The sequence below is a fragment of the Hyaena hyaena genome, unplaced genomic scaffold (genome assembly GCF_003009895.1).
Source record: "Hyaena hyaena isolate Hyena2069 unplaced genomic scaffold, ASM300989v1 scaffold_200, whole genome shotgun sequence".
Classification (NCBI taxonomy): Eukaryota; Metazoa; Chordata; class Mammalia; order Carnivora; family Hyaenidae; genus Hyaena; species Hyaena hyaena.
Window position 1 is genome coordinate 235,121 of NW_024080834.1, and position 144,179 is coordinate 379,299.

A 144,179-nucleotide genomic window follows, 5' to 3' on the forward strand; every position below is an offset into this window, starting at 1 on the left:
TTCTTTTGTAAGCTAGAATAATCACTCTGAAGCTTTATAATTTGTGTATTTTATAAAAGTGTGCAATGCATACAATGGGCAAAGAGGAACATGTCGCTGCTTTGTTGAGTGCCCTTTGCTGGAAAAGGAAGGCAGATGTCACAGGGCATGGTGAGGGCTCAGTGAGAGGTCCGGCATTTGGCCTACCATGGAAACTGCTGGAATTAGAAACCTGGTAGAAAGCATTCTTTTAACAAAGGGAAAACCTGGGAACTTTCCTAAACATATGACAATTGTGGAAAATGGCATCCATCCAAGCTGGGCTGTGAAGGATCTTCTCGTCCTAGGAGGAATCTCTGAATAACAGAATTGTGACATTTTCTGGGATGTTCATACCATTCCTGGCTATTATCTACCGATCATTACTCTGTGCCAAGCAGTTTACATAAATTAGCTCACATTTCCATAAATATCACCATGTGATGTAAGCAACTTTATCTCCTTTTTACATAAGAACTTAGTTTGAGTCACACAACTAATAAGCAGCAAAATAGGATTTAAATCCAGATCTTCTGGCCTTTCCAGACTGAAACTCAGCCACTACGCCCAACCTGTGCTACAATACTAGCACCTCTCAAGTCAATTGACCCTTGCTTTTAGACAGCCATCAGAGTTCCAAATTTGAAGTCCATCCAACATGGAACTACGGTAACAGACATCTGTCCTTCTTATGACCACACAAGGGCTATCAAGGCCTCTTTTAGATGGACTCTGTGGGCCCTCTGGACCAGAGTCCTCCACATTTAGAGATTTGCCTGCAGTTGGGATCCAAAATACCACTGGCTACAAGCTAATCAAAATAAGGCAAAGGCACTGTCATTTTTTTCCCCTCTCTCTTTTTTGCTATTTCACAGACTCACATAGAAACCAGCTCCTCTACTCTTAGAAGTCATTGCTGATGGGCTAAATAAAGCCTGGTGCTGATTGTAGAGAGCACTGTTCATTAGTGCTATTGAAACGATCTGCAGTCTTTAATTAACTATTCATCAGCAATCTAGACACAGGTCTAGAGTTAAGATTTTTAAAGCTATGGCTGGCTCTAGGAGCACTTGGGCTACTTCATTTTTTTAAAAAAGAAAAACACAACAGGCCTGATTTTCATCATGCACAACCCTTCGAGAGCTCTTCTTGCCTTGATTTCAACTGCCAATCATGGCGATCCCATTCACTCGCTCCAGCCTGATTCATAATTTCATTTTGTGGTTGGACAAAAATATCAGAATTGGACAAAGTTATCTGATTGAAAAATAATATGTTTTCCAAAGATTATGGTGACCTCTCTATTTTGCTAATTTACATATACTTTCAACTCATTTTCCTTCACAGTGGGAATCTCAGAAGCATTTTCCAATAAAGTATATTCAGCAGCCGTTTTAAGGAAATGTTATCAGAATAAATTAAATCTACCAAGGTGTCTGTATATGGTATTGTCTCCTCATGCGTTGACTTCCAGGGCATGACTTCTTTAGCAAGTTATTGAGTAGGCGGCTGATTCTAGGTCTAAAAAACAGTTAAAGCAGGAGGAGGTTTAGAGATAGGCGTGGGGCCTACTCTTATATGATGTGAAACACATTTGTGCTATGTCAGGCTTGTGTTTCCCTAAGTTCTTTTCTTCTTAGCCTAGGAAATCACAATGCAGCTACATAAATAGTCCTCTCTACACAAAATCTAGATTGACATTGCTGCTCACATACTCCAGTTTCATAGCCAACCTGGGAGACCCACATGCCCATTCAGTTAGCTCCAGAAAATCCCAGCAGACCATCTGAAGTTGACAATGCAAGAGGACTGTGTAATACTTGAAGGTGAAAGACAACCTTCGATTCCAGGGTTTGCCTCTGTATGTGGACCCAATGGTATGACGGCTTCCTTTCAAACCTATTCGCTCCTCCTGATCTTTTACTAAGTTTATTTATTTAGTTTGAGAGAGAGAGAGAGAGAATATGTGTGTGTGATTGGGGAGGGGGGCAGAGAGAGAGGGGGAGAGAGAGAATACCAAGCAGGTTCCATGTTGTCAGCACAGAGCCTGACACAGAGGCTTGAATTCACAAACCGTGAGATCATGACTTAAGCCAAAACCGAGAGTCAGAGGCTAAACTGGTGGAGCCACGCAGGCACCTCACTGCTCCTCCTGATTTTAAAAAAGATTGCCCTTTGAGGGCACCTAGACGGCTCAGTTGGTTAAGCCTTCCACTCTTGATCTCGGCTCAGGTCATGATCTCACGGTTCCTGAATTTGAGCCCTGTGCTGGGCTCTCCACTTAGAGCTGAGCCCACTTCAAATCTTCTGTCCCCCTCTCTATCTCTGCCTCTCTTCCTCCCTCTCAAAAATAAATAAACATTTAAAAAAATTTTTTTAAAAGACTGCCCTTTGGATCACTTCAAAAGCGAAGAGTTCACTTGCCCAATTAGTTCTGCTAATTGTATAATTGTACTTGTTATATATTCCGTCTTGCTATGTATGAAGGGAAAAAAATGTCATGAGAATTTCCTCTGAATGAAACAGTAACAAGTGCTTAATCCAGCAAACATAATAATATAAGAAAAATTATAAAGACTAAAAACTGAACCACGAACATTTATGTATTCATTTAAGAAAATACTTACTGAGCAACTCCAATATGCTAGGATTGTTCTAGGAGCTTGGGAAAACTTTGGTGAACAAAACAGACTGATAGCCTTCTCCTGTGGGGATTAGCTTCTATAAGGAAAGACAGGGAATAAATATTAGACATAATAATAATTGGAATATGTTATAATAATAATAAAAAGAATAGTGTGTTAGAAGATACATACTTTGGAAAGATTTTTAAAAGTTCAAGGCATTTTGCAAGTTGTTCATTTTAAGGCAGGACTGACAAGAGTCAGTGAAAAAAATGACATAAAACTTTGTGAAATAGTGAGAGCTAGGTAGATACCTGGGGAAAAGCTTTCCATGAGTCCACAAACCAGAGAAGCTATTACTAATATCTCAGAATACATTTCGCCAAATTGTAAATGCACATACACAGTCACGTATCTACGTATATTACTTATAACTGGAATTATGTTTTACGTAAAATTTATATTTATGAATTTCATAAAAATATTTATGTAATACTGAGACATTTGAAAAAAACATGATACTGATAACTCTATTTAAATTTTCAAAAACTTCTCTGTGGTCAGAATCTTTGAATTGTATTTGCTTGAATGATCTAACTTCACATATAAAGAAAACAATCCTATAACTCTGGAAGCTAGTAGTACCCTTGGTTGATCACTTCAGCTCAAAGAAGCGATTGGTCAGCTTTAATCTTAAAATTCTCTGCAATATGATCTTTCCTCTCCTGCTCAGGCTAGCAAGGGGACAGCTAAGAGCAGAGGCTGAGAAGACAAGGTTAAATAACTTCATTGCCATGTGTCTCAGTTTCCTCACCTGTAAACAGGGGATTAATAAAGCTTACCCATCTCCTGAGGACACTGGTGGATTAACTAATTAATAATCATATGGTGCTGAACAAAGGCTGAGCATTGTTATTAGAGAAGAAAGAAAATTTATCATCAGATTGTACCTTTCTGGCATCTTGTTGCCTTGGTAACCAGATCTGCAGGTGCAACTGCCATTTTTGGCACTGCATTCCAGGGTGTTCTCCTCCACATACTGACATTCTGAAGAGCAGCCAGCTCCATAGACCCCCTTGGGACAGTCTGCAAGCAGATTGAGACAAACCGGTCACCTGAAAACCACGCTTTGTTTCTTTTACATTGTCAGTGTACAGGCATGTAGTTCTGCGGGGCTTGATTATGGGGAAAACAAGGGGATCATCCTGACTGCCAAAAAAAGAAACAGAAAAACAAATGTCTTTCAAATCAGGCAATTCATTTGCTTTTTGGCAACTGGATGTGAACAGTGAAGCCTGAACTACTTAAAAGGCTTTGGCGCTTCTGGGAGAGAAATTGCTTCTCAATGTGCTCTATTGGTGCCTATAGTTAATATTCTCCAAGGACTGTTAAGGTCTGCCAGGCCCTATATTCATCGTGCTGCAGCAAGGAGATGATGGACAAGCACTGATGTAAAGGCTCACCATTGATTCCATTCCCTTTCATTATATAGTAATCGGAAGTAATTTTACATCACGTAGATAACACAAAACTTTCATCATGACAGCAGCATTTTCTTGGCCACATTTTTTGGCAAATGGCGTTTGCCTTTTCTTCATTATTTCCTCCATGCCGTTGAGTGTTAGGGATGGTTAGTCAGCACATGAATTCTAATTTGAAGAAGTCCCACCTTTGCATTTAGGAAAACATACCCTTAGCTCTGTCTTTGAGGAGTTATTTACAGTAATTCAATTCCCTTTCCAAATTCTCTGACATGTTTTTTCCTCCTCCATTACAAATGTCCAAGGGACTAATCAAGATCCTTCAAGTAACCTCCAAGCTCAAGGTAATTGCATTGTATGCCTACAAAGGCTTTGTTGTCAAAAGTTGCTTGGAGAAAACAAAATAAGCCACTTGACTTTCTGTTGGATGGAAATTATTAGCATCTGCTAATGTCTTCTATTATTAGCAGAGGTAATTTAAAGTAGTGGTTACAATGCCATCATGCAGGGTAAATCCTTGTCCTAGTTGCCAGGAACAGAGACCCCTAAAGCAGGACAGATTTATTAACAGAATCCCTTTTCACTGTTAATATTGTCCCATTTGGATGATAAATTACGTGATGTCTCTCCTGTCTGTCCTGTGGCTTAGACCAACTAAGTCACAGGCCTCTTTCTCAGAGCTTTTGTCCTCCTTGATAGGACTCCCCTTGATCATTTCAGAGCACTCACTTCCCTGGATTGGCTTCCATGCCTTACTCTTCCTGGTTCAGCATGTAGACTAGCGGTTCACGGAATGGCTCAGGCATGATGGAATGCTTAAATATGACAACTGGACATATTAAGAAGATGTAACTGTGAATATGTGCTTAGGAAAAAGCGAAAAGTAGAAGAAGTAACACCTTTTGGGAATCCAATTGTCTACTCAGTGTTCGTTATGCATTGAAACGTGTTCTCCAGAACTCATATGTTGAAGTCCTTACACTCAGTACTTCAGAATGTATCCTTACTTGGAAATTATGTTGTTGTCTATGCAATTAGTTAAGATGAGGTCATAATGGAGTGGGATGGGTTTCTAATCTGATATGACTGGTGTCCTTATAGATAGGTGAAATGTGGGCACAGAGACACTCACACAGGGCGAATGAGGACTGGAGTTAAATGGTCACCAGCCAAGAAACTATGGAAAGCCTGGCGAGGTCTGGAACTGATTCTTCCCCAGCACTTTCAAAGAGATCATGGCCTGCCAATGCCTTGATGCCAGACTTCCAGCTCCAGAACTGTGAGGCAATACATTTCTGCTGTTTAGGGCAATTTATCATGATAGATTTAGAAAACTAGTATAGGGTTGCAAATTGAAGCTTCTCTAGGCCAGATAAGTGGCATTAATAAATGAAGCCTTGAATCTAAGCAAGAAGAATCCTGAAGAACTAGAATGTGTATGTTCTTCCTATTCAACATGATAACTACCATCACTACCACCACCATCTGCTCTTTGACTTTTTGACCAGATGAATTACGATTTAAAAGTTTTTGTCTAAACATGTGATATTCCCTTATAAAATATTCAAGTTATTACTAAAAATGGGGTGTGTCTTGTTACGCTCGAGGAACAAAAGTAGAAATGGGGGTATCTTTGTTTATAGATGGGTCTTCTTCTCCTGGCATGTTCTAGGAGGTATGATGTTCTAGAACATACCACCTACATACATTTGCTTTGTTCAAATTTACCCATGCCTTTTCCTCTTCCCTTCTGTTTTGCTTGTCCAAGTCTAACCTTTCCTCATGACCCATGTTCAGTTTTCAACGATGGCTTCTCTGGTTCTCTTATTAGAGTATTCACAATTTACTCTCTGTCTTCAAGGGGCATACCTTTCATAAAGCAGATAAGATCCATGGACATTCAACTAAAAATATAATGTAAGACCTTAAAAGGTCTCTGTTACTAAAGACCAGGTCATGGTATTACTGAGGTCCACTCAGGAAGGATTGCCAGAGAAGGGCCTATGAAATGGGCAGAGGAAGAGGATAGAGATTGCTGTTGGCTCACAAGTGTTCACACACAGTTAGCTTCAAGATGGGGTGGTGGGCATCCAGTGCTGACCCATTGGGAGAAATTCTAAAAGTTATTGATGGGCTGGAGTATTTATTGGTGATTGCGTTTTCTTGCATCTTTTGCAAAATATGATTGATGGTCAAAATGCAAAATGAATAGCCAGTTTTGGAAATTTTATGGAATGATAACCGTTTTGCTTTAGAACACAGAAATAAAAGAAAGTAGCTCTGGGCCTTTGATATTCAACTCCCAGAAAGTGTCAAATGCCCATTTAATTAAAAAAAAAACCTTTTTGTTAATATTTTAGAGAGATAGAGAGAGAGAGAGAGAGAGAGAGAGAGAACATGAGCAGAGGAGAGGCAGAGGGAGAGGAAGACACAGAATCTGAAGCAGGCTCCGGGCTCCAAACTGACAGCACAGAGCCTGATGTGGGGCTTGAACTCACGGACTGTGAGATCATGATCTGAGCTGAAGTCAGACGCTTAACTGACAGAGCCACCCAGATGCCTCTCAAATGTCCATTTATGTGAACTAGTGAAATCCTCTCAGGGTAAACACTAACTAGAAAAAAATGTAACGAACAAAAATATTTTTCTTTCATTCATCAAAATCTAGATTCTATAATGTCAGGAAGCTAAATAAAGACTAGAACATAAACCAGCATTATATGATATGACTATATAAAATGTTATGTTTTTTACTCTCTGCCATTAACATATTTTTGATACTTTTTTGAGCCTCCTTGCTTCATGTAGAGTGCAAATTATTGCCCATGACTTACTCAGACGATGAAACCTCCCACGGGGCCCTGGCTCACACGTAAGGCACCATACACCCTGTGGCAATGGCCACTGATGGCACAGTTACATTTCTTTTTGCAGTTCTTCCCAAAGGATCCTTTTTGGGCATCCTGGAGGGTTGGAAGGACAAACAAAGCAAATGCTCACCCACACGTAAAACTTGCGATGCTGCTGTTATTTGAAACAAGAGGCTTGTAGAAAGGAAGCTGTTTCCACCGTAATTGGACTGAAGCTAAAGAGATTTTCATAAACTCCAGATATGATTCCAAATCCTCTGTCTAAAATTTGGGGCACCTGGGTGGCTCAGTCAGTCAAGCATCTGATTCTTCATTTCAACTAGGTCATGATCTCACAGTTTTGTGAGTTGGAGCCCTGTGTCTGCACTGATGGTGGGGAGCCTGCTTGGAATTTTCTATCTCCCTCTCTCTCTGTCTCGCCTCCATTCACACTGTCTCTGTCTCTCTCAAAATAAATAAGTGAACTTTTAAAAATATTTAGAAATTAAAACAAATAGAATTCTACAGTATTTGCCATTGCTGTCAGATTAAAAACTCCAAACTTAACAAGACCTATGAGTCCAGGCACCAGCTGACCTCCTGTTGCCTTAATGTCTCCCTGGCTATATTTTGCTCCACCAGCTGACCTTTTTTGGGCTCCTCTGGTAAACCTCATTCATTCCCACTTGAGAGTCTGGCCACAGGAGGCCCTGTCAGTGTGGAATGCTCTTCCTTTACTCTTCCCGTCTCATGTCTGCTTGCTTTTCTGCCTTCAGCTTAAGTGCTACGTCTCCACGGCTCACACAGTCTGCAGTGTCCTCCCGGTCTGACCCTCAAGCACACGCTGATATTTAATTTGTAATAGCCACCAACATTTGTAATTCGTGTCTGCTCGGAATGTGACTGTAAGTTCCACATGGAGAGACCAGAGTCCTTTTTAGTTTTTGTACTTTTTTGTTAGCATATCACGATGCCTGGCACACTGCCTTGCTAACGCTTCATGTATATCTTTTGAATAAGTAAGTAAACTTTGCTCAGGGGGGTGCAAATAACTGGGGTGCCAACAGAGGTCTTCCTACACTTCTTAGAGAGGGAGGTAAACTTGGTGTCCGTGTCTCCAGTTCTGTGATCTGTGAGCATCTAATCAACTCCCCAGGATTTCTGGCAGTCCCCAAAGACTTATATCTTCATTGGCTCTCTGCTTTCAGCTCTTGGGCTTGTACATGTAGTTTCTTGTCTTTTATCTGCTTGTGCTGAAGATGTGGCCTCTTCACTGGTTTCCATGTACAATCCACACACACAGCACTCACAGGTATTTTGTGAGTTTTTCATCCATCATTTCTCTTCTTTTTTTCCTCACACCCTCCTTTCCTTTTCTTCTCTGATTTTCATCTCTCTTCCTCCCTGGTTTGCCCAAAGAGCTCCATTTCTTTTTTCTTCTTTTCCTTATGCAGAGCAAATAAATTCCCCCTAGCTGCTGGGTCCAAACCTATACATACAGACTCAACGTTTTGCCCAGGAGAAGAAGAAGGTTTCCTTTGTATCAGGATTTATCCTGCTTAGATATACATGGCATCAGTCAAAGGAACTGTACTCTTGTATATGTAGATACAGCCTTTTTTCTTCTTCAGAAAAGACCACCTTGAAGAATACAGATGTGGGTTTCATTTAGTTTATTTCTGATTAGAAACCTCCAGAACTTAAGAAGTTGTGTCATGTGACCAGCACCAGCCATTCCCACCATTTTCCAAGGTTTTCCCAGGAACTCCTGGGGGGCATTGGCTCCGCCCAGTCAGAGGATCACAAGTGCCTCCATTCTGTCTCCATTCTGACAATCACAGGTGCTGCCACATGCTTTCTCGGGGGTCTCTGGGGAACAAGCCATGAAGACAGTTGGAGAAGGTGAACAAGCACTGTAATATACTCATGATACAGTGGAGAAAAAAGTTTGCCGTTCTATTAGAATGGATACCAGGTAATTAAAAACTCTGGTTTACAGACTCAGAAAGAGTCACTGTCATGCTTCTAGCTTGGACGGCGTAATCATTCCTGGGGGGAATTACTGATGCAGCTAGTTAGAGTGAGGGTCACTGAAAAACTGATAACAAGGTTCACATGCAAACTTTACCTTGTTCCTTCAACTCTAACACTCACGTTTTCACAGCTACCTAGACATCTGTTTGCGTAGCTGTCACCAACCCTAATGAGAAATACAAGGCAACTTCCAGTTTGAAAAGTGGGAAGAAAATGTAGGGGGGGAAATGCCATGTAGTTTTAAGTAGGAATGAATGTGACTAAGACTGTCTTGAAGGTGCCAAGGTATTTTGCATTGTCACAGGCTGATGAAGTCAAGCAAACAACGGTTTTCTTTGGCTTGTTTGTTTTTTGGGAAGTGTTTAGCATTCCATTAAACAATAAATTGGGGAAAATGTGACTATAAGTTTAACTTGAGTAAATACAGCTGTTGAGATGATTTCAGTAACCATTTTAATTGGCATTTTATCATAGCTGGCTAAATATTATAAATTTATATTTATTTCATGTCCTCTATTTGCCGGCCCACACAATTCCAGATGCCAACATGGAAACTTGGCTTCTTATTCATTTTTTTCTTTTCTTTTCAGCTTGAAGATACTATACAAAGGAGAAGGAAAGGAAAGAGAAAAACAAAAGGGATAAGAAATAAAGAAACTGGCAATATTGGTTAAAACCTACATTGTAGTAAGTTTTTTTTTTTTTTTTTTTACTTTTACAGCAACTATAGAGAGATAATTTAAAAAAAATAAACCTGGAAAATGAGGCTAAGGAAGTTTATTTTATTTTATTTTATTATTTTATTTTATTTTATTTTGAGAGAGAGAGAGAGAGAGAGAGGCAGAGAGATAGTAAGCAGGAGAGGGGCAGAGGGAGGGAGGGAGAGAATCTTAAGCAGGCTCTGCTCAGCATGGATCCAGAAGCAGGGCTTGATCCCATGACTCTGGGAACATAACCTGAGCTGAAATGAAGAGTCGGACAGTCAACAGACAGAGTCACCTAGGCGCCCTGAAGCTAACAAAGTTTAAATAGCTTGCATAGTATCTGGATTATAGAAATTCATTAACACTAGCAAACCAACACAATAAACTAACATTCCCCCATGAGGTAGAATATATTACATAGTACAAGGATTTGCTAAATACTTCATAAGCATCAAACAGAGCAATTACCCTGGAAAAGAAAATTTTAAAACAAACATGTCCCACACCATAGCTGGATGATTTGGAAGAAATCTTGAATCCTCTCTTCCATATATAGGCCACTCATTTGTCATATGGAAATCCTCTTACCTTCCCTTTCTAGTGGAGAGAGTCTCACAATAACAAATGAGAGTCAATTTGAAATCTCTTCAAAAGAGGTGGAATTCTAATATGTGCTATTAAAATTAATTGCTGACAATCTTTAAATTGCTTCATTATAATTTCTTGGAGAAATTTCTAAAACCTCAAAGTAAATATTTTCATTATAGACCAATAGATATTGGGCTAGAAAAATCTACTCAGTGTGAAAACGAATCTTACAGATCCCTGCAGAATATTCTATTTTAATTTTTATTGCTGTATTTGAAGAGCTGATAAGTTAAAAATATGTGTAATAAATGCTTAGTCCCTAATTTATTGAGGTTTATCGTGATTTTTAATTTTTTTAATGTTTACTTATTTTTGAAAGAGAAAGAGAGAGACAGGTTATATGTGGGAGAGGGGCAGAGAGAGAGGAGACATAGAATCCAAAGCAGGTTCCAGGCTCTGAGCTGTCAGCACACAGCCCAACACAGGGCTCAAACCCTTGAGCCTTAAGATGGTAACTTGAGCTGAAGTCAGATACTTAACCAACTGAACCACTCAGGCACCCCAAGGCTTCTAGGGAATTTTAGGAAAATGTTCTCACTCTTCTTTTTTGTTAAAGAATGAGTGAATTAGTGGGCACTTTCTTTTTTGAATGTTCTGGGTATTTTTGTAAAAAATAAAAAAAAAAAGAGGAAATGCAAAGATTTTATAAGCTTCTGATTTCAGGAACAGATTCCCCTTTGTAGGACCATGCAAACACTTTAGATATCCTCAGAGTTTTCCAAAGCTAAAGAAGAGATCATCTTCTCTTCATATCATCAATAAGCTCACTTTTAATATTTCTACATTAATTTTGTATCAGAGATGTTTTATTCTGATGTATTTGAGATAGATTTTTAGTTTCATTTCTCATGCTGCCATGTTAGGGATGAAGAGATTGCAAGATGCACATTTACCAATGAAACTTATGTAACGGATGCAGTTACTTCCTAATGGTCATGCAGCATTTATTCCATCCCAATTGTGTACAGTTGAGTCCGTCAAGTTGCAGGTCAATATAGTAGGGTGTCTCAACACCAAGTTGTATTCATTTGTCCATTCAAGTACTGAGTGCCTTTACTTTGGAGAAACATAAATAGAACCTGATTAATGAGCTCTCAGTCTAGTAAGGGAGAGAGAATAGGAGATAGCTACATCTAATTCAGAGAGAGAGAATGGCTTGAACTCCATCAAAGACATAAATAGTTGTGGCTAGACTGGGGCTATCTGATAAAGCTTCACACAATAAGCAGCAAGAGCCAAAGATGGCAGTTCAGCGAAAGGCACAGAGCTGAAAAGTGTAAAGGATTAAGTAGTGAGTGGTTTAGTTTGCTGAAATGACAAGCTGAGCAAAGAGCTGTGATTAGGATAAAAACAGAAAAGGATTTATGAGGGTCTGATTGGAGATGGTTGTCAGTACAAGATTAGAAGTATGTGCTTATGTATCAGGAAATGGGACACTCTTAAACTTTTTTGAGCAGCAGAGAAACATGATCAGAGTCACACTTAAGGAAGATCCTCAACACCCTAACTAGTAATTTTGGGTAAACTACTTCACTATGTTCTGACTCAAGTTGTGCATCTGTCTCAGAAACAATATTTGTCATTTTTCTGCTCATACGCAAGGGGTTCAAAAGAAAATCTACTCATATCATCTTCCAAGCTAATCACAATAACTAAGAAAATCCTTTCATTAAAATTTATAAGGTAAATTTAAAAAGAGAAAGAGGAAACAGTCAATGTATTTTGGTTTTAGTACTGGGCAGTTTTCTCTCCTGCGAGCACACCTCCATTTAAAATGTAAAAGAAAAGATTTGTTAGAGGTAGCGTTTTTCAAATCCTTGATATTTTCACATGAGGGACATAAAAAAAAGTGTTATTGGCTGTATTTACATCTTACGCAAAGGAAAAGAAAAACAAATAAACAAAAAGAAGAAGCCGTAAAGCAGTTCCATTAATTGCACTTTGTAACATGAATTCTTTTTTTCCTTCATTGGGATTAGCTTGCCGGCGCCTAATGATTTATTTAATGGAGGGATTTTTATAGGTCTAGAATATTAGGATCCTTTATTAACTTTTATGTTCTGGGGATAAATAAGAGACAGCACATCAAGTTTCACAGGTAACACAAACTCTCCCCTTCTAATCACATGTTCAGTGCAAACCCTCAGCACTTCTTTATGCACAGCAAATCAATCGGTTTGTCACCATACCAATTGTTTACTTTGTTAAAACATTTTAGGGAGAACTCATCACAGTAATTTACCAGCAGTAAAGGACAACTCATTACCCTTCCACCAGTTCTCCGTGGCATGACTTACTATCATTGCAGAGCACATCTCCCCAGCCAGCTGGGCAAGAGCACTCACTCCTTCCTTCTGGGCACCTGCCTCCCTTCAGACAGTCTTTGCACCTCACAGCGCAATTGTGTTTGAAGGTGTGATCTAGGCTGATGGAACTACGACACCATCTCGGCTGGTCCATACTGTCTACATCACTGAAAATGGAAATAAAACCCTTCATTTCTCAAAAACAAAAAACAAGAAGAAAGAAAGAAAGAAAGAAAGAAAGAAAGAAAGAAAGAAAGAAAGAAAGAGAGAAGAAAAATGAAAAGATTCTTGAGCATATTTCCTAAAGTCTCAGAAAAAGACAATAGCAATAATATCTTTTAAAAGAGAACATCGAATATAGACGCTAAAGATATCGAGAATGTTTAAGAACGCAAAAAAAAGTAAAAAGAAATTACCATTGATTCCTGAACACAAAAATCACTAATTTTCTGGCACTTTGGTTCTACTCCTTCCAGATGTTTTTATACAAAATTGTCCTTTTCTTCTTCAAATAATTTTTTTGAGATTTTTTAAAGTTGAGATTTAATATATATGCAGAGAAGTCCAAAAACTCAAGCGACGCTTCATACTTTTTTCCTCCACAATGTAAACAAATAACCCCTTGTAACTGGCACCCAGTTCAAGATATAGATTATTACCAGTACCACAAAAACTCAAAGCTAATTTGATGATTTCTTAATCATTAGCCTCACAAATTGAGCATTATCCTGATTTCTATCACCACAGATTACTTTTTCTTATTTTTGAGCTTCATATAAATGAACTTTATATAAAGTATGTACTCTTTGAAAACAAGCTTCTTTTGCTCAGTAGAATGTTTATGAAACTCACCCATATTGTGTGTATGCTAGTTTGTTTTTTATATGTTGTTTTTTTTTCAGATATTTTTAAGTTTATTTACTTGTTTCTGAGAAAGACAGAGACAGCATGAGCAGGGGAGGGGCAGAGAGAGAATCCCAAGTAGGCTCTGTGCTGTCAGTACAGAACCCAATCCAATGTGGGACTCAAACTTCAGAAATCATGAGTTCATGACCTGGACCTAAACCAAGAGACAGATGCTTAGCCAAATGAGCCACCCAGGTGTCCTGCTAGTTTATTTCTTTAATGGCTGAGTAGTTATCTATTGTGTAAATGTAACATAAAGTGATTTTCCATTCTCTTCCTCAGGGAAATTGCCTTAATTTGAATAAGAATGGAGAGACTTGATTTCAGTTGTTTTAAGGAATGTTCCATTTCAAGTTTTGCTCCTGTTTCTAGGTGGTGTCTTTCAGACTTTCTAATTGGAAATCTGTCAGGTTTAGCAAGGTCTATATTCTATTTCTCTTCTGACTTTGAGTAGCCAAAGTATCAGGAGTTTATGTAAGAAACATCAAAACATTTCCATTTTTATGCAGACACATTTATTGATATTATTATTATGACTGACCGTGGCATAAAAGTGTCTCTGCCATTTTACCCAACTCTTTCTAAAGCAATCATCAAGCTTTGATAGTATTAAAATACCACGAATAGAATGAGAACAAAAAGAGCAGTTCTGTTTTACAAAGAAAAGAAAAAAAGAGGCAGCAGACTGGATGCAAACTGTTACTCTTGAAAGAGGGTATGCTAATTTATTTTGATCAGAAGTGATTTGATGCTTCAGTTCTGTTGCGTGGATGTGTAAGAGAAACTGCTCGCATTTTTAAAGATATTTTTCTTGGTCCACTTGAGCATAATGAACAATTGTTTCTTGGCATTTTAAAATGTAGAAAGAATCTAGATCTTAAGGCTATTTGAGGTAAATTTCCACTATGTAATAGTGACTTCTAGTGGAGCTGAAATAGTTACAAGGACTAGAAGGTCCCAGTACAACCATTCCCCCCGTTATGCTAATCTAAAGATAGCTTCCAGCTCCATTTCAGTGTCTTGCACTTCAACACACACCCCCCCACTCTTTATTCCCACTCCTAGACACACCTAAATAATAACCTTTATTGTGCAAAAAAGGACAAAAGACATAGATTTGATAGGAAGCAGTGAAGATGTAATTTTGACCCCACTTTTCTTGCGAAGATCATATTAAAAGGCCCAAATATTGATAATGAAATTGCAGATAAGAGAGTTTATGGGAATTACCTAAAAGCAAAGAGGTGAGTATAATTAAGCTCTATCACTCACCCATTTTCATGCAAAGTAGTCAATTCTCCTGGAATATGAGTTTCCTCTCCTCATCTTCATCTGCATAGGCGGGAGGCAGAGCATTAGCAACATCGTGAAGCAGTTGAGGTGGGCTCTTGAATCGAAGGCCTGGAAACCTTAAAGCTTAAAATTCCTCGTCTTCTTCCTCTGGCTTGTCATCATCTAAAGCTAAGGCCACACAGAAAAATGCCTGGATACAACATGCTGGTTCAAAGAAGGAAAAACTGAGCAAGGGTTGATGAGAGAAATGAGAGAGTTTGAACCAGGCAGCCAAGGCAGGGGGTGACTGGAAGGTGCAGCAATTTGAGAAGACCCTTTCAAAAAGTCTTTATAAATGCAGGTGAGAAGCAGCAAGCATGAAGTTGAAACCACAGGGGACTTAAGAAAAGGGAAAGGAAGAGCTCAGTCTGTGAAGAGGGAAAGGGGAGGGCAGGTTGAGTTAAGGGACACGTGATCTCTGTTGCTCTCCAAGAACAAGACGAAGGTAGAAGTGGTTTAGAAGAGAAACAATAAAATTCTTCACAGTGACTTACAGATGCAAATTTTCCCATCACTTCCAGTTCTGGAGCCTTCTACACAGGTAGAGTCATGTTCCCACAGAGTTAATACGCAGAATGTCACAGACTCTACTGACATCCAGACACTCACCACATCCAGGAAAATTTAAACAATGTTTTTAGGTGTTGAGAGAGAAGATAGACATTATGAACTCATGGGCATCACTGTGTTTCCCTTGTCACCTTTATCAGCCAATAACAAGGCTTGGCCAGATAGAAAGCTTAGCCCCCAAACTCTTCCTCAAGTATACCCTGCCAATTATTTTTCTTCCACTCATTTCTGAGCTTACTGTAGTTCATCTACATAGACAAGTTCTTCCTGAAACCTTGATCACAAGATTTAGATGAAGAATATGCAACTTAAAAGTAATTCAGTGGTCTCGGGCTGCGCACCACTCTGCAGAATGTTCATCATTCTTGAATTATTCAGTATCTATGGTGAAGAATTTATTCCATGTGTAATTCTGTACAAGGCTCGTGGACAATTTCAGAGATGGAAGGACCCCAGGCCTTGATCTCATTTGACTTACTAGTGGTATATGTCCACATCCGAGCCCAGACTTTGGTCAAAGTGTTTATGATACTAAAAGTTCATTTATAAAGCTGAGTTTCTAAGTTTTGCTTCAGATTTTGGATACCTTTCCCATTTGGATGTGTGTACCCAAGTATGTACATTCACGCCATACAATCATCTCTTGGCTCACTCTACTTAAAAGCAGATGGTACGTGAAATTCAACTTTTTTTTGGCCTTGTTAATTGGATGGAATGTGGTAATGGTAATATACTCTACCGTGTTTAGAATATATAGATATAGTTTTATATTCTTTGCTGTTATCTATACTGCAAGGCTAAGGAGTTTGGCTACTCATACGAAGAAACATACCTATCATTGTCAAAAGAATGTAGGAAGTTGTTTCTTCAAGCAAAGAAACACTATTCTCTCTAAGGCATTAAAACCTCACATAATTTTACTATTATCGAAATAGTTATCAGTTCTCTAATCTTTGCTTCTATTTAAATACTATGGCTCAAAATAATGGTAATAATGATCATAAGTGAAAAAAGCTTTCACTTTTTTAAGATAAGCTTTAAGAAATAAATTATACCAATGACTTACATGAGCCATTTTTAATAGTATAAAAAGGTGAATTAATCCTCCTCACTAAATTCATACTTTCCTATGATATTTGAACATACATAGATAGATAGATAGATAGATAGATGACATCTAGAAATCATCTGGAAGATAAGTGAACCAGTTTTAACAAATAAATTAGAAGATTATAAAATGACTCATCTGAAAGCTTGCATTAGCTAGATTAATATCAGATATGTAAAAGATTCTGGTACATATCTGAACTGTGGCTCACGAACTGGCAACCCTTTTGCTTTGACTTTCTTAATTAAAATGACTTTCAGTAACCAACTTTAATTCCAGTCAAGCTTGCCATGAGTGATTCTTATGGCTTTGTGCTATGGCCACCCCGAATATCTCACTTGCCTATGTATATTAAATTAGATAAAAAGGATTATGGGCCAATGGATGTTATACTAATAATAGCTACTTTTAGCAGAGTGACTTCATGATGTCAATCACTGTTCTAGGCACTTTACATTTATTACTTTACTTCATTTACCCACTAATCCTGTTACTGTCTTCACTTTACTGATGAGGATCTGAGGCTCAGAGCAGTTAGGGTCGCCCAGGTTCACACAACAGTAAATGACAGAACCACATACAAATCCAAGTCCATTTAGTGTCAAAACCTTCCCTTTCCTCCTCTAACCCTCAAATGTTCATCCCGCACTGATTGCCACATCACATAATGATTTCATGTTCGATCTCAGAATTTACCATCACATCCACAACCATCAGAAGTGATCCAAAAGCCTTCCTGACAACTGCATTCATAGCTTCCTAAATAGTTGATGCAGAGTTGGGCACAGCAGGCTTCTCCACTCTCACATTCATCAAGGTCTGAAGGGGAAAAGGACATTTCTGTTATTTAAGAGACAGGAATTGAACCAACCTATAGTAGTGCCAATAAGCCTCTCTTCCAAGTTACAACTGTTTTACTGATCATTTTCTGTTTCTCAGACTACATAGTACAAACATCAAAGAAACTAACACAAAAAGAATGAGGCCCACATTTGGGTTTGTTTCTTACATGCTTCTCCTCTCCTTGTTACTTATTTTTAAAGCATGTAAATAATCTCCAAATGCATTAATAAGCACAGGAGAAGAGATATCTGCTATTTTCTCACTTTAAACAGCAATGTGACTGAATAAACAGATAAATTCAACAACAACCAACACAACAACAACAACAACAACAACAATATCTTGAGAAGAGCCAAAAAATTCCACTAAGTGAACATTTCATAGCTGCAAAGAGGAGGTAGTCTTAGCCTCCATAATGTATTTGTTCTTCCAGAACTTACGATGAAAGAGCCATCCCAAGCAAAAGGAATTCATGTGACAGGCAAGAGAAGTGGTAACTGCAATTCAGAGAGAGGGCAGAAAATCATTTTAAATATTCATGTTTTAAAGTATAGAATATTTCAGAGAATTTGCTTGAGTTTTTGATGATGCATTGACTGGATGGATGAGTGGGTTCTGGGGGTTTTTATCACCATTGGTAACACCATTACTCTGGCATGTCCTATCAAATAAAGGTTCTTAAATCATGGTCTTTAAGTCTCCTTCAACACTATTATTCTAAAATTTTACCATCTTGAGTGTTGTTTCCTAAGACATAATTGCCCTGAGGAAAAGAAACATGTACCAAAAGATGTCAAATCAAAACATTTCAGCTACAAAATAATCTATTTGGCATGAGTTTTGAGGTGATCATTTCTAACATAATTAGCTGAGTAGTGGTGACAGTCTCTTCACCCACTATTTCCTTAGGCTACACAGTTGGGAATTGTGTGGTCAGGATTTTTGGCTATCTGCCCTTGGTTCAGTTTGACCCCCTCTGTTTGTTGAGCTGTTAAGTTGGGTGGCCTTCAGTGTTGACGTTACTGAATTTCATTGTTCCATAACTCCACAAGCAGTCATAGATATTAAAGGTCAGTGTCTCAATTAACCTTGGAAAGGGTACCAATGTAAGAAACGCAGATAAGAAAAAAGAAAGAAAAAAAATGCAATCAATAGGCCAAGGTGAAGGGTCACCATAAAATATCTAGATGAGGGTCATTTGGACACAAAACATTCTTCCTCTTGCAAAATGTCACAAGCAGTGCTGCTCACAAAGTTCTAGATGATATTTTTGTCTTTTTTATATTAAACCTTCCTTTGCCCTTTAGATTAAAAAAGCATGAATATAGGGGACCAAAACTTTTTTTATTTTCTTAAATGTTTATTTATTTATCTTGAGAGAGAAAGACAGAGGAAGAGAGAGATAAAGAGCATGATTGGGGGCGGATCCCAAGCAGGCTCTGCACTCTCAGCCCAGACCCTGATGTGGCGCTTGATCCCACGAACCGTGAGATCATGACCTGGCCAAAACCACAAGCCAGGTGTTTAAGGGACTGAGCCATGCAAGTGCCCCCCAAAACTTTTTACAAAACTCAGTTTCATTTCATCTAAAACATTATCCTTTAGGTTTTTTTTTTTTTTTTTAATTTTAAGATTTACATCTTCTCAGATACCACCAGAGCCTCTAAACATACAGGTCTCAGGATTCCCTGTTATCAACTAGCACAGAGCACAACTGCATCACATAATTGGAAAATTAGTTCCTCCATCTGACTATCATATTATGATCCATTTCAGATTCTTCTTCAATTATCATTCCTCTGAGACTATCTTTAGTGTGTCTCCTCTGTAATATCCTCAGTCTGAAACTCACCTGAACATCCTTTCTACCTCATAAGCCTTTGTTAAAATGCCCTGTCTCTTCAACTTTTGCATCAGCTATTTCCCAAATTTCTAGATTTTTTTTCTGATTTTATTTGGTCAGATTTTTGCTTGCTTATTTTCCCTTTTTAATTTTCCTCATCTCTATTTTTTCTGACACAAGCCAATATGCCAAATGTTGCAATGTTACAGAGAAATTCACCTGTACATAAAATTGAGCCCTAATTAAAAAAAAAAAAAAAAAAAAAAAAAAAAAAAAAAAAAAAAAAAAANATCCAAAGTAAACCATAAGGGGTGCCTGGGTGGCTCAGCTGATTGAGCATCTGACTCTCAATCTCAATTCAGGTCTTGATATCAAGGTCATGAGTTTGAGCCCCGTATTGGGCTCTGCTCTGGAAATGTAGCTGACTTTAAAAAGTCACAGAAGAGGCGCCTGGGTGGCTTAGTCGGTTAAGCGTCCGACTTTCGCTTAGGTCATGATCTTGCGATTCGTGGGTTCGAGCCCCGCGTCAGGCTCTGTGCTGACTGCCAGCTCAGAGCCTGGAGCCTATTTCAGAGTCTGTGTCTCCCTCTCTCTCTGACACTCCCCTGCTCATGCTGTCTCTCTCTCTATCCCCTAGAAATAAAAAAAAATATTTTTAAAAAATCACAGAAAAAGTAAACCGTAAAAGAACTTGAGCTTCTGTATTTGTTCCCTATATATGACCACTGAATATAGCTTCAAAGGTTAGAAATTAAAAAATATTTTCTAACAATTACCAATTATTAAATTAGTAACTTTACTGCTTGTCAGACACTAATATTTTGGATAGTCACCTTGCAAATTATATTAACACATCTCTAGGTTTTAGTCCTAATAAAATTTGCAGTTAGGTAAGACTGAATGTTTGCAGATTTGATGACTGACTTTCATATTTATTTGTATATTCAAATATATTTTGAAAAGCTAATCTTAAAATAAGCTAAAAAATTATTTAGTTTCCTTTATGCATGAATGTTTTTATAAAGCATCCATGGCTTTAATCTGTTCTCAGGCAAATAAGTAAAGTATGCATACATATACTCCAAACAAATCATTGCCTCTAATCAAGTGAATATTTGGACTTAAGGAATGAGTGTTATTTATTGTTGGAAAATGAAAGAAACTTGAGGCTTAAACAATACAACCTCATGCTGACTGCTGAAATATCATAAATATGTGCTTTTCCACATTTTGACCCTGGCAGATGTTATTTTTTTTCTAGCTGTAAATAAGAGCTTCCCTGAATTGTACTTTTCAAAGAATAAGGAAAGACACCAGATTGTAAGTTGCAGAGGTTTAGCAAAATTCCTTTCTCTTACCCAACAGTCAAAAGAGAAAGACAGTAGAACAAAAGAAAGGGAGGAAAGAAAGAAAAAAGGAAGAGAGGGAAAGAGGGAGGAAAGGAGAGAGCCTTTTATATTTTCCAGAGATAAAAATGTTAGCAAGGTAGGAAAATATAAGTGTATTTTTCATTACATAAAAACTGACAATGGAAGTAATTGGTTTCTTCAAGTTAACCACTGTAGACTGGAAAAAATACAGAAAGCAATGTTGGATCAAGAAATCTGTGTAATGGTGTTGTTTTGGTTAAATAATTTATGAAGCCAGAATACTTCAGAATCCCTTTAAGTTCGTTCTGTCACGTTATATTGTCAAAATAAAAAATCCCAAATACTTTGACCTCTGAAATTCACCTCTTCTTTTATGATACTTCAATTTGTCTCTAACCACACTGAGTAGTATGAAATGGTCAAAGCTTTTTTTCAGATTCATATTATAATTTTTAAGAAAGGTGATATAAAGTATTCCAAAAGAGAACAAGCAAATATGGTATTATAATTCCTGAATAATGGCAAATTGCTTGAGGGACTTAGAGGTTCCTTCAGAACCAAAGCTCATAGTAATATAGTTTGATCTTCACTATTCCTATTTTTAGTAGATATTCCCTTTTCTCAGAAGCTCTGGATTAAACATTTCATATGGAACAAGGTTAGGGTAGAGTTTATTGTTATTTTTCCATATGATAAAAGTTCCAATAATATGTTGGAAAAATTATTCATTAAGAATGGGTTTGAGCTGGGATTTCCAAAGAATATCTTTTAAAGTTTTCTTTTGGAATGTAGCTACTTGCCATATCAAAGTTGAACATGCATCCCAATCATCACCAGGTTGAAAATCAATACACATGGTTTAGTTTCTGTTTGAGGTAAAGTAGGGTGTATTTGTTGTTTGAATCATAAATTACATTAAATGGTTAGCTAGGCCTTGCAGGATTTTCTTGACATAAAACTATTAAGTCAATGTATTTTGTTAAAATGTTTTAAATCTCTTTTAACTTCAAAATGACTACCTAAACATAATGATGTCTTATGCCAAGTAATCTTTCTTTTACATTTATTCAGTAGCCAGAGATACAATTCAATTTACTTCTCCTTGCAGTTTGACAAATGTGGCTCATATTCCAGCCACAAATGTATATTAGAGATGAAAGGGCCAGATGAATCCAGGGCAAATTCTGAAGATGGCATTTACCATACATTACCTATGCATATTTTCTCATCCGAATCAAGCTGGTGTCCATGGTTACAGGAACAATGGGGGGCTCCCCAAGTACATGCTCACAGTGATCAGAACAACCACCATTGTTCTCTTTACAGCTATTGACAATTTCCAATTCAATCCCTTTCCAAAACCAGCAAAAGAGAGTTATTAGCATAACAACAGGAAAACCTGAATATATGTTAATAATGGGTATACTCTCTGTTAGGAGGATGACAAACTTTATTGGAAATTTATCAACACTCTACGCATATAAAACTCTGAGGGCTATTAGGCATTGTAAATGTCTATACCTTCTCAAAATACTAATAAACCTATAAATAGTGTTAAGTTAATGAAGTGATGCAGAAGAGTAATAAGTCCACCAGTGGTTATTAAACACTCTTCTTAAATGACAGTTACCTCTGGGAATTTTCAGTATTTTCAGGATATAAAAAATATGCACATCGAATCAATGATCAGAACCCAAGTAGGTTGTTTGCCAGTTGACACATCTGTTCTCAAGCTAATGGTAGGTTATTATCTGTTCTTTTTTAGAGGCTGTAACTACATGAAAATAATGTTAAAAATAGCCCTAGAACAAAAGTATGAACACAAAACCAATGAATGAGCTGATCATACGTAACTAGTATCACGTTGATGTGCTAATTAGTTTTGATGTATATGAGCACCATTTATTATATAAACATACTATTACTTTGAAAAACAATTTGCTGATCCTGGTACATGCAACTAATTGGAGGCATCTTGGGGGATACTGGCCTCAGCATATGGACACCAACTGTCCTGAGCACCATAGGCATTATAATCAATCATTTTCTAAGTGAGCAATGAGAAATAAAAAATGCTTTGAATCATTGTTAAAAATACAGAACTTGGGTATTCTGCTATTTTCACCATTGGCCACTATTGTTCTTCTGCTGCAGTGCCTGTAAGGTGATAGCACAGTGGCTCCCGGATCCCCAGCCTCAGTCTCCGGTAGGCAGCCACTCTATGTGCTCCCAGAGCACTCAGCACCATCCAGTCATTGCGCCCCTCTGTGCCATCATCATCCTGCATTACCCGGCTCATCGCAGATGTTCAAAAATAAGTTTCAAATGATTGAATAAACAAAAAGATTATGCTAATCAATTTGTTATTGAAAATAAGAACCCCTTTGGGTTTAGAAACAACTACTTTAGCACTGAGGAAACTTTGGAAGCTAGAGGAAAGATCGAAATAATGAAGAGAACTGATATTTTTACAATATGTTAACATATACTCTCTAGGGAGGCATATTTTAAATAATGGCTCCTATTCTTGTTCTTTTCTCTGGACAATGCAGTTCTAAGACTGATGGTGGTAATTTAATTTAAATATAAATTACATTGTTGTAACCTTATTAAAGAATACATGAGACTAAAACAAGTACATATGTAGATCTACTATAACTGCCTGTGAGAAGTAAGCTGAGATTTTGTGTTCTTGATACTGGTGTTAAATAATTCTCCACCATCTTACTAAAAAAAATGTATAGTTCAAAAAAATTTAAAAAATGATCCTTGTAGTTTGTCACAGGTAGCAAATAACCATTATTTACTCAACATATTCAAGGTACACTAAATTGCTTGGTAATCTGGGGGAAGTCTTATTTAACCATGCTGAATCTGGAATTTTCCAACTTATTTACTTACGTTTTTGAAGTAGGCTCCATGCTCAGCATGATGCCCAAAACGGGGCTAGAACTCAGGACCCCAAGATCAAGACCTGAGCTGAGATCAAGAGTTAGACACTGAACTGGCTGAGTCACCTAGGCACCCCAGGAATTTTACAATTTCTAATCATGAATTAGTGATAGTTTATTTATGCCACTCCATAAAGATTTCATGTTTATGCTATACAGTGCTTCAAGAGCCTCTGTGGAGAAATTATAAAAATACAAAATATTGTTTTCCTAGGAAAAAATCTAAAACAATATTTTCCTAAAATATACTTGTTATCTGAAGGACACGTAATTCATCCTTAAGCATTACTATGTTCTGAAAACACTTCTTCCACCTACAGGTTTTGAAAGAACCCAAAACACCAGTTCTCACCAAGAAAGTTTTGTGTGGCAGTTAGTAAATATTGAGGTCTGGTGAGAGCTGCACAAAGAACTTAGCCAAATATTCACATAAGGAAAAAAAATGTAAAAATACACTTCTGCCAAATGTATTCAACTCTAGGGCAAATTGCTTTCCCAAGTAAATTTTTCAGAAAGCTGGTACCTCATAAGTCATTAGCAATAATGGCCCCCTCTTTCATGATAACTAAAAATGTACTAGTCAGACTGCAAGAGATTTTATTTCAGACATTTGTAAAGCATATTTATCTCCTAAACCTCCTAAACCTCTGGCCGCATTAAAAGTCAAAATATTAATAAGAAAGAAAAACTCATCCACATTTCTCTCTGCTTGAAAGGACTCCTCAGGGCACTGAGAGACTCACTTCAGAAGTAGTTGTATCCCAATTAGTAGTTAATTCTCCTCTCCTGTCCTATTAGTTTGCTTTTGAAAAGACAAATGTCACCATAACAAAACTCCTTGTCTTTAAGCAATAGAAATATACCATCAGACCTCAAGGCTACCCTGGTGACCCGAGGATTAAAGAAACAGAATTTGAGCAGTGGAGAAGAATTTTTTTAAATTCTTTAGTGACTCTAAGAATGTCTCTTCGTGAGAGAGCTTAGGGAAGAACACAAATTTGTTTATTCTATTCATCACGATCATTCTTCCTTGACTAAACTGATAAGTAGATATACAATGTATACAAATGCGTAAGAAAGTTGAAAGGAGTCTAAAGACCCTAGTTCAAGTCCCAGTGCTGTCACTTACTAATTTTGTGTCGTTGAGTCCTTGGCCCCAACACTGAATTGATAGTTCCCTAAGGTGTGGAGAACTGGGAAGAGCGTATTTGGAACTGAGACTGGAAATCAGCAGTTCTGTTTTGTAATGCCTGTCAGTCAAGCAAGTGGAGACACTGAGTACATAGTTTGATATATTCATATGCAGTGATAGTGAGAAGAGAAATGAAATGTAAATTGGACATTTAGAGAAGGGAAAGAGATAGAGATGAAAACAAGGAAAATGTGAAAACATGAAAGAAAAGGAAAATGTTTTGAGAAAAGGGTTGGAGGCACTTGGGTGGCTGAGTTGGCTAAGAGTCCAACTAGATTTCAATTTAAAAAATGAGGAAAAATGAGACATAGAAAGGTTTAACTTCTGGTGTCTGGGTGGCTCAGTTGGTTAAACACTCGGCTCTTGATTTTGGCTCTGGTCATGATCTCATTGTTTGTGGGATTGAGCCCCATGTAAGGCTCTGCACTGACAGCATGGAGCCTGTTTGGGATTCTCTCTCTCTGCCCCTCCCCTGCATATGTGTATATTCTCTCTCTCTCTCTCTCTCTCCAAAATAAATGAATAAATAAACATTTTAAAAAAGAACAAGAATGAGGTTAGTCAACTATGTTGAATGCTGCTGAGGGGTCAAGCAGGAAAAAACCAGAGATGCTAACAAGCAGCCTGGCAGCATGGAAGCTATGGGTGACCATGAGTGGGTAGAGATGCAGATCTGATTAGTCTTGGACAATGGGAGAGTGTAAGATGAGGAGAATACACTGGCTAAGTGATAAAAAAATTTTATATGAAGGAGATCAGACTGAAACTACAGTGGGGCATGGGCTCATAGGAGGGTACTTTTTTAAAATATATTTTTAAAAGTGTTTTTTTTAAAATATTTTTATTTATTTCTAGGAGAGAGTGAGAGAGACAGCGTGAGCAGGGGAGGGTCAGAGAGAGGGAGACACAGACTCTGAAACAGGCTCCAGGCTCTGAGCTGGCAGTCAGCACAGAGCCAGACGCGGGGCTCGAACCCACAAACCGCGAGATCATGACCTAAGCGAAAGTCGGACGCGTAGCCGACTAAGCCACCCAGGCGCCCCTTTTTAAAAGTGTTTTCAATGTGTATTATTTTTGAGAGACAGACAGACAGACAGACAGAGACAGAGAGTAAGCTGGGAAAGGGCAGACAGAGGAGGACACAGAATGGAAAGCAGGTTCCAGGTTCTGAGCTGTCAGCACAGAGCCTGATGAAGAACTTGAACTTACAGATGGCAAGATCATGACCTGAGCTGAAGTTGGCCACTTAGCCAACTGAGCCATCCAGGTACCCCTGATAGGAGGGTATTTTAAAGATAGGAGATATTGGGCCATGTTGATAGGCTGATAAGAGTGATCCATTAGATAACTGCAATAGCAAAGATACTGAGATATGAGAAAGAATGGAATCTGAAATATTGTAGGGAAGGTGGTCTTTGATAGTACTAGGACCACAGGGGTGAAGTCTTTTTCATGAGATTTTATGGGGTATTTTGCATCAATTGTTAACTTGACTGGTAGTTTGCATCCTCTTTCTTGATGATATAAGAAACAAGGTAAAGATAAAGGCAAAAACAGAAGTAATATAAAACTTTGAAACAGAATGAGAAGGTGTTAGAATTCTTTTTGATGAGGATGGAAATAGACATATTCTGAGAGCGTATATTGGTCCAGTCACGCTGCATAATCATTTGAGATTTATGGTCTTGAGTTCAAAGTAAAACTAATTAACGTGGTTGTACTCTGAACATGACAAAATTTACCTGCTAAGGTATAGAGATGGTAGAGAAAGAAGGCAAGAAGTTACTGAGAGAAAAGCAGAGTCTAAAGAAGAAAGAAAATGTATTGCTGATATACCGTGATTACATAAGAAGCAGCAGAAGTGAATAAATCAGCCAAAGCAAAAAAAATTGCTGCCATTTGAAAACAGAGGGAAGAAATGGAGGATGAGTGAGTTAGAGAAATACTGAAGTGGAGAACATGGAATTTGAGGGAATCCATATCAGACAATTTTAAGCTTAGTAAAGCAGAAAGTGTATCATTCATCTATAGGTTGAGTAGTGGACCAATGGAGAAGACATGAAAACAAAATAATGGTAATAGCTATTAAGAGCAGTTAATAATTCCACATATTAGCATTTAATATATTCATAATTAGAGCTTAATAAAAACATAAAACAGAGCCTAGGTGAAGAAAGGCTAGATTTAGATGAGAAGGATCATCTTTCTTTTTGAGTAAGAAGAAGAAAAGAGGTAGAGGGATGAACCAGAGAAAGAGAACACAGTCAGAAGAAGCTGCTTCAAGACGCATGATGGAAATGAACAGAAATGGGAAAGGGAGGAGAAGAGCTGACGTGAAAAATACACGTGACAGCATCCAGTATGTCAGGCATGGTACTTCAATCGTGAGCTGCTCCTGTGCTGCTGGGCCCTTCACCACTGCTGGCTCCTTTTCCCGGTGTTTTACATTGGAGTTATTAGTGTTCAATAAACACTGCACAGCAGTGGTGATGAAAGTAGGCAGCCTCCTCACAAAGGAGAGCTGTGGGTCCAGAAGAGCCCCAGACCACAAGCCCTGAGATAATCCTTACTGTCTACACTGTGGTCATTATGCCTACCATTTTCTATTGAATCTGGGCCTCTGTTTCTTCAAATCACAATGAGGGTGTTGGACTTCTAAGATCCCACTCTTACCACACCCCAGTGGAAAACATTTTCAGAAGCTTCTGCTTTGGTAAGTTATTCAGTATGGTTCTTTTGTTTATTACTCTTTTTAATACTTGTAAAATTTGACACATTTCCTGGGTTTCTATTGTCACCACTTACTGTCACACTGTTTTCCATCAGCTCCCAGCTCGAAGCCAGGGTGGCAGGCACAACTGGAAGGTTCCATTGTGTTCACACCGTGATGGTTGAGGTGAGCCGGCCCTTCAGCACACTCATTTATATCTGCAGAAAGAGATACACAGTAGCTATGTCTTCAGAGCTCAAATCAAGATTTATTTGTAAACTATAAACACGAGCTAAAGGATCCCCTTCCTCTCAACCCCAGACATCAAGCATAGCAGTAAAATACCACACAGGCGCCATATTTTCAAATAAACCAACTGCTAATTGTATGAACTCAAATGCTGCTCTAATGCTCTCAAACACGTCTATCAGAGCCTCCAATTGGGAGAATGATAAAAGGAAATAATTAAAAAGTATACTTTATCTGTTCCCTAATAATATAGGGACAAGTCATCAGAATTTGTCTTTGGGAATATATTTCACATTCTTAACCAAAAGTGGTATCTCCCTGATTTAAGGTAGACAGGATATGTGGACAAGGCATATTTGGGGCCTTCATGGATACCAGTCCATGGTCTAAGCTCTACCTGATTGTCACAGGGCAGTGCCATTTAAACAAGGGCGCTTCCTCTTTCCCCTGACACGGAGAGACTGTTCCTTTCAGGGTAACTTCATTCTGCAGTCCAGAGAGTCCCTGTTCTCTCCCTGCAACATTTTTCCAAGTACTACTTACTCTTGGACTGTGCTGCGTGTCATCTGCACTAGGGCATTCATAAGAAATACTTATTCTTCTGAGGCATTTTTAAAACTCTATATAGACAGTAATTTGGAGAATAGACTTTCTGAGAATAATGAATTAGACACTAAAATTTTGAAAGAGATTACATCTAGATACACCTAGATAGCTGTATATGTCTATACATACATGTATTTGTCAACTTTCCACAAATATTTAATAAAGTCCTATTCTGTGCCGGATGCTAAGTGAGGGAAATGCTGTGTAAACAGAAGACCAAAGCAGAAATGTTCTCTGTCAGATAAGCATATTAACACCATCAACAGAAAACTGTATCTTAGTTTTGGCTTAAGGAAGAAAAAATAAATAACTAAGCAGTAATTTTTAGATCTAATTCTTTTTCAGTTTCTCAATGTGTTTATCCATCCCATAAGTCAGGGAATATTTTGGTATTTTCATAATTAATCCAAATAAACTGTTTCTCATTTCATGAAAATGTCATGATAAAAATGAAGGATTCTGTGATTTCTCTGAAGTTATTAAAACAAAGACTGTCCCACAGGAATGATTTCATTTATTAGTTCTGGTTATGGAGTAATTTGTCACTTTCATCCTTGAATTGAAGTATGTCTGTTTTGCTATTTCTAGGAAACAGAAATATGTAACCTTGTATTTATAGTTTCTTTCTTTTTGGATTTAATTATTTCTAAGTTCTGAGAACACTCATTTGCACATACTTGTGTTTCAAAGGTTATCCCCCACCTTCTGTAGCCTATAATAAAAAGCTCCCCGTGTAGTTACAGAAGGTTTTGAATATTAATTCTGGAATTCACTTCATAATGAGAAACAGAAAACAAAAGCATTAATTCTGAAACTACACCAGACCATGTTTTTCATAACTAAAAATTTCAGAGTTTTTATAGTTTCACAAAAATACCTTTCAGAATGATCAAATGAGATTATAAGTGTTCTTTTTAAAGCATAAATGAAAACACCTCTCTCCCAGCTGTTCTGACTATTCAAAACTAAATTACAACAAAATTTCAAACAATTATACAATTAAGCCATCAGCTTCAACCTTCTACCTCCACAGACCTTTGTGTCTTCAGACAGCTGGTACCCTGGGCAGACAGACACACCTGGCCACACCATTCTCACTCTGACAGATGTGGGCACATCCATTCCCACCTTCGCAGGGGGCCATCTCTGGAAGCAATTAAGCAGTGGTAGTTTATAATCCATTAACTTCATAAAGATATACAAGATGGAAGGGTGGAGAAAGGTAAGGAGGGAACTGGGGCCATGGAGTTTTTCATCTAAAGATGGTAAGGACTCTGGAAAGTCTTTTACTACTTTCAGAAGGAACTAATCCCATAAAAAGTTGCCCATGTTGTGATCTGAACTCCAAAATCTAAACAGATTTAAATATGGATTCAACCCAGAGAAGAATTAGCTTAATTTCACTCTTCCCAGAATCTGCCTTCTGCCCTCTGGTACTAAAAGTTCAACAGAGTCAGCATGAACTCTACCATACACTTTTTCATTCTATCCTTCTCTCTCAACCATTTTACTCCATTGGGCATCAGAATCACCCTTGTATCTCTTCGGGGTCACCTTTGCTTTTGGATAAAAAACCATGGTGTGAGAAGAAGGCAGGCTGAAGTGACAGAGGAGGGTCTTAGCCATAGCTGCCATGGAGACAGAATATAGTTCAGATCCCACTGGAATTAAGTCAGGTGGCCTACTTTTCCCCATCACTTGCTCCTGTCTTAATCAGCCTTAGTCAAATTCTCTGGAAGTCCAGAATAATATAAAGTCACAAATCCTATCAAGAGTACCTCGATACAGAGCTTATTTGCTGACTTTGACAAGCTGCTGGGGTAGAACTTCAGAATTTTTGTTCCTTCCCCCCCACATTTTTTCCTTATAATACCCAGAGTATAAAATCAAAACAATATATACAGCCATTCTGTCCCCACATGGGCCTAGTTTTAACCCAACCACTACCACACATAAATGCTTTCAATAGTTTTTTGTGAATAATTTCTGACTTTCTTTTCAAAGAAAATAAAGTATATATACTTTATATATATATACATATATATGCATAGTTAAATACAGCTACCATTCACAGGTACAGTACATAGTATTATGCTGCTTGCTTTTATGATATAGAAAAATTTACTTGAAATTGTAGATTAATTTGGGGGAGTATTGCCATTTCAACAATATTAAAGTATCTGATCCATGAACATGAGATGCCTTTCCATTTAGGTATTTCATTTGTTTCAAAATGTTTTATAGTTTTTAAAATATAAGTTTTGCACTTTTTGTTAAATTTATTCCTATATATTTTATCCTTTTTGATGCTGTTGTAAATAGAATCTTCAAATTTCATTTCCATATTATCCATTGCTCGTATATAGAAAACCAATTGATTTTTATGTGTTCATTTTATATCCTTCAACTTTGCTGAATTTCTTCATTGACTCCAATAGGTTTTGCAAGTGAATTACTTAGGATTTTCTATAGACAAATTGTGTTATCTGCAAATGGAGAGATTCCATTTCCTCCTTTCTAATCTTGATGCTTTTTCTTTTCTTACCTTATTGCTCTGGGTAGAACCTACAGTATAATGTTGAATAGAAGTGGCATAAACAGACATATTTGTCTTATTCCTGATCTTAGGGGGAAAGTTTTAAGTATTCACTATTAAATATAATATTAGCTATGGGTTTTTCATAGGTTCCCTTTCTCAGGTTGAGAAAGTTCTCTTCTATTTCAAGTTTGTTGAATTATAATGAAAAGATGCTGGATTTTGACAAGTGTTTTGTTTTGTTTTTCTTCTTGAATCTATTGAGATGATAATGTGATTTTTGTACTTTATTCTATTTATATGGTATATAGCTTTAATTGATTTTGAGATTATTTTTCTGAGATAAGTCTTACTTGATTATAGTGTATAATCCCTTCTACATGCTGTTGGATTTGGCTTCCTAATATTTTGTTTAGGATTTTTACATCTACACTCATAAATATATTTGTTTGTGGTTTTCTTTCTTGTGATATCCTTGTCTGGTATTCGTATGAGGGTAATTCTGACTTCATGGAGTGAATTGGAAAGTGTTCTCTTCTCTTTAATATTTTTAAATAATTTGTAAAAATGTGTACTGCTCCTTCTCAAATATTTGCTATAATTCACCATTGGAACCATCTGGGCCTGAGCTTTTCTTTTTTGTAAAGTTTCAAAATTACTAATTCTATCTCTTTACTTATATATCTAACTCAGTGTGCCCTGAATTTCACACAAAGTAAAATTTGATGGAATTTGGGTTTTGTTTTCTTTACTGCATCTGTATTTTTGTCACAGGTTAATAGATCTACACAGCTTTATACCAGAAACTTAATTTACTTAATCTATATCCCCTACTACCAATTCTTAAGATAGTGGGATAGGTAACTTCTCTGAACTCTGGAAAGTGAGGGGTCATTTCTGCCAGATGCAAAATTATGAAGTAGATTGCAATTATATTTGTCATGTTCTTCTCATTGACCACTGTCTCTGGGAACATCTTTTCTAGGTTTACTTTAATCATCTATTGCCCTAATGCCTTCTTGATGTCCAGGTCTCAATATAAGGAGTTACCCTCCCAGAAAATGGCTATATATATATTACATATATAATGGTTATATGTAAGCCCTACTACCGTCAGAGGTCCTTTTTGTTTGGGGGACTGATTTTAACTGCAGACTTAACCCATTTGAATTAGACATGAAAGAACTATAAAATAAGACTTCTACAATGCAGCATTTGGCAAAACTTTTATTTTCAGCTGCAGAACATAGAAGGATATTTAAGGTAGCATGTGGGACACGAGTTATATTTTCAGTCAAGTTCTTAATGCTTCTTTTGTATAGAGCTAAAGGGCAGTACTCTTTATATAGTGGCACTTAAATGGGGTCTGTTCAAACTTGGCTTGGATCCTAAAAGGGTAACCACGATTGGGCTTACTTCTATCATAAACAAATAGAAAACCAGAGTAAAATGTATGAAACAACTGTCTGTAGATATTGGACAACAAAGAGCACAGAAGCAGGAATCCTGAGTGAAGAGAAACAAAGAAGCTAAATTACTGCTTTGGTTCTTCTGGAGACCATTTCTGGGTTACAGCACAAGAAAGAGAAACCAAAACAGAGCTCAGTGATCCTGGAAAATTAAAGAGATAAATCAGAGTTTCTGGTTATCAAGGAAACTATCATTTGTGGAATGTTAGAATGGGCAGGGTGAGGTGGGGAAGAGAGTGCTACACAGAGGGGAAAAAAACCTCCAGAAATCTATATACTGATTCTTTTGAATTTTTCACTAAACCTTAATCCATATATACATAGGGTAAATCTCCAGGAGGCCAGGCAAAGAACAAAGAAGAATTAGGGAAGCTGTAAGTCAAACAATTCCCAAAGCACACAGATAGCCAAGTATCAGTTAGTTCTTAGCAGTCAAACTGGGGAAGTATTATTGAACACATGGGGCTTTCAGTAGAGATCCCACAAGGGTGATGATTCAGTACTAGGACTAATCTAACCCCATAGTAAAGTCAATTCTAGATTGACCCTAACAAAACTTGAAAACAGCACTTAACAAGATCAAACTGATCTGCAAATAACCTAACGTGGCACCCAGCAAAAAAGCACAATACTTTTTAAAGGAGAACAAAGCTAGCATTCAACAATGTGAAATAAATAATGTCCAGCATTCCATAAAAGGTTAACAAACATGTGACAGGGTAAGCAAACATGACCCACATCCAGGAGAAAATTCATTTAATAAAAATAGACTTACACATAACAGAAACGATTAAATCAGCAGATAAGTATATTAAAACAGCATTATATGTAAATTTAATATGCCCAATGATTTAAAGAAAAACACATTTAATGAGTAGAAAAAGAGAAGATATAAAAATCTACCAAAGGGAACTTTTAAAGCAGAGGGAGATAAGATCTGAAATAGAAAGTTCACTAAATGGTATTATCAGCACATTACATAATTAGAAAATTATTGAACTAAAAACTTAGCGGTATAAATTATCCAAAATGAATAACACAGAGGACAAAAAAGACTAAGCAATTTAAATACAGAAAGTCTGGTAACTAGGAGAGCAATATTAAGCAGACAATATCAAATTTTAGCAGGATCTTCTCTAGTCAAACTATCAGGAAAGAGACAGTCTAACAGGAAAGAAAACTTTCAGAAAATGGCTGCCATGCTATAGCCAGACACCATAGAAAAAAATGTGACCCAACCCCCCACTTATGACACCAAAGCCTACACTTTCCCCCTCAACAGGATGTAAAGGGTGTTTTCCCCCTCCCCACTGCACTGATGTCAGAGGAGGTTGATCATAGAATCAAGACTTTTACCACCAATCAATGATAATGAGGCCACTTCACCAGGGTGGCCATGAAAGCTATGTGGGGACAGTAAAAAGACACACTTCCTAACAAAGTGGTACCAAAAGAGAGTTAGCATTCCCTTCTTGCACAGAATTAATGAGGCATACACTTATGAGCATTAGAAGCCCAAGTTACCAAGGTGGTAAGCTTGGATTTTTATTCACACTAAGTAGAAAAAAGTGGTACTCTACCCACCCTATTTACCCTTCCAGAGTAGGGTCAATGGAAACCACTTAAAATATAAGGGGTGCATAATATCCAGACTCTAATAACATAATATACAAAATGTCCAGTTTTCAGTAGAAAATTACTCATGCCAAGAACTAGGATGATCTCAAGAAGATTGAAAAAGTGAACCAATAAATGCCATCACCAAGAGTTTAGAGATGTTAATATTATATAATAAAGATATTAAACTAGCCAACATAAAATTGCTTTAATGAACAATTACAAACATGTTTGAAACAAATGAAAATGGAAAATTTCAGAACTGAAGAACACAACAACCAAAAAACTCAATGGATTGGCCAATAAGTAGGATGGAGAGGACAGAGGAAAGAATCAGTGAATTGGAAGACAGAACAATAGAAATTACCCTAATGAACAACAGAGATAAAAACTAGAAACAAAACAAATTGAAAGAAAGAAAGAAAGAAAGAAAGAAAGAAAGAAAGAAAGAAAGAAAAGAAAAGAAAAGAAAAGAAAAGAAAAGAAAAGAAAAGAAAAGAAAAGAAAAGAAAAGAAAAGAAAAGAAAAGAAAAGAAAAGAAAAGAAAAAAAGAATGGAACTTTATTATTACTTAAAATTTTTTTTAACATTTATTCATTTTTGAGAGACAGACAGAGAGTGAGCGGGGGAGGGGTAGACAGAGAGAGACAGAGGAAAACACAGAATCCAAAGCAGTCTCCAGGCTCTGAGCTGCCTGCACAGAGCCCCACATGGGGCTTAAACTCAGACAGTGAGATCATGACCTGATCTGAAGCAGGATGCTTAACCGACTGAGCCACCGAGACAACCCAAGAATGGAACTTTAGAGACCTACAGAAACATAACAAAGATAAAACAGTATATCAACATCAATATCTTAGGAGATAGAAGAAATATGGTGGGGCTGAAAATGTGTTCAAAGAAATAAAGGTGAAAATTCCCCAAATTTGGCAAAAGACATAAACCTATAGATCCAAGAAGGTGAGTAAAAGCCAAGCAAATTAAACCCCAAAAAATCTATAACAAGACACATCATAGTCAAACTTCTGGAAAGTAAAGAAAAAAGAAAAATCTTTAAAGCAATGAGAGAGACACTTCTTCTGAAAAAAGAAAAGTAAAATAATAGACTTTTCATCAGAAATCATGGAGCCTTGGAGGAAGTGACAACATTTTTCAACTAATAAAAGTAAACCAGAATCTTACATGCAGCAAAATTGTTCTTTAGAAATGAAAGGAAAACTGAGACAAACAGAAAAAAAAAAGATAGATAAGCTGTAACATATCAATAATTACGTTAGTATAAATGGCTTACTACACCAATTAAAAGGCTGAGATTTAGGGGGAAAATAGTGGGTGAGAGGGAGAGAGGTAACCATGAAAGACTCTTGAATGCTGAGAACAAACTGAGGACTGATGGGTGTGGGGGAGGGGAGGGAGGAGATGGGCATGGAGGAGGGCACTTGTGGGGATGAGCACTAGGTGTTATATGGAAACCAACTTGACAATAAACTATTTGTAAAAAAAAAATTAAAAAAATAAAATGCAAAAAAAGGCTGAGATTTGAAGAGTGGATTAAAAAATATTCTCCAAGTGTGTACTCTTACATGAAATTCATTTCAAATATAAACATATAGGCAGATCAAAAGTAAAAGAATGGAGAAAATATATGTCATGTAAAAACTGATCACAGGAAAGTGGAGTGGCCATATTAATGTCAGATAAAGTCTACCCCAGTTCAAAGAAAATTTCCAGAAACAGAGAGACATTATGTAATAATAAAAAGAATAATAAAATAGTTAATCCACCAAGAAGACATAATACTATATGTGTATGTACCAAAAAACAGAACTGCAAAATAATGTGAAGCGAAAGCTGATAGAAATGAAGGAGAAATAGACAAATGCACAGTTATAGTTGGAGATGTCATCACTCTTTCACCAATGAATAATAATTAGACAGAAAACTATCAAGACATAGAAGAACTCAACAACACCATCAACCCAGAAGATCTAGTTGACACTTACATAATGCTCCACTCAACAACAGCAGAATACACATTCTCATCAAGTGCTCAAAACACATATGCAAACATAGATTACATCTTGGGCCATAAAATAAACCTCAAGAATTTCAAAGAATTGAAATCATGTTCCCTGATCACAAAGGAATCAACTGAGAAATCAATAACAGAGATTATAGGAAAATCTCCAAACACATGGAAACTAAACAAGACACTTCTATGTAATTTATGGGTCAAAGAGAAAGTACCAAGGAAAAATAAAAAGCATTATACTGAATAAAAATAAAAATTCAACATCAAAAATTTGGGGACACAGCTAAAACAGTGCTCAGAGACAGATTTATAGCATAAAATATACTGGAAAAGATAAAGGATAATCTAAGATCACCTAAAGGATAGTCTAAGCTACTATTCCAAGAATTTAGAATAAGAAGAGCAAAAAAACAAAACAAAACAAAAAAACCCAAAAAACAAAAAACAAAAATCCTAAATTAAGTAGAATGAGGGAAATAAGGATAAGAGCAGAAAACAATGATGTTGAAAACACACAAAAAAATACATTGAACTAAAGAGCTGGCTCTTAGCATAGATCAAAATTGACAATAAAAAACTGACAAAGAAAATAAGAGAAAAGACAAGATTACCAATATCAGAAATGAAACAGGATGTTACTATACATTCTGATGACATCAAAAATATAGTAAGCATCAACTGTAAACAACTCCACATAACATACATTTGGTACCTTAGACAAAATGGGATAATTTCTTTTTTTTAATTTTTAAAAATGTTTATTTATTTATTTTGAGAGAGAGAGAGGAAAGCATGTGTGCATGTGGAGGAGGGGCAGAGAGAAGAGGGAGAGAATCCCAAGCAGGCTCCATGCTGTCAGTGCAGAGCCTCATGCAGGGCTCGAACTCACAAACCACAAGATCATGATCTGAGCAGAAGTCAAGAGTTGGTCACTTAACTGACTGAGTCACTAGGTGCTTCAAATTTCTTTCTCAAAAGAAATACAAACAACCACAAGCCATTCATATGAAATAGAAAATGTGTAAAGCCCTATAATGAAGAAAAACAAATTATAACTTAAAATCTACCCAAAGAGAAATCTCTATGCTCAGATGGTTTCACTGAACAATTCTACCAAATATTTAAGACAGAATTAATACTAATTCTATAATTTCTTCCAGAAAATAGAAAAAAGGATTTCTATTTTATGATGTATTTTATGAAGATGATATTATCCTGATACCAAAGGAAGGTAAAAACAATACAGAAAAAAGAAAGGGAGAAAGAAATGGAGAAAGGGAGGAAGGGAGGAAGGGAAGAAGGAAGGAAGGAAGGAATGAAGGAATAAAGGAAGAGAGAAAGAAAGAAAGAAAGAAAGAAAGAAAGAAAGAAAGAGAATACTATAGATTGAGTTCTGTTTCAGACTCCACACTGACAGCTCAGAACCTGCTTGGGATTCTCTCTCCCTTTGTCTCTGTCCCTCCCCTGCTTGCACTCTCTTTCTATCTCTCAAAATAAATAAGTAAATATTTTTCAAAAAATGTAATTGAGGTTTTTTGGTTCTAGTTGAAAGATACATGTATAAATCAGTGGAAAATAATGAAGAACCCAGAAACAGATCCACACAAACACGCCCACTTGGTTTTTTTTTTAAAAATAATTTAACGTTTATTTATTTTCAAGAGACAGAGACAGAGCATGAATGGGGGAGGGGCAGAGAGAGATGGAGATACAGAAGTCTGAAGCAGACTCCAGGCTCTGAGCTAGCAGCACAGAGCCCTACGCCGGGCTTGAACTCACAAACCGTGAGATCATGACCTGAGCCGAAGTCTGACCCTCAACCCACTGAGCCACCCAGGCGTCCCTTGATTTTTGAGGAAGGCAAAAAAGCAATTCAGTGAACAAGGATAGTCTTTCCACAAATGATAGGCAACCAAATGGATCTTGACGTAAATCTTACACAAAAATTAACTAAAACTGGATCATAGACTTAAATGTAAAACATAAAACTACCTTTAAAACTTTTAGAAAATATCACCTTTATTAATAACCTCTAAAAACTGGAATCAATTCAGATGGAAATGCTTAAACAAACTAGTATATCCATATCATGGAATACTATGAACTATTGTTACATTGCAAGAACTTGGGTGAATCTCCGGAGGACTATGTTGAGTGAAGAAAGCCAATCCATAATAGTATACATACTCTTTGATTTTGTATGTAACATTCTTGAAATGACAAAATGATAGAAATGGAGAACATATTAGTGGTTGCCTGGGGTTAAGGAAGGGGTAGTCTATGCCTACCAAGAAGGAAAGTGTGGTTATTAGTAGGGAACATTAGGGAGCCTTGTGATGAAAATTGTTCTTCATCTTGATTCTATCAATACCAATATTCTGGTTGTGATATTGTACTATAATTTTCCAAGATGTTGTCATTGTGGGAAACTAGGTACAGATACATGAGATCTCTCTATGTTATTTTCAAAATTGCACGTGGATCCAAAATTATCTAAAAAGAAAAAAAGGACCAAAAGGTAAAAAACAAACAACTGCCCCCCAAAAACTACAAAAAATTCCATTAAGTGAATGAGTATGTTGGCTGAACTGTAATCTAAGTAACTTTTTATTAAAAAAAAAAAAAAAGAATACAGAGCTGACTTGACTCATTCAACTCTCATTCAATAAACATTATTTAGGAATAATGTTAGAAAGAGAGACATCTGGGAGCCCTGATTATTGGAGAAACCCTGGACCCAATCAAGCAGCAAGTCTAAATGGGGACTGATAGTCTCCAGTTTAAAGCTGCCACATCAAAATGATTTTTGGATGTGGACTCTCTCTACCCTGGAGGGTATGTAGGTGGTTTTGGAATGGGCTGCACTCCAAAGGCCTAGAGGTCCTAGTTGCCCAAGGGATGGAACAGGGTAATTGTCAGGAAAGACTAGGTCATACACACACAAAAAGAAGTTTAATGAAAGAAGCAAAGCAATATGAAAACAAAGTAAACAATTACAGTAATCAAAAGGAAACTATTGAAAAGAAAATACAATATAACTGGAATCTCAGAAGAATGAATAGAAAAAAGAAAAAAAAAACTTTGAAAAGGAATAGTGACCAAACATTTTCAAAATTTGATGTAAACTGGACCCACATAGTATCCAGAAGTCTTAATGAACCTAGGCAGGACAGACACAAATAAAACTGAACCATAACATATCATGATCAAGGTGATAAAAATCAATGATAAAGAGAAAATTGTAACAGAATCCAAAAGGCAAAGAATATTACATACAGAAGAAAATTTAAAAAAACTGTATATATCTTGTTAAAAACCATGCAAGACAAAAGACAAGGGAACATTTTTAAAATACTGGGGGAAAATAAAAACAAACCAAAAAAAGAATAGAAGTACATACCCAAAATGGATATGACATAAATGGAGAAGACATAAAGACATTTTTAAAAAAGTAAGCTGAAAGTATTCATCACTACAGATCTAACCTATAAGAAATGGTAAGGGAAGTCATTCAGGTATAAGGTAAATGGCAGCGAGTGGAAATGTGAACCTACACAATGGAATAAAGAATGCAAGTCATTCTACATATGCGATAAAAATAAGAGATAGTTTCTGCCATTTAAAAAATATCCAATATATATCTGTATAGGTTAAAACAAACATAATAGAAATGCATTTGGTAATTTTGCATGTGACAGTTGTATGAAGCAATGTAACATAATGAAATGAAAGAACATTGTTGTAAGGTCCTAACATCATACATCAAGTGGTAATAACATCTTGAAGGTAGACTATGATAAAATAATAATAAATATTGTAAATCCTAGAATAAAAATTATTTTTAAGGGAGTATAACTAGCAAAGCAATTTCAGAGACAAAATGAGATAAAAATTCTCAATTAACCAAGGAGAAGTCAGAAAAGAGGAAAAGGGAATAAAGAATAAATGAGACAAACAGAAAACAGATAGCATTCTCATAGGTTAAAGCCCATATGGCAAATTACATTAAATACAAATTCTCTAAATATTCATATTGAAAGATAAGAATTTTCAGACTGGAAAAAAGCAAGACACAACTATGTGCTACCTACATAAACATATTTTAACTATAAAGAACAAATATGTTTTTTAAAAGAATAAATATATATACTATAATAGCACTAACCAAAACCTTTGAATGGCTGTATTAATTTTATGTAAAGTAGATTTCAGACAAAGCAGACTAGTATAATAAGGTGATCAATTACTATAATAAATATAATAATGTGATCATTTTTCAAGAAAACACAAAACCATTTTAACTCTGTATGCACCCAAATAACAAAGCTTCAAAATACATGAAGCATATATTGATACAACTGAAAGGAGAAATAGACACACTCATATATATAATTGGGGATTTCAATACTCCTCTACCAATAATTGATAAGATAGATGACAGAATAGTAATATGACTACAGGTAGGACTTAACAACTATCAAATAATTTAAAATGATATTTCTAATAACTTCAGTCAATAATTGAAGAATATATTTTTTCAAGTAGACAGAGAACATTTAACAAGATAAAATATTCTGAGCTCAAACCAAGTCTTGATAAATGTAAAATGATTGCAGACATACAGAGTATATTCTCTAATCAAAATGGAATTAACTTAGAACACAAAATGACACCTGCAATTTACTCAAGCATTCAGAAGTTTAACAATGCTATTCTATTATCCATTACTCAAGGGAATTAGAAAATATTTTTAAGTGAATGTAAATGTTATCAAATGTGTAAGGGAAAATAAAGAAGGGCTTAGGGAAAAGTATAGCTTTAAGTACTTATATGAGAAAAGAGGTAGGTCTAAAGTTTAATGGAACAAAACAGAGAACCCAGAAATGGACCCACAAATGTATGGGCAGCTAACCTTTGACAAAGCAGGAAAGAATATCCAATGGAAAAAGGACAGTCTCTTCAGCTAATGGCACTGGGAAAATTGGACAGGTGACATGCAGAAGAATGAACCTGGACCACTTTCTTATGACATACACAAAAATAAACTCAAAATGGATGAAAGACCTCAATGTAAGACAGGACACCATCAAAATCCTAGAGGAGAAAACAGGCAACAACCACTTTGACCTCAGCTGCAGCAATTCCTTATGAGACATGTCTCTGGAGGCAAGGGAAACAAAAGCAAACATGAAGTATTGAGACCTCATCAATATCAAAAGCTTCTGCACAGGGAAGGAAACAATCAACAAAACTAAAAGGCAACCAAAGGAGTGGGAGAAAATATTTGCAAATGACATACTAGATAAAGGGTTAGTTTTCAACATCTACAAAGAACTTATCAAACTCAACACTCAAAAAACAAATAATTCAGTGAAGAAATGGGCAAAAGATATGAACAGACATTTTTCCAAAGAAGACATCCAGATGGCTAACAGACACATGAAAAGATGCTCGACATCGCTGATCATCAGGGAAATACAAATCAAAACTGCAATGAGATACCACCCCACACCTGTCAGAATGGCTTATATTAACAATTCAGGAAAAAAACAGATGTTGGTGAGGATGCAGAGAAAGGGGAACCCTTTTGCACTGCTGGGGGGAATGCAAACTGGTGCAGCCACTCTGAAAAACAGTATGAAGGTTCCTACGACCCAGAAATTGCACTACCAGGCATTTACCCAAAAGATACAAAAATGTTGATTTGAAGGGTCACATGCACCCCAATGTTTATAGCAGTGATATCAACAATAGTCAAATTACGGAAAGAGCCCAAATGTCCATCAACTGATGAATAAAGAAAATGTGGTGTACACACACACACACACACACACACACACACACAATGGAATACTACTTGGTAACCAAAAAGAATGAAATCTTGCCACCTGCAACAATGTGGCTGAAGCTAGAATGTATTACTCTAAGTGAAATAAGTCAGTCAGAGAAAGATAAATGTCATATGATTTCAGTCATATGTGGAATTTAAGAAACAAAACAGAAGAACATAATAAGATAAAAACAGAGAAGCAGGTAAACCATTAGATACTCTTAAATACAGAGAACAAACTTAGGGTTGCTGGAGGGAAAGTGGGTGGGGAGAGAGGCTAAATGGGTGATGGGCATGAAGGATGGCACTTGTTACAATAAATACTGGGTGTTATATGTAAGTGAGGAATCACTAAATTCTACTCCTGAAATCATTTTTACACTATATGTTAACTAACTAGGATTTGAATAACATTTAAAAAAAATAACTAAATAAATAAGATACTTAAAAGCAAGTTGACCTGACATAGAGGAAGAAATAATAGAAATCAGTGAAATAAACATAAATAACAAACACAATCAATAAAATGAAAAGTTGGTTTTTTAAAGGTCAATAAAATTTAATCTCTAGATAAACTAAGCAAGAATATAGATATGACATAAATTAATAAGAGGATATTATGTTTCATTTTTTCAAATATATTTGACAGTTTATGAAATAGGGAAACACCTTGAATGGCACAATATATATCAAAACTGACTCAAGAAGTGATGGAAAACTTAAATAGCCTTATATGGACATTAAAAATTATATTAATAAATAAAAAAATTTTCCTCAAAGAAAATTGTAGGCTAAGATGGTTTAACTGGTGAATTACCTTCAACTTTTAAATAATTCTACACAAACTCTTTTTTTATTTATTTAAAAACTTTTTAAAGTTTTATTTATTTTTGAGAGAGACAGACAGAGAGAGAGAGGAAGACAGAATCAAAGCAGGCTCCAGGCTCTGAGCTGTCAGTACAGAGATGACACGGGGCCTGAACTCACAAACCATGAGATCAATGACCTGAATCAAAGTTGTATGCTTAACCAACTGAACCACCCATGCCCCTACACAAACTCTTGAAGAAAGAGACAGGAGGGAATGTTTCTCAACTCACTTTATTAAGCCAAAATTACTCTGCACTAGACAAACACTACAAAAAAATAAAACTATAGAAAAATAACCCTAATTTAAGATAGATTCAGAAATCCCACATAACCCCTTGACTGACAATTCCAAATTTTAACAGGAGGGTAGAACACTTAGAACCCTCATGTGTGGATATATAAAGTTGCATAGCTCTGGAAGACAATTGGTCAATATTTTATAAGGTTAAATATGCACTTACTAATGGCCCGACAATTCTAGTCTTAGGTATTTGCTTTGTAATAAACTATGATTCAGTAATAAAAATGAATGTACTGCTAATATACACAAAGACATAGACGAATTTCAAAATCATTAGGCTGAGCTTTAAAAGAATACAGACATAAATAATCACATACTGAATTATTCATTTTATACAACACTCCAGAGAACACAAATCTAATCTATACTGACAGAAAGTACATCATTGGTTGTTAAGATTAGAGATTTGAGTGATTGTAAGAATAGAGCAATTGGGAAAGGAAATACAGGAATTTTTGAGGAGATAGAAAAGGTCACATCTCTATTGTGGTAGCAGTTACATGGCATCTACATTTAAGTATGTAGTGTTAAAGTTGCTGCATTTCATTGAGAGTAAATTACATTTAAAATGTTGAGTTAAGAAAGATAAATAACAATAACAAAAAAGGAGTAATATTTTTGTTTGGATATAACTTTTGTGTATCATTCTTTGTGTATGTCCCAATGGATTTTTGAGCAGCCCCATTTATAGCAAGAACCAGATCTTATTTATTCATCTATACTAAGCCTTCCAAATATATTTGCTTAGCATTCACTAACATGAATGTTAATGTTTTAGAGAAACATAAGAAAGCAGTGGTTACAACCTCACTTATATCCTGCTCTTCTTGCCCAGATACTTATTGGCATCCTGATTGGCTATGACTTTTTGTTTTTCTAAGACTTAGTCCTAGGTACTGCCTCCTCTATAAAATCTTTCCCAATGATCTCAGTGACCGCTTTCATCATGGAAAGCAGGCAGTGTTTCTCAAATTGGGTTCCTTACTATAGTAGTTTTAGGGGATGATAGTAAATGTTACATGTTAAAAGTTTCCAACATCAAAAATCCTTGCAAATGCTTGCTCAGCAAAGCTGTTTTCCGTTGAATTTCTCATAGCTTTTAATATGCTATAATGGATTATGATCATCCAAAATACAATAGGTTATTCAAATTTGCCATGCTTTTTTGTTGTTCTTTTTTTATTTGACCATGGCATTATTTTTATTGTAAATAAATTCAATAATTTAATGTTTCATAGAACCAATATAGAAAATGATGGATGATGTCATACATTTAGTTCTTATAATATCCTACCTTAAACCTTTAGAGATCAATAACAGGGCACATTTTATTTCTCTGAATAATTTACAACTCCTTGAATGCAGGGACCTGCTTCATATAACTTGATATCACCATCTGTCTATAATCTCCAGAGAAAGTGATTCCTAAACTGTGTTTTGATGGAAAGAGGATATAGCTATTAGAAATTTGGCTTCAAGTACTGGTCTTTTAGTTGCTAGCAAATCAAATGTTACCTTGAATGACAATAGATACATGATGGTAGACATTCCATGCATAACAGTGAATAAGACTGTGTTCACAGAACATTCATTCCAGAAGGTGAGATAGACAGCCTATGGGTAAACCAATTTAAAAAAATCATCACAGACTTTGCTGAGTTCTTTAAAGAAAATAAACAAGATGATGTAAGAAACAATAGCTAAGGAGGAGAGCTGAAAAAGAGAATTTGGAGCAGAGGCCTTGAGACATTGAGATAGAAAAGACATAGTGTATTCAAAGAACAATAGGGAAAGTTCTTTGCCAGCACATGTAAAACACTGTGGTTCATGGTAAGGATTTTGGAATTTAAGTTTAATAGTAAGACACTGAAGATTTTAAGAGGATAAATGGTAGGGTCAAAAGTAAAATCCCCAGGTCTCCTCATTCTTGGTTTAATAATCCTTTCCTCTTTATTAAAGATTATTAAAATATGTGTGTTTTATTAAGAGAATACTTCAGAATGGTAGCCCTAAAGCCATATAGGATAAAATCTTTCACTGACTTTGTAATCTTAAATCCCTTGGTAGCTTGCATGCTTAAACACAGCTAAGGCATTTCAAATTCAAAAGAAATTGCTGTTTCTTTTTCATTTCCTATGTAAGTCGGAGAACATAAATAAGAAGGTAATTTAGATGGATGAGTTGCATGAATTTCTCTAAATACATTAGTTTAGCAGCATTTAAAAAAATATATTGTAATTTATCTGAACTGTTCAAACTCTGTCTGAAAATCATTTTAAGGACTTGATTATTAGTCACAGTTTTGAGAGATGTTTACGTGGAAAAAAATACAACCTAAAAGCTTATTTTAGGTTTTTAACAAATATTAGACAAAAATATAATTTAATAATTCACAACTTGGCTAACTATAATATTTACCTCTAGGGGCGCCTGGGTGGCTCAGTCGGTTGAGTCTGACTTCAGCTCAGGTCATGATCTCACAGTCTGTGGGTTTGAGCTCCTCATCCGGCTCTGTGCTAACAACTAGCTCAGTGCCTGGAGCCTGCTTCAAATTCTGTGTGTCCCTCTCTCTCTCTCTGACTCTCCCCAGCTCAGGCTGACTCTCTCTCTCTCTCTCTCAGAAATAAATAAAACATTAAAAAAATTATAATATTTACCTCTAGTGAGACTTTGTCATATACTTCTATTTTTCAAAAGATGTATTCAATAAATAGCCAGAGATATATTCTTGGTTTATTCATAAAATTAAACTTATAACTACCTTCAGGAGCACCTGGGTGGCTCAGTCGGTTGAGCGTCTGACTTTGGCTCGGGTCATGATCTCTCGGTTGGTGAGTTCGAGCCCCGAGTCGGGCTCTGTGCTGACAACTCAGAGCCCGGAGCCTGTTTCAGATTCTGTGTGTCTCCTCTCTCTGCCCCTCCCCCACTCATGCTTGTTTCTCTCCATCTCAAAAATAATAAACGTTAAAAATTAAAAAAAAAAAAACTTATAACTACCTTCAAACTATATGAGCTAATTTATACCTCTGAATTTGAGAAAAAACTCTTTTCAAATCTGTACAAATATATACAGAGATTGCTGTTATTTTATTATAACCAAAGACACAAATTTCAAGCTTAAGCCCTTAGACATGATATATTACACTTCCTCAAGTTTCCAATGACCAGTCTTTTGATGGTTAAGGACAAATTAAAGAGGCCATGGAAAACATATGGCTAGTTTTATTCTTAGCATGACTATCTCCCAAACAGTCATGTAATACTTTCTCAAAATCATTTTCTCAAAAGAATATATTGGTAACCTCCAAGTACCTCCCCATTGGCTCCAGAGCATTTGCTAAAGGCATTCATTAGTTAGTTCTTTAATTTCACCTCTTCCTAGATTCTAACTTCTTGATTTTGACGATACTTGAAAGCCAGTGATTCTGCTTGGAAGGCTGAAATATCCATGTTTATCAAAGCACCCGTGTGGTTAAACAAGGCACATCTTCATATATGAGGTTACAGTGGCATTTTACCAGGAAACATGTTCTGATCCATGAACTATGTCTCCAATGAAAAACTACTTGCATATATGGCAATAAAAATATCCACTCTAAAATCCCATAGCTTCCTTAATTGTTGATATTTGGAATATAATAGACTAATTGTGCACTCATCCAATAACGTAGAAGATATCTGGGACCTTGGCACTTCCCTTCTCTGGACTTGTTCCTACTCTTCTTTCAAAATTTAACTTATTTATTATCTCCACTTAAAAGTGTTCCCTGAAACTGTTTAGGCTGGCTTATGTGGGGTTATTCGCTGGGGTTCATGTAATATATAATGCTTATTTTTGCCACTGTGCTACTATACCCTTTATTTATGCATTTGTATCTTCCCACTAAACCATGAGCTTGTTGAGGGCAGGGAACTGTTTTAGTATCAAAGAACTTGTAGTTTCTAATTCCAGTGCCTGGCATATAATAGGAACTTACAAACTACCCCTTGCATGATAGAAATGAATGACAAAGCAACATCTGAAAGAAAGATAAGCAGATTTTCCATCTGGTGAAATACCAAACGACTCTCCCAAGCCTGAAAGAAATAAATCCTCAAAGCAAAAATGAGATAAAACAATCGTTTGGTACATGATCTTTAAAAAGAGACAGAAAATCCCCCCAAACCTTTAGATTTTCTTTTCAAGTTTTGCTCATTACTAATATTATTCATTTCATATACTCACTATACTGTTCAAGTCCCTCAGAAAGTCAAGACTTATTTCTAACACAGCATTATGGATCCCTTTCATCTAAGTCCTAAATAAAATTCAAGAAATCTATTTAGTTCATGGAGAGAAGTGCGATGGCTGTTAGAGTTTCTACATACTTAATAAACTGCATGCTCACTTGAAAGGCTAATCCAAACTAACTAGAGTTAGGGTCATTATGAGCCTTGCAAGGGCACTCAGACATGAAATGTTCACTAAGAATCTGACTGAGGTTCATAATTGACAGCAACTCGGTTTATGGGACAGTAAGATTGGATTCATCAAAGTACAATATAAGGCTTTGTATTGGCTGAATGAAGAAACTGGCCATATCCTTCTATGCTGCTTTAGTTTAGTCTGGCTGTCAATTTGGCAGTTCCTGGGTTGTGAATTGTGGACACTATTGCTTAACATTCATGTCTGGTTCACTTCCCAGCAGTGGCAGGTTCACCATCTACAATCATGTTTCCTAACTGCTGTCCAGCCCAGCTGGAGACCCAATTTCCAGCACAATCGCAGCCAGCTCTGACAAGAGGTCTGGTAGTCAAATGCCACATTCTCTGAGGTGCTTGGAGGCTATCTGCTTTGTAAAGTATTAATAGATGCAATGAGAATACTGATGGGATGAGAAACTAAACATTTTTTTAAGTTAAGTATGTTATTAAAAAATTCTGTTCCTCAGAATTGCCATAATAACTATTGTCTACAATATTCATGTTGACATTTAATACATTAAACTTTAAAAATGGCATGAAGTAAAGATCAAAGTGATGTGATTTTGTAACCTGGCACTGCCAAGGTCACTAGCTCTGTGATCTTGGAACAATCACTTGACTTCTAGGAGTCTTAATCCCTTATCTATAAAACAAGCATAGTGACAACTATTTAATGGGATTGTGGCAAATACTAAGTGAAATGGTGTGCATAAAGCAACTAATAGTCTCTGGAATATCATAGGCCCTCAATAAATGTTAGACATTATTAGTAGGACAGTAACAAAAAAGAGACATTGAAATAGTTAAGAGAATAATAAGGTAAACATCAGAAAGACACATTTTAGAATTTAAAATATTTGAAGTAAAACAATGGTGACTGGTATGAAAATCCAGAGTGTATTCTGGCTTGTGTATAGCTGAACCTGACAGGAATTGAGAAAATAAAGAAAATCTTGATGGTAGGGAGTTAAGATAATCAAGACAAATACTAAAGTCAGCAAAGATTTACTAAGTTGGTCCTAAGTGTAGGGTACTAGGACAGAGAGATAAGTAAGGTTTCCCCTCTGTCTTAGGGGCTGCCCAGGGGGCTTACTCCACGTGGGGTGGTTAATAAGTATATACATTGTGGGAAAAGATGTAGAAAGTAAAGAGCATGTGTTGGAAAAAGGACCAGAATCAGGAAAGAATAGAGTCTCAAAATCCAAGGAAGAGATTTTCCAGAAGAAAGCCAAGGGCAAACTGGGTCAGTTTCTGAAGAGTTTGAGAGTCAGCATGAAGGACTAGCTTGTTTTGTTTTGTTTGTTTTGTTTTATTGTTTTGTTTTTGAGTGCTTCCCTTGAGCTAAGCATGGTTTCAGGCACTTCTCAAATGTTTGCTTAATACAGCATTCAAGTAAGATGAGGAGAAGTATGGGATGGCAGCAAGGATCAAGGAAATGAATTGGAAGAGAGAACTCTGAGCTACATTTGCAAATTGTTAACAAATAATAGCAATGATTATAAATATTAAAAAATAATTATTAAAATTACAGATAATATTTACATGGTGCTTAGTATGTTCCTGGCACTGGTGTTAAGTACTTCATGTGCATTCGTGCATTTAATCTTCACAACAACTCAATGACGTAGGTACAATTTAAATACCCATTTTATAGAGGAGAAAACTGAGGCAGAAAATGTATTTAAAGTCCCAAACTTAAAAAATTTGAGAGAACTGGGATTTGTGGAAAAGAGGTTCTGAAACTCAGGAGGCTGGATTCAGAACCTGTTTCTTAGCTCCTACACTATACGGAAGGAGAAGTCTGGTCTTTCTCATGATAGCTATAGAGACGGATACTTACAAAGTTAGGTTACAAAGGATGAGGAGAGCTTCAGAAGATAATGACAAAGAGACATTTGAAGTCAGACAACAATGATGAATAAAAAGGAAAGAAGAGTTAAAGGGAAATGGGACTTTTGTTCCTGGAAGATGGGAGAAATGGCATTGAGCGAAAATTTTAGGGTATATAGGAACTGATTTCTAAAACTCAGTAAGCAAGCACTGAGAGTCAGCAAGGTAAGGTCCAGGAAAGTCGCACTGGATGGAGGATTTGCAGTTTGCACGCAGGATTTGGTGTCATCGATAACTCTGAATTCCAGTCCTGACAATGTCAAGAAATAGCTTTGTGAACCTGCAGCTGAAAATGTATCTGTCTTTGCTTTAGGGATCTAGCAATTTTTTTGTGGGTCAGGCAATTTACTAAGCTCTACATGCATTACTTTTTAAATCTTTATTTACAACCTTATGACATATATGTACAGTTATATATGAACAGTTTAGTAACTGTTCATCATCACAGTAAATGACAAAGCTGGGACTCAACCTAAACCTACCCACCCCCATAGTCCTTTATACTACTGGGTTTTATTGCTTCCATAATAACCTTGCATTACCTATGAGAAGAAATAGGTTTGAGAATTTTGAACTCCGTTCACAATTACAGTGCATAAATATAGGAAGGCAGGAGGTTAAGAACAATGGCAGCAGCAGCAGCTGGTGATCTGTTATTTGAAACTGAGTATGTGCATAGCACCAAAGCCAACAATTCAGTGCAATGCTTGCTGGGGAAAATTCATTCCCAGTGCTGTGAACAACTTTTTAAACAAGGGCACTTGTTGGGTGGTGGAGGTAAGGGAGGAGCAGGAATAATTTGGAGGGACTTCAACAGCATCGGATCATATCAAAAGTAAGAAGAACAATGAAAATGGATCTTCATTGCTAAATGTGGAAATTTTTTCACAAGAGCTTTCCTTTGAATGGTGCAGGAGGAATGTTGGCATACTGGTTTATAACTACGGATACTAAATTTTTCAGGGGAAGTCAAATTTTCAAGTATATATACAGATGCCAGACCTTTTATCCTAATTTTTGGTTTGGAAAAAGTTAAAATACAAGAATCTCAAATTGTTTCCAAACTGCTACTGTAGCTTAATATCTGTCCTCAATAATTTCCATGTATAAAGGCATTTCCAAACATACTGATATTGAAAACAGGCACACTTGGAAATTCTATTAAAACAATGGTAGATATAATTCTTTGATGTATTTGTAAAGGGTAAATAGGTCAACAAAGGCCATTTGACATTAATCTTCCAATATGTCATTTATTCAGATAGCTCCTAATGATCTCTGTAATTATCAAAGACTCAAGCAAACAGTCCCTTAAGTAACATATCCCCAAAATAAGAAAACACAGGACACTTTTCAGCACTTTTAGCCTAAGCAGTCATCAAGGTATTACTGAGTGATCATTACCCACGCAAGGCAACTGCCTCTTAAGATTTTTGTCAAATCCAAATTCATATGAATCATCTTTTAGACTTCTAAAATATTTCATAACATTAGGGTAAGAACAGATTGTTAGGTGTGTTTCCCACAAGATACACAGAGGTGATATGATTTGCTAGAAATCAAGAGGATTTGAATTTAGTGTTCTATTGCTCCCAAGTTTTAGTCTTATGTCTGTTAGGCTGGGCTGCCTTAAGATTTAAGCTCGCATAAAAATTTGATGCCATAAATTGTGCAAGTAACCCTTGGACCTGAACAGTTTTAATCAGCAAAATTTATCTTAAGGAAATTATCATGTATGGGAGCAAAGATTTATCCATAAGAATATTTATTATAATTTTCTTCAAAATAGTTAAAAAATGCAAACCTAAGTATCCAACATCAGTAAATTGGAGTAGTGCAATTATGAAGAAACAATGGTATGCTATACATTTTACAATCAGCTTGAAAAATCTTGGGTTCCAGAGTTCCAGTCCCTGGGTTCAAATCCTGTTTCTGCTACTTACATGCTATGAAATCTTGGACCAATTACCCAACCTGCATGGTACTCCATTTTCTCTTTTGTAAAATAGGGATGGTAACAGTGTCTACTTTATATAGTTGCTGTGAATGTAAATGAGACAATGCACATAATTTACTTTCCAAAAGTAACTAACACAAAGATAATTCTAAATAAATATAAGCTATTATTATAGTGCAGTCATTAAAAATCATATAGTAGAAAATTAGATTACAACATTAAAAATGTTTTAAAATATTTAATTAGGCAAATTGTATAATAGAAGGCATAGCATAATCCTATTTTATGAAAGTGTTATTTATTGAAATAAAACCCTTGAAAAGATTTATACCAATATGTTAACAATTGTTACTTCTCTGTGGCAGTATGGGTGGTTTCTACTGTTTTTCTTCTTTGTTATTTTATTATTCACTTTGTCCAAATTTTCTTCCATGAACATGCACTGCTTTTAGGATAGAAAGTGTAGAGCCATAACAATAAAATAAATTGCATGGCATATATTGATCCACAACAAAGTTAAAAGGACTTCAGTAGAAGTTGCTGCTATCAGTATGTCAATAGTTCTTGAGGCAAGAGATGCTAATGACACCAAAAATACCATAGGGAGAGGAGAAGTGTGGAGGGGGACTCGGTGTATCCAATATAGAGTAATAGAATTTGAGGTTGATGACAAGTGAACCAAAAAGTCAATGTCTGCTGAAAACACAAAAGGCACAATTTCAACATTAAGATCACTACCATTAAGAAGCAGGAAATAATTGTTTCTAATGATCTAGAATAGAGTGATTTTACCTTGAGTTAAATATTTAAGGCCCTGATTAAATCATTAACTTCTCTGTGCTTTCTTTGGAATTATTTTTATTTTTAGCTCAAGTTTAGATGTCATTTCGGGGTCTGGGCAAAACCACTATCGTGGTGAAAAGCAGTGGACACAATTGGATGCCCGAGCTAAGACACGGCCCCTCCAGAATTTGTTGCTTCATAAGCCATCTCTTTTGGCATTTCTATACCAGTTTGTGTGGTGGTTATGATCAATGTCTGTCTCTTCCCCTTGACTTCTTGGTCTTATTCACTGCTGTACTGTCAGTGTCTGTGTCAGTTCCTAGTCCAAAGCAGGCATTGAATGAATGAACAAATAGATGAGTGTAAACGAGTTATTTAGTCTCTGAGACTCAATTTTTTTTTCCATTTATAAATTTAGGATTATTAGTTTCAAATCTCTTAGGGCTACCCTTTTAAATAAAATCTTACTTAAAATCCTTATATATTAAATACTTAAAAATTAGAGTTTCTCTGTAATGGCAGATGAAACTATTGGAACAGCTCCACACCCATATCCTCCTCTTCACACACATATGCACACGTGCGTGTACAACACACACACACACACACACACACACACACACACACACACACTATGGTCCTTGAGTTACCTTCTTCAAACTCTAACTTCTTACATTAAAGTAAGTTCCTGGGAGCATTTAATATGGAAACTACTGAACTAGGCAATCTCTAAGATTCTTTCTATGATTCTAGGCCTCTCGACAAAGGCTGTTCCACTATTCATTTTACTCTCCCATCTCTCAACAAATTAGCACAAACTTACATTACAATTTTTTAGAAAAGTCAGCCCATTAGACGATTATAAACTTTGGATTATAATGACAGAAACGCAAGCACAATATTTTTTGATGATCTCTCAGGCACATCATGGAGATATTCCTGAACTCTCACTCAACTTAATTTGCAGCGGGTCTGCCAAATGGATATTCCCTCCACCTACCCTCCCCCCCGCCTCATCGTCATAAAATCAGCAGTCCAATAGCCTCCTGTCATCATACTATTACTCTCATTTCTGACTGACAAATAGGAAAGCCTGAAATGATCTTCTCTTTTTGTGTAATCTTTCCTCACGTTTTCTAGTTCCTTCCTCAAATCAACTATAATTCCTCCTTCTGCTATTTCATTGCTAAAACTTATTGAATCATACCTGAATTATTACAACATTTCATAATCATTGAAGTGATTTTCCTAAGATATCAACTTCATTGTATCATTTCCAAGCTCACAACAGATATAGACTCCCTTGCTTTTTTTTTTTCCCCTACATCAATTCTAAACTCAAGTTGACTCCTAAGCCTTCCTAAAATTTGGTTCCTACATTCTCTCTTTGAAAACTTTACATTTACAATTACAATTCGATAAAATTATATTTTTCTCATTTTTTAAAAAGTTTATTTAGATGGAGGGAGACAGAATCCCAAGCAGGCTCTGAGCTGTCAGCACAGAGTCCGACACGGCTCCATCTTACCAACCGTGAGATCATGACCTGAGCCAAAATCAAGAGTCAGACACATAACTGACTGACCTACCAACGCACCCCTTGATAAAATTATTTTGTCTATCTACATGCAAAATACACAAGACTGACAATATCCAGTGTTGGTGGATAGGAGAGAACTGGTCCTCTTACATGTTGATGGAAATATAAACTGGTTCCCTTTTCTTCAAGATAGATTCATAAATTCTATCAAAAGCCTAGAGAACTGTACATACTTTACACTCTATTCCACATTTAGAAATGTATCCTAAGGAAATAATATACATGTCTAGAGATTATGTGCCAGGACCTGAATTGGTTTCAATTTATCAGGGACTGGTCAAATAAACTATGGTAATTGTGATATTAACAAGAAATATATATTTGGTCTTCAACCTCTGGCTCCTGGAAAAAGAACTTTTAAAATCCCTATAATTTTCTGAGTGATAGAGATGAGAGACACATCTTTTGTTATTCATAATAATCCCCTTTCAATCATACCTGAGTTTATGTTAATGAGGATAGTATTGGCGGGTCCCTAGATAGCTTCAGGATAGGAGCTGGTTGCCAGAGGAACCAACCATGTGATTAGAGGGTTGGAACTTTTCCTCCCTCAACACCCTCATTCCTGTATTTGAGGGAGGGAAGGAAAGAAGAGGAGCTGAAGACTAAGGTAATCATCAATGACCAAGAATCTAATCAATTATGCTTATATAATAGAACCTTCATAAAATCCCCTAGAATGGTGGGGTCTGGAAAGATTCAGTTGGTGAACACACTTGAGGTGCTGGGAGGATGGCATTCTCATACAGTACCTGAAAACTCTTTGTCCCTTATCCCTAATACTTTGCCCTAAACATCTCTTCCATTTGGCTGTTACAGAGTTGTATCCTCTATAATGAACTGGTAGTAGTAAGTAAAATGTCTTCCTCCATTTAGTAAGCCATTCAAGCAATTACTGAACCTGAGGAGAGGATTATAGGAAATCTCAATTTAGAGCTAGTTGATCAAAAGTATGGGAGGCCTGGGACTTGCAACTGGCATCAGAAGTGGAAGCAGTCTTGTGGGACCCAGTCCTTAAATATGTGGGGTCTGTGCAAATGCCAGATAATGTTACAACTGAATTGACTTGTGGGAAACTCAATTGATCTCTGAAGAGAATTAGAGAATTGCTTGGTGTAGAAAACCCAATCTTTGGTGTCAGAAGTGTTTTGAGTAAAAATAGTTCATAGTAATACAATAAAACACTAGATAGATAGATAAATAGATAGATAGATATAGATAGTTATATAGATATATGTATCTACCTATCTATAGGTAGGTCTATAGATATATATGTCTGTCTATCTATCTATCTATCTATCTATCATCTATCTATCTATCTATCTATCTATCTATCTATCTATAAAATACTAGGAGAAACTTATACTTTTATCTTCCAGAACTAATGGTTTCATATATTTGAAATTTATTATTGAGGTTTTCCATATTTTAAAATTCATATTTTGTTGAATATGAAATATTTCAGAGTAAAATTCTATTTGGGTGCAAACAAAGGAAAGTATATTCCATGAAAGAATATTTCAAAATAGCAAGAACTTCCACAAACTATGTAAAAAATAAAATAATAGAGTGGAAAAGTATTGGAATATATATTAACTTCTAAGGAGTTTATTAATATCTACAATAAATAATAAACTCCTGTATATCAAAACAAAGTACATGTCCATAGAATAATGGCAAAATGGCATAAAGAAGCAATATAATATAAAATGTTTTCAATAGGCCAAAGAATACATAAACAAATTTCAGTGTCATGTATAAGAAGGTAATAGGTAAACAGGACCAATTATTAGATACTGTTGGGCCCACCAAATGGTGAGGTTGAGAATAAATGGTGCTCGGATATTCATAGTAGAATGAAATACAGCTTCATGATTCTAGTTTAGCTATATACCAATGCCTAATAATTGACTGCATAATTACATTTTCAAGAACTGAGCCTAAGAAAATAATTGAAGATGTTTATAAAAACAGAAAAGTGTTCATTGCAGCATCATTTTCAAAAAATAAAAGAGTAAAAATTCTTGTTATTTGATAGTAGGAAAATTAGTAAGGATACTTTGCTATACTAACTGTATGGGATATTATGTAACTATTGGAAATTAGGTAGTAGAATTATCTTAACTGACAGAGAACAAATATGTTCATAACATATTAAGTAATTTAAATGAAGAAAAAATAAATAGGTTACATTAAAAAAACATACAATCAATATGATACCAGATTTGATAAAAGCCAAACAAGCAAAAAAAAAGTACAGATGTTTTCTGGAAGAGCCCATAATATAACATTTTTCTTTTACCGATTGGCATTTTTTTCCTACTGATTGGCATTTTATAATTCATCTTCAGTAAATATTTACCATTTACTTAATAAAGAAAAATGAAAATGCAAAACAATGGTAGGAATGTGAGTTGGAAATAACCTTATCCCAATAATAGTTGAATGAAAGGACGCATGTGTAGAAGTTATTTAGAGTCTCGGTAGGGAGGTTTGTGTGTTTACAAGTTTGTGTCTGGGAAAGAGGAAAGAAGGGCCCTGAAGGATCCTGTGGCTGACATTGGTGGTCACCATCTTTCTTGTTCCTGTGTTCTGGTGGCCTGTGTCAGCCTCAGGGGAAAGTATGCCTGTCATGCCAACCCTGTTCCCTAATCTCTTTCATTGTAGCTCTTCTTATCCATCTCTCTTTCTGCTTGGAGATCTCTGCAGTTTCTCATTTTCAGTTAATGGAAAAACTTTTAGGACAAGTTGATAAGGAGAAACTGAGGCACAAAAAAGGGTGAAGTCAATAATAGATAACACAGAAAACATTTGAGACCTAGGGGAAAGAAGCCTACTTCCTGTTTCCCTTACTATGGTTTATTCTGTCTTCAGTAATGAAGAGATAAAATGGCCAATTCATAAAATGCTGGAATTGTTTTGCTAGTGAAGCAGTCAAGTCTTACACACATCTCTCTAAAGCCAGTGCTTTTGTGTCTAGATTGGTGGCCCAGTTGGTGAGGCCTTTACTCTCAAGTCTTTCACTCCATTAACAGGTGGTGGTTTGAAGCCTTTATAGTTGGTTTCCCTTCTGTATCTTTCACCATGATTTTCTTTTCTGTATACCTTATGTGATGCCAAAGTGTTTGGCAAAAAGCACTTCTGGTCTCTAAAATTTATGATTACTATTATTATTTTATCACATCCTTGTTGCTTTCTCTCTGCTGCTTTGGACAGTGACATACTGTCAGCGAAATCACAGCCCTGTATCTGTGAGCACTGCAAATGCCTTTCTGACTGACACATGATGTTTTGAGGGTGGTTCCAGATAAAAATGCAGGTAAACCAACAAATCATCCCATAGGGTTTAACATTAAAGTCAACTCCTTTACATTTGCACAATTGCATGATTTTGGACTCCCATTATACATAGGATAAATCAATGTGATTAAATCAATGACACCTTAACCATCTGACTTCATAATTGGAAACAGAAGTGAATATGATCTAAATAATTCCAATAGCTTTTGGTAGAAAAAATATATGTGGCAGCAAACTCCCAAATACTAGCTTTAAATAAAATAATTAAACAGAGCTGAGATAGTCTAAGTCAGATGCTGGAAAAAGTCCCCACTTCCCTGCCCTGTCTTATTCAGCATTCCATGATCTACTTCTAGGAAGAGAGGTGCTGCTATCAAACTTCATTTTACAGGTGAACTAGTCTTTCAACTACATTTATAATGAATACCTTCCAGGGGCAGAAAAATCACTCTCATGCACAGTGCCAAACAAAAAGGAGATGATCCATAAATGTTTGTTGAACAAATGAAGAAAAGTCTTCCCATCTTTTGTTGGATTAGGATTAGATGGCTGTACACAGAGAGTCTGCTTATGTCAATACAGAATTTAGTTAAGCAGAGTAATTGCTAATGTCAATAGTTGTGGGTAGGCAGCTTTTCTTTGGGACAGTTGGAATTTTTTTACTAAATGTACCATGATACCAGAAGAAAACAACTCTGTCCCTCATTTCATCCCAAGTGCAGCAAAATCACAGTTTGGGGAAATCTGTCTACACTATATAATACAACATCTTAGTTCATCCACATAATTCTAAAGGCAAGAAACCTTAATATGTTAATAATTTGCTTCCTCTTACTTGTATCCAAAATTCCAGTTGTTACTAATTCGTTGCTGGCAAACTGTAGACCTTAAAGGTGATGGACATTAACTACACAAGACTGTGAACTTGCACCTGTAAATTCAGACCCACCTTCACCGGTGCCCAGCAAAATGGCATCTGCTGTTCTCCACTGATTATGCTGAATGACTTTCACAGAAGAACCCACAATTCAAAGTGTGTATAGTTGCTCAGAGAAAATGTGCACAATTTCAGTTGCAAAGGACACTGTTCTTAGCCAATTGTGTTAAAACAGCTAAGCTATTTTTCTCTTTTGGTACATAACAAGGTCTCTGCCTTACCCTACTACCTTGCAGTGTTAAATTTAACCCCAATTGCCCACTAGTCTTTTGCTCAAGAAAGTAAATTCTAGAGTGCATGAAATGTTGTCATTCTTTTGCATAACTTCAAGTAGCCTAAGAAATATCCCTAATCCATGAACCCCTAGAATATGAAGGGGGTTCATATCTTTGACAGAGATGGCTTGGGGATGGATGTAAGAGCTGTGATACAGTACTAAAATCCCAAGGGAGGTTCAATAAAGAGAGCTTTGTTGCCAGGTTGGAGATACAGTGAGGAGGAAGCTAGAAAGAAAAACAAAAAAAACAAAACAAAAACCAAAAAACATTGGGAAGTTAGAAAAAAAAATTGAAAGAGTTAACTTGGGAAAAAGAGCTATAACCATCTAGGGAATAAGCAGTCATGGTCACAGAATTTCTATACAAAAGACTCTGGGGAAAAAAAGCCCTCTATTTGGAAAAGTATGCGGTCTTTTCTCTGAAGCAAGCACTGTTTATATTTATATTGTGTGCTAGAGGTTAATAAGAATATCAAATTTTAAAGAGATAGTTTTATTTACATTTCACTGAGCCCCTAGAAAAATGTGTTGTGTGCATTAAAGAGGATACTAGTCTTTTGGGGAGTATAATTAGGGTATAGGTGAAAATTATGGGAATCTCCCCTTGATGCCTCTGCTGAATGAGTTGAGGTTAGCACGCCAAGTCTTTTCAGAGAATTTTAATTAATTAAATAAACATAAGTGAGAGAAGACATGCTATTTATTTTTTAAAAAGAAAACACTATATGGATATACATAGTTTTTTTTTTTTTTTTTCTATTGAGTCTGCAGACTGTTTCTTGCTGAAGCACAGTAACAAAGTACACAGGGAGAATCACAGTCTTCACCCCTCTTGCTTTGTTTGTGCATTTAAGCATTTTCCAGAAATCTTTGTTTGGAATTTCTTATAAACTCAATGGGACACTTAACATCACTTTCAATGCTTGAATTCTGTCACAGTTCATCCCCATGAATCATATTGCTGTAGCTGGCTGTCCTCTCTTAAAAGAGAGTGAATAGGAACCTAGAGCCTCAAATGGCTCCTGAGACAAAAAAAGGCAAGAGCTGTTTATGGAAAAGAACATGTGAAGTAGATTATAGGGATAAAAAAAATGATTGTTTCAAACACACAATCTTGCAAAATGGTATCTAGTGCTGGAAAAAGTTTTATTGCTTTCCACATGTTGTTCCTTTGCAGCAGGTAATATGTGCTCACCGTGACTTCCTCTCACAGTGTTTGCTGTCTCATTTCAGCTGGTGGTGTGGAAGGCACCAGGGCTTATAATGTTCATCAGTGATCTGAACACACTCCAGCTCATAGCCCCCATTGTTAACAGAGCAAGAGCTGACAGCTTGATTGCTGGAAGAGGCAAGAAACAAAATAAAACAGATGTCAAAAAATCCAGTGCTGGTTTCAACATAACTAGCATGCTGAGGAATCAACTGCTAAAGGAAATCTATTTCTGCCTATTTCGTACCTACCCCTGCGGCTCTTTGGCTAATATATTTTGATATTATCCCCTTCTCCCAAAGAAAATGAGCACATATGTATTAGTCCCCAAACCGAGACAAACCATGCAGTCATTATCTAGAAAAGTCTTATTCTAATAAGATACATTTCCTTCTTCATGACAGTGCTTCTTGCATTTGGAGGACAATATCCTTTCGGGGAGTCAGATTAATGAGAAGAAAATTTCCAGCTGCTGTTACAAATCAGAGTACATACATGCTCACCATAGACATGAAAATACCCTCTGCAAAGGACCTTTTTACTGCTTTATTGGGAATGATTTTTTAATGATAAAAATAAGCCACTAATTTTATCTTTACCCAGCTGATAGTCGGGTGTCCTGCACACAGTAGTCATTTAACAAATTCTGCTAAATGATTATCCGAGGATGTAGTAGCTGAACAAGTATGTTGAGAATTGGGGATAAGTGTAAAGCTGTCAAATTTCTACAACCAATTCTAAATTGAGAAGCTAATAGAGCACTATTCAAGGAAATGAATTGGCACTTTTCGGCTCTCATCTACACTGACCCTGTGAGCTTTGCCAGGGAAGTAACCTTGGCTGCCAGTCTCCTCACTGCTGTCACACTGCTGCCCTGCACAGTGTGGGGTGGCTTCTGGCACGAGCCAGCTTTGTGGAAATTAAATCCACGCAGTTGCAAAATGGCTCCACACTTGGTTGAATGCTTTGGTATCACCATCTTGAAATTCTTAATTCTTTCTGAACCGCAGACCCTATCTTTTCATTTTTTGTACTCATTCCTGCAAATTACAGAGCCAGTCCTTCACTTAGTTATATGTGTAGGATGTATAGGAACAAATAAAAGCAATGAGTAGCTTTTTCATTCTATGGGTTCCAAAATTTTCCACCAGGTTCAGAGGTCTTCCAATTTATAACTTCCCTGAAAGTAAATCTAGCCTAAATATTCAAAGCCTTATCAATGACATCACTTTAGAAAAAATTTTTAAGAGGAAAGAAAAGTGAATATCTATAGGTCATTTCAGTGTATTTTAATCTACATTTTTTCATGTTTTCCTACCCAATTGTGAGATATTCTAGACATAGTTTGTGATGTAGAGAAATCAAGAGCCAAGGAACTGACACAGAAAGGAAGTGATGATCTTATTCTTTCAAACCTCAATAAATATTTATTTATATTGTTTCATGTGCTGAAGCCTGAAATAGAAAATATAAGGAATTAAAAAAAAAACATGTAGCTCAGTGGTTGTTTTCAAAAATTGCCTGTAACAAAAAGAAGAGGAAAAAAAGACAAGAGTGTAACACTTTCAAACTGTATTTAAACATATGTCAAGTGGCAAAATGCACAGACTGATGATCTGAAGTAAAGAAATACAGATATGTTCATATAAGAAAAAGAGGCATAGGGACACCTGTGTGGCTCAGTGAGTTATGTGTCTGACATCAGCTCAGGTCATGATCACATAGTTCATGAGTTTGAGCCCCACATCAAGCTCTGTGTTGATAGTGCAGACACTGCTTGGGAGTCTCTCTCTCTTCTCTCTCTACCCCTTGCCCACTAGCACTTTTTCTCTCTCTCAAAAATAAATAAACTTGAAAAACATAAAATAAAATAAGGATATATAAAAATTCAGGTATCTCAGATAACCTTGATTACCTACTCTTGTATCAATAATCTGTTCATTCTGGTGAGTAAGCTCAACTGAGTAGTAAGCCATACTATAAAACTGTAATAGTTTAGGCAATTTTTTGATGTAAGTATAAGTAGGTTAACTGATGAAGAGAATATCATATAGAAAAAACCTGGTATATAAAATAACTTAACATAGTTAATGTATAACATAGAAATCTTCAATGAAGATGAGAAGTATCACTCAAAAATGGTGCTGGGTTAATGGTTGAATTATCTGGAAAACATACATAATTTAAGTGTATACCATACACCAAAATAAACTCCAAGTAAATTAAATATTTAAACTTAACAAAATAAAGCTACTAGATCTAATTATCTGTATTTTTCTATAAGCTGGATAGTAGACTCTTAAAACTCATCTGGAGGAAAGAAATGCAAAAGAAAAAGATAAATACATTGTGTTACATATGATTTAAATCTGGATATACTGAAAAGCAAATATTGAAAAACTGGAAGTATTTGCAACATATGTGACAGAAAAACCGAATCAGTGAAACATTATCTACATAGAAAAATAGGAGAAAAAGGGGCATTTCTTCAGGGTGGCTCAGTCGGTTAAGGTTCTGACTTCAGCTCAGGTCATGATCTTGCAATCCATGAGTACAAGCCCCATGTCAGGCTCTGTGCTGACAGCTCAGAGCCTGAAGCCTGCTTTAGATTCTGTGTCTCCCTCTCTCTCTGCCCCTCCACTGCTATGTTCTCTCTCTCTCTCAAATAAACATTATTTTTTAACAGAAGAAATTAATATACAATTCCAAAAGAAAGAATGCATGTGGTTAACAGACATATCAAATAATACAAATTATAGTAATCATGAAATGCCATTTAAACTGTTGTAATGAGTACCATTGCACGGTGCCCAGAATCCATTTAGGGACTGAAATACTCATTCATTCAGCGAATGAGTTAGCAACTGGAAGATTTCAGCTGAGTCTCTCTCTAGAAGCATCATTAACTGAAGAGATCCACTTTGTCCAAGTCCACATCCCCTACTCCAGAGGAGACTGCATCGTAGATTGGTCTGGTGTAAGAATAAAGTCCTGCTGAGTTGTGCAAAGACAGGGCCAATCTGAAAAGCTATTCCAGCTTTGATGTTCCCACAGAATTGACTGAGGCAACAGTATCTCAGTTCAGCTGCATTTCAATTCAACTCATCCATCCGCCCAAATTTCTTCTCTCACCTCTCACCTGTGTTGTTCCTGAAAGCATTCTTCAAGAAATGTCCTCTATGCACATCCCAGAGAGTCCTACCTATGACAGTTGGTAATGGAATCAGACTAAAAGAAATCTAGAGCTGTAATGAGAAGAAAGACGCTGAGTCTCAGTTTCAGCCTCAAGAGTAGCTGCAGTGACAAGGGTTCATTTCATTGGCCTTACCCTAGCAAATTCCCTGGGAACAAAATAATGAGAACCCTGGAGGAGATCTCCTTCTAACTCTTACACAGAGCAAGGAGATCTAAGTGTTACAAGACATGGACTATAGTAGCAGCTTTAGTAGCACTGCCCAATTTTCCCCTTCAGAACCACACTAACACCTCAACTGCCGCCCATGTTGACTGTACACTGTTTATGGCCAACTTGTTCTCCAGAACAGCTGCCCTCAGCTGAAGAGAACCTCCTCATCCAAGGTCATGCCCCATCCAGGGCAGTCTGCCAACTGTTTTAAGGGTATCAAGTCCCAGACCACTTGCTTTAAGGCTGGACAATTTTGAAAGAACATCCCAGCTCTCAAGTCCTCCGTAAAGACTGGCAAACCCTTACTGAAATTGCATTGCACATCGATTTCCTATTCTGTCTTTACCTGCTTCCCTAACCCCTCACTTGAGTTATTCTTGAACAAACCCCTAAAATGTGTGTTTTTGGGGAACCCAACCTGTGACACCCATCGTACTGGGAAGAATGATAAAATAAAAGAGAATGTATACATCTTACTTGGGCATATATACATTTTACTTGGGCATATATACATTTTACTTGGGCATAAAGAAAGAGGACAGGTTTTTCTAAAATATGGGTGACAGAAATTTAAATTGGTACTTTCTGGAGGATAGGTTGACAATAAACATAATTTTGGATGTAGTTATTCTATGCATGTTAATTTATTCGAAGGAAATAATTCTGAAGATATGCATAGATTTGACTATAAATGTGCTCATCAGTGACTGTGTTCAGTATAGCAAAAGACAAAAATGGCCACTAGCAGGTAAATCACTAAAGAAATTATTTATCATAAAGCTAAATATCAGTCATTAAAATGGTTTTGTTAAATATATAATGGCATGCAAAATGATATATATTAAGATTTAAAAAGAGCTCTAAAAATCATATAACTTTGATTTTATTTTTCATAAAACAGCCAAGCCTCTTTGATTTCATCCTTTTTCCTCCCTGTGGGAAAAAGATGGGATGAGCAGACAGAGAACACTGTCTCCTCCAGACTTGTGTTCTTCCCTTAAGCAATTATTTTCTTGTCTATAGTAAAGGTAGGGAATTCTGCATCATCTTACTGGTCCTTTTAGGCGGTTGAAAATCATGCTTTCCTAATCATTCTCTTCAGAATGTTCTCTTTAATATCAGTACTTTAAGGGACTTCTAAAAATCTATACAGCCTACATTATACCTTGGAAAGAATTATCCACTGCTGTCCTGAAGTTTAAAAATACATTTAAATTTTTTTAAAAAAAAATATTTATTCTTTAGAGAGAGACAGAGATAGAACAAAGATCGGGAGGAGCAGAGACAGAGGGAGACAAAGAATCTGAAGCAGGCTCCGGCTCTCAGCTGTCTGGACAGAGCCCAACACAGGACTCAAACTCATGAACTGCAAAACCATGATCTGAGTTGAAATTGGACTCCTAACAGACTGAGCCATGAGGTGCCCCAAAATATCACTGAAATACTGAGTTAATATCACAGTAGGCCCTTCATTTGCTGCAGCAAAATATGGTCAGGCATTTTTCTCCATTTGAACAGTTGCTTGGATGTCTGTGCTTAGAAAGTCTCTGTGGTTAATAGCTCATCTGTGAAAAATTTCTTCTACACTGGCTCTGGGGTCCGCAGAAGAATCTCACTGTCAGGTACCAGCTATGGCAGGGCCAGAAAAGTATGGCATTCTTAGGATTAGGAAATACAGAGTTCTGGAACTCTTTGATGAATCTTTTCCTTGGAGTCCCCTGCTGTCCTTTTCATTCAATTCAAAGAACTGAAGTACAGTCTCATTTGCTAAGAAAGGGTGGGCAGTGAGTCCTACTTCCAAAGCTCTTAAATCCATATGGATGATTGATTCATAATGGATAGACAGACGCCAAAGTGCTGGGAGTACAGAGGCTCTCTACTACCTCTGTCTCTGGTTCTGGCCCAAGGATCCAGACAGGCCTCAGCACCCAAATTCCCACGTAGTACAATGAAAATATTAAAACTCACTAACTCGGGGCACCTGGGTGGCTTAGTCGGTTAAGCGTCCGACTTTCGCTTAGGTCATGATCTCGCGGTTCGTGGGTTCGAGCCCCGCGTCGGGCTCTGTGCTGACTGCCAGCTCAGAGCCTGGAGCCTGTTTCAGAGTCTGTCACGCCCTCTCTCTCTGACCCTCCCCTGCTCATGCTGTCTCTCTCTCTCTCTCTCTCCTAGAAATAAATAAAACATTAAAAAAAATTAAAAAAAAATAATAAAACTCACTAACTCTGGGTGGTAATGGTGATGATTTTTTACATTTTTCTTCTTATTTTTTAACATATATATATATATATATTCTAAATTGTGATATATACACTTTTATACTCAAAAAAATCATAACATATTTATAATAAGGATGACAGTTAATCATGCTATGCTTGATTTATAAAATAATATATATTTTTAAAAGATGAAATTCACAATCTATTTTTATTATTACTTGTAAATTCATTTTTAGAGAGAGAGAGAGAGCGAGTGTAAGTGGGGGAGAGGGGCAGAGGGAGAGAGAGAGAATGTCAAGCAGGTCTGACACTCAGTACAGAGCCCTACTTGGGGGGCTCAATCCTACAACTTTAGGATCATGACCTGAGCCCAAATCAAGAGTGAGATGCTCAACCAACTGAGCCACCCAGGTGCCCCTGAAATTCACAACTTAAAAAAGTTAGCAAAATAGCTTAGCAGGAAACTCATAAGAGGAAATACAACTGACACATTCGTTTTTAGAATCTAAACTTAGTGAAAGAAGTAAAACAAAGTACCTGGTTTTACTTATTAAATTGGTAAACCCGGAAAGAGGCAATAAAATTTCATGCTAGAAAGCAGGTTTTATATTGGAGCTGTTAAGTAGTAACAAATTAACAAATGGTCTTCAAATATTGAAAGTATTTTGACAATCGGTATCAAGAATTTTTAAAAATATGCTTTGGTCAAAAATTTTTTACTTTAATCCTCCTGCTTGAATCTCACCTAGAAATCAATATCTAGGTAATATATGCAAACAAATACTAATATTAGCATTATTTAGGAGAGAATAAAGGTCCATGATATATATTTACATACATCAAAAGGTATTTGCCCCAATTTAAGTGCATCTTGTAAATAGTTTTAGATTAATACATGTTGAAATGTAGGGTGTGTATGTGTGATATGTGTGCTGCTATATGAATATATCACAAAAAGCAGCATGGTCTCAGTTCTAAAGAGAAAAAACATGTCAATAAAAGAATGAAATGAAAGAAACCTAAACGTTAGCAGTGGTGGCTTCTGAGTTGTGGGTTTTTGTTGCGTATTCTCTCTTATTATACTTTTTTGTACTTCCACTTTTTTTTAACCCTAAGGATGTAATCCTTAGGAAATCAGGGAGAAAAAAAAAGTATAAGAAAACAGTCAACGATAAAAAAAAAGTCTGAGCTTTCCATGCAACCTTTCATTAAAGTGTGTATTATAAAACTAAGTAAGGTATTATATGGTAATTAGCTCAATAGACTATTATTAAAAATATCTGGATTTTAATCCTTGCTCTGACAATTTCTAGCAGCATGACTTTAGTCTCTCCTATTTACTGATTATTTGATAGTAGGAGATTTATTTAATTCCTCCAAACTTCAGATGTCACATCTCAAAAAAGATTATAATGAATATTTCATACAATTGTTGGAGGGATTAAGCAACTTAAAAAGGGAAAGCACCAAGCGATGTCCCTGGCACCCTCTAGGGGTTCCATTAATGTTTGTTGAAGGTAAAACAGCTGGGTGGTTCCATCATTGAAAATCACATTTTTTTAAAGTGTGGAAACAGCCTTACTTCACAGTTCTGGGTCACAATCTCCTACCCAGACAAAAGAATATCCTAAAAATATCTGAGCCTCTGGAAACTAATCAACTCAACAGAGCCATGGCGGTGGGAATATCAGTCCTGGCTTCGAATCCTTTTTCTCGTTTTATTTTCTCTCATTCTTTATCTTCTTTAAACTTTTGTTGTTGTTGTTTGCTTGATTGATTTGGAGAATTATTCAGCCTGAATTATCTCCCCAGGATTTATCTTATATTTTATGGATTCATTAATGGTGAGCTTTCATTCATTCTGCTTATCAAAAGGTATCGTTCTACGTATTAAATTCATATAAGATTTTTTTTTTCTACAAAAAGGAAGAGCAAGGAAATAAAAAAGGAGGGATATCTGTATTCATTTCTGGACATTTTAGACATGGCAGTTCCAAAGGACTGCGAAGCAGAAATTAATCCCACTGCCTGTGGAGTTCTGAGGACAAGCAGGGCAGCCGCTCTCATTTAGAATCCTCCTTTGCCATCTATTAAGAAGTGAGCATGGTCGAGCTGGCCATGGGGGAGGCTTTTTGATTCTCAATTCCTCTGAACATTGTCAGTGTTTAATCAATAGCTAGTCTGGGCATCATTAAACATGTGCTCTCAGTTCAAGGTCCTCTGATCAGAATGGCTGAGGGAATTGCTCAGTTTTGCTGTAAAGTGCAAAAAAGGGTGCCTACATTCAGGATAGCCTACTTAAAAGAGATACAATTTTAAACCATATTGCATTAAATGAAACCTGTTTTAATGGGTCACATGGACTATTAATTATTCTTGATCTCATAATTTGCGCTTCCAAGGCAGGATATATCCTACTGAATTTGAGACTCGGCACTTATTAATTTATGCTTTCTACAAGGACAAGGGTTAGCAAGTGTGTCAGTCACTGCAATGAAGGAAACCTATTTTTCCGCATCTTAAATTTTGTATTTTGATGATTCCATACAAGTTAAATGACTGTGTAACAAAGCAAGACAGTCTGTTTCAACACTTAGAGTGAGGCTGAAGAGGCCTAATACACAATGTTTTCTTTCTAGTTGTAATCCATTATTCTGATACGTATGGGATATGCACTTAGGGAAACCGTCACTAGTCTGGTGGAAACACAAGAGATGAAATAGTGTAGTTCGTACACCACAGGGTCTCATAAAAGGTATAATGAGAAATAAGGAAGCTTGTGAAATCTTTTTTGTTGTTGTTGTTGAAATAAGGCCAGGTCGAGACTAGACTGTTTTTAAATTTGAAGAATTTAAAACATGTGAGTTGTAGGAATCGGACCACTCTCCCCAGACAAAAGAGGACTAATTAATCGGCTCGATATAAAAACAAATTTGCATTTTTCCCCCGAATCCAAGAGAAATATTGAAATCTTGAACATTTTTTTCCCGACATACAATATAGAAAACGCTGGAGGCAGAAAATCAATCAAACCATTCCATTCCAATTATTAAAATTTTGAGTCATATACTATATCTACTGTGAAAATAATGTGGGCTCTGGGTTGTGGCAGAGCAGAACAGGCAAAGGCACCCTTCATGTCACTGGTTTATACTCTATGAATCTCCTCTGGGAGGGACCGACATGACGAAGGTTTCTAGCAAATATGAAACTATACAATATAAAACCTTAAATCAAATTGTAAACAATGTCAAACAAGAATAATCCTGGAACTCCTTTCTTTTTCCTTTATTACAAGTCATCGGGTTGTTATTAAATAACACAACAAAATGCTAGAATTTGATGCCAACACTCATGCACGTAGAATGTATCTTCAAATGATTATATTGACTTTGACGTAAATAATTTTCAAGTTGTGAAAAATCAAACTGCAAAATTTTATATGTTCTATATGATGTTATTTTTTATAAAATAAAATTCATATGGTTGAATATACATGGGAAAAAGGACTGCAGCTTCCTGGCATTTAGTCTCTGAACCATTATAACCCAGTGACAGGATTGCTCACCAGTCCAGCTTTAAGGCAATAATCTTTTTTTTAAATGTTTATTTCATTTTTGGGGGGCGAGGTGGAGAGGCAAAGAGGCAGACAGCGGGCTCTGTGCTGACAGCAGAGAGCCTGGTGGCTCCAACTCATGAACCCTGAGATCCTGACCTGAGCTGAAATTGTAAGCTTAACCAAGGAGCCACCCAGGTGTCCCAAGGCAATAATCTCTTGATGGGTTCTCTCTGATTCTATGTATGCCTAACCCACTTTCCATGCAACTGTGATGTGAACGCTTTAAATTTTAATTGGTGTCTTTTCCTTCCTTAAAAAGCTTTAACAATAAAATCCGAATGCCTTACTTTTGAAGAGACATGTTTGTTTATTTTAACACAGCTGGATTTAATTGATCAGCTATGTCCAAAGGGCATATCATGGATTTATCCATGCTGTAAGCTGAGTGACCTTCCTCAAGTTGCTTAGACTTTCTATGTTTCATTCCCCACCCCCCATTGCTAAAATAGTCATACTAGCACCCACCTCACAGGATTTTAAGAGGTTTAAATGAAACACTGAATAGAGAGTACTTAACACCATGTCCTGATAGGTAACAAGCACTCCATAAATATGAGCCATTTTTATCATTTAACAACGTGCCCACGTTCACGCTGCTAGTAGGTGCAAAGCTGGGAGTCTAGCTTAGAGATTTTAGGTGCCAAAGCTTATGATCTTCTGCTGTGCACTCTGTATATCAGATATCTTAAGGGAGATTTGGATGAATGTTGGCTCCCAGTCAGTTCACGGTCAGATCCTCCAACACAGGCCTGTAGTGCAGAATTTCTATATTGTCAACTGAAGTGAGAGCCATAAGATTTCGATACCAGACACTGAGGAGGCAAGGTTGACATTCTGTTGTGAAAGCTTAAGAGTCTGACTTGTATTCCTGCCCAGACAGAAGGCCAACCCACTACAGCCCAAACCAACCAGTGTGGGCATCTACAGAATGAGCCAACTTTTCATTTTCTAAGAGAGAATACAGAGAATCTAAGTCCCAAACTTAGGGTGAAAAAAGACTCTAAATTACCATATCATATAGCCTGGAAAAGAGAAGTTTAGCAAAGTTTACCCGGCAGATGTACTCAACTGACTTACTCGTCTCCTTCTTCCCCTTCAAAAGGTATAAAGTAGCTTCAGTTTACTTCCCCATCATGTGTACTGATTTCAGAGAAGAAATCTACAGGGTTATAAACCCATGTCTGCCATTCCAGAGCTGTAATATTAACCCTTGAATCCCAGTTTCTGTATCTTTAAAATGACAATATCAGTATCTCCCTCTTAATGTTGCTGTGAGGATTAGATGCAATGTTATAAAAATCATAGTAACTGTTATTAGTAACGGTGACACTCAAAATTACTCTAAACTACAAATACCTACATTCTAGAATTTGAATCTCCGAATTAATTTTTGTGTCTGAAGACAGAGTACTTAAACTACAGTTGTTTAGCCTCATGACGACACGTCAACACAGAGAACCAAATCCTAAGGGGACCTGGCTTTCTCTGCGAATGCTCCAATCCAGCAGTCTCCATTTTTCCTCCCCTAGGAGCCAAATCCATGCATTTATGTTTAATTCGTCTTATCTATAAAGAGAAGCAGATCAGAAAGAAACAAAATGCTCCTACTTCTAAACAAAGCAAAAATCATTGCAAAGATCTTTATATTTTAAGCACTGAATGTATACATAGAGTCATTTAATAAAGTTAAACACTTTAGTTCAGTCACATGCTAGGTAGAGAATACAAAAGAGACTAAAGCCTAGACGGGGAGGTAGTCAAGAAGAGATAACTTTATAATCCATTATAAGAGGTTCTATGTTGGAGACGTGCCTTTGGCTCTATGTAGTGGTATAATACAAGATTTCACAGTGCTATCTTGACCCAGTTTTTAAGTCGTGGATCAAAAGTCTCAGATCCCCTTCCAAGACACTTTGCTAAGCCCCCACCCCAACTACTTCCTCTCTCAGGCACACACACCCAAATGCTCGGGGTTCTCACATACTTATCACCCAGGATGGTCCCTTCTTCTTTGTGTTTGTGAAATCATTCAAAATGCCCAATCCTGGGAAGACAGTGAGTTTAGCCTAATCCCACTCCAGTTGACATAAATAAGCCACCTCTTATAGTTCCAGCTTGCTATTACCCTATCCTGGGCTGTAACCCATGCAGCCCCGAGAGATATCCTTCTCTCTTTTGGAGCTGTAAGTAACCAGTATTCTTCCTTTCATCTATCTGAGTGCCTTTATGATGCGTCTCATCACTAAAAGAATCTTTACATCTTACCGAACAGGTGACAAATGTGTTATTTAAGTGTGGGAATAGACATGGAAAGTTTTCTCAGAAGGGAATCTTTACAAACTTCATCTTGAAAGAAAAGCAGGGTTAGGTGAAGAGAGGTAGGGAGGGGAGAGGGCTAGGAGTGAAGAAAGTGTGACTGGCAGTCAAATACAGTGACAAAGCACGTGCAGGAGCGGGGAGTGTCTGACAGATGGGACACTAAGAAAAAGGCATAGGGATGTGGAAACTTCTGGTACACTTGAGGAACTGCAAATGTTCACTGTATCTGAGCCTGGAGTATGAAGTATGGAGTAGAAACATGTCAGGTGAGACAGAAGTGACTAAGGTCATGAAGAATCTTTTAAGCCACAGCAAGCATTCTGAATGAGTTCTAAAAGCTACAGAGAGACAATAAAGCTTTTAAAGATGATAATATAATTTTTTAAATTATATTTTAAGAGATAAATTTGGCAATAATTTAGATAATGGATTGGATGGGGCAAGTAAGGAAGATGACACCGTTTAAGAGGCAATTACAATAAACCTTTCTGTAAGAGATTATCAGGACCTGAATGCAAATAGTCATGGTAGAGAGAGCTCTTTGGGGGCAGGGGGATTATAGAGACATTGCCCACAGGTCTTACTGTAGGACGAGGTATGTGGAATTAGAGAGAAGATGAGCCATGAGTAACTCCAGGGTACTAGACTGGCCGGGAGAATGAGTGGCATGAAGGGGAAATATGAGAAAGGAAAGATGAGCAGTCAAGAGCATAAAGGAAGATACATTTAGTTTTAGGTCCACTAAGTTTGAAATGCTGGGGACATCCTTAATGCACATGGTAGCTACATCTATAGGTCAAGAGAACAAAGAAAGTGAACTGAGTAATACTGACTTGGACATCATTCACTTCTAGCTAATTGTAGTATACAAAGCTGTGAAAGTGAAAAAGAACAGAGGAGAAACTAGAGAAAGGGCCAAAATTGGAACTCTGAAGATCATCAGAACTTTCTAAGGTGGGCAGAGGGAAATGATTATACGATAGAGGTTAAGGAATCCTCACAGAGATAGAAAAGAACCAAGAGGAAGTGTGTCCTACAAATCAAGGAGGAGAGAATGACATGAAGGTAAAAAGGATCATTACTATCAAGACATTAAGCAAAGTGACTGGCAAGCACTCCTTGAACCTAAGAGAGGGTAAAATTCATGGATAAGCCTGGCAAACGTTTTAGGGAAACGTTTTATGTTAAGATGGAGAGAAAGAGGTTGATGATAGGAGAGAAAGAAGGATGTAATATTAGGAGCAAAGTTCTAAGGAGAGGGCAAGATGGATTTTGCCAGAATAACAGCAGGGCACTTCTCTGAGTGAAGAACAAAGCAGACACAGCAGAGAGTTAATCCTGAAGTTGCTAGATGGAAGTAAATGTTGGAAGGCCCCTTAGCTGAGAATTTCACTTTTTCCTGCAAGATAAAGGACATATATTCAGTAATAGATTTTGAAATCATTGACTTACAAAAAATGTCTCTCTGATTGTTGTTAGAGAATGCACACTCAGAAACCATGTGGCTCTTTTCTTGTCATTAGCTAGAAAACTATACTGGGATACTAGATTTGGACTTAAGTTTTATGCTCATATCTGGTATTTGCAAACACTTAATCCTTCTGCTTCTTTTAGATGGAAACAGTACTATTTCGTGTAATGTCTCTCTGCACTTTTGTACCCTATAAAAATGCATTAGCTGCCTTGAGGCTTGCTGTCCCCAGTGCTTTTGGAAACAGGAAGATATAAATAGTCAACCCAGTGATAAATGAGAATGGGAAATTTTACCATACAGTGAAAACATAGTTGTGAATATTGCTCTAAAACTCCAAAGGCATTAAAAATTTTAATAAAAAGTAAAATAGATGTTAAAAGAATTACTGAATGTATGTTTACTAAAAACCCAGCAACAAAGATGTTCAGTGGAAGACATCTGATCACCAAAGCAGATTTGTACCAGTAGTGTCTGACCCTCCATGATTCTATGTGGTCCTGTAACAACAGCCCATGACAAGTATGAAACTCATATTAAGCTAATATTTATTGAATGCTTACTGTGGTTTAGGCACCACATTAAAGATTTCACCTATCCTGAATCTTTTCTTCCCTACTGCCTAGATATGGAGAACAGTTATTGAACAGTTAAGTGACTACCTCAAAGTCACAGAGCTTGTATGTGAGATAACTATGTCATAAAACTCATACTGTTACAATGAACAAGGTGTACTGTTTCCAAGATACACTGTTTTCAGATTAGCATTGTCTAGCAATCCTAAATCCCATGCTATACTTTCACAAATGAATAATTTAAAGCTACATTCTTGTACTTGGATTTGTACACGATCCAAAATCTCTCACTCTCAGTGTCTCTGTGCACTGGATGGGTGCTCTGATTGTGAGAGGGCAATGTAAGAGCACACACATAATCATCATAAGTTACTGATTCAAGCCCCCATTTACTATACATCCACTATGTCCCAGGTACTATTTAATCTCTTCATATTTAAAAATGTTCATCTGAAACAGTGGGTATTCTGTAACTCACTACGAAACTACTTAAGAAACACAAGAAGACAAAACTATTTATTATTATTTGATATAATATATATTATAAAATCTTACTTTTAAAGATATTTTATAAATGTAACTAAAAAAAACATCCTAGAGATTATTCTGGAGGAAGACATGTGAAGATACCTTCCACACAGAGAAGAAGAAGGGAAGGAAAGAAAAGGTTTCAGGCAAGTAGAAAGACCATTGTGCTAACAGGTCATTTCCTTGCTCTGTTTTGGTTTAACTTTCAATACAGAAGTTAGAGTTCACCATAGTGCTCAGTTTAAGGAAAATTCTCATTACTCCCTAGCCCTTGTAGGGACCTCCTTGCTAGATGTGTTCACTTTTAGCTCCAGAGTCTATTCTCAGTCTCTCTTGCCCCAACAAGCAGTCATTCCAGTGTGTTAAATGCATTCCTCTTTATAAGGAATGTGTCCTTGTACAATGTATAATATTGATTTTTGTGGACTATTATCCTGGTTCTATCAGGTATAGATACAGATAGAGACAGAGAGAAAAATGATACAGACCCTGAAGATCAGAGAGACTAAGAAACTGGGCCACGATCACACAACTCTTACGTGATGCAGTAGAATATAGACCTCAGTATGCCTCTGTCAAAAATTGTCAGCCTTACCTTCCCAAGTCTTCAGACTGTGAGGAAACTGAAGAAAAAAAGGAAAGTTTCCAAAATGCATTCCTAAAACCCAAGTACTTGGAAAAAGTTTTTGATTTGAGCTAATAATCAATAACATGGATGCGAACTTCTGAAGTTCATGATTTTTGTAAGACTACAGATTGGGGATGAGGAGGGCACAGGGCAAGTGTTCCTTAAATTCAAAGTTGGAAATTAAGTTTATCATCTACCACACAAAAGTGATTAATATTGAGAGGGAAAGGAATCTGATAATGACTGAGAGATGCCACAACCTGACAAACTAAACAAGTTTTTTAACCTGACATATCCCTTTTCAAGACATCAGCTGTCATCTGAAATGAATTCTGTTTCTAATTTGTCTTCATAAATAATGCAACTAATTGAAAGGTAGTTACAATGAAAGTCTTCAACCTCTTTCATCTCCAATTTTAGGGCAATCGCTTTGCATTCCCTGGAAAGAATCTTCTACTCCTTCTATCAAATAAAACTTAGACATCACTGATCAGAACACTGAGATCAAAACAAAAGAATCCATTGTACAAAGACCACCACATCTAATGGTTTTCTTAATCGTTTTTTTCCCCTAAATTTAGCATTAACTTAAAATGTGAAATTCATAAAAATCTGATCAAAGAAAATTTATTCAAGCTCAATGTTTTACTAAGGGCATCTTTATTTAATCGAGATTCTAGGTTGTCCTTCCTTTCTTTCCTTTCCACCCAACTTCTGCTTATTAGGCATTAAAGTATGACCTCCTACTGTACGGTGACACACGGATTCACATGCAAAAATCTTTGGTTTACAGTTTATCCATTATCTTTCTTTTACCTTTTTGTCCCGCTCTCCTTCAGTGAGACTAAAAAGGGGCCATTGAATAAAAACAGATTCTGACCATTCCCAGCAACTGGAAATGAAGAATTCTTGCGTTAAAGACTACAATAATTAAAATGTGTTGATCGGAGGTTTTTCTGTGCAGACATCAGTGATTCCATTTGTTTATTGTGAGTGCAGATGTTAATAAATCTATGTGCTGAAGGCATGAAAGAGATGTAAGAGAAATATGCAAGCATTAAAACTTTCTATCATTTAATTATTTTACCCCTCTGGAAAGGCTGATTTCAACAAATATATCTGGGGAAGGGCATGATTATGAATGCAGATTTGAGCTGAGTGTGTTTCACAAGGTTGCTATTAAAAATGGAAATTCACGAAAGATTTTGTGAGGTCTATCAAACTATAGCTAAAACCTTACAAGTTACTTAAAATGTAAATTATACAGTTAAATACAGAAAATCTGAGTAATATCAATTATTTTGGTACGTAGCCTCTGGCCGTTAAAAAATATCCACTGGCAATATAAGGGGTTTAGTCTACATTATCATTACTACTTATATTTAGTAATATTTACTGAAATCTGCCCCTTAATGAGAAAAATCACTAATTAAAAAAAAATCACTAATTATTGAAGGGTAATATATTTTGTAACGGAGAACAATGGCAAAGGTCAAAAACTAAAAATGTTGCAATGAGTTTGAGTTTTTCCTCAACAAGCAAATCCATCTGGGTAAAGTTTTTGTGTTTTTAAATATTCTGTTGTAGTAACAGCTAACATTTAATAAATACACGCCAGATATTTTACAGGTGCTGATTTATGTCTAAAAGCAGAAGAGCAAAATGGAGATAAAGCAGAGGAGGAGTGGGTAAAGGAGAACCATGAGTATGTTCATCTGCTCAGGAGCCATTACAAATTACCACTCACTGGGTGGCTTCGTCAACAGAAATTTATTTTCTCACAGTTCTAGGGCCTGGAAAGTCTAAGATTGAGGTTTCAGCAGGGTTTGGTGTCTGGTGACAGTTCTCTTCTTGGCTTCAGATGGCCACCTTCTGGCTATATTAATATGGAGGAGAGAGAGGGCAAGCTCTCTCTAAGATAGGAGATGGGGCTAGATTATTCCTCAGATTGTCCCAGATATAATTATAAAAAATAACATTTTCACACAAGCACCAAAGTATATATTTTTTTCTCAATGAAAACATTTGAGTTGCACACTTATTTTAATTAAACTGGATATAAAATGCTCACTCTGACTTTATGCTTGGGCTTTCTAAAGTCTAAGTTCTTTAAACACTTTTTGAATAAAGTTGAGAGCTCCAAAGGGTAATTATTACACATAACTCAATGGAGTTTTAAAGAAATATAGGTTAGCAGATGATTTGTTACAAATTAGTCCTTTTAGAAACTCCATAAAATTACAACGCTTTAGAGATGCAGTAACATTAAGGTCACTTTGTCCCATTTTCACATTTTACACATAAGGAAACCAGGGTGCAGAAAGAGTGCATGATTTACAGAAGGCCACAAGCCAGCTTGAATTTCCACTGTTCCACTGTTCCTAATCCATGGACAAGGGTTAATGGTAGACTGGTAACCACATCGACACATCTATCTGTCTGATGATTTCTACAAAAGATGATTGCTAAAAGTTTCTAATTTTTAAGCTTTTGGCTCCCAAGTGAAGGAAAATGTGAAAGCATATGAATTGCTCGATGATCTCTGCATTAATGGAGACTATGAATAGCAAATCAACTCCAGCAGGAATTTCATTTTTGTCTGCTTTCCCACGCTTTGTCTGCACCCTTCCACCAACCAGGTGTGGCCATCTCACTTAGGATCCTCCTCTCCTGGGGACATCTCCTCAGACCGGCTTTCCTGATGCTGCTGTCTCTCAGGAGAGGTGACAGCAGGCCAGGAAGGGTGCTACTGAAGAACAGGGAGCCGGGCCTGTGTCTTGGAACTCTATCATAAAGCAGGCTGTAGGGAGAAGCGGTCACTGATCAGCATGACAGTATCATGAGACAGTATTCTGACCTAACAGTGTCATGAGATCCTCCCTGGCAGACACCTTTGTAAGAAGTGCCATCGTAAAGACAAAAAGACATGTGGACTATTTTGAGGTGTCACAGATACCTTTAGGAATCTGATGAAAATAAGCCCTTGCCCCCCATCCCTGCAAATGACATGCACTCCAAGAATTTACAGACAAATTCAGAAGCTCAAGCTGAAGTGTGTTGGGGCTAAATTCCCTGGTATTGTCGGGATCATGTTGTATTGGCAGTCCAAGCAACCCTGTATAAGGAACTGTGTGGCCCATACACTCATACTTCTTGCCATAGCAGTCAGCTACTATGGGCCCTTCTCTGACAGCACTTCATGTGACTTTATCATTCTGGCAGAGGCTGACTCGTAAGTGCTGGCCATATACCACCATGAGTGCACAATCGCCAGAGAGGGGACTCTTTTTTTTTTTAAGCAAAATCATCAGAAACTCTGTAAATATTTAGGGGTACAGGGAGATTACTTTACTGTAGCTGTGATTAAGAGAAAGTGCAAGAAACACCAGAGGCTATAATTCAAGAAGCCACGCTAGCCTAGGTTTATGACTGATGGGCAGAATGGGGCAGAGGTAGGAAGACAAGGGAGGGAGGAAGGAAGAAATGGAGGCAATTAATTTCAAGTACTCTGAAGTAGTGGAATCATACAATTCCATAACTCCATCTTCTCTTCCATGACTGTACCATGAGTCACGATGAATTTCTGTCTACTACAATTTTCTTGCAAGCATCAACCACCATTTTCAGTCTTCTGCCAGGTGAAAAATCGCGAAGGGAAAGCACACCAGTTTAATTTTCCTGTTTTTAAAAAAAATATCTGACCCTTCCTACAATATAAATCAAAATAGAAACCAATATGAAATTCAGTTGTCTACAGTAAACCTTGTTTTCAAAACAAATAAGCAAATACTTCTTACCCTCAAGCTTACATTTTTAGTCTTTAAATACAAAGTGTTTAAATTCTTCTTGAGCTCATTTTAACAGGAATGCTGTAATTGTATCTTGCTGTAATTGTATCAACCGAGATTCTGAAGGCCCTTCAGTGTATTATGTGAGAGAGGCATCAGAATTTCTACAAAGGTCAAGTGCTGGGTCTCAGTCCAATACCATCAGTATAGTGACATCTGAGGGGTTAGTGCTTCAAAAAGATTAATCCATATTAATGGATTAATCCATATTTCTCATTAGCTTAATTTGTGTCATATATATTATATACATATGTATAATATATATAATTTGTATACTATGCTGAAATTCTGCATAGATCATCAGCATAAGGAATTTAAAATAAGTTTAATGATAGTGTCCATGTATCTGCACAGTAGGAATTAGCTTTTAAGGAATAGAAATAGAAAAGATAAACCTTAATATCCTTATCCAACTCCACTCTTGACCTGAAGTCATTAGAACAAAATTTAGAAAATTCAAGGGCAGTGGCAATGAGGAATAAGAAGAGTGCTTAATGATTTTACAGAGAAATAGCTATTAACCACCAGAACTTAGGAAATTGTACCTGTGTATATAATTTAGTTGGTTATTAGAGCGTTTATTTGGCTTTATCCAAAAGACCCCATATCGTAGAGTTGGAGAAATCACTACTTGGCAACATATTTTTCTATCAGATATAAAAATTCACCAGCTCAACCTTTACTGATAAATACTCATCTGCATGTATCAATAATCCTGCTCTCCCACATATTTTGCAACTGAGAGAAGTTAGAGTGGCAGTTTAAAGGATGTTCCCTTGAAGACCTTACAGGTTAGAGATGCGGATGGGAAAGAGATTCCTGTTGCTAAAACCAGTAATCTTGCAAAAAGAAGGGGCTATTTGGGTTACATAAATATGCATGGGCTGCTGTCCCACCATTTGTGACTGCTGTAGATAACGATCATTATGCTATTGAGTTCCCTGGTTGCTTGGGTATGACTTCCACTGTATTTTCAGCCAATTTTGGCAAAGTCCTTTTTTTTTTGGCTGGCAGAACCCCATTTTCTCATATCAAAATCAGACCTAGGACTAGGACATCTGTACCTGTTTCCCTTGGCCTTCTCTCATTTCCTCTAAAATATGTTGAGAAACAGAAAAAGGAAGCACATGTAATGAAACTATGAAATTGGCTGAATTCTAGTCCAAGTTTCATAGTTACAGAATACTTATAAAATACTAATAATTTGGGGCGCCTGGGTGGCTTAGTCGGTTAAGCGTCCGACTTTCGCTTAGGTCATGATCTCGCGGTTCGTGGGTTCGAGCCCCGTGTCGGCTCTGTGCTGACTGCCAGCTCAGAGCCTGGAGCCTGTTTCAGTCTGTGACTCCCTCTCTCTCTGACCCTCCCNCTCTCTCTCTCTCCTAAAAAAAAAAAAAAAAAAAAAAATACTAATAATTTTGAGTAAATGGACGAGTGAACAAGCCCTATAGAAGTTAAGCCAGAAATTAAGATGTGCTGAAAAGTTACTACTTTTTCAATATAATAAATACTTTTAAAAGAGACCTGGGGATGGAATTAGAATATGCTTGATTCCATCTGGGAATCATTGTTCCATTAAAAAATAAACATTTTGGGGGCACCTGGGTGGCTCAGTCGATTAAGCTTCAGACTTCAGGTCAGGTCATGATCTTGAAATTCATGAGTTCAAGCCCTGTGTCAGGCTCTGTGCTGACACCTCACTGACTGGAGCCTGCTTCACATTCTGTGTCTCCTTCTCTCTCTGTGCCTGCCTTGCTTTCTCTCTCTCTCTCAAAAATAAATACAAACATTTTTAAAAATTAAAAAAAAAATAAACACTGAAATTACTTTAGTTAAAACAACAACAGAAGAGCATGTATAAATCATACAGGGAGCACAGAATTTTAAAAGTTTACTCTATTTTTTTCTGTGTACATACTTTAAAAAATTTATAAAAGTTAGAAATAATCAAAGAAGATTTAAAATAATTACCCCTGCACCCAAAACAAACATCTGAGAATAATTTGATGTATAATAAATTATAGTAACTTCATATTTCATGTGTGCAGTTTTAACTATTCTTGAGCAACCCTAAGATCCTTGACTTATTATCTGTCATAATTTTTGCTGTTAACAATCACGAGCCCGGTTCTGAGACTGATCTGAAATGAGTGAACATTGTAGCTATTTACTGTAGCAGTTCGGAGCCCTCTCTTCTTTGGGGCCCCGTGCTGTACTTGTGAATAAGCAATAACTAACAAATTTAGACTTCACTGCATGTGGCAGAAATGATATTCTATGGAAATATTCACACATTTGGAGGTTCAAGTTTTACTTATGAATGTTAATTTCTGTATTTCCTTCCCCATCTCTTTTTGTCTTTTAGTCTTTTAGTAGCTATATATATAATTTTAAGAGACAGATTTGTACTTAAAATCCGTCAGCTTCCATAGACATTTTTACAATAGAAAAACCTTTCCGTCCTGCCCCTACATGGGCAGGTCGATTTTCATTGAAAACGGCTTCAAGCTGGTTCTAATATTTACTCACTTATGCAGGTGCGTTCATCAGCATGGAGTCTGTATCCCGTATCACATTCACAGTGGAAGGTGCCCAGAGTGTTAATATAGCGCTGCTGGCAGCCTCCATTCACCACCGCACATTCATCGACATCTAGAGGAGAAAGACAGATGGCCAGGATTACAATGTCATTCCAATGTCAGCTTCGGAGAAGTGGCACAATATTTCTTTGATACACAGTATGTGTTATATTGTACAAAGGCACTGTCTCTGTTGCCACAAATCTTTGCTTGTTTGATTCAGTTTGCTCCACAGTGTAAACAACAAAATGTAGACAGAAACTTTATTGAGCTTTTTAAAGCCCAGCAACGATGAGCATAGGGATTGTCTCACCGTTTTCTATTCTTCACATACTAGTTAATTAGACAGATCCAAGATATAGATATTTCCTTGGGGAAGGAAAACTGGAGGGGAGAATTTCAATGAGCTCCTCTATCTGGAGCAGCACACACTAGTAGATAAACACCTATTATTGGTCTGATGCTGCTGAATAAAGCCAATAATAGAGGTAAGACCTTGAATCTCCTTCTCATATGCTATGGTGGACATCAAGGCAAAGATAGATAAATTCAAGAAAAACCATGGTTTGGAGTTCTTAAAAATGTATCAATACATTTGCTCCACTGACTCAGCATTTTCCCTGTCACTCAGGGTTCCATTTTCTGAAATACTTAACATGTTTATATGAGAGATTAATTTTAGAAAAAAATGAAAAGAGAGCAAGACCCATGGTCATCTATGTCTTATGACCAGTCAAGGTCATGACAAATTAATGTAATATTTACCTTTTTTTAGGAAAGGAAAATAAATACATCTCTCAGTACCTCTACTTTCTTATACCTTAGGTAAATCAGCACCATTGCATCTAAAATCATGAAGAGAAGATATCCACAAATGTAGGGAAAATCTTTGAGGTAATCAGTGGGTAAAGAGCTTCTAAATTTTCTTGACTGGAGAATATTTTTTACTTGAAATCAATGTCTCCTGGCAAGTGTCGAAGTAAAAGTCAGGCAGAGGTAGACATTTAACATGGAAAGCATGTGTACCAGGCAGGAAATGTGTCTGATTTCCCATGTCTTCAATCCCAGATATTCTATCAAAGAATGTTGGGTATGAATATTCGCCACTAAAATATGTTATCACAATAGACAATTAGCTTTACATTGAGTGAGATTAATTCCATTGGGCAAGATCCTTACTTGAGAAGGCATCAACATTGACAAAGAATACTATCCCAGTGCTCTATCATAGGCTTTTCTTCATACTAAAACTGTCTGATTTGTAATAAATGTTTTGTATGTTTACAGAGCTTGACCTGAGGGAAACAAAGGAATTTTCTTTCACTTGGCATTGTTGTGTGTCTGTGTGGGTCTGTGTGTGAAAAAGAAAAAAAAAAAGGAAAAAATGTATGTGAACAATATATTAAGTCACAAAGTCAGTCCCACATTTTAAAATTATTTGTTCACTGCATTATACACATTTTATACAATCTAGTATTTTCCTTCTAAATTTAGATATTCTGGAGTAACTTCTGACATTATTAAAGGAATCTTATTTTAGAGATAAGAACCCCTAACTTCAAAGTATTAAAATTTTTTATTAAATTGTGAGTGTGATAAACAAATTTGTAAGTCTCTTTCATATAAACTAATTTCAATTCAGAATTCTCCATTTGTTATTTGTACTTTATACAGGGCTTTAACATTTATGCTAGCTAAATTTTTCTATCTCTAGCTTTAGGATATTATTCCACAGGTTGAGATATAATTTTGAATCGTATTTCTGTCAGCCCCTGAATTAGATATCCTTCCCAGGTCTTTTACTTTATATGTACAAATAAAACTCTTAATTTCCAAGAATCCTATGTTTTATATGATACAAACATAAAAAATTCTATAAAAAGTATGATAAAAACCACATATACGTATTGAATACATGAAAAAATATCTTAAAGGGTATGCACAAATAAAAATGATTACTTCCGAGGAGGGAAGAGAGGCATCTAGATTGGGTGGAGTGCATGATGTGTGTGTGGGAGTTTGTTGGACAAAGAGATTTTATCCATATCTCCAATGTTCTAATTTTTTCTAAGAAAAAGTTATTTTGGTATTATTGTGTAATAAAATGTAATTTTCTTTTCTCTTCTTTTTAAATTTATTTTTGAGAGAGAGAGAGAGAGAGAGAGAGAGCATGAGCGGGAGAGGGGCAGAGAGAAAGGGAGACACAGAATCTGTAGCAGGTTCCAGGCTCCTAGCTGTCAACAGAGCTCGAACGTGGGGCTTGAACTCACGAACCATGAGATCATGACCTGAGCTGAAGTCAGATGCTTAACAATTGAGTCACGCAGGTGTTCCTCTTTTTTCTTTTCTTTTTTAATGTTTATTTATTTATTTTGAGAGAGAGAGAGAGAGAGAGAATGAGCGCCCACACATACACATAAGCATATGAGTGGGGGAGGAGTAGAGAGACAAAGAGAGATTCCCATGCAGGCTCTGTGCTGTCCACGTAGCCTGTCCAATGCAGGTCTTGATTTCATGAACCATGAGATCATGACATGAGCCGAAATCATGAGTCAGATGATTAGCCAAGTGAGCCAGCCAGGTGCCCCTCTGTTTTTTCTTTTTAATTAAACTCTAGTTGACACATAACATTACACTAGTTTCAGATATACAACATACTGATTAGACAAGTCTGTATGTTGTGCTATCCTCACCACAAGTGTAGCTACTACCATCTGTCACCATACAATCCTGTTAAAATATCATTGACTATATTCCTTATGCTGTACCTCTTATTCCTGGGTCGTCTTCATTCCAGAACTGGAAGTCTGTATCTTCCACTCCCTTCACCTATTTTGTCCATCCTTCCACTCCCCTTTCCACTGGCAACTATCAATTTGGTCTCTGTATTTATGGGTCTGTTTCTGCTTTTGTTTGTTTGCTGATTTGTTTCATTTTTAGATTCCACATATAAATGAAATCAGGGCATGTCTTTGTCTGACTTATTTCACTTAGCATAAAATGCAATACGACCACTTCCCTTTGCCCCTATTCATCAAGCTTCATTAACTTTCTGACAGAAGAAAGCAAATTAATTTAAAAAAGAATAGTTATTGAGTTTATTCCAAAAAGAAGAGTGGCTATCAATTTTGAGAGGGAATCTTCTTTCAGAATGTTTTTTTGTGTATTCATATTCTAAATCTGCCCCAGAACTATAGCTGAAGCACTATAAGATATTATATATACACATATTCACAACAGCAACCAAACTGTCACTGTACTTTGAGTTAAATAATCTTGGGAAAACTATCTTATGTTGAAACTTACTGGCCTTTCACCTTGCTCTCCAAGATTCCATTTGCTCACCTATAAAATGGGATTATAACGACTCTTATATGTATTATGAGATTTCTTTTTCCCTTCCCTATTCATGCATAAGGTTTTGAATTAGATTGCTAATGACTGAGATTATATGCAGAAATTAAACAACAGGAAATTTTATTCCACTAAACAGTGGAGCTAACTGTGTAAGACTATAAAGTGAGACGCATGACAGACACAATAAGTAACATAGGGATTCAGAGGAAACAAACTCAGTTGGTGCTAGAGAGACAAGAGAATATTGGAGGGCAAACATTGAACGTGAGTGCATGGAGAAGAGGGAGGGTAATCCAAAGGTGCAGGGGTTTGCATGTGCACAGGGTCTCTGAAATCCAGCATTTAGATCCATCAGGCTGGAGAGTAAGGTTGACAAAAGGAAGCAAAGTTGAAAAACAAACCTAAAACTCTTTTTAATTAATTTGGCAAAGTGTTCCTATTCTTGATTTACAATACAATACACTTCTAGGCAGGTTGAGACATAATAGGCTGTGTTCACACAGGAGCTAAGCAAACTTATTAACAGGTAAAAAAAAAAAAAAAATCAATCATTTATAGAGTAGTACCAAATACAGAGTAATTGGTTTTACTTCCTTTTTCTTTTATGTCTTTTCAGAATACATTAAATTTACTGATTGTTTGGGTATTGTGTAACTAATAGTTCTCATGCCTTGCAGCATGTTAGAATCACTTGGTGAGCATATAAAAATACTCATGCCCTGGTTCTACCCTTAAAGAGTCTTATTTAATTGGTCTTGGGTAAGGCCTGGGAATAAAACATTTTAAAAGCACCCCAACTGATCCTAATGTGTAGCACCAGTTGAAATCCCCTGATATAGTTAATGCTTTAAGCACCTAGGGGATCTTGTTGAAATGCAGTAGCTGATTCAGTAGAACTAGAGCCAAGAGGTTGAGATTCTGCATTTCTAATGAGGTCCAAGGCAATTCTGATGCTGCTGGCCTGTGGACTGTACGCTCAGAAGCAAGAGTGTAGACAGTCCTCTGTTCAAGTATAAATATCACATGGATCACAAATGTCATGACATGGTTCAAGTTTTCAGTTGTTTGATCAAAGACCAATTTAGTACAAATGGGTAGATCAATACTCTGACCAATATCATACATATTTTTCTATACATATTATGTATACATTATATAATACATATATATGTTTTTATATATACTCTATATTTTAATGATTCATATTTTAATTATCTACCAAAAATCTGAAAATAAACCACCAATATTTCCCACAATATTTGTTTAATAATAGTTAATAATTGTTAAGACTATTTTAGCATCATTTGTAATGAAAAAATTACTTGCTTCTATAAAACACGAAGGACACTTGAGGTCTTTTCTGGTGGAATACCTTTGATATAGGATAAAACTGGGTTAAATGGCCATGATATTAGACACTCATGCTGTAGCTGTCACAAGTGATTTTCTTTTCCATCAAGATTCTGCCCAACAGAGTTAAAAACCAGAAATGTCAATATTACATTAAAATGTTATTATCAAGTATACTTCATGTGAAGAAATGATTTCTCCAAAAATTCTCTGAGCTATATCTTCATGTTAGATGCTGAAAGAAAGCTCTGCCCTTAGAAATGGAGCTCTGGGACACTGCTAGGAATAATGATAAAGTGATTCGAATTTTTTCAGCATTATATCTGTGCTATGGACCAAGGATTTCGTGATTTTTGTACTATAAAAGAATGTCAAAAAGAATCAACTATGTCTGCTATTTTTCCTCTTAATGTCCTTCCTATAAATATTTCTGTTGTATTAATTCCCCAAACTATTTCCCAGATGGTCACAGAATATAATAGCTTAAAAGAATTCACATTATTATCAAATGCATTTTTCACATAAAAGCTCTGTGAGACAACAATGATCCACTTTTGTTTCCAAACAACCAAAATTGTTTCATATTATTTTCTCAGAGTGTACAACTAGAATAAGATAAATTATTCTTTCACTTCCCTTTTAACATATTAGTCTCAGAAACCTGTTGATTGAAATGAGTCCTCTTTATGATGGGGATTATATTGTTGAAGTGTTAGATTTGAAGGAAATATTAAATGGTGGGGTGAAGATGCCACTAGATTTTCCATGTGGTTTTATTTTCACTCTATTCTGTCATAGTATCATATACAATAGTATATCAAAACTTCTAACTATTCCATTGTAATTCTACAGTCCTTAATTGAATAGATCCCTTAAAGATCAAAGACTCTGTTGTACTAAGTTCTTCTGGCATAGAGTAGATATTCCATAAATATTGTATGAAAGAATGAATGAGCGAACGAACAAACGAATATGTGATTTGAGAGTCAGGCACTGCATTCAGTCTTCTTATGCATCCACATTCATCAATGGGATTTCTAAGACTTGGGCTCTGATTGCACTTAATCTCTTTACCCTTGCAGTAGATGCTTGACATTTGTTTTGAGTATTCACAAGTAGCTTTAAAAATCCAGGGCACAAAATTCCTAAATTTGTAAATGAATAAATGTGAATTGTGTCTGTAGTGAATATTTAATGGTTGTCTGTTAGGAGTTTCATCCATTTTTTATTTCTCACTTATGCTAGATAGACCCAGGGATTTGGGATATTTTATCTCTTCCATTTTGGAAAAGCCATATAGTTTATGTGAGATTAATGAACACAACCCCTCTCTCAAATTCAAGGAACACTCTACTTGACCTTATATCACCTCCATTTGCCATAGTGATTGAACACGTTTATTTCTTCATTAGCATAGCTTTCTCAGTAATGAATGAATTTGTTCAGATGTGATCCAATCAGCATGATGCTCAACATGTGGGTTAGGGATCCTGGGGCATGAATGCCTTCTTGCTCTGGAAACTATAATGTGTGGATGTGAGGCATTTTGCTCACATAATGAAGCAACACTAAAGATAAAGTCAACAAGCAACACAGAATTGAAGGACTCACAGAGAACGAGAGTTGAGACCTTGACTGAACTGTGCCTAAAGTCCTCTCAACCTCTAGACTCCTCAGTTAAGTGATCCAATAACACAACACCCTTTTATTGGTTAAGCATTTTGAATTACACAATTCTGTTGCTTATAAACATAATCATTCTTACATATACATGTTTATAAACTGTAAGATGGTGTGCAGGAGGAAGTCACCAAGTGCAGTTTAAATTCAGCATATGCTTATCAAAAAGATTTATTGTTCTCTGATTAGTAAGATGTTTTAATCTATATTTCATCAAGGGTTAGGAAAAGTCATGTAGTTCTTTGTAGCATTTATTAGAATGATTATATTCTATTAAGATTCTAATGAATTCGGGGACTAGCCACAATTTTGGCTTATTATTATTACAAATATTAAAGATTTATCAAACTGCCTGTGTAAAGTCATGGTACATCTGATAGCACGAGAGAGGTTGGAAATGATGCCTTCTTTAATGGTTTCCTCACAATCCCCACCTTGAGTGATCCTTCCCTAGCTTTTCTCCCAACCCCTGGTCTCCACTTTCTCCTTTTGTTCTTTTCTTGATAGCTACCTCTGGTAGTTAGTTGCTCAGTTAGTAGGAAATAAATACATGCCGTTAACTTTGCAGATACTATTGTTTCCCTACATTCTGTCTTTATGTTAAAAAAATGTTACCAGTTTTCTAGCCCATACTTTCAGCCAGTAACAGAGATGGCCTTTCTCAGTAAAAACCATCTAGTTTACAAACAGGCAAACAGATGGTGATGTGTATTTTAATTTATTTTTAATGTTTATTATTTTTGAGAGAGAGAGAGAGACAGAATGTGAGCAGGGGAGGGGCAGAGAGAGAAGGTAACACAGAATCTAAAGCAGGCTCCAAGTTCTTAGCTGTTAACACAGAGCCCAATGACGGGCTCAAACCCACGGACCATGAGATCATGACCTGAGCTGAAGTCAGATACGTAACTGACTGAGCCACCCAGGCATCCCTTAAAGAATTACAGTATTAGGAAGGAACAACAGCTCAAAAGACTTGTTATCTTGTATTGAAGATAAGACAATATATGTTTTTGTAGAAAATGGAAGTTATTTGGTCTTATAAAGTAAGTATTAAAGCCAAGAAGAAAGAAAGAAAGAAAGAAAGAAAGAAAGAAAGAAAGAAAGAAAGAAAGAAAGAAAGAAAGAAAGAAAGGAGGGAAGGAAGGAAGGAAGGAAGGAAGGAAGGAAGAGGTGGTGCTAGAGATGTGGCTGGGAACTGATCATGTAGGATCTTTTCTGCCATACTAAGGAACCATTACTTTATAGACAATGGGCATCAGCAGAGTGAAAAACAGATAAGAGAAGTGGGAGATTGAAGGCAGAGAAACCAAGGAATAACTATCACCAAAATCTAGATGAAAGATGATGAGGGCTTGATCTAAGATAGTAGCAGTGGAAATAGAGAGATGTGGGCAGATATAAGAGATGTTAAGGATAAGAAAAATCAATATGAGTTGGTTATTAACTGGATGTGATGGAGAAGAAAGAGTCAAGGTCAATTGCTTTGAGCAATTGGATTGATGCTTGTGGAATTCACTGAAATAGCACAGGAGGAAGAACATTTGATAAAATAGTTCAGTTTTGAACATAAATGATTTGATGGGCAAGTGAGATGGGAAGTTGGGAATATCTAGCAGGCAATTGAGTGTGTGGACTAAAATCAGGAAAGAAATATGGGATGATTTTTCAGCTACCATCTATCTACCTGTGTGAGTCTAAAAATTAGGAGTCATCCTTGATACTCTCCTCCCCTTCACCCATATCTGATCTAGTAACTATATTATACTGTATCAAACTTATCTCCAAAGATATCTCACATCTGTCCACTTCTCATCTCTACTAACATTGCTCTAATAGAAACTACATAGATGGTTATAATACTCCACATCCACACTGGGCCCTCAAATATCTTCATGCTGCACTACAATGAAGTTTAAAAAAAAAAAAAAAAGAAAAATCAAGTCACTTACTCCCTCACTCATGTCATAGTTGTTCTTAGACTGAACAGCAACGTGGTCTGCTGGTCCCTGCATCACAATCTCTGGTCTTTGTCTCCTTCTCTAATTCTATCTTGCTATTCTTTCCCCCTTACTGTGTTTTAACAACTCTGGTCTTCTTTAAGTTCCTTGATAACTCTGTACTCCTTTTGATTTCCTTCTCCCTTCCTTTACTTAATATATGTACATCCTGTAGATGTCTACCCAAGCACCAAGCACCACTACCTTACGAAAGCCTGTATGTCTCCTTCAATCTAGCTCATATTTATGTATATTATGCTTTCTTAGGACTATCTTCCTTTCCTTTGGAGCCATTTATGCATCTATAATTGTATATTTGTATGTGTGATTATTTGGTATCTCTGTTACTCATTAATGACTAAGTCCATGAGAGCAGGAACACTGTCCAGTTTTGCTCACAGTAGTAATCCCGGTGTTTGACACATAGAATATGCTCTACAAATATCTGTTAAATACATAAATGAATGAGGTATCAAGATAGTAATTCAAGGTACAAGAGTAGATGAGAGCACTAAGAAAAATCATGTAGATGAAAAAAGAGAAAGGAGTCTAATAGAGGACCCTGAAGAATATCAACATTTAAGGCAGGCTGCTATAAGACACACATAGTTGACCAAGAAGGTCACACAGAGAAGTAGGAGGAAAACTGAGAGAGTCTTGCATCATGGAAACTAAAGAAGTAGAGTTTTTAAAAAGGGAATGTGGTCAACACGCAGATGTCAAGTAGGAACTGCCAGTTCCCATTGGATTTAGCAAGAATTTCACTGATGACATTGAGGAAGAGGATGCTAATAATAAACAACCTAACAATTATTGTACACTTATTATTTGCCATGCACTGTTCTAAACTCTTTACATATATTACGTATATTTAATAATCAAATAATAGTCCTGTGAAGTAGAGAGTATTATTACCCCTACCTACAGGGGAGGAAATTGAGACACAGAAAACTGCTTCAATGGAGTAGCTAATACCGATCCCAGATTGCAGTGGGTTGGGTTGAAGAAAAAGTGGAAGGCAAAGAAAGGGAGAATATGAGTTAAAAATGTATCAGAATAGATTTAACTATTAAGGAGAGGGGCTTATAGTTGGACAGGAGAGTGTGGTAGAAGCAGAGGGTGTTAATGTGGATGAGAATTGCAGTAGCTAAATACTAATGGGAAGATGCCATTAGAGAGAACCGTGTTAAAGACGTAAGAGAGAAAGAGAGAGGAAATTCTCAAATTATTGAGACTCTCAAATCACATTAGTGCATTCAAAGAGAAGGTATATGCTGGAAGAAACAATCCACCATGGCCCCTGAGTATCCCTATACATTCTATGCTTGACCATTCTCTTTACCCAAAACATTTTTTAGGTTGTCCTTACAGAGAGAGATGAGTTAACCTATCTCATGAGAAAATGAGCTGGCTTATTTCCACTAACTATAAAAATGGTGGACATCCCCAAGCTCAGTGTTTCCTTTGTATAATGCAATCAATTATATGTACAGGCATCCATTATAAGCCCTTGTGTCACCAATGTGGGATATGGCGGAACAGAAGTTGACACAAACAAATGAAGCTTTGGCTATTACTTTTGCCAGAAGTAATAAAGACTTTTGTTTCTGACCCAGAAGTCTCATGTCTTCTTGTCAGCATCAAGTAATAGGCTAACTTGTTAGTGTAAAAAGTGGAGTAAAATCCCAGATCCTACACAGTTATTGATAATATATGGAATAAAAATCACACACACAATCATTTGTTATTCTGGGTTAGAGAAAGCATGTCTGTTGCAAAGCGGAAGGACCCAAGAAGCCACAGAAGATGTTCCGGTCTTCTTCCTCTTTCCCTTATGCCTGTTGATTGCTTGTAGCCTTGAAACTATTACTAAAGCATAATGCTGGATGGATTTCTGGGTAGATCTCTCGAGTAGATCTCTGGTGGATCTCTGTGCCTGAACCTGATTTGGCAATCTGATCTTTTGCTTCAGCTCAGAAGGGATAAAGGAAAAGGTGTCATGTTAGTGTGCTTTTACATGATTTTAAAGAACACTGATGAGGGGCATCTGGGTGGCTCAGTCAGTTAAGTGTCTGACTTTGGCTCAGGTCATGATCTCACGGTTTGTGGGTTCGAGCCCGACGTCAGGCTCTGTGCTGACAGCTAGCTCAGAGCCTGGAGCCTGCTTCTAATTCTGTGTCTCCCTCTCTCTCTGATGCTCCCCTGCTCACACTGTCTCTATCTCTTTCAAAAATAAATAAAAAAACATTTTAAATTTTTTAAAAAAAAATTAAAAAAGAAGAACACCGATGATATAAAAACCTAATCCAGGGAACAAACAATTTTACTATATTGTTAGCTCCTTGAGGACAAAAAAGATATGTGTTTTGCTTATCACTGTGCTTCCAATACTGTGTCAGTGCCTGGCCCATAGCATATGCACAATAAATATGTGTTAAAAATAAATAATAAAGACATAAATATTTGTTGATAAAATGGAAAACAGGGCATAAGTGAGTTGTGGATAGCTAAATTTGCAGAGGAAGAGGGCTTAGCAAAAGGGACTGAGACTGGGGACAGAGAAAATGGAAAGGAGCAGGACACTGCAGAATGCTAAGTAGCAGGACAGTGCCCCTAAGGAGGAGTCTTTTTAAAAGGGAATGAACAACAATACTAATGTTGCTGAAAATCAAATAAAACGGGAACTGAAACTAGTCTTGTAGATTTGAAAATTATAAGGTCTTTCTGTTATAGTGCAGAATGTGGATAGCAAGTTAGCCTTCTGGGGATGTCTATTTCTTTAAAATTTTTTCCAAGCCCCAAAATAACCTATTCTTTGTTATTGAAACAGGGCAGCCAAGGTCATGCTTTCATGGATCTATTACATTGCTGCATCATCTATAACATGACCTAATATCATCCCTGAGGACCACAGTGTGACAAGGCTCTAGTATATTGTAATACTATATTGTCCTCATAGTCACTCTGTGTGAGGGAGCAGCAAGCAATGACAATAAAGCATGTACATGGAGTTTACTACAAACATCAACTTGACATATACTTAATGAGATGCAAAATTGTTTTTGTACTTCATAGGATTAGTATCAATGGAAAGAAAGTAAAACTGAGCCTCAGTTAAAACTCATGTGGTTGGCTCTGCTTAAACAACTTTCTCTATATCCAGTTCAATTCACAGTCCAAATGCATTGATTCTTTTTCAGTTTTTAAGGAATAACCAAATTTTTAGTGGCTTGAGACCTAACAATGTTATTTCCAGGGGTGGATGAGGCTTCACCCTGAGCATTAGTTTAGAAAAACAGATACCTTGAATCCTTAAAAGAATGAATGGCATGGTCTCCAGGGATTGCAATCTTCCTGACAATGACTGGAGGCACTTCTTTTTTCTCTAGGTCTAACATAGCTCTAGTATGTAGATGGTGCTTAGTTTTTCCTAAGCAAATGGTGAATAAAGACATCTAGAGAGGCAGAAAAGAGGCCATAGGAGATGGGAGGACCAACATAGGGTTTGGAAATCAGAGGCAGGTTATGAATAATAGTTGGCTAGATGCCTGCTTGATTGAGATAACTGGGTTGATATAGAAATTATTCAAAGACCTTTTTTTTTAATTTTTAAAATGTTTTATTTATTTCTAGGAGAGAGAGAGAGAGAGAGAGAGAGCGTGAGCAGGGGAGGGTCAGAGAGAAAGGGAGTCACAGACTAAAACAGGCTCCAGGCTCTGAGCTGGCAGTCAGCACAGAGCCCGACGTGGGGCCCGAACCCACGAACTGCGAGATCATGACCTAAGCAAAAGTCGGACGCTTAACCGACTAAGCCACCCAGGTGCCCCTCAAAGACCTTTTTGAAGACCCTTGAATACCCAACTCTAGTCTCAAATGGGAGATGAGCACTTAGAGCTTGTATACTCTGCAGGGTCAATGTTTGAAAGATGCATCTTTTCCCAGCTGTTGAGATGCAGGATGGAATACACAGTGGGGTTTTGTTTGGAGAGAGAGAAAGAGAGAGATTGAGAGAGCGAAGCAAGTAAGTAAGACAGTGTCTCCCTCAGGACCAAATCTTCTCTTCCCCAGCGACTATATGTGTCAAGAAAACTCTCCTGGGAAAGTGAATGTGAGGCTAGAATTCTCATCTCAGGATAGCTTTTGAATAGATATGCCTACTTAACCAGATTCAAGGAAAGAACAAGAACTGTTACGGAAGAGAGGGAGGTCACATTCGGAAACCCTACAATCTATACCATGCATGGGACTTTAATAGAACCCATAATAATGAAGTGATGTTATGACTTTGGAGAGCTCTAGGTACGATTTTATCAGCACAAACAATTTTTCTCCTCTCTTTTTTCCAGATTTTAGAGCTCCTCTTTTGTGAGCCGGGAAGGAGTGAGGGCTGCTACCACCCATCTGTCCCATGATCACCACCGAACTATTGGGAGGGTGTAGGGCCTTGGCTGAGACAACCTGAGAACTCCATCTCCCTAGCCACAGTGATTAGATCAAGGAAGGTGACCCAAGCCAGATAAAATAACATCTTACCAAGGACTTTTGCTCAAGCTACCAGGAAAGTGACACGGCTTTTTCTGTACAGTACTTGAAGTTTGCACTGTATTTATGTTATAAAGATCATTTACTTTATATTTTTGTGCATATGTTAAATTGTGTGTCACTTCTAATGTCACCTCTATTTCTTTTCTGGTAAAAATTGTTATTAAAATGTTAAAAATAACTGATTTATCCAATTCTAGAATTTAAAAGTACCTCCTAAGATAAACTAGTCCAAACTCCTACTTACTGTAGGAGTCCCCTCTTTAACATTTTTAACAAATGGCATTCAGACTCTAATTAAATATGTCTATCTATAGAGAGCTCACTGTATTATTCTTTTCATGTCTTTCTCTTCCTCCTCCTACTTCTCTCCCTTGTCCTTCTGTATTTAGGTGACTTTACCACATTATAAATGTTTGGAAGAGAAGAAAATAGTTATATATTTTTCCCACCAGAGAAAGTAATTTTAAAACATAAAAAAATATTATAAACAAAATAGTACAAATAAAACAATGCAACATTTGCTACTTTATGTTTTAGTAAAATTGGTAACTTTAATTTTTACTTTATTACTTTTCAGAATAAATATTTTAGGGGCGCCTGGGTGGCTCAGTCAGTTGAGCATCTGACTTGGGCTCAGGTCATGATTTCATGGTTTGTGGGTTCAAGCCCTGTATCAGGTTCTGTGCTGCCAGCTCAGAGCCTGGTGCCTGCTTCAGATACTGTGTCTCCCTCTCCCTCTGTGCCAACCCTGCTCGTGCTGTCTATCTTTCTCTCTCCCAAATATAAACATTAAAAAATAATTTTAAAAAAGAATAAACATTTTATGTTTGTTTATAAGTTATACCCTTTTTTGGGCAAACTATTAGCTTATATATTTGTTGGCCATTATTACATTACATTCTTCTGTTTTTTCTCCACACCGTTCCTTGTCTGGTGTTTATCAAAACAGGTGCTATTTATCATAAAGTATCACACTTAAAATAGAATCTTTTCTTTTAGATTTTTTTTCCTCTTTGTGAACAGTTTCAACTAAACTTCTACGAAATATCAGTTTAATTTAAAGTGCACCTCTAAACTATCCATGATTTAAGCATTTAATTAGAAATCCATTAAAATAATTTTATTCCTTTTTACTGTAGTCACTTAACCTGTAGTTAAGTGTGACTTCTATTATTATAAAATAGCTCATATATAATCTGATAAGATATTGTTTAAAATTATCTCAGAAACATTAGCACTTGTAGATTAAGTACAAATGTCTTGAAATCAAGCCTTGAAGTTACTGTTCACAAAAACTGGTGCACTGATTATATTTAAAAGCCCAACTGAAGTAAAATAATATTACCTTTTTCATTTCTTTTGTTAACTACATCCAAATAAATGAGAACTGGGCGAATATAATTTAGGAATCTTCTTAACATTAAGTATAATCTGAAAAACCCTTTTCTCCCAGCATTTATTTCTTAGAGAATTACCTGGTAGTGACTTTATATATGTATGGCAAAGCAAATGAATAAAATTCAACATAAAAAGAAACATTTATGTGACCCATGACTGGCCTTTATCTCTAATCCAATTGAGTTTTGAAAGTTTCAACACCATAAGGCCTAGACTATTTCTCAACCTTCCACCAGACTTCCATTTATTACCCCATTCCTCTTGATACTTTCATCTCCTTTTGCTATAGCTCCAGACCCTCACCCAATAGTTCCTCATTCCCTAGAGACTTCCCATACCTCTTTCCACCCAGCCAGGATAGTCTGTTATTCCCACTGGCTCTCCAGACCCCTTCCTCTTGATCCCAACCCATATCTCCTGTGCCCAGTCTGAATGACACCTACCGTCTATCAGAGCCAACTTATCCATTAGGCATAGTGCCTGGTACCCACAATACTTTCAGAGGTCAACATAAATCTTTTGATATCTTAAACTTTAAGGTTAAAGAAAATATTTTAATATAGAATATTAACATATCCATTGTTATAGCAAAGCTGTCATAAAATATATTTTAAAATTTTAATACATGAAAGGGTCCATTAAGGCAATTTGAGTCCATGAAAATTATAATGTGTCCCTGCCATCACTTACCCTGCTTTACCTCCAAAGACACCAAGAGAGGATAGCATTACTGAAGGAATTCTCACAACCCATTCAGCTCATATTGATTCCCTATTGAATTCTACCATGACTATTCTAAGCCTTTTATGCCACACACACACACACACACACACACACACACACACACACTTAGAGGCAGCTTCATGGGTATGTGAGCAGGATAATGGCAAAGGGCTCTGGCTCTGAAAGGCTCTGTGCTTAGACTTTAGTGTTCTGTGTTCACCCCATTTTTTAATGTTTATTTATTTATTTTGGGAGAGGTAGAAGGAGAGAGAGAGAGAGAGAGAGAGAGAGAGAGAGAGAGAGAGAATTCGGTGCTCAATTTCACGACTATGAGAACATCACCTGAGTCAAAATCAAGAGTCTGACACTCAAGTAACTGAGCCATCCAGGTGCCCCTGTGTTCACGATCTTGAAATATCTAATAATTTTATCTCAGGACTTGTGTTTTGCAAGTGAAGTCAGGTGGGACAGTGCAGCACGAACCAGGAACTTCGAGCCTCAGCTCATGTACATCTTTCCATCTCCTACCACCTCCCCTCCTCTATGTGGTGGCTCTTCTAAGCTGCCTAGCACCCCTTTCCTGGTCTGTACCCAGTTAGCATTGCTGCTCTCGATGCCCCCACCCCTCTGTGGGGGCCTAAACGTGGCTTAGGGGAGGATCAGAGTATGATGAATGTCTCTGTGGCATCTGAGCAGATAACAGCAGTAGCTGGCCCCATACCAGACTACTAGTGACACAGCCCATCTGCAAGGCAACTTTGCAGAGGTTAGCCTCCTAGCCAACACTGATCCAGTGCTGATTGAGTCTAGGCACAAAGAATCCTTGGGGTTCATCCATCCATTGTGGGTAGGAGTGTGAGCTGGTAGGAAAGAGACAGGCTTTCCTGCCAACAGCCAGAGCACTATGTCTTTGCTCAGGTATGACATGCACATGTTGACTATCGGGGACTATCGGGCACCAGTGAGTATTTATTTGTAGGTCCCCAAGGATCCCCATGCCCAAGGAGCACAAGAGCAAATAAAAGACACCATGACAGGATGAGACAGAGACCACAAAGAAAAATAAGTTTCAAATTTTAGTACTTAAAACAACACCTTTTTCTGCTTTTTGAACACAGACCATACATTTTCATTTTTGCGCTAGGCCCTGGGAATTACGTAGGTCACCTCACATATACTTCTCAGGTCCCAAGAGCTGCTCCCCTTTGATCTTTTTGTGAACCTTGAGCTAGTTGATGATCATTCCTTTGACCTCCCTTTTTATATCACAAAATACTTCCTATCCCCTCCTCCCCCTTTCTCTTCTTCCTTTGGGTTCTAAAGTCAATTTCTCTAAACAATACCCTCAACCTGATTCCATTTCCATCTGCCAGGCTTCATAATATCAGTTGTCCTCTTCAGCTTAACTTTCCCCCTCTCCCTTGCCATCAGTTATTTCTCCTTGTGTTTGCCACCCCCTCTCTCCACCATTCTGCTCCTCCTCATCTCCAAAATCCAGGCGTCTCTGTTTCATGGCCATCTCTTCTTCTGGCATTTCTGGCTCCTCTCTCATCTCCTCTCCTACCTTAGATTCGCTGTGCTAACTACTCTAATGAGTCTCTCTCACATCCCTGAAAACTTCCTCCTAGTCCTAGGCATTTTCTATCCTTTAACTGGTTGCTCACCAGATGGGAGTGACCTATGAACAATGGAGATCTTAATATATCTGATGTTTTGAGGGCAGAAACTAGAATTCTCCATTGGGATTAACCTTGCCTTTTTCCTAAAAGACATTTCTTTGGTGTACTCTTTTATTTAAGAAGTCCTTCAGGAATCTCAAAATCAATGAGCTAACTCAAATGCAGATACTTTAGACTGAGATGTCAAATGTTCAGTTTAGCTGTGTAAATCAGATGTCTTGTAACTGTATTTCTGCTATTCCATCAAGAAGTTCTCCCTTATGCAGGAGAGTTCTGCGGACTAATTTCTGAAAGTTGTTAGTTATTTGCTGGAAGTTATTGGTATAATAGTAATTTCCAAAATTTTCAGTGTGGCCCTAATGCTTACAGGATGGAATGAAAACTCCTTACATCTGACTCCTGTCAGCTCTTCTCTAGTTAACAGCTCTCTTATCTGGATTGACATTTCACTACTTTGCTTTACGTATTTAGGCCGCTAACCATATTGTGTCACTCAGTATTGCAGAGGCTCTTTGTTGGATCCATGTCCCTGCTCATTCTGATCCCTGCTCTAGGAGTGACCTCTTCATTTCTCAGAGGCTGAAATTCTACCATCGTCCAGGTTCTGGCTAGAATTCCTCATCTTTCATAAATATTTCCTTGGTTCCTGCAATTGGAAATGATTTAGTTCTTTGGAGAAACTACAGGTTTTATTTTTCTTTGTCCTAATCTCTTCTGAACATACCTTACCTTAGAAAATGCCCAGGACTGGGAAGAAGTACTCAAGGACGTGAGAGAGAAACACTAAAGTTTCAGGACAGTGAATGCAGGGTAGGAGAGGAAGCAGAAAGGCGAGACTGTCAATAGTATTGACATCTACAGAAAGGTCTAACATTCTGGGAAAATGACATGCTATTTTTTGGCTACTAGGCAATCCCAGGTAACCTTTAACCAGAATACTTTTGTACTCTCTATTAAAATATAAGTTCACTGAGGTTACAAAATATGGATAAAGTTTTATAGTTATCATTTGAATAAATCAATTATAAAGTAATTTAGCATTTATTTAATTCCTGTGAAATCAATGAAGCATATATTGCCCCATTTGAGGTATATGTAGGAAGTGAAACTGAGATAGGTTAAGCAATTTGGCCAAGGTCTGAGACCAGCTAAATGGTAAAATCCATGGGTTCTGATGCTAAATCCAGTGTTCTTTATCCTTCATCAGTTGTTTTTATGTGGTCTAAACACATAAAACCCCTGGAACTTAGTGTATTTTCTTGGGCATAGTAGATACCCAAGAGAGACTTATTAATTAAATAAATGAATACATACATATATATACATAAATCTAAATAAAAGTATGCATGTAGAAACAAGATAATTTGCTTACCTTAAGAGAGATCTAGGGGCAGTTGGGTGGCTCAGTCAGTTGAGCACTGGACTCTTGATTTCAGCTCAGGTCATGATCTCAGGGCTGTGGGATTGAGCCCTGTATTGGTCTTGGTGTTGAGTGTGGAGGCTGCTTGAAAATCTACCCCCCTTCTCTCTCTTCCCTTCTCCTGGTTGGCACTCTCTGTTTCCCTAAAAATAAAAATAAAAATAAAGAGGTAGAATAAAACAATTCACTTATCAAAAAGACAAATCTTCATTAAAAATGAGTCAGTGCCAAGAATATAATTGACCAATATTAGAAACATTCTAGTAAGTGTCACAGAATAGACTTAGATTTAAGTCATTCATTTTAGAGAGTGGATCTGATTTGAAGAGGGAGAACACTGTTAGCACGTGATGTGACAGAGTAAGGAAAATGCATTTTCAGGCTTATCATTTAAGAGTTTCTGACTGCAGGCAAATACGATATAGATGAGGTTCTCAATGAGAATTGAACAAGAAAGAGAAATTCGTAGTGGCTGAAGTGCTTTAAGTAAAGAAAACATGCATTCTGGCCCCTATGCTTTTTCTTCCACTAGTGTTCTGAACGTGATTTTGTGGATTCACAAAGGGAGCACAAATGAAAGAGATGGAAAGTACAGGCTAGTAACATTCAAAGGGAAGCAAAAGCTGTCTGGATTCAGGCTGATAACGCTGAATTTGTCAAGGGACGGATTCTCTTGAAATTCGCACTTGATGCTCAAGAGGCTGTACCAAGAATTATCAGCTATAAGAAGGCACTCTAATTTAGCTTCTGAAGCAGTTATTGCTTTGGTTGAATGGACATTGATTAGAAATTGGAAGAAAATGCTGTAGTAGTAGGTCAGGTTTTTATAATGCATGCCTCAAAAATGGAAAGTTTAACCCCAAATATAAAGTTTATTTGGAAGTAGACTTTAATTTACAGTATTGTACCTATTTATGAAGAACTTGGCATTTGCTATTACATATTACATAATGTTGTAGGGGAACTTACATTCTCAAAAAAGAAAAAAACACAGGAGAGGCTGCTCCAGAAGAAAGGAACATATGGAAGAGAAGGATGTAAAAGTATTTTTAAAATATAATAGATTTATCTTACAGTTAATATCCTGGTCCTAAAAATATATATAAATATGAATAAAATATTTAAAAATATTGTAAAGTTTAAGCATCAAAAATGAAGAAAAAAGATATCATTTTGATATTAAAGGAAATAGATAATATAAATTATCCAGGTATTTAATAAATAAATGAACTACAATAAATCAAATAAAGGTACCTTCAAAGAACATCTGTTTACATGCTTCAAACTGGTTAAATAAAAATTGGTAAGTCAACCCTACTGGAGTACTATGCAACAGTTTTTAAATAATAAGTTCTACTTAAATGTGCTGGCATAAATTTTTCTGTCAAAATGGTAAGTTAGAAAGAAAGTTCCTGAATATATACAGCATGATATGGGTGGCTACATACAATGTGTGTGTGTGTGTGTGTGTGTGTGTTGTGTGTGTATATACATATATATATATATATATATATATATATATACACGCATATACACATATATGCATATATATTTATGCAAACGTTTAGAATCTATGAATGTATACAAAGATTTTTTTTTATGCAGATGCACTTATGTCTGTGTTTTTGTAAATGCTCATAGGAAGACCACTAAGGGCACACACAGACCAGTGGTTAAATCCAAAGGAAAGGGTGAGCACAAAGGGTATGAAGAATTACTGAAGAGAGAATTTCACTTTCTCTTTATTATTTATACATATTACAGTGTGAATGAATCACTTCTCTAGTTTTTAAATTACATGTATTATGTCACCAAAACTAACCAAAATCAATGGCACCTGGCAGCTAATCTCTATTTATCAAAGATGAATACATTTCATATTCTAAATATAATATCATAGCTACATCTATGCCCTTCTTAGGATTTCCTTTACTTTCTTCATTAACTAAAGGTAGATTACAAGCAAGATCTACTGCCTGCATTTTAAAATCTGATCTTAAGGCAAAGAGCATCAATATTTGCTCCATATTGAAGATTTTTCAAAATTTTGATCCAATCAGGGAACACTCTTTTTTTCAAGGTTTAATGTATTCCCAAATAACTGCTAAAAACACCTGGTAGAATAAGCTACATCTAATCACGATAGAACAATTAAAGTTTGGTGGGAATGACTCTTTACTACCTTATTAAGGTTTTAGCCACAAAGTCTATATAAAATAAGAAGGCCAGAAAATGTAATTCAAAACTGAATTCAAAACTGATGTAATTTAAAACTGATTATTGCTCCTTCAGTTTGTCTTTTACATCTGAATTACATTTGATAGTTGGCTAGTTGAACATTCTTTTAGGTATTCCACAGACAATAATTACCCTTCCTTCTATTCTGAATCTTTTATGCAAACCATATGGCACATTTAGAAATTTTGCAGGCTTTAATTAAAAGTGTCCATTCAAATTAAACAAGGTCAAAAGAGAAACTATATAAAGATCTACCAAATATTTTGGGGGGAACTACACATAAGAACAATATAACAGGTGCATTGTCAGTTAAATCTATCTGCGATCTTCATGTTGATTTTCCATACACAAAAGTTCAGAAAACAAAGCACATCACTGGTTGGCCTTCTAAATATGGAAAGAAAGCTAAAATGTCAGGGAGGCAAAGAGGTAGGAGAAGAAAGCAGCATCTGCTCTATGATTTTGTATGCCAGGGCTGTGAGTGTGCCTTAGCTCAAGACAGCTTGATGCAGAGTCAGTGCACATGTCCAGCTCTGTTCATGATACATGTGTATGGTGGACACTCTGCGATGCCGCTCTGATCCCCCCTCAGGAATGAAGGAAGGACTTAGACCCCAGGTGCCAGCAGTGCTGCCAGTATAATGCCTTTGGCTGTCACCCCTCTTCGGAAACTGCTTCTGCTAAAGACAGCCTCCTTATCCATGGATGTGTCCCCTTCTTGGGCCAGCCCAAATCCAATCACTGGTGTGCAGAGTATAAAAGCCCTGGCACCAAGTCAGCAAACTCTAAAGGGCCATCTCAACTTCAGAAATTCCCACAAAATCCACTGGAGTTTTGTGTGACTTCTATCACAGCCCATTTTCTTCCTAGGCCCATTCCTGTTTCCCTCCCTTCTTTTCCACAGTTGTTGATCCTAAGGGTACCTTCTAATAAAATTAATGCACATTAATCTCCATTCGAGTCTGCTGCATGGGAAAATATCTTGTGGCGGTTTATTTAAAATCAGACCAGAAATCAAATTGCAAACACAATAATTTGCAAGAAAAAAATTTCAAAATACATATGGTAAAAATGCTGATGTTGGAAAGAATTCTTATTTTCATGTTTCTATGGGCATTTAACATATTTCTGGACATGTATCATGTTCTGTGAAACATTTTATTTTAATTTTTAAGGAGTTTATTGGGGAAAACTGTATTGAATTTCCTTTGTAAGGCTCTCATGAGATGAAAGCAAAACATATTTATAATAAAGAGAGATGCAAGTGTAATAAAAAAAACAGATGTTTGTTAAATGGAAATTATCTACATTTAAAAATAAGGTCATTAAGGTGGAGGCCTGCATTCCAGAATCTGGACAAAGCCCCCGTAGGCATTGTAACTGAAGAAGGTAAAACAGCAAAAAAAGTGACAAATTCTTAACCAAAAGATATATAAAACAATATCTAGGAAAGATTGCTTTTAATAGACATAGTTAAGTAACAGTAAAAACTGTATTTTTTTTTATGTTTATTTATTTTGAGATAGAGGCGGGGTGGGGGGGAGCACACGCACGGAGTCAAAGAGGGGCACAGAGAGAGGAAGAGGGAGAATCCTAAGCAGTCTCCACACTCAGCATGGACCCAGATGCAGGGCTTGATCTCAGGACCCTGAGCTCACGACCTGAGCTAAAATCAAGAGCCAGATGATTAACTGGCTGTGAGCCATCCAGGTGACCCAACCCCTGAGGGGAGATTAAGAGTTGGACGCTTAATCTCATGAGCCACCTAGGTGTACCTGTATATTTTTTTATATGTTTTTTTGGACCTAATAATAGCAGATAAGTTTCTGGTCAACTGAATCACTAAACAGATAGTTAGTAGTAGTAATGCTGTGAGAGGTTGTGGAAGATACAAAATATTAATACTTAGCCTTCAACACCAAGATACTTAAAATGCAGTATACTAAAACTTCCCTAAGAAAAAGCTTTTTATGGAGGAGGGAATCAAAAAACATATTAACTGTGGGGTGCCTGGGTGGTTCAGTCAGTTAAGTGTCTGGTCAGGTCATGGCTCAGGTCATGATCTCGTGGTTTGTGGGTTTGAGCCCCACATCAGGCTCTGTGCTGACAGCTCAGAGCCTGGAGCCTGTTTCAGATTTTGTGTCTCCCTCTCTCTCTGCCTCTACCCCGCTCGTACTCTGTCCCTCTCTGTCTCAAAAATAAATAAAATAATTTAAAAAACATTATAAACTGTGAAAGCATGTTTAACTAAAGATGTAATTCTTTTAGCTGAATGGAAAGTCATATAAGGGAAAGCTACTCTTTTTCAAGTTCACGTGGGTATTAATTTACATTTCAAAGAGAAATGAACTCTATTGTTTTCTTAGAATCACCATTATTTTGATTTGCTACAGATACCTTATAACTGTTTTATGTGAATCACCTCTTATAAAAATTTAACTTTAATTGTAATCAGAACACAATACATTCAAGACTGTCTCAAAACTTTTTGAAATAATAACATTTGGCATAAGTAAAAAATTATAGAATAAAGATATGAAAATTTATTTTTAAAATATATTATTTGAAAGTAAATTTGAACATTTGATGCCATTTTCTCTCCTTGATTAAAAATCTAATAGGGCTTCACAAATTTAATTGTTCAAAAATATATGAACCCAGAAAAATACTTTAGATTACTTTTAAATATTCTTACATCAAAATGTATGTCTAATATTTTCATGAATGTTTTCACAGAAATTTAATGCACATCTTTCCAATTTAAATCACACATTATCAAAATGTCATCCTGAAAAGTAATATGCTGAATCTTTTTATTACAATTTTGAAAGCTTTTCTTTCAATTAGAAGCAACTTGCATATTAAGAGGCTATTGTTTATTTCCTCATACCAAACTCAGAACGTTCAAGACCTTAAACATAGCTCTTTTTCAATTAATATGGGGAAAAAAGGAGTAATGTAGCAATTGCTCTTAAAAACATTTCTAAACATAGAAAGCAAAGCAAATTAGTTGGCAATATAGTGAATATGGTTTAGCATGCTCATTAGCATCTTACACAAACCTCTTAGAATACTTTATTAAAAGCCCTGATAACAACCTTAAGGGATGGAGATAATAAGTCTTTTTATATACTCATTTCCAGAAATGTTAAGGGACATCAGAAAGGGCTAATTTCCTTTCCTCCTCCTCTATTCCCACCTCTCCCCCAAAATGAAAGACAAAGATTCTCTTTCTGATGTTGCTGGTAATACTCATTCTAAAATTTACTGACTCTTTTAAAACATGTCTGTCAATGAGTTCAATGAGAGAACAGAGAAGTGAAGAAGATCAAGTTTAGAGGTTGGATTCCAGAATGAAATCTAAAGTAATTACTCTCAAAAAATCATTGTGAAGGAGTCATTTACAATTCTGTACCCTCAAGCAGCCTTTATACACATGTACATTTTAATAATAAAAGGAAAAATACAAATAACCGGGCACAGCCCATATGTGAAAAGTCAAAACTTCCTTTAGTGCTTTTGCCATTGTGCATCAGCTAGGACTAATATCCTTATCTAAGGTGACATAGTAGAACCTTCTCTTCAAAAAGAAAAGTAAAAATCAGAATTTTAAAACCTAGAGCTTTACACAATCTTCTTTATCTAAAGATATAGAGCCTTACTCTGTGCTTACTGAAGCTTATCTAATACATAAACATTTAAGAATATTTTCATGATTATAAAAGTAATACACTATCATTGTCGACAAGGTGTACATTACTCAAAAGATTTTTCAAAAAGGAAATTAAATATCCCATAATGCCACTATTGGGAGACAGTATGGTAGCATTTTGGCATATCTCGTTCTAGTCTCACATATCTGATCTGTATCTACATTTCTATCTTTATGAATTTCTTTCCCAGACCCCATATCCCTATCCATATCCATGTGCACTTCAATATCTGCTTTATTTATTTTTTAATCTCTCTGTACATATACCTATGTATCAGTTAGTAGGTGAACCCCAAGTCACTCTCCCATATCCTTGGATCTTTCTTAAAGGCATCCTTGCAGGAAACTTTCCTTTTTTTCCAGGGGAAAAAAAAAAAAAAAAGCAGAGTTCTCCATCTCATTCCAAAGATCTGGACCCAAAACTGGCATAGCCTCTTCACTAGCTAATTAATTTCTCAATCCTGTTGGTGGTTCTAGTTATCTGCTACATTTTCTTTTTCATATAAAGTTCAAGTCATGCTGCATGTATCTGTATCCTGCTTTTTTCCCCCACTGGATATTGCATTATAAGCATCTTCTTACATTATAAATATACTTTCAAAATTACTGGGTTATTTATATTTCTAATGAAGTTTATTGTCTAAAGGCCAGAGCTAAATGAGAGGAACAGATCAGAAATCAGTAGACATTTAGTAAAACTGAAGAAGAGGTGGAATAACTATAAGAAGCAGACCCAATACTTCTAAAAAGTGTTGTGTTACATCATTTTGTAAAGGTAAATTCATGTGTGTACAAATTGTGTTCCTGGAGAAAGAAAGCTAAGTCATTCCATGTACTGCTTAAGAATCCAGGGAGGGGAGCTTTACATTTGTGTTTGAGATTTATTTTATCCTGCATGTCAGTTTTTACTTGCTTTGCTAAACCAAATATAATGTGCACTGATCTCTATCAGGTAAGAAATTCTTAGGATAGCACCAGTCCTGGAAAATGGCCCTGCTCTTTGGTCCCCAAGCAGCCACTCACATGCAGGGCTCTCAAGGGCTCTCTGTAGACAGTATTTCTGCACCTCTGTGCCAGGCTTGGGAATGGGGTGGGTCCTTTTTGTTAAGACTGGGAGAATTTGCACCTGGAGGCCACTTTCCTGTGGACCCCACATGGCCCTGGACATTCTGCAGTCATTGGGCATGATGCTTCTCTCATGGGGGACACCAATGTGTCCATCTCCACCCCAAGTCCCCAGCAACTTCTCTCTACTTCCTTTCAGGCTTCCCCTTTTCCAATGTTGTCCTGAATTCTCTTCACACCCTAGAGTTCAATAAACTGCTTTTCAGGTATGTCGACTTACACAACTTGCCAGCGTGGCAACCATTTCATGAAGCAAGTGGGCCCAAAACCCATAGAAGGGAGGCCTGCATGAAGGTAGGAGAGAGAAGATGAGATGCAGGAACGACTGAAGCAGTCTTTTCTCACTCTCTTGACTTTCAAAGCCATGGCAGTAAGAAATGCATTGCTGTCATGACTAATTGCAGTGGATTATTTTCATTACCAATAATTTGAGTTTTGAAAAGTTAGCATTTAATGAAAATGATTTTGCACCTAAACCTAAAAATACCTCTGGAAGCCTTGCTTATTCCAAATGACTAACTGCTGGAGATACTGAGATTATCTTGGTATCACTGTATAACTTTTATGAACAGAGATACATTAGCTGATTGCTTTATCCAAAATACATCCCAATCACTCAGGATAGAACTCAAAGACCACAAATCATTCATTTGGCTAATATTCCTTAAGTCACTCAGCGTGCTACCATTTGCATGTTGTCAAAGATTTAATGAAAAATTCATAGAGGACTTGATTGCACTGACGATTTTGATTATTTGGGGACTTTCTTTACAATATTTTCAAATGCAGCCTGTTTTGTTATAAGTGTTCCTAGAATGAGAATTAGCTGATAAGATGTTAATAAATAAAGGAATTAGGTCAATTCGAAGCATTGGTTCAGATTCCAATTTTTTCCAACATACTGGGTTTTTTGTCCCATCACATACCAGCAGCTACACGGATACCATACAAGTGAAAGACAGAAAGTGTTGCAAATTAAAAGCAATGCCCACTCACTCCATATTCTTCTTCTGAACTTGCTTGCTCTTGGAGGCATGTGCACTTGGGGTACTTTGGTCCTCTTGTTCAAAAGCTTCAGCCTTTCCCTACTCTCTTTCTATCAACTGTATTCTCTCTCTCTCTCTCTCTCTCTCTCTCTCTCTCTCTCTCTCTCTCTCTCTCTCACACACACACACACACACACACACACACACACACACACTTTTTAAGGTAAGGTCCGGGGTGCATGGGTGGCTCAGTTGGTTAAGCATCCAACTTTGGCTCAGGTCATGGTCTCACAGTTTGTGAGTTTGAGCCCCACATCGGGCTCTGTGCTGACAGCTCAGAGCCTGGAGCCTGCTTTGGACTCTGTGTCTCCTCTCTCTCCCCCTCCCACATTTGTGCTCTGTCTCTTCCTATCTCTCAAAAATAAAGAAATGTAAAAATTTTTAAAAAACTAAAGTAACGTCCTATATTTACTACAGAATTTCTTTTTTACCATTTTTATTTGTCTTTTGAAGCACAGTAGTATTTTTATTAGCATGGTTGTTTTCGATAGAGCTTTGGTTATAAAGTTGCATTTGGTTTTAGTAGCATGCCCTTCATATTTTTATATTTGCATTATTTTTAGGGTTGTGGTGTTTTTTGTTTTTTTATGTTTAGGAATTCATGTTATAGTAGAAGGACCTGTACATTATGCTTTCTGATTCTTTTAATGTACTTATGAGGTAGTTAGTGTTTTTTACAGATGAAGAAACAGAGGCTCAAGGAGCTTAAATCATCCATCCATTAGCAAAAAGCAATTAATGGAGACTGGAGACTGGAGTCCTGACCAGCTGATTTCTATTCTAGTGCTCTGGACACAATACCAAACTCAACATCTTTAATAACTATCTGCATAAATTATTTTATTTATTACGACCTGCTTTAAAATGTGGCTTCTCTTGTTGCTTTATATTAGTAATTCACGCTTTGATGCTTATTTGTTTTATGTGTTCATGACTTGTCTGCCTGGCAACTCTTATTTCTGACTCCCTGAATACCTAAAATACTCTCTTCCCTCCAGTTCCTATCTCCATCCTGTCAAAATACAAACACAATGAATCAGGTGTACTGCTCAGACCTTGAAGTCTTAGGAAGAATGCTCCAATTCACAAGCGAACACCGATCACACTGCACACTGGTCCTGGGGTCTCTATAGCCCGATGTTTGCTGGAAATAAATTACAGATCTTCCCACGCAAAGGAAAGGAAAGCAGACCTGGTTAAAGAGGGCTTGTGAATTATCAGATCATGTCGGTAGCCTCAATATAGCTACATAAAATGAATCATTACAGACTCATTCACAGCTATGCAGTGTGCCTTTATTGACTACCTCTCATGAATCAAGCACATTTTTAGGCATTGAGTCACAAACGAATGTGACACAGCCCTCTGCTCTCTAGCACAAAGCAGAAAAGACCCTTCCATGGGAAGCCAGAGTTTAGGGCAGTGATTCTCAGCCTTTACCAGTATCCAATTTACCCAGAGGATTTGTTAAAACAGATTGCTGGGCTGCAAGCCCAGAGTTCATGGTCTTTGGGTTTAGGGTGGGGCCCAAGAATTAGCACTTCTAACCACTTCCTGGATGATACTGAGGCTGCTGGCCAGGTAAGCTCAAGAAGCTTTTCTTAGGTGTAAAACTGAAGCTTCATAATAGTGTGTAACCCATAGGATTGTCTTGAGGATTAAAGTAGCTGATAGCATAGAGCCGGGTACATAGTGAGAAGTCAATAAATGTTAGGTTCTCACATTATTTTTATTATTTTCATTATTATTAAGGGGTTTCAGGAGGATTCTTCTAGATTCTCTCTCTGCTACCTCAGAATGTCTGAAATCCCTTTAACCAAAGACAAACTGATAAAAATTAAATAAAATTCTCCATGAGAGTTTACTTCCAGTAATACTAGGAATTAAATCAGCGAAACCATATCCTTCCTTTATTCTGCTTTTGATAAGGTAGAGACCGCAGGGGCTCTAAAAGGTGTTGATAAAGGTGAAAGAATTATGTGAAGAGAACAGAGAAGCAACAACAACAAAAGAGCTTGAAGTAAAAAAGAAAACTTGGATACTCTCCTGAGGTCTGCTCTAGTCCCACTTAACACACAGAATTTCCTTCCAACAAATAGAGTTCCATCTACATTCTATTTGTATCTGTAAAACCCATTATTATTATAATAGCAAAATCATTAAAGAAGAAAATGTTGGACTGTTTTATTTCTTTTTCAGTTGAAGGTCTGCCGTTTCAAAATTCAAGCTGTGTCCAGTTCTGTTACATGACAGGGCCCCTGAACATTCCCTCAACAGGGCATGACACGTGTTGAAAATAAGGTTATTGAATAAGAAATACAGAAAATAATGATTGATCTTCCATAGAAAAACAGCTGCTTCTTGTTAGCAGCTAAACAAATGTCCTCTCTCTGGGTTTTACGGAAGTCTTAATTCTGTATGGAACTAAAAAAAAAAAAAATTCCAATGAAAGCATATACAGTCTAAAAGGAATATAGCAAATGCTTTTTATCAAGATAATTTCTTGGAACTTTCAAGTACATAAAAATATTGAAACAACAATTTTTACCTATAAAAGGTGATGTTTGCCCTGGGTCACTGAAAAAAAAAATGAGACTTTTTTTACAAATGGGCTCTTCGGTACACAGAGGACGATACAGGAAAACAAAAGAAATTCAAAAAGACTTGAGCAGTAGGTACCACCAGAAAATGAACATAGTGCTCATGTGATAAGTTATTTTTTTGGTTTGGTTTCTTGCTAAAAATGTGATGTCTTGTGGGGCTCCTGGGTGGCTCAGTCGATTAAGTGGCCAACTCTTGGTTTGGCTCAGGTCATGATCTCACAAGTTCATGAATTCAAGACCCACAACTGGGCTCTGCACAGACTGTGCTGACTCTGCTTAGGATTCTCTTTCTCTACCTCTCTCTCCCTATCCCCCATCCCCATATCTCAAAATAAATAAACTTAAAAAGAATGTGATGCCCTATATAAGTATATGAAGAATACAGTTTCTTTGGCTTATAATTCTTAGAGGAGATTTAATTCTTATTCCAAAGGGGAGTACAGGTTAGGTTTCTGCAAGCCTTTGGTCACAACATTTTTACCAACCTATCAGTATATAATGTTGTTTTGTGTATGTTTATGTTTAAGAAAACCATACTTTATATTATATTAGCATATAGTAATATATATGAAATGATGTATATATATCAGTTTAAATAGTACAATCACTAACAAAACCTACAAATATATGGAAAACATAGTACTAAATAGACTGCAAAAAGAACAGGAGCTTACAGTATGAAAACTAAAATAAGAAGACCTTGTTTGACCTCAGGTGGGAACTTGTGCATTGGGTGACTCAAATTCTCAGCTGCTCTGTGCATGTCTATAAATGACTATGAAAGCACTGTGAGTATTGATTTGGGGGTTAAAAATAAATCTTAGTGAGTAGGTGAATTCACACATAATGAAGATTGACTGTATATTCTTCACCATTTTGAAGATCTTGCTCCATTTCCTTCTAGACTCTACTATGACAAATCATCTGTCATTTTAGGTAATCTGTCTTTTTTATCTTGTTGCTTTTAGAATTTTCCCCTTACCCTTGATGTTCTGAAGCTTCACTATAATGTAAATTAAGTTGTATATTTTTCTCTAATTCTGGAAAAACATTTTTTAGCTATCATCTCTTCAAATATTACTTCTCTGCCCTTTCTCCCTTATTTCCACATCTCAGTGGGCCTCAAACTCAGGAGTCATGAGATCATGACCCGAGCTGAAATCAAGAGTTAGATGTTTAACTGGCTGAGCCACCCCAGTGCACTTTGAATGTACTTATTTAAAAGCCATTTGTAACTAGTGAGTTATTTGTTTGTTGATGGAACTACACTCATCATGTTCACTGCTAAATTTTTTAGCTCTGTTCCCTACCATTGACTCTCTTCTATGTGCTTTAGAATTTTAGTTGGCAAGTTCAATTTACATGAAAGCATTTTACTTTCTTGGATGTCTACCTGAACTCATTCTTCTCCATATATCAATTCTGAGGTCACCTGCACCTAGATTCTCCAGAACAAGTGTTGCATTAGGACACACACATTCCTGGAATGGGACTATCATAGACACAGTCTCTGAACAAGCAGGTGGCTTGGCCTAGTTCTGACTCCTCCTCACCATCTGAGGTATGTAAATTAGAACAAGCAGCTTGAGTCAGACTCCTTTCAAAGGTGGGAACATTTGTTCCTGGGCCCTGATTTCTTGTCATGTGTTTGGGCTTGATACTCTACTGTGAAGGGTCGAGTTGTATCGCCCTAAAATTTATATGTTGAAGTCTGAACCCTCAGTACCTCAAAATGTAATCTTATTTAGAAATAGGGTTATTGCAGATGTAATGAGTCAAGTTAAGATGAGGTCATACTGGAGTAGGGTATGCATCTAAAACAATATGACAGCTATCTTTACAACAAGAGTACCATGTGAAGAGAAAGTTAGCCATACAGGGAAAATCATGTGATGGTGAAGGTAGACATTGGTGTGATGTTTCTACAAGCCAACAGACACCAGATATTGCCAGCAAAGAATGATAAACTAGGAGAGAGGCCTAGGACAGATCCTTCCCCGGCAACTTCAGGGGGAGCACAACCCTTCTGACACTTAAATCTGACTGTTGGCCATCAAAACTGTGAAATAGTACATTTCTGCCATTTATTTTTAAAGAACATTGTAATGTTTATTTATTTGGGGTGGGTGGCAGAGAGAGAGGGAGACACAGAATCAGAAACAAGCTCCAGGTTCTGAGCTGCCAGCACAGAGCCAATGTAGGGCTCAAATCCATGAACTGTGAGATCATAACCTGAGCCAAAGTCAGTTCCTTAACTGACTGAGCCACCCAAGTGCCTCCATTTCTGCCACTTAAATCACCCAATCTGTGGTACTTTATTATGGCAGCCTTAGCAAATGGACCCACTCTCCACTGGGTTATTTCAGTCTTTTAAGTCCAATTCCTGGTGTCTTGCCTTTTCCAGACTTGGAAACCAAAAGGTGTGACTTTGGCAAACTCCATCCACACCTGTTTACAACTCTGTGATTCTGTTTCTTTTTTGTTATGTTATTTTTATTTTTTTAGTTTGGCTACTCTTACTTAATTTCAAAAAGTTACCTTATTTACCAATAACTACCAAATCTCGGGAAAGGATGAAAGAGTTTCATATGAGAATTCACCATAAAATCTTTTATGAAAGTATCTATTTTAAAAATATTCTGTAAGAAATACATACCCAAATATGTATGTGTGTATATCTATATTTATTTATATAGAAAGGATTTTTTTAGAAAAAAAAAAGAGATATAACAATATATAGTCTAATCCATAGTTTTAAGAATATTTGACAAAGGAAAACAAAAGTATGAAGGAAAGAAAAGAAGAGAAAGTGAGGAAACAAAGGAAAGACGGTACTATTCTTCCACAGAACACAGGCCAAGATTCTTCTGTATACAGATTCAAAGGAACAGGTAAGATTGAAAAGAAATCATTAATAAAAATACATTATAATTTCTATTTGCCTCTGGTTAATATGAATATTCTTCTGATCTATTGTTCTAGATCCAATGATTCCCTTAATTCCTCCAGTGTGTACCTTTCACACATATGTCTGTTTATAGAAAAACTACAGAGCCTGAAACAGGTCCCCTAAGAAATGGGTGTGGGTGGTACCAAACTTTTCAGGTCTTCTTGGAAGCTGGGCGTGATGACATAGTTTGCTACACACGGACTGACATCCATATGCATTTGTGCTATTTTCACTGATGAACAGCTTGAGAAGGATTCATTAATAAAACCTTTCAATGATTCCAGATTCAGAGTGTCTACAAACATCAGCCATGACCCAGAAACAAATCAAAGCAACCTAGAAAATTTTAAATAGACTTGAACTTCGTTTGCAATGTGCATTTAAAAATGCCCAATAAACCTAGGATCTAGGTCATACTTTAAAAAAAATAGACAATAATTTCATAAAGTAAATGCAATAGAATGCTCTCTCACTAGATTCTTATCAAATTTTTATTGTATTTATTAAAGAAAGCATGTCTGGGAAATTAGCTAATTCATTTTCAATGTAAATTCTTCATTAGAGGGATTATAAATATCTTTGCACACTATACATTTGGAGGCAGGTGGCACTGTAGAAAGAGCATTAGATTTGGAGTAAAAAAAAAAAAAAAAAGGCTAGTTCCAGCATTTACTGATCACAAGCAAATCTTTTAATCTTTCTAAGCTCCATTTTCCTCACAACTGGAAATAAGAATAATAATACCTTCTACTGAAATAGTAGGTTATGTAAATTGCAAAGTGTTACTCAACAGTAAATGTTCATTTACATCATTATAAAAATTTTAGGGGACAAACAACTGAAAACAAAAATAAAATTTGGCATGATCTCCTTGAAAAGTAAAGACACACCACACTGTAGCAATGTTATTTCAATTTATGAAAGGGTATAAACCTGCCTAGTTGGAATGCCTGTCTGAAAGACTCAGGTGAAGCTGGTTCCCTGGCTCAGAGAAGCTGGTTCCCTGATCTTTCTGATTCATGTTCTAACCCTCAGCATGGCAGATTGAGAGGTTTGGATGTATTGGTTCACACAGGGGACCTGAGAGACCAAGAGCATATTGGTTCACATACATGCCTATTTATGGATATATTAGTAGCTTAAAAAATCTGTGTTGTTCTTTACAATGAATCATGTGTCTAGGGAGTAGATCTCCTCAGGAAACCAAATGATAGATGAGAAGCTGGCCTTATCAATCTGACCCAAAAATGTCACATGCCTTTAACATTTAATGCCCTCAAGCTCAACAAACCCAGTGAATTATTTCTCCATTTTTGAGCAAGATGAACAGATAGGAGTCTCTTTCTTGGGCAGAGTCAGAAACATTCCATTAGCCAACATGTATTTTTTATGATCCAACAGTGTCCTGGGTCCTAGGTAGATATAAAGATATATGATAAAGGGGGCTGTACTCAAGAAGCTTTGAGTCTAATAGACAAAGGCATGAAACATTAACTATAATAAAAGTAAGGTGAAGTGAGTGGTGTATGAATTTTGTACGAGTGTGCTGTGAGTGGTAAAAAAGGAAGGGAAGGAGGCTAGCATTTCTAGATGCTTAGACTGGCAGGGTAGAAGGTATTCTGACACATCATCCCATCCAATTTCACCCTTTCAACAATTCCATGAGATAGATATCTAATCCACATATCAACTACCGTCACTTTGTTCTCTAAATTCTAGAGAAGATTGGATCCAGTAGTCTTTTGCTATAACTGGCCCTCCGTTGACAAGGTCAGTGGATAACCTAGGAAATTATAGGCTCATTCACAAAAGGCTTTTAAGTCCTGCTCTAGGGTTTAGAGAGAGTAGTATGAATGTCCTTGCTACTCTGATGTTTTCATTTATTACGTGTTATAAATCACACGTTTATTTTATGGAATGGAATGCTTTTTATGTTTTAATACTTGTAACTATAAAACTTTAATTATTTAGTATCCCTCCATCCTTTATTCTCCAAAGTGGTCTAGTTTGGCCCATAAATGTAATGATTATCTTTCTATGACCCCCAACAGTCATCTGGACCAGTGTCCTTGGGCCACTATCTACAGGGAGACTCCTAGAATCATTGTACCTGGCCTTGCAATTCCACCCAGCCATGGGCGAAGAGTTTTCTCTATTGATGTTTAAGTGGAGCACACAATTGCTAGCTAGTGCCCCAAACCTCAGCAAGGGACAGAAGAGCTTTCCATCCTCAACCAGACCAAGAGACTCTCAGTAGCCCACCTGGGGAGGCTTAACCCACCATCTCATTGACCTCACTGGAAAAAGATGATTTTATGCCATTAAATCTCTCAAATTATTATATTGTGATCATATTTCATATTTAATATTGCTTACTTGCCAGTGAGGAAGAAAATATGGATTGTATTTTCTCAACCAAATTTTGATACACATTAATCAAAAATCACCTTATGTATATTTATATAATGAGTGATATAAAATAAATATATATTTAGTAATACCCTTAATAAATTATCTTTATTAAAAAGAATAAACTCATTAAATCAGGACATTCTTAGAAAAGTTTGGATGATGTCTTCATCTATATAAAAAAAAAAAACCACAATGTCTTGAAGTAAGTGGTTCCAAATTATAACTCATTTGATGGATTCTCCTAAATGATCCAAAATTATTCTTCTCTGGCTTTAAAAAAAGAATAACAACCTAGATATAGAAATAAATCCTCAAATCATCCTGAAAAGTTGTCATTAACCTAAAAGGGAATGTTTCTGACTCCCTTACTATGGAAAACAACAAATTGATATCAGCATTAACTGAGTAATAAAATTCAATAAAAAAGATATTGCAGATCTGGTCACAGAAAATACCGTGAACATAACAAATGGGAGTGAGTCATGGGCAAAGTCTAATTTGAAAAGTCTAGGTGCTATTTGTCATATAAAGATATTATATAAACTCCTGTTTGAAATCTAACAGTTGCTACAATGACCCAGGAGCAATATCAAGAAACAAACAGATACATCAAAGTGTAAAACAGGTCTTGTAATTATTACCTTTCATAGTGAGGCAGGGGAGCACACTGCTTTCTAGGAGTAAAATAAGCGATTCTTTCAAGACAACTAGATTGTCTCTGCAGGACAGGAAAAACTGTCATTTACGAAGTTGTACCCAGGAGTCGAGGATGTTAATTTATTTCATTTTGTCCGCCTTGTCTAACGCAGGGCTAGGCAATCATCAGGGATGAAACAGGGAGGGCCTCCAATGAAAGCCAGGGGAAAAATGACTTCAAATATGATATATCTGTAACTTTGCCCTACATATGGCCTAATGGTCTTTGGGAATTTAAAATAATTTTGAATAAGTGATCAGAATTCTAAAATAAACAGATTCAAGAGCTAGACATATGACATTTAAAAGCTAATAAAAAGGAACAAGGACACATTAATGTTCATTCTAATTCTGGAATTCCAAATCTCACTACCTGATCCAAAATGGCTTTAATGGCTCAACTGACCTACTAAGAACCGAGTATGTTGTCCAATTTAATGCAAAAGTATACAAGAATGGTGTCTGATGGCTAAGTTGTACAATAAAGAATAAATATTGGCTGGAATTCTACTAATAAGTGTGGTGGAGAAGGATGACTAGTAGCAAGTATGTGAAATCCCTTTCTGTTTTCATTATCATCACTAAATTCACTATGAGAGCTAGTAGTCTAAGAGCCACAGCTGGGATCTTCTTTCACGGTGATTAATAAGAAATGAAAATTTGCTTCTGTGTTTTAAATTTAACAAAGTTATATTTTATCAATTTTCTTGAATATTTTTACTGGCTGTAATATATAGTTAAGCTTAAGGAAACTGAATAGTGGCATTTTGAAAATGTTTATTATTATTACAAAATATTACATGTTCAAGGGAATATATATATTATATTATTATATATTGTATTATATTATATTATATTATCATTATATATTATATTATATTATATTATATTATATTATTATATAATATATTATATTATATATATAAACAGTACAGAGGAGAAACAATTGAAAATAAGTCTCCCTTTTTAACAGCTGTCTCTGATCTTCCCAGACTCTGACCATATGCTTAATAATTTCCAGTAAATACATCCAGATCTTTTCATACCAGTTCTAACACAGATACTTGCACACATGCACACCTAGATTAATACAGTGCAATCTTTCTCTTTTTTAATAGTTTATTGTCAAGTTGGTTTCCATATAACACCCAGTGCTCATCCCCACAAGTGCCCTCCTCCATGCCCATCACCCCCCTTCCCTTCCCCCTCAGTTTGTTCTTGGCATTCAAGAGTCTCTCATGGTTTGCCTGCCTCCCTCTCCCCCACTATTTTTCCCCTTCACAGTGCAATCTTTAATTGCAACTAAAGTAACTGTCTCATTCTTTTAGATGATTAGTTCAATCTTTTTTAAATTAAATTTTTAAAAATATTTATTTTTGAGAGAGAGAGCAAGTGAGCACTTGGGAGGGACAGAGAGAGAGAGAGGGAGTCAGAATCTGAAGCAGGCTCTAGGCTCTGAGCTGTCAGCACAGAGCCCTATATGGGGTTCCAACCCACGAACTATGAGATCATGAGCTGAGCCAAAGTTGGATGCTTAACCAACTGAGCCACCTAAGCGTCCTATCTGATGATTAGGTCAATCTTAATTTGCTAATCTCTTACATTAAGAAAAGAAAGTCTAGGTAAGTAAATACTTTTATAAGCAGGTCTAAGACCCAGAGGATAGCCTCCAAGAGAGTCAATAAAAAAGACAATTATATGTAAAAGACAATTACATGCAACTATATTTATTCATTGTTTGTCCCTTCTGTGAACATTAGGACAGAGACTCTGGCTTTTTTGTTTCATAAAGCGTAATCAACTGAACAAACACTGTATGAGTACGGGGGTCATTTGTAATACATTTATGTTTTAAACGCTAAGGGGCATTTTTATTTTAATCAATTGTTTCTTCTCATACAGAATGACTTAGAAATGTTGGAACTTTCAATGAGCTACATATTTTAGGAAATAAACATAAGTCTGTACTTTGAAATAAGAACAAATGCAATTTTATTTGTTAAATTACTCTAAATAGAAGTCTAAGTGGATTTTTGAATAATTGAGCTTCCTGTCCCTTCAGCTAGTCTGTTAATATTAAACAACCCCACTAACATTTTGCAGATAATCATGCCTAAAGTAGTGCTTCAAATTGGGCTGTTAATGAGAGTGCTGGCAGATCTGAGCTCTTGCAAAATCTATTATGGATTGTTTTAAAACTTTATTAAGGTTATATCAGATGGGTCTATAAAATACAGGGATGTTTCAATACAGAATGTGACTTTTATTAGTCCTCTCATGAAAAACGGCATAAGTTTGATTCGAGATGGCAATAAAAAATATATAGCCTGTTCTAGGGAACTCCATTTCCCAGGTCTTGAGATTTGTGATTAGTAGGCAAAGAATTTATATCATATAGCAGGCAGGGTAATGGACAAAGTAAGATTTACCTTATGAAACATTTCCATTGAAAGTCAAATTTCTACATCCTGGCAGATATGGTATTCCTCCTAATATTTCTTGTAAGCACAGTCAAGGATTATATATACTCTTTTGTCATGCTTTAGAGGAAGAATGAGATGACCCATTTACAGATGGTTAATAGTTAAGTTTGTTCAAAAATTCTGGAAAATGCTCAAAAACTCTCTGGAAAGAGAGTTTCACACCTATCTTTACAACATCTGAAAAAATGGAAGTTAATGCCATATTGTAATTTAGGATATATTCATTTCAAACAAATTTAAAATGTTCTCTCTCCTTTTACAAAATAATTACCAATTCAGTATATGAAAAAGATTTCTAAGCTTTTAGGTTTATATGCTGGACATGACCCTCTGATTTTTGTAACACCTCTTCCTCCATTCTTTTTCAACCTAAAAATATATTCTTTTTTCAAAGAAAATAATCTGTTTAAACTTAATATCATAATTGTTCTTTTTTCTTTTAAAATTTTTAATGTTTTTTAAAATTTCTTTCTGAGAGAGAGAGAGAGAGACAGTGTTAGCAGGGGAGGGTCAGAGAGAGAGGGAGACACAGAATCTGAAACAGGCTCCAGGCTCTGAGCTAGCTGTCAGCACAAAGCCTGATGTGGGGCTCGAACCCATGAGATCATGACCTGAGCTGAAGTCAAGCACTTAACTGACTGAGCCACCCAGGAGCCCCCATAATTGTTCTAAGTCTATTTTTAAGACAAGAGTAAATGTAAACATAGGAACTCACACACTAGAAACTAATCATGTTTCCCAGGAGTCTCCTGAAAAAAAAAAAAAAAACCTGCAAGTGTATGACTAATTTTTCTATTAAATTTTGATACATAATTTCTGTTATGCTGTGCCTTGAAAACAGTTCCTTTTAGGAAGTGCAATTCTTCATTAAAGCCTTACTAAATTCTCCCTTCCTACTACTTTATTTTCTACCCATTCATTCCTTTCCCTAACATTCAATGAACATCTACTGAATGCCAGGCCAAGTACAAAGCATCAGTCAGGGCTGCAAGAGAATTAAGACAAGATTCTTTGGAGGGCACCTACTTGCCTCAGTTGGTTAAGCCTCCAACTCTTGGTTTCACCTCAGGTCATGAGTTTGAGCCCCATGTTGGGCTCTGCGCTGCGTCAGTGCAGAGTCCACTTGGAATTCTCCCTCCCTCTCTCTCTGCCCCTACTTCACTTGTGCTTGCTTGTTCTCTCTCTAAAAATAAATAAGCTTAAAAAAAAAAAAAAGAATTTAAGGGGCGCCTGGGTGGCTTAGTTAGTTAAGCGTCCGACTTTCGCTTAGGTCATGATCTCGCGGTTCGTGGGTTCGAGCCCCGCGTCGGGATATGTGCTGACTGCCAGCTCAGAGCCTGGAGCCTGTTTCAGAGTCTGTCACTCCCTCTCTCTCTGACCCTCCCCTGCTCACGCTGTCTCTCTCTCTCTCTCTCTCTCTCCTAGAAATAAATAAAACATTAAAAAAATTAAAAAATATAAAAAAGAATTTAAAAAGAAAGATAGGATTCTTATCTTCAAGGCATTTCTAGTCTGATGGGAGAGACAGACAATTTAACAAATAAATATAATATGCCACATGAATTTTTAATATAGAAGGTTTGTTCCAAGGCAAGAGAAATATGGAGACTAAGTGTTCACTAGATCCTTGAAAAAATGGAGTCCAGGCAAATTCAGGGAGAAGATGAGTATGGGCTGAGTATATTCCCTCCATCCCTAACCCCCACCTCCTGTTTGCCATTAAGCTACTTTTCGTCATTTTGTCACCTCCCATTTTAGTGATAATACTATATAATTATTAGGGAGTATATCGGCAGGGAGTGAATTTCTCTACTGCTTGACCACATCTTTTTTGTTAAATGGGACTTTGGGAAATATGATACTTACTGAGAGTTGAAGTTATAGTTATTAATGGCTTCAGAAGAAGGAGAAATTACATTTCTACCTACTCTTACCTTTAACATCTATCCCAATATCTTGTGTTTCTTTCTGTAGTAGGATATACTTTGAAGATTACTCTTCTGATTAAGTCTTGCCCCCTTGCCTAGGCTCTAGGTTCAATGGGATTTAGAAAGATTCCAACATACCGTCAACATCGCTTCACAGTATAAACATTTTTCACATCTGCAAACACCTTTACTATTTACATATCCTTTTTACTGACACATGTTAATGTGGTTCTTAACAAAAGGTTCCCATGAGTTTGGTCGAGCAAATATTATTAATACCCATTTTAGATATGAGAAAGTTGATTCTGGAAGTACAATGGCAGAGCCTAGGCTAGACTATGCATTTTTTTCTACCTCCTCATGATGCCTTTCATTTACTTGCCCTAAATTAAATTAGTTCTAGGATTGATCATTATTATAGAAACAGGATCTGAAAACTAGCCAATTTTTAAAATCTCCACAGGAAGAAATATTCCTCAGTGTCAAAGGAAAGTATTATGATAATTTAGTGTTTCTTTTTCTTAAAGCTTATTTATTTATTTTGAGAGAGAGAGAGAGAGAGAGAGGGAGAATCCCAAGCAGGTGCCATACCATCAGTGCAGAGCCTCATTGCAGGGCTCAAGCTCACAAACTGTGAGATCGTGACCTGAGACAAAATCAAGATTCAGACATGTAATTGACTGAGCCACCCAGGTGCTCCTAGATTTTTCTTAATTATACATATATTTTATATACATGTTAATATTTGACCCATGCTCCAGTAAGTCAGTGATAAAATCATAGTATGTTAATTCTTATTTCTGATTTTAGCTAAAAATATTTTATTTAGTAGCAGAATTATTTTTCAGCTGAATAAAGGCTGAAATATCTAGTCCCAGATGGCAGGGGTGTGTGTGTGTGTGTGTGTGTGTGTGTGTGTGTACAGTGGGAGGCGTTTTGAGATTACTAAATATAATAATAGTTTTAATAGCAATGCACCAGGAAATCAATTATAGTTGTAGTAGCTAGGAGAACAATGAATTAGAAAATGATTTTCTTCCATTAAATCAATTAGGAAAGACTAAGTCTAGGTAAGTGAGCGAGTCTACGTGCATATGAAATTGTCATTTCATAAATGACATAAATAAAGAAAAAAAATTCCCTCCACAGAAAGTTTTGTAGAAGTCAATCAAATTTAGTTAAGGACAATATATCCAAATATAATGCACAATCCAGTTTCCCAAATGATTTGAGAATGTCTAATTAGGATAAAATAAAATGAAGTAAACGATAATCTTGACAGCTGGTCAGCAAAACTGCCAAAGACAGAAGAGTGATAGTGTTGTAGAGCAGCTCTTTGCATGAGAGAAACAGTTGACTGTAACCTTTCTATCTCTAACCTTCCACTAGAGAGTTATGCCCAAGCAAGGCTGAGATGCCTCCCAGGAAATATCAGCTAGATGCCATCTGGGAAATAATAGCTCGCTGCATCTGGAGACTTTTCTCAGGTTGATAGTGCTGAGATGTAATTTGCCTCCATTCAAACTCAAGCCTTGCCTCTCCATTTATATCTTCTTAGTGCAGGTGAATATGTAAAATCAGAAAATAACATAATGCTTTACACTACAGTTTATGCAGCACAGTCATACTAACCAAGTCAAAACCAGAGTTGTTTGTCAAGCATGAAACTGCGTCTGTAGTAAAAACAACTCAAATCCTCAAGAGTGTATAGACATCAATGTCTTTTCTTCTCTTAGAGGTCTGTAGGTTGGCCGTGGCTCCACTAAGCTCTATGCCTCATTCTGGGACTCAAATGAAAGAGTAGCCTCTCTCTGGGACTTGCTTTCTTCATGGAAGAGGACAGAGATATCGAATTACACATTCCCATTTCATACTTCTGCTCAGCTTTGGGTCCAGGAATGGCAAGACCAGCAAGATCACTACTGCTGACTGTGGGCAAGTCTAATAAATTTGACTTGTATTTTATCTCAATCACCAGACCAATCCTTTTGTAGCTCGGGTGAACACCCCACCCTCCTTGTTTGAAATATCCTATAATCTTTGTGCTCTTGCTGTAGTTCTATGGGTTCCATATTTTCCTTTCCCCCCTCCAAGTCTAGCTGGATTGGAGAGTTAAGTTTATGATTATGAAATAAAAAATTAAACAATAAAAAACTATTAAAAACAAAACTTCTGTTCAGAGCTGGTGCTGTATCACTTCCACTCAAGTGCTATTGGCCCAAGCATTACATGACCAAGTTGGCAATGGATAGGGGAAATAACTGACTTCAAGGGAGTACCCACGTCTCTATGATTAAGGATGTGCATTTATAATCCTTTTAATGGGTGGAACAAGAATAATTGGGAGTTGTGCTGATGGTTGATTTATTACTTCCCAGTTTCAAATTTACTTCTTCCCTCTGTGTGAAAATGGATCTGGGTCTTTTACATAATTTGTTTCCCTACCAGTTGATAGTACTAGAGAGACATGGTAAAATAAGGTGTTCTCTTCCTGTTCCACCATGCTCTCTTAGGTGGGTTCCTGAGACAGCTTCTCCGGGGCCTGGCTCCTTAGCACAAAAGTCTTCACAAGCAACTGCCTTTCGCAGTGCCCAGGGTTTCCTATGAACCAGCTATGCTAACGCAGGCTGTCTGTCCAGTGTTATGCTTTAGCAGTATGGGCAGCTTCTCGGGCGTTAGGTTCCTGCATTGGCATAGCTCTTCCAGTGCCAACTCATTGCGGACAGCTGCCTCAACTCCTGCTTCCTGCAGTGACTGGCGCCAACAACCAGCAGGTTCCCCTGACACAGCCTTTGGTCAGTGATGTAGGGAAGAGACACCTCTCCATAAAATGGCTTTCTCCAGTACTTTAGAGAAGTTTCTGGCAAGTTCCAGAGGGCATATTTCAACAACTTTTGGTGGCCACCACAGTGGCCTCTCTGCCGTCTGGTGAATCATGACCACACCCTCTCCAACAATGTCTGGATCTCTTCCAGAGATTTCCCACCCAGTCTGGGGAGCTTCTTCTTGGAGGGTATGTAGCTCAGTCTGGGGTAGTTACTGTGACCTGTATTCTTTGGAGTCCCCCATACTTCTTCCTGTCTAGTTACTCTTTCCTCCCACCTCCTGTTAGAATTAGCCATTCTTTGCATTAAACTTGCCATGTTCAAATTACTATGTGTTTCTCTCTCTCCTAGTTGGACCCAAGCTGATACAGGAACCATACCTATCACAGGATACAGGAATCTATCACAAAGATCTAACACATGGAATTAGTTATATGAAACTTTTTGTTCAATGGGATAAATTAACTTATTTATTGGCGCATAGGCCCAAGACTTCCAGAGTTTGCTGGTTTAAGGCTCCATTTCTCCTGGGTGTGCTTGGATGGCTGCCATCTTTCTACAGTTTTGTGTGCAAGAAGCTTTGATTGCCAAACTCTTTTTCAAGCTCTGTGAGTAATTTAAGATTATGGTTAGCTCTTCCCGTTTCTCTAAAAACAGACTTACCTCTGTTTATTTTTACTCTCATAGATATTGTGGTGATTTTCAGAAGATATCTGATTTTCTTTCTTGCTCCAACTTCTTGAGCTTGGCCTCACTGGGATCCTCACTTATGCCAATATCATATGTACATTAGAAATGCCCCATAAAAAGCAACTTTTAAAAGGCATCATCCTCTTAAAACAGTAATTGCTTCCATTTCTCATACATTTATTAACCAATGTAACTACTAAGTGAATTATCTGAGTGTGTGGGCAGTATATCTAGGAAACACATAGGTAACATTTTTGATTAATATATGTTAAAGTAAGAACCATAAATGCCTTTGTAAGTTAGAATTTCTTTCCTGAGAATCAGTACATAAAATATAAACTATTTTATTGGGCAAAAAGGAACTTAAATTGTAGTTCTTATTAATAAATATACATAATTTTACAGAAATGTTTATTGAGACTTTAGCTATTCCTCTCAATTTAAAAGTGAGCAATTCAAATAATTATTTTAAAATATATAGTGTTTTATTTTCTTGCCTAAATTCTCTAGACTGACTACTGATGTGAATAATGGATGACAATAAGTTCAACATGAATATATTGAATATAAGGTAGGTAACACTGTGCCGGAGCTGTAGAAATCCCAGAGAACTTTCATTTTTTGAGAGACACAGAAACAAGACCTCTATGGAAAACAAGGTTGTCCAAAAGCTATGCCTAAAAGGCAGGTAGAATCCATTGCTTCCATAATGTCTGATATAGTTTAGTTGCTGCTTATGTTTTGTTCTTTTCCATCCTACAATTAGATATGATCTACTATCTTACTAGATGCCTTACCTTCTCTGTGTAGCCCCAGGACTAGTAAAGAAAGGCTGTGGGGTTCAGAGAAGAAGTTCTTTATGCCTCATCAACCTCATCAATCTATAAAACTCTCTTCCTGGTCTCTTTCACAGAATTACAGCTTTTGGATTACATTTGAAGTTGTAGGTTTATGCTTTGTGAATTATAGAATTTATGACCTAGAAGAGGCTTCAAGATTTCCCATTCCACATGTCCCATTTTACAGATGAGAAACCTGAGGCCCAGAGAAGAGAAGGGGGTTCCCAGTAAGTAGATTTGAAGTGATCACTGAAGTGATCTCCTGATGTCTATATTGATGATCTTTATACTGTTGGAGCTCCTCTGGGAGACAAGGGCAGCTCTTTACTGATATCAGGGAGCACCACGTGTGAAAATGAAGGGAGACTTTAATAGCTGTAGCTGAAGAACAAATGCTGGTCAGGGGCTGTCTGAGTGCTTTGTGTGCTATGCTGGTAATGTGTGGCCCCTAGACAGCCATATTGCTATCTAATTTAAGAACTATCACCCATATTTGTCATATTCCTCCTGATATAAACAAGAGTATATAATTAACATTCTGAGATTCTGAACTATCTGCGTGTTTCAAGGAAAAGTTTTTCTTTTTTTAAGCACACGTTCTTTTTTGTTTGTTTGCTAACTTGTTTATATCTAAAGAGTCTTTAAAAGAAAAGCCGTCATTGCTCACATGTATCTGCAAGCCATCTGGCAATTCTATTTTCCAGTGACAACCAACAAAAGGATGACAGGAAAAACAGTAACAGGAACAAAATTAAAGACAGGTCATCTTATTCAAATAGAGAACTTACTTACAAGCAGATTTGAGCGGTGCTAAATATTGTGCCCTAACAGCATAATTAATAATAACATTCAGGGGAAGTTTTTATCTTTAATCTTACTTCTCATTAATTTAAAATTGAGTTAACTTACAATTTAATGGAGAAAAATAGGAATTAGCATAAAAAGAGCCTCGGTCTATAATGAAGATAATAAGCAGGCTCTACCAGATGGTAACATCAAAACCTATGGCAGGGTCACACAAAGAAATCAAGGACTGATTTTCAAATGAGAACTGATGAAGAAATGGACTATGAATTTTTTTTTACAATGGTAGAAGGATTTATACAGATATCCTAATAAATCTGGCTGGAATGTAATCTTTCTGTTCATTACCTTTTCTATCATATTACACTTGTCATTTCTGCTATCAATAATGTATTCCATATTACTTATCATCTTATTTACAAAGCATTAGTATCTCCCCTTTCTCTTGGGTCCAGTGTGTCATCACAACTTTCTGGTTCTCATCTGGTTCTCCATCTTATGGATGCCAACAGCCAGATAATCTCAGTGGCCTCTCTGATATGTCCATGTCATCCTACATATCATTGCCAGAACAACATACATAAATTACATTTTTTTCCTATCATTGCTCTACTCAAATATCTCTCATTGAAAACCACACTCACACCTATGTTCCTGTGGAATTTACCTCTTGAGTTGAAGCCATTTTCAGTCCAGCACAAACAAATCATTCATGTGTTCCTGGAAAATACTCCTACTCATCCAATGGGTCTTCTATCTTCAGAACATGCAATTAAACCATTTCTCAAAGGGCTTTCTATAAAACACTAAATCCTTGAGTTGTAAATTTTCACTTTCAGAGATATCCAAACATATTTCCCTAACATGCTTGGGAAACCTGAGCTTAAACAAAGTTAAATGATTCCTCTTTTGTCTGGTTTTCCTCAAGAGCATTTTGATATACAGTGTTCATCAAAATTATTTACCTATGGAACCCTTTTCATAAAGCCAATTGCTTGATGTATAGCTATCCATATGCATACCCATATAAATACCTATATTTCTAAATCTGATTTATTTATTTAAATTAAAATCTCCAGGAAAATCTAGAATTACCATTTACTCCAGCAATTATTCTCCTACGTACATATCCAGGAGAAATGAAAGTACGCATATACAAAAACTTGAACATGGATGTTTATAACAGTATTATTCATAATAGCTCAAAAGTAGAGACAACCCAAATGTCCAACAGATGACAAATGGATAAAAAATTATTGGTATATCCACAAAATGGAATATTATTCAGCCTTAAAAATGAGGGAGATTTTGACACAATCTATACTGTGTCAAAAATGAGCCTTATATGAAAACACTATGGTAAGTGAAAGAAGTCAGTCACAAGAGGCCACATATTGTTTTATTCCATTCACATAAAAGTCCAAAAGAGAGAAATAGAGAGAGATACAGAGTAGATTTGTAGTTGCTTAGGTCTAGGGGGATATGGGGGAGATAAAAAGGTGACACTAAAAGATATAGGTTTTCTTTCTGAGGTGATAAAAATATTCTAAAATAAAAAATATGAGGATAATTGCATATTTTTGTAAATATATTAAAAACCATTGCATTATCTACTTCAAAAGGATGAAATGTATGATATGCAAATTATACCTTTACAAACGTATTTTTTTTTTTATTAAATGTTTTTATTTATTTCTAGGAGAGAGAGAGAGACAGCGTGAGCAGGGGAGGGTCAGAGAGAGAGGGAGTCACAGACTGAAACAGGCTCCAGGCTCCGAGCTGGCAGTCAGCACAGAGCCCGACGCGGGGCTCGAACCCACGAACCGCGAGATCACGACCTAAGCGAAAGTTGGACGCTTAACCGACTAAGCCACCCAGGCGCCCCTACAAACGTATTTTTTGAAACGTTTTAAAAAATGTCCAGAATAGTAGATCATATCACGCCATTCTATAACTCCTTACCATGGCTGTATTTCAAGCAAGGGCTTAGCAATTATCTTGACAAGTGAACAACAACAACAACAAAACAAAAACAAAAACAAAGAAGAAGTCTAACAAAAGCCTTTCTACTCAGTGTGGTCTACGGACAACAGCATCACATCCTCTCAGAGCCTGTTAGAAATGCTGATTCTCAGGCTGATCCCATACCTGCTAAATCAGAATTTGCATTTTAACAAGATCCAAGATAATTCATATGCATATTAACATTTGAGAAACACTGAACTGAGGTATCTTCTTATTGTTAAGAACAGTAAGCTTTTACATAGCCATCTTGCTTTCTCATGCCGTAGAGCTTTTAATAGGGATTAAATCAATTCACTTTTAATAAGGACAGCATCTAATGAATTACAATTAACCTAATTTTCTCAGCTGCAGTTTTAATGTTTCCCAGTGCTCAGTCAAGCCTCCAAAATGTGATGATTATTTAAAATATAAGAAATTATAGAAAATAAATAGATAACTTGTTTAGATCTTTTAGCCCCTTGAGTTTTACAGGCGTACCACCTTTTATAATCATTGATTTAAATGCAAAAGTTAACAGCTAACTTGTTTAAAAATACAGAAAAAATATTTTAAACCCACTTATTTACTTATCAATAAAAAGCAGTTTGTAACCAGCTTTTTTTCTTACTATACTATTGTTAATATTTTTTCGTGAATTAATAAGAGTCATTTTGGTCATCCTCAAAAATGTGTGTGTATACGTGCACACACACACACACACACACACATATATACACACATGAAGTAGAGAAAGATTTTCATTTTGCATCACACTTCTATAAGCTTGTCAGAATGAGAGAATTTTATAATTGAGAAATATACACATATAAAATTCATTCTTGTCAAGGATTATTCTTCCTACCTCCATCCTCATACCCACACAGACAGAAATACTTGAGGAATCCTTGTCTTTGCTCTTCTCCATCCCAACTGAGAAATGGGCTTCCTCCAATGATCAGTACCACTAGGGCTTGTTAGGTGGTCTATTATTGAAGTGTTCTCAAAGGGCTTTCAAAAAGCCCAACTGCGTTTCTCAGTTTGTAAGACAGACTATGAGTAAAAATTAATATATGATCAGGTACCCTGAGTACTTTGATAAGTGGTCACAAAAGCCCACCTTCTATACAAGGCCAGAGGCCCAACGTCTTCCTTGATAAAAGAATGGACAAACTCAGTGAGAACTTTAACTAAGATCTAAAAAGAATCAGAGTTGAATAATTCAATAACTGAAATGAAAAATACACTAATTCATTAATTCAACAACAGATTAGAGAATAAAGAACAACACATCAGTGATCTAGAAGATAGGGTAATGAAATGCACCTAAGTTGAACAGCAAAGAGAAAAAAAAGTAAAAATTGAGGATAGGTTGGGGTACCTGGGTGGCTCAGTCAGTTGAACATCTCATTTTGGCTCAGGTTATAATCTCCTGGTTCATAAATTCGAGCCCCACATCAGGTTCACTGCTGTCAGCCTGTTAGCAAAGAGGCTGCTACAATCCTCTCTCCCCCCTCTCTCTGTCCCTCCCCTGCTTGTGCTTTCACAAAAAGTAAATAAATATTTTTTTAAATATTTGATAGGTTATGGGATCTCCAGGACAACATCCAGCATACTAACATTTGGATTATAGGGGTCTCAGAATGAGAACAGAGAGTGAAAGAGCCAGAAAACTTACCTGAAGAAATATTAGCTAAAAGCTTCTCTAACCTGTAGAAGGAAACAGACATCCAGATACAGGTCCAGGAGTCCCAAATAAGATGAATCTAAGGAGGTCAACACCAAGGCATATAATAATTCAAATGTCAAATGTTAAAGATAAAGAGAGAATCTTAGAAGAAGCAAGAGAGAAATAACTAATTATGTACCAGGAAACCCCATTAAGCTATCAGCTGATTTTTCAGCAGAAATTTTGCAGGCAACAAGAGAGTGGTATGATATATTCAAAGTGCTGAACAGAAAGAAGCATACAATTAAGAATACTCTACCTGGCAAAGTTGTCATTCAGAATTTCAGGAGAAAAATACCACATAATCCAGTAATTCCAATACTACCCAAAGAAAACAAAAACATTAATCAAGAAGAGATATGCACCCCTATATTTATTGCAGCACTATTTATAACTGCCAAGGTAGGGAAACAAGCTAAGTGTCCACTGATAGTTAAATGGATAAGAAAGATATTATACACAGATACATACTTGTGCACACGCACGCACATACACACAGATATTACTGAGCTCTAAAAAGGAATGAGACTTTGCCATCTGCAACAATGTGGATAGACCTAGAGGGTATTATGCCAGGTAAAATAAGTCAGGCGGAAAGAGACAAATAACCTATGATTTCACTTCCATGTGGAATATAAATAAATAAATAAATAAACTAAACAAATGAACCAACAAATAAACAAAAAAGCAGAAACAGATTATAAATACAGAGAACACATTGGTGGCTGCCTCCAGGGTGGGGGATGGGTGAAATAAGTGAAAGGGATTATGAGGTGCAAGCTTCCAGTTATAAAATAAGTAAGTCATGGGGGTGAAAAGTAGGACAGCATCCAGAACACAGTCACTAATATTGTAACAACGTAGGGTGACAGATGCTATACTTACTGTGGTGAGCACAGTACAGTATTGATACTTTTTGGATCACTATGTTGTACACCTTGCCGAATATAACATTGTTGACACTGTATATCAACTATGCTTTACTTAAAGAATATAAAGCCTATATTATGCATCTTAATATAAGGTAAAATTTAAGGGCCATGAATCAAACTTTGGAAAGAGGATTCTTTGCTGCCCACCATTCCCAGATATTTCCACACAGCAATCTGCCCTGATTGGCTGTTTCTGTTTCATTGTTTTTTGCAAGTGTCAGGAGCTACTGAAAGTAGGTTTCTGGTTGATTAATTTCTGTCCTGGCACACTTCCAACAAGAGGCCCCTTTGTGAGGTATCTTGCTTGTCAGCCACAGACTTTTGGGACCTCTTTTCTCTAGTCTCTCTCTTTTGGCACTACCTATAGAAGCTATACCTGCCATGAATCTGTATGTCCGTAATGAAATTTGGAAAGTGAACCAGCTCATCTTGGAGATTTCTATCAGTTACAGTCTCTTCCACTTTGCCTCATTACCAAATACACTTTTGATGATAAGTGATAATTAAATGCTAAGGCTTTGAAATGATCTCTCTGAATCAGAGGAGAAATGATGATCTTTGTTTAAAAGATGAACTTAAAAAGAGATACAGTGGATTTCCCCTTCCAAGCAAAGTTTCAGGTTTGATTTATATGTGTTTTCTCACTAGTCTAAAAGACATAATAGACTTAAGAATACCCTTAGGCCTTCTACAAAGAAGGATTGTGGGTGTGGCTGTGTCAGGTTTGCTGTTAAAATCTTAGATGCCTTCAGTTGTCAAACAAGAGAGAAGACTGACAGCAGTACTCCAACAGGGGATTTCTTTTTAAAAGAAACTAAAGAAATGGAAGGAGGGTTGTTCAATCCAAGGACTGAATGATTAGTGTCTAACCCTGTTCTTACAGACTATTTTCATTCAATGGTGTGTTATCTCTTCGTCTGGTTAATTCCCATAGCACTTTGCCTGTACCTGCCTTATATTTACTCCTGCTATCTTATACTGTAGCCATTTGTTCATCCATCTTAAATCTTTTATTGAACTGGAAGCTCCTTGGAGAGAGAAAGATAACCTTACATGCATTTTTATCTTCAACGACATATAACTTTGGAGGAAATTTAAAAATGAGGAAAGGAAAATCTCTTGACCACGTAGTATGTATTAGGCAAATGCAAGATATTAATATATGAAGGGGTACAATAACAAATTTGTGTTCCTTGCCTTACTTTTGAATTAATTGAGATCTAATCCAAAATACGCAGATGTAAACAAAATATAAGCTTTCTTTTTGTTAAAGTTGAAACTGGAGAAGATTTAGGGGTATAGCACCAATGGGCTTCCTAAAATTGTCTGCAGAATCAAGCAAATGCTCCCATCTGGTTACAGGCGTAGCTGAAAAATCTCACTCTTCCCCATGTGGGGTTCTACCCTTGTTAAATACACATTATAACAGAGAAGACTAGAAGGAGCACTTTTGCAGGCATTGCAGCTCCTAAGGAGAAGATAGGAAAATGGGCTAAACTACAGTTTCTTTCCCCAAACACACAAGTTTGCTTCTTCAAACTTGCCAGTGAGGTAACTTTGTTCCTTCTCCTCTGGAAATCAGGCAGTGCGTGAGCAGGCAGAAAGAGGTCAGGGATGTTAGACTGATTAACATCCGTCTTCTGTGGTCATGAGTTAGAGGAAAGGAGGTTTTCTCACCACAAGGGGTTTTCATACAGCATCTCATTTAATCTCTCCATCTATATCAGGTTAGGTATAGTTGATTTGGTTTTATAAATGAAGAAAGGAAAGCCTATAGATTCTAAGTAACTTATTCTAAGCCTCACAGTTAGTAAACGTCAGTCAATATTCAAACCCAGAGTGTGTGCTCTTTGTTCAACACGGTCCACAGCGGATGGTCAGACACATTTTTGGTGAATGAATGGATGGGTAGATGGGGGAAAAGGAAGAAAACTTACAACACATTTATGTATCATCTATGATAAATCCCAAGAATTTTAAGTGAGTTAAGCTTATAAACATAATGAATTCCATACTGTAAATATGTCTTGATAAATTCAAAAAGGATAATTTTTACTTCACTTAATGAGTGAAGACTATATGCGAATTTTCTCAAATGGTTATCCATTTATATCATCCCAGTAGATTGTCAACTCTTGGAGGTCAGGGAAGTACTACTACTACCACCTTTACATCCTCCCTAACACCCACAGGTGTTCAGGAGGCCCTTTATGGATGACTATTAAAAGAAGCAATGCACAGAAGTAGACAAGCCCTTAATAATTTCTTCAAGTGAATTTTATGAACTCAAAACCAAATATGTATGCATCTATGTATTTGGGTGGGTGGGTGGGTGGAGGGATGGAGAGAGAGAGAGAGAGAGAGAGAGAGTATTTTTTCTTAAAGTATCAACACACTCTGGTATTGGGCATAGATTTTTACTCAATCTATGGGAGGGGCACTTAATCTATGGGAGGGTAGTATGCTGTAAGTGTGTGAAGGATTAGTGTAAAGGAGGATACTGATAAGTCTTTCTGAACTAAGAAAACAATAAAATCAAAAGGCTGAAACTTCAGCAGAAGCAAAACAGATTACACATAAGGAAGCCTTCCCTGATAACAAGGGTTATTAAACAGACCACTGATAAGATTTACAGAACCTCTTCCCTTGAAGATCTCGGAGAGCAGGATACACAGCTGGTTTAGATACAGTGCTACTTGGAAGCAAAGAGCTGGGCTGCATGAGCTCTCAAAGCATATAATAAAATTACTTGCGCTTACATTATCACACAATAATTTTATATCTAGGGCTCATAATGATACTGAAACCCTAGGTCTGAAAAAAAACATATTTTATAGTACTCCAGTACTCTCAAACTATGCAACACAATGCTGAGCACATAGTAGTTACCAGATGAATGTTTACGGACCAGATCGATCAGTAGAATGGCAGTTGGGAAAAGAACTGGATTATTCCTAGCTCTGTAAATAGTCTGAAACTTGGGGGAATTAAATCAATTTCTCAGGTCTTCATTTCCTTCCTCCATAGATCATGGCCTCTGCAAGCTGAAGATCTCTGGGACCCTTGTAGCACTGTGACTCCATGGTTCTGATTAACCTGATCTGTAGCCAGTTCATACTGCCTATCAATATTACAGAAAGGAAACATGAAAGCTGAGCTTCTACTGTCATTTTGTCCACCAATTAGCATTTTCAGCTTGCTCAAATCATTTAATCTCCCTGGGATTCCAACTACAGAAGCCTTATTTTAGCCAAAAATTCTATAATTCCATGACAATGGCATAATGAGTTACATTTTGTTTATTCATATCATCATTTCTAATGTTTTTCAGGAAAAAGAAATGACTGGAAATATTATCAAAATTATTTTTAAATATTTCAACAGTCAATTTATTAAATACTATACTTTAATGTCCATTTATTTCTCTATAATGTAAAATTTATCTCAAATGTCCAGTCAATGTTTCTTACCAGTTCACTTTCTTAAAATATAGTAAGGTTAGTTACTATTTTATTTAGAGAAATTCTTTGACTCCATGGGACTACTATGCTGAGACACACTAGTTATAATGTTGAACCAATACGGAGAAACTTGAGAAAGTTTAAGCTAAAAAAAGACTTTGGTTTGCCCTCTAGAAGTAAAAATGTGATTTAACTTTTCAAATGAAACAGACTTGTTATCAGCAAATATTTACACAAAGACCTACTGATAACCAAATGGTTTAACTAGCCAGACTTTAAGTGACAAACTCAGCATGATTAGAATCTGTAGATAAGGAAGTGAATAAAGGTATACAGATTGTATGCTTGTATGCATTTATATTTAAATGGATGGGTATTCATGTGCCCATCCATTCATTCAATAACATTTATGGAATTCTGCTAGGCTCTAGCCACCCCTTAACTGGGGATGAGAAAGTGGTAAAACATGGCCTTTTCCCAGAAGATATTTCCAATCTAAGAGAAAGTACAAATGTGTAAATAAGCACAGTCCACTGTGAGTTCTCTACTAGAAATGTATACAACATGAAGGGAAAGAGAGGGTAACTGAAAGCCCAGAAATAAGAATAGATTCAGACTTCCCAACCAGAACCACAAGTGTTAGAATCAGACACACAATGTGTGAAAGAGTAAAAAATAAAAACAACAACCCCCCCCCAACAAAACAAAACAATATAAACCTGAGCATACAATAGAAACAAAACTACAGATTTGAGAAAAATAAGATGTTGAAAACTGTAAAGTTAAATTATTTATACTTCAAACTCAATAAACTAGTTGAGCATATGCAGTAAAGCGGGAAAGGAAAATAGACAGATGAAAGCAGCCTGGGAGATAGAATGAGGGTCTAACAAGTGTACAGTCCAAGTAACAGAAGAGGATATTTAGTAGTATCCTGGCCTCTACCCACTAGGTGCCAACAGTACCCCCTACCCTCAGTTGTGAATATCAATGTCTGTAGACATTGCCAAAAGTCTCTGAGAACAAAATCACTCCAGTTGAGAATAACTACCATAAAAAACATATGAGAAAGACAAATTACTGGCCTATTTCACTCATGGTTATGAATGTAAAACACCTAAACAAAGTAATAGCAAATTGGATTTAGTAGCAAATAAAATATTAAAATCCAGCTGAATTTTTCCTGAAATACAAAGATGCTTATATATAGGAAAAGCTGTAAATACTATAATCCACATTAATACATCAAAGAAGAAAACCCTAATGTTCTTTCAAAAAAAATAAACATACATGTATACATATATAAACATACATATATACATACACACACTATATACCACAGTGACCACTAGGAGGCAGTTCTTCCCCCTCTTTATTTTGCTTTTTAATTTACACTTTATATAACCTATTTGCAGTGTGAATTAGAAATCCTGCTTTAGTTCACTGCCATGCCTGAGAAAAAGGGATACCATTCAACTGAGCTAATCAGAAGCTTTCTCCACAAGTTTATAGGTGTTTAGTGAAAAAGGTTAAAAATAAGATCAGTAAGTAAGCAAGTAAGTAAATAAATAAATAAATAAATAAGATTAGCTAACAAGACCATTTACAAATATCTCATTTCCATTGAAAAGTAGACTGTAGATTTATTGTAATAGTACAACTGTTCACTAAAACGTTGATCTGTATTTTAAAAAGCAATTCAAACAAGTCAAATTCAATTTATATTAATGCCCCCTCACCGCAAAAAAAAAAAAAAAAAAAAAAGACCGTTTAATTCTATGTCTGTAGCATTTAACATAATGGTTTTGGAAACCAACTGACCTTTACTGTTAGCATCCAGTAAATAAATATGAATGACTCATTAGTGCATTCACATAAATTGAAATGCTCATTTGCAGTGACTTTAGAATGCACTCAATTTCAAAATGACCTCTATTATTTTTTATTTAATTATGTACATAAACAAATCTGAGACCGTGTATATTCAATGATCTAGCAAGCCACTTCTCTAGCATCATATCTACCAAATTGTCATTTAAGGAAATGAACAGGAAAAGGCTGTAAGAAGTATCATACCACGAGGTGGTTCTTTACTATGGTGCATTGCTCCGTTCCACACCACCATCCCCAGTTCTGAATCTGAGTAAGGAGGAAGTCAGTGTTAGCTCAGGGTCTCGCTCTTGATTCTCACAAATCCCAATCTTGTTCTCATTCAATCTGTGTACAAGGACATCAGTCAAACGAAACCAGGAAGTCACTTCTCTAAATGTGTTGATGATTATATGAAGAGTAACTAACTTCAATTAAATATGAGATAATGGCATGTAAATGAATTAGTGGGTACAAAGTTTATCACGACTTATTAGCCTAATAGCTATTATAAACATAATAGCAACTGTTATGCCTAACAATAGCTAATTATGTGCTAACACTTCAAATATGTCTATAATAAAGACAATGATGATAATACTACTCAGTCAAAAAGAGAGAGATCCCTGCCTGTAAGGGAAGGGAGAAGCCAGGACAAAGAATATTCTCATTGTGCAGACTATACTCTCTGCAGTGGTCAGTGTCCCACTTTTCATTTGGAAACCATGGGGTCCTTGAGTCTCCTGTTCTCTGATACTGACTCAACAGTGAGAACACCATTGAAAGATAACCTCAACAGAAATAAAGATGATCTCCCTTGAATGAAAGGAGCTGGGTGAATTTAGGGCTTGCCTTTACTAACTTATACTCTTCTAGGCAGAGGACTTTGCTTGGGGTGAAGCCCTGTCTCCAGAAGGCCCAGATCCAATTGCCTTTGAATATCTGCTTATTTCCCTGGGGCCCTTCATGTTGTTGCCTGCCAGAACTTGCCAGAAGGGGCTGAACAACACTGCTTCCTGAGAATCTGATAAATCCTCTTAACCTGCTCACATCTACAACTTGACTTGCCTTGGAAGTTCTGATCAAACCCTAGCCCCAGCTCCAGTAATCTTCAGCTGGATGTCTTTTGTTTATTTTGTTTTCTCCTACCAACTAATTCACACATACCCCATCAGGAATAGACTCTGTCAGAGGTAAAAATAAATAAATAAATAAATAAATAAATAAATAAATAAATAAATAAGAGCCTGATTTTGTAAGGTCAATGGAAAACATAGTTGGAATAAATACATTTCTAAGTGATCTAAAAAAATGCTCTAGCATTTTAGTAATATGGATAGATAGAGGGAAAATCAGAAAGGACAGTTATAAGTTATACAGGGTTCCTTTTAATTTGGATCTCTCTCCTTTTTAGAGAACAAGAAAAGAGAGTGATGTCTGGCCTCCATTGCATTCCCGATATGGGCAACGACTGAGTTCATAAATGAGAGTAAACTTCAGAGTCAACATCGGAACACGTACTATCTTCCACCCACGATGCTGATTTAGAAACATTATCTTATTTAATCCCATAGCAACTTTTGTGATTTAGAAACTGCCATTCTCCCAAATATTATAGATGAGCAAAGAGTCTTGGCAATTAACATTCCCAGGGTTACATCAAGTGCAAGTGAGAGAGCTGAGATTCAAACCCAGGTATCTTTGAGTCCAGTGCGTTTAACCTCATGCTATAATGTATTAGAACACCATTCTGTAAGGTTTTGGCTTATGTTTCCATCTTTGCCTCTAATCAGTAAACTGCTTCAGGGCAGAATTTATCTCTCATTAATTTTTATATCCACAGAGCATGGAATAATGCCAGCTACATAGCAGGAATTCAATGATTGTCAAATGAACAAAATGATGAATTAATAACTAAAGGAAGGAATTAATTTTAAAAAGAGACAGTAAATTGAAGTTTGTGAAAAAAGCTAATTCTACATCAAGAATACTATCCCTGTGGTTCATTTTGCACCCCTCCATTTCCATTGTAGCCACATCTGAGTATTTTATGATAAGCACCATTTTTACTGCAGAATTAAATGAAATGCTTTCAAGAATATGTACTTTACCCACAGATTTAAATGAATGATTGAAATTCCATAATCAGAACGTGACACAACCAAACCAGTGTATAATCATATGTTTCCTATAATAAGCTACTTGAAGTGTTCTTAGGGTTACAATTTTGTAATCTAGACGTGAGAGGAAGATCCATGCTCTTGACAACATTCAACACAGGCACTTCAACTGGCTCTGGATGAAAGACAAACCCTCCCTTTTGCATTACATAAATGTTCTCTCCTTTCCTTATCAGTAAGCAGACAGTCCTACCCTCTACCTTCACATCCTCTGCCATCTTCCTCCAGCTTCTGGCCAGCTTGACACTTGCAGTGATAACTCCCAACTGTACTACAGCATTGATGCTGACAGCCGCCACTGTCAATAGTACATTCACTTATATCTGCAATTGAATATTTAAGCAGAATTAGCCTCCTATAACTAGAGGCTATAGTTATAACACAAAAAAAGACTTCAGTGGCTCTCTTAAAAATGTACCATCACAGGGTGACATTATTCTTTGACCTCAAATTAAATGAGATAACAGTACGCTGTCTTATTTTCATTACAGCCAACGCACCCTACTTGTGATATAAAGAAAAGCTCAGGTCTTAGCCATCAGTATTTGAAATATTTTTGAACACCCCTTAGTGTACTAAGGAGATGTTTAGTCTTATGGAATTTGGATATTGACAGTACAGGTCCAGAAGTTTTACATCCAAGTCATCATTTGAAGATGAGATTGAGAACAGAGTCACAAACCAGTGAGTCAGAACAATAGGTCACCCATTTGTCCATTAGATAAATATGTTGTTACTGGCTTCTCAAATAGTTAACTCTTGATCACCCTCCACTATATTTTTGGCATTGTGCTGGATAGAGTGAGGAAGTTAGAAAAGTAGTTCCAGGGTTTCCAATGGCTAAAATCCAGATGGAGTTGAGGACTAAACGGAAATGTGATTTGGTTGTGTCCACGTACTGGATATGCCCACAGCCCACTTCTAAACCTGTGGCCAGAACCCACCTTTAAAGATAAGGGTTCAGTTTTAGGTATTCCCTCATCGAGCTTACAGCCCATAAATCTTCCAGCACAATTGTGGGTCTGATAGTGATGTGTCCCCCTCAGAAGGGGCATCTCTCCTACATGCTGACTAGTTGACTTACTAAGTCTTTGCCTCATGAGAAGAGTGTGGCTGTGGCTGGAAGTGAGAAAGGGTAGAAAGGGCAAGGAGGAAGTGGGGAGGGGCAGGTAAAAATGGGACAGAAAAGAGAGACAGAAAGAGAGAAGGAGAATACATTAATCAGGGCAGAAGAAGAGCTGGCAAAACAGAAGCATAGAATAAAAGGGGCAGAGTCATCCTGAGAGCAGAACTGATCCTGAAGGAACAAAGACCCACCACGCAGGGTGAGCTACCTCACATCCTGACTGGATGTACCGCTTTGATCTGAGGCATGGCTGTGCAGGTGTTGAGACTGCTTTTGCTTATTTTTAGTTAACTTTTCACTGAAGTGTTCCAGATACACAGAAAAGTACACAAATCCTAAGTATATGATTTGCTGAGTTTTCAGGTATAGAATATACGGATGCAACCACAACAAAGAGAACACTACTAGCACCCAAGGAACACCCTGTCTGGCTGAAGGTAACAACTAGCCTGATCTTTATCACCGCAGAATAGGTTTATCTTTTTGAACTATAGAAGCAGAATCGTTCTGTGTGTATTTGTGTGCGAGTCTGGCTTCTTTCATTCAACATTCTGCATATGAGATACTACCACACTGTTGCATGTACTTGTTTGTTCATTCTCATTCCTGTATGTTACTCAATTCTATTAATATACTACAATCTTAATTGATCCATTTCATAGCTGATGAGAAATTGGATATTTTCTTATTTGGGGTTATTATAAAGAGTGATGTTATAAACATTCTCATACATGTCTTTAATGAACTCACATACGCATTTCTGTCGGATAATACAGCCAGGACTGGAATTGTTAGGTCAGAAGGTATGCTATGCTTTGCATTAGTAGTCACAGCCAAATGGTCTTCTCAAGAAGTTATTCTAATTTACGCTCCCACCAATGGTATATTAGACACCAGATGTTCCTCATGCATCCCTGCCACCATTTGAGATATTCTCTTTTGTTTTATTTTTACTCTTCTGGAGAGTGCATACTATTATTATATTGTAATTTTTAATTTGCATTTTCCTGATGATAATGAGGTGAAGCACATTTTCATGTTACTGGCCATTTAGATAACATCTTGTTGAAGTGCTTGTTCAAATATTTTGTCCATTTGTCAAATTCTTAAAATACTGGGCTTTTTTTTTTTTTCTTAGTGGCCTAGGTAGAATGTTAAATAGCAATGGTGGCAGTGATCACCCTTGTCTTACTTCTGAACTCAGATCGTTTTTTAACATTTCACTGTTAAGTATGATGTGCACATAGTTGGGTTTTTTTTTTAATAGATTAGTTTTACCAGACTAAGAAATGTCCTTTCTACCCATTTATTTAGTATTTGTATCATACATATATGTTACGTTTTATTTATTCATTTTCTGAAACTATAAAGATAATTATATGGTTTTTCTTTTAATTCTATTAATATGATGAATGAAGCTGATTGATTTTTGTATCCCTGAATTAGAGACAGTCAAGATACAGAGCCTTTTTTTTATATATAGCTGGACTTAGTTAGCTAACGTTTTGTTTAGAATTTTTGAGATTATATTCATGAGAGACATTTGCCTACACTTTTTATTCTTGTAATATTCTTGTTAGGTTTGGCATCCAGGTCATACTAGAAACATAAAATGAGTGGGAAAGATTTTTTTCTTTTTCTGTTCTCTGAAAGAACCTGTATAAAACTATTGTCATTTTTTATTTCAGTGTTTGGAAGAGTTTTCTTGTGATGTTATCTGGGCCTGGGATTATGACTATGTACCTTTGTGTGTGTGTGTGTGTCTGTGTGTGTGTGTGTGTGTGTGTGTACACATACATAAACGGTTTTTAATTATCGATTCAATTTCTTTAGTAAATGTAAAAATACTCAGATTTTTATTTAAACATGTAGATAAGTTATATTTCAAGGAATTTGCCATGTCATATAAATGGTCAAATGTATTGCTGTTAAGCTGTTCACAATATTCTCACACAATCTTATTTTTATATTTTTTAAATTTTTATTTAAATTCTAGTTAGTTAATCTTCAGTGCAATATTAGTTTCGAGAGTAGAATTCATTGAATCGCCAATTATATACAACACCCAGTGTTCATCATTAACAAATGCCCTCCTTAATTCTCATCACCCAGCTAGCCCATCCCCATCTACTTCCTTCCATCAACCCTGAGTCTCTTATGGTTTGTTTCTTTCTTTTTTTTCTTTCTTTCATCACCCTCCCCATATATTAATATGTTTTGTTTTTTTTATTCCACATTTCAGTTAATTAATATGGTATTTGTCTTTCTCTGATTTATTTCACTTAGCATAATATGCTTTAGATCCATTCACTTCATTGCAAATGGTAGGATTTCATTCTTTTTGAAGGCTGAGTAATATACCATTGTATATATAAACCACATTTTCTTTTTCCATTTATCAGTCTTTGGACATCTGGGCTCTCTCCATAGCTTGACTATTGTTGATACTGCTGCTATAAACATGAAGGTGCATATACCTCTTCGAATCTGAATCTTTGTATCCTTTGGGTAAATACCTACTAGCACAATTGCTGATAGCTCTATTTTTAACTTTTTGAGAGTAGTAAATTATATATTGTTCTACAGTGTGGATGCACCAGTTTGCATTCCCAACAATAGTGCAAGAGGATTCCCTTTTCTCTGCATCCTAGCCAACACCTATTGTTTATTGTGTTGTTAATTTTAACCATTCTGAAAGGTATGAGGTGGTTGGTAACTTGTGGTTTTGATGTGTATTTCCTTGATGCTGAGTGATGTTGAGTATCTTTTCATGAGTCTGTTAGCCATTTGGATGTCTTCTTTGGAAAAGTATCTATTCATATCTTCTGCCCATTTCTTAAGTGGATTATTTGCTTTTTTGGGTGTTGAGTTTGCTAAGTTTTTTTTATACGTTTGGGATACTAACCCTTTATCAGAAATGCTATTTGCAAATATTTTATCCCATTATGTAGGTTGCTTTTTAATTGTGTTGATTGTTTCCTTCACTGTACAGATGCTTTTTTTTTATTTTGATGAAGTCCCAATAATTGATTTTTGCTTTTGTTTCTCTTCCTCTGGTGACATGTCTAGTAAGAAGTTGCTACGGCCAATGTGAAAGAGGTTGGCTGCCTGTGTTCTCCTCTAGGATTCTGATGGTTTCCTGTCTCATGTTTAGGTCTTTCATCCATTTTGAATTTATGTTTGTATATAGTGTAAGAAAGTGGGTCAGTTTCATTCATCTGCATGTTGCTGCCCAGTTTTCCCAATACCATTTCCCAATACCAGACTGGTCTAGATTGACCCTTCTTTGGGTTATTTTAAAGTATATTTTGAAGGGTTTTTCACACATTTGAGGCATTTACAATCATCTTATTATGCAATGCTATATTAATTTCACTATGGACACAGTATAAATCTACGTGATTCAATTCTCCAAAATTTGTAGGCTTGCTTCATATTCCAGTACATGGTCAATTCTAGTTAAAAAAAAAATCTGTTTACTGGAAAATAAGATGTATTTGGTAATTCTCAGGTGCTACATTTTCTGTATGTATATATGCAATACGTATATATATTAAATGTATATATTTCAAATATGTACAAATATGTATATATGAAATATGTATATATATTAAATGTATGTGTATATATAATATGTGTATATTTCAAATATGTACAAATATGTAGATTTAATTAGTTCAAGTTTGTTAATGTTTTTCATATCTTTATATCATTAAAGACTTTTTTATATGCTTGTTATACCAAGCACTGTTCACTATATCAGTTAGCGAAATGGCATAGTAAAATCTCCCTGTATGATTTTTACATTTGTCCTTTATGACTACAAATTGTATTCTATATATTTTGAAGTTCTATTGTAAGTGACATACAAATTTAGAATTGCCACATATTCTTAGCAAATTGGCCCTTTGTTATTATAAAATCTTCCTCTTTGGATCCAGTTACATTTCTTTCATTAAAGCTGAGGTTTGGGGTGCCTAGGTGGCTCAGTCCGTTAAGCATCTGACTTCGGCTCAGGTCACGATCCCATGATTCATGGTTTGAGCCCCACATCAGGCTCTGTGCTGACAGCCAGCTCAGAGCCTGGAGCCTGGAGATCCTGTATCTCCCTCTCTCTCTGACCCTCTCCTGCTCACGCTGTCTCTCTCTCTCTCTCTTTCAGAAATAAACAAACAAAAAATAGATAGATAAATAAATAAATCTGAGGTTTAATGATATTAGTATAGCTATATCAGTTTTCTTTTGGTTTGTGTTTGCATGACATTTTATTTTCTATCCTTTTAACCTTTTTCATACTCATATCCAAGAAACTATATCCATATATTTATATCTATCTATATGTGTTATTTTAAATATTCTAATATATTTAATCCATGGCATTATATCATTGGCTTTTAATGTACTTACTTACATATTTGGATTAAAGTTATCATTTTACTACTTTTCTGAACTTATGTATATTTTATGTTGATTTCTGCTATTTTGTCTTTTTAAATTTATTATTTTTAGTGTTCTACTTGCACTCTATATTAGATTGTCAGTTATATAACCTTTACTATTCTTTTAGTAGTTACTCTAGATATTAAAACATCTATTATTAAACTCTAATATAAATTAGTACTTTAACCATTTCCTTGGCAATGCTAGAAACTTACATTTTAACTCCATTTACGCTTTTCCTATTTTATGTTATTGTTATCATGCTTTTAATTTCAGATCTTTAGACTCCATATTATTTTATTATTATTTTGCATAGTCAATAATAACTTAGACACCCATATATTTACCTTTTCTGCTATTCATTATTGTTTCCTGTATTTCTGTGCTTCTTTCTGGAATAACATTCCTTCTGCCTGAAAATTGTTTTTTGTATTTGTATTTGTGGATCTGCTGACACAACTTTTTTTTTTTTTTTCAGATTTTGTCTGTTGGGAAATTATATTCTTTTACCTTAATTTTTAAAAAATTAAGAGAAATAGAACAGTCTGAGATTTTGCAGAAAAAAATACTGCACAGATAGTAAAGAGTTCCAGTATATTCCATATATTCCATATTCCAATATTATAAATATTTGATATTAGTATAGTACATTTGTTGTAATAATAAGCCAATATTGATACATTATTGCTAACTAAAGTCCATACTTTATTCAGACTTCCTTACTTCCTTACTTCATGCCCTTTTCATGTCCCAGGATCCCATCCAGGTTATCATATTTTATTTAGTTGTCATGTACCCTTAGGTTATTTTAGGCTGTGACAACTTCTACTACTTTACTTGCTTTTGGTGACCTTGACATTTTTGAGGAGTACCAGTCAGGTACTTTATAGAATGTCTTTCAATTTGGATTTTTATGATGTCTTTCTTATTATTAGACTGGGATTATGTGTTTTGAGGAGGAAGATCACAGAGGTAAAGTACCGTTTTCATGACATCATATCAAAGATATAAATTATCAACATGACTTAGCACTGTTGATGTCAACCTTGATCCCCAGGCGGACATAGTGTTTGTCAGGTTTCTCCACTGTAAAGTTACTCTTATTTATCCCTTATTCCATCCTGTATTCTTTGGAGTGGGGTCTTTATTCATAGCCCATGCTTGATGAGTAGAGAGTTATGCTCCCCTTTCTTTGAAGATGAAGTACCTACATATATTATTCGGATCTCTTCTGCACAGATTTGCCTATTCTTCTCCATTTATTACATCTTAATTTTTGAAGAAGATTTTCAATGGAATAGAATTCTACATTGGCAGTTATTTTGAGCATTTCAA

At 36.4% G+C, this 144,179-nt stretch overlaps 1 long non-coding RNA gene and 1 pseudogene across 1 annotated transcript; one reads left to right on the forward strand and one right to left on the reverse strand.

Annotated features, from left to right (window-relative positions):
• The first annotated feature begins 5,241 nt into the window (after positions 1 to 5,241).
• On the forward strand, positions 5,242 to 9,622 carry LOC120238281. The gene is made up of 3 exons (XR_005530171.1): positions 5,242 to 5,402; positions 8,814 to 8,947; positions 9,597 to 9,622. It is a non-coding gene; the product is annotated as an uncharacterized LOC120238281 (long non-coding RNA).
• A 5,284-nt stretch (positions 9,623 to 14,906) lies between these two features.
• LOC120238272 lies at positions 14,907 to 97,208 on the reverse strand (annotated as a pseudogene).
• Positions 97,209 to 144,179: the final 46,971 nt, after the last annotated feature.